Here is a 125,408-nt window from a genome sequence, read left to right on the forward strand (position 1 = left end):
TGTTGTGTGTGTTTGAGAGAGAGAGAGAGAGAGAGAGAGAGAGAGGCGTGTATGTCACTTGAAGACAGACATAAATCTGTGAAGAGAGAGAATAAATCTGCTCCAGTCCATGGGAGGAGAAGATACAGGATGATGTGGTGCAACCACAGCAGCAGGACTACTGCCAGGTGAATGGTATGGTCAGAGAGAGAGAGAGAGAGAGAGAGAGAGAGAGAGAGACAGAGCGAGAGAGACAGAGAGAGAGACAGAGAGACAGAGAGAGAGATAAAGAGAGAGACAGAGAGACAGAGAGAGAGAGAGACAGAGAGACAGAGAGAGAGATAAAGAGAGAGACAGAGAGACAGAGAGAGACAGAGAGAGAGAGAGAGAGACAGAGCGAGAGAGAGAGAGACAGAGAGAGACAGAGAGAGACAGAGAGAGAGAGAGAGACAGAGCGAGAGAGAGAGAGAGAGAGAGAGAGAGAGAGAGAGAGAGAGAGAGAGAGAGAGAGAGATGTGGGTGTCTGGAACTACACTGCACAGCAATACTGTCTATCTGAACATCAAATGGACCTCTGCTGTATGGTACAGCAGACCCTGCTTCAATTCCTGGATAAATCTGGATGGGCTGAGTCTAGGAGCACAGTGACTGGGATCCTACTAAATCCTGCAGTGTGCTCTGTAGACAAACTCTGCTAAATACAACGGAAATAGTCTGAGACCACAGTGACTGGGACACAGCTGTACTGGGCAACGTATTGCTACTGATTCCTTTGGATGCTCTGAGAACACAGTAGTCACTGTACTGTAGCCATGCTGTGTGGTCTAAGGAGAGATGTGAAGAACACTTTTGGTAAGCCTGTTAGTCATTTTATTGTGTGTTATGTGGGTGTTACAGTGATACATAGTAGTCATTGTGTGTTATGTGGGTGTTACAGTGATACATAGTAGTCATTGTGTGTTATGTGGGTGTTACAGTGATACATAGTAGTCATTGTGTGTTATGTGGGTGTTACAGTGAGTTATAGTAGTCATTGTGTGTTATGTGGGTGTTACAGTGAGTTATAGTAGTCATTGTGTGTTATGTGGGTGTTACAGTGAGTTATAGTAGTCATTGTGTGTTATGTGGGTGTTACAGTGAGTTATAGTAGTCATTGTGTGTTATGTGGGTGTTACAGTGAGTTATAGTAGTCATTGTGTGTTATGTGGGTGTTACAGTGATACATAGTAGTCATTGTGTGTTATGTGGGTGTTACAGTGATACATAGTAGTCATTGTGTGTTATGTGGGTGTTACAGTGAGTTATAGTAGTCATTGTGTGTTATGTGGGTGTTACAGTGATACATAGTAGTCATTGTGTGTTATGTGGGTGTTACAGTGAGTTATAGTAGTCATTGTGTGTTATGTGGGTGTTACAGTGATACATAGTAGTCATTGTGTGTTATGTGGGTGTTACAGTGATACATAGTAGTCATTGTGTGTTATGTGGGTGTTACAGTGATACATAGTAGTCATTGTGTGTTATGTGGGTGTTACAGTGAGTTATAGTAGTCATTGTGTGTTATGTGGGTGTTACAGTGATACATAGTAGTCATTGTGTGTTATGTGGGTGTTACAGTGATACATAGTAGTCATTGTGTGTTATGTGGGTGTTACAGTGAGTTATAGTAGTCATTGTGTGTTATGTGGGTGTTACAGTGATACATAGTAGTCATTGTGTGTTATGTGGGTGTTACAGTGAGTTGTGTTTGTCTGTCTCTTCTCCGTGTGTTTCGATGAAGATTGTGTGGGAGCTGTTTGTAAACAGCAGTGAAGTAATCTAGGATACATTCATGTCTCACTTACAACATTTTACGCCTAAACATGGTGATTCCTAAACATGGTGATGTTTAAACATGGTGATTCCTAAACATGGTGATGTTTAAACATGGTGATTCCTAAACATGGTGATGTTTAAACATGGTGATTCCTAAACATGGTGATTCCTAAACATGGTGATGTTTAAACATGGTGATGTTTAAACATGGTGATTCCTAAACATGGTGATGTTTAAACATGGTGATTCCTAAACATGGTGATGTTTAAACATGGTGATTCCTAAACATGGTGATGTTTAAACATGGTGATTCCTAAACATGGTGATGTTTAAACATGGTGATTCCTAAACATGGTGATTCCTAAACATGGTGATTCCTAAACATGGTGATTCCTAAACATGGTGATTCCTAAACATGGTGATGTTTAAACATGGTGATTCCTAAACATGGTGATGTTTAAACATGGTGATTCCTAAACATGGTGATGTTTAAACATGGTGATTCCTAAACATGGTGATGTTTAAACATGGTGATGTTTAAACATGGTGATTCCTAAACATGGTGATGTTTAAACATGGTGATGTTTAAACATGGTGATGTTTAAACATGGTGATTCCTAAACATGGTGATTCCTAAACATGGTGATGTTTAAACATGGTGATGTTTAAACATGGTGATTCCTAAACATGGTGATTCCTAAACATGGTGATGTTTAAACATGGTGATTCCTAAACATGGTGATTCCTAAACATGGTGATTCCTAAACATGGTGATGTTTAAACATGGTGATTCCTAAACATGGTGATGTTTAAACATGGTGATGTTTAAACATGGTGATTCCTAAACATGGTGATGTTTAAACATGGTGATTCCTAAACATGGTGATGTTTAAACATGGTGATTCCTAAACATGGTGATTCCTAAACATGGTGATGTTTAAACATGGTGATTCCTAAACATGGTGATTCCTAAACATGGTGATTCCTAAACGTGGTGATTCCTAAACATGGTGATTCCTAAACATGGTGATTCCTAAACATGGTGATTCCTAAACATGGTGATTCCTAAACATGGTGATTCCTAAACGTGGTGATTCCTAAACATGGTGATTCCTAAACATGGTGATTCCTAAACATGGTGATGTTTAAACATGGTGATTCCTAAACATGGTGATGTTTAAACATGGTGATTCCTAAACATGGTGATTCCTAAACATGGTGATTCCTAAACGTGGTGATTCCTAAACATGGTGATTCCTAAACATGGTGGTGTTTAAACATGGTGATTCCTAAACATGGTGGTGTTTAAACATGGTGATTCCTAAACATGGTGATTCCTAAACATGGTGATTCCTAAACATGGTGATTCCTAAACATGGTGATTCCTAAACATGGTGATGTTTAAACATGGTGATTCCTAAACATGGTGATTCCTAAACATGGTGATTCCTAAACATGGTGATTCCTAAACATGGTGATGTTTAAACATGGTGATTCCTAAACATGGTGATGTTTAAACATGGTGATTCCTAAACATGGTGATGTTTAAACATGGTGATTCCTAAACATGGTGATTCCTAAACATGGTGATTCCTAAACATGGTGATGTTTAAACATGGTGATTCCTAAACATGGTGATTCCTAAACATGGTGATTCCTAAACATGGTGATTCCTAAACATGGTGATTCCTAAACATGGTGTTGTTTAAACATGGTGATTCCTAAACATGGTGGTTCCTAAACATGGTGATTCCTAAACATGGTGATTCATAAACATGGTGATTCCTAAACATGGTGATTCCTAAACATGGTGATTCCTAAACATGGTGATGTTTAAACATGGTGATTCCTAAACATGGTGATGTTTAAACATGGTGATTCCTAAACATGGTGATTCCTAAACATGGTGATGTTTAAACATGGTGATTCCTAAACATGGTGATTCCTAAACATGGTGATGTTTAAACATGGTGATTCCTAAACATGGTGATTCCTAAACATAGTGATTCCTAAACATGGTGATTCCTAAACATGGTGATTCCTAAACATGGTGATTCCTAAACATAGTGATTCCTAAACATGGTGATTCCTAAACATGGTGATTCCTAAACATGGTGATGTTTAAACATGGTGATTCCTAAACATGGTGATTCCTAAACATGGTGATTCCTAAACATAGCGATTCCTAAACATGGTGATTCCTAAACATGGTGATTCCTAAACATGGTGATTCCTAAACATGGTGATTCCTAAACATGGTGATTCCTAAACATAGTGATTCCTAAACATGGTGATTCCTAAACATGGTGATGCCTAAACATGGTGATTCCTAAACATGGTGATTCCTAAACATGGTGATGTTTAAACATGGTGATTCCTAAACATGGTGATGTTTAAACATGGTGATGTTTAAACATGGTGATTCCTAAACATGGTGATGTTTAAACATGGTGATTCCTAAACATGGTGATGTTTAAACATGGTGATTCCTAAACATGGTGATTCCTAAACATGGTGATTCCTAAACATGGTGATGTTTAAACATGGTGATTCCTAAACATGGTGATTCCTAAACATGGTGATTCCTAAACATGGTGATTCCTAAACATGGTGATTCCTAAACATGGTGATTCCTAAACATGGTGATTCCTAAACATGGTGATTCCTAAACGTGGTGATTCCTAAACATGGTGATTCCTAAACATGGTGATTCCTAAACATGGTGATGTTTAAACATGGTGATTCCTAAACATGGTGATGTTTAAACATGGTGATTCCTAAACATGGTGATTCCTAAACATGGTGATTCCTAAACGTGGTGATTCCTAAACATGGTGATTCCTAAACATGGTGGTGTTTAAACATGGTGATTCCTAAACATGGTGGTGTTTAAACATGGTGATTCCTAAACATGGTGATTCCTAAACATGGTGATTCCTAAACATGGTGATTCCTAAACATGGTGATTCCTAAACATGGTGATGTTTAAACATGGTGATTCCTAAACATGGTGATTCCTAAACATGGTGATTCCTAAACATGGTGATTCCTAAACATGGTGGTTCCTAAACATGGTGGTGTTTAAACATGGTGATTCCTAAACATGGTGGTGTTTAAACATGGTGATTCCTAAACATGGTGATGTTTAAACATGGTGATTCCTAAACATGGTGATTCCTAAACATGGTGATTCCTAAACATGGTGATGTTTAAACATGGTGATTCCTAAACATGGTGATTCCTAAACATGGTGATTCCTAAACATGGTGATTCCTAAACATGGTGATTCCTAAACATGGTGTTGTTTAAACATGGTGATTCCTAAACATGGTGGTTCCTAAACATGGTGATTCCTAAACATGGTGATTCATAAACATGGTGATTCCTAAACATGGTGATTCCTAAACATGGTGATTCCTAAACATGGTGATGTTTAAACATGGTGATTCCTAAACATGGTGATGTTTAAACATGGTGATTCCTAAACATGGTGATGTTTAAACATGGTGATTCCTAAACATGGTGATTCCTAAACATGGTGATGTTTAAACATGGTGATTCCTAAACATGGTGATTCCTAAACATGGTGATGTTTAAACATGGTGATTCCTAAACATGGTGATTCCTAAACATAGTGATTCCTAAACATGGTGATTCCTAAACATGGTGATTCCTAAACATGGTGATTCCTAAACATAGTGATTCCTAAACATGGTGATTCCTAAACATGGTGATTCCTAAACATGGTGATGTTTAAACATGGTGATTCCTAAACATGGTGATTCCTAAACATGGTGATTCCTAAACATAGCGATTCCTAAACATGGTGATTCCTAAACATGGTGATTCCTAAACATGGTGATTCCTAAACATGGTGATTCCTAAACATGGTGATTCCTAAACATGGTGATTCCTAAACATGGTGATTCCTAAACATGGTGATGCCTAAACATGGTGATGCCTAAACATGGTGATTCCTAAACATGGTGATTCCTAAACATGGTGATTCCTAAACGTGGTGATGTTTAAACATGTTGTCACGTTCTGACCTTAGTTCCTTTTTTATGTCTTTATTTTAGTATGGTCAGGGCGTGAGTTGGGGTGGGCATTCTATGTTTTGTAGTCTAGGTTTTGTATTTCTGTGTTTGGCCTGGTATGGTTCTCAATCAGAGGCAGCTGTCGATCGTTGTCTCTGATTGAGAATCATACTTAGGTAGCCTGTTTTCCCACTATGGGTTGTGGGTAGTTGTTTTCTGTGTCTGTGTTTTTCCATACAGAACTGTTTCAGTCTCGTTCATTCTCTTTTGTTGTTTTGTCATTCAGTGTTCAGTTGGTTTTCATTAAAATGGACACTTACCACGCTGCACATTGGTCCGATCTTTCATACTCGTCATCAGACGAGGACGAGTACCGTTACACATGGTGATTCCTTATACAATGTAAGTAAAAACATTTCCCACCACTGATTTTCCTGGTTTGTTTGAAACATTGCAATTAAGTGCATTTTTCAATCTCATTATTTTATCCATTATAAAGTTAGATTGAAATCAACTGACATGGTCCTGCAGTCAGACCACGTGTGTAACATGGTAGCTCAAGTGGAAGTAGCTGTAGGGATCTTTTCAAACGTCTTTTTGTCACGTTCCTGACCTGTTTTCTGTTAGTTTTGTATGTGTTAGTTGGTCAGGACGTGAGTTTGGGTGGGCAGTCTATGTTTTCTGTTTCTATGTTGGTTTATGGGTACCTAATATGGCTCTCAATTAGAGGCAGGTGTGTGTCGTTTCCTCTGATTGAGAGTCATATTAAGGTAGGTGTTTTCACACTGTTTGTTGTGGGTGGTTGTCTCCTGTGTCAGTGTCTGTATGTTACGCCACACGGGACTGTTCTCGGTATGTTTGTTCGTTCGGTTTTTGTGTAGTCAGTTTTTCCTGTTATTGCGTTCTTCGTGTTTCATGTAAGTTCGTCGTCCAGGTCTGTCTACATTCGTTTTGTTATTTTGTTAGTTTATCCTCTTATGGCTGCAAGCCCGAGGTCGGTACACCTATGACAACATCCCCCACCCCCCCCACACTGATTAGCATCGCTAGCATAGCGTCACAATTAAATAGTAGCATCTAAATATCATTAAATCACAAGTCCAAGACACCAAATGAAAGATACAGATCTTGTGAATAAAGCCACCATTTCAGATTTTTAAAATGTTTTACAGGGAAGACAAAATATGTAAATCTATTAGCTAACCACGTTAGCAAAAGACACCATTTTTCTTTGTCCACCATTTTTTCTCTCCACCAGTAGCTATCACCAATTCGGCCAAATAAAGATATTGATAGCCACTAACCAAGAAAAAACCTCATCAGATGACAGTCTGATAACATATTTATTGTATAGGATAGGTTTTGTTAGAAAAATGTGCATATTTCAGGTATAAATCATAGTTTACAATTGCACCCACCATCACAACTCGACTAGAATAAATACACAGAGCAACGTGTATTACCTAATTACTAATCATAAAACATTTCTTAAAAATACACAGCTCACAGCAATGGACAGACACAGATCTTGTGAATTCAGACAATATTTCAGATGTTCTAAGTGTTTTACAGCGAAAACACAATAAATCGTTATATTAGCATACCACATGTGCAAACGTTACCAGAGCATCGATTCAAGCCAAAGAGAGCGATAACGTAATCATCGCCAAAATATATTAATTTTTTCACTAACCTTCTCAGAATTCTTCCGATGACACTCCTGTAACATCATATTACAACATACATATAGAGTTTGTTCGAAAATGTGCATATTTAGCCACAAACAACCGTGGTTATACAATGACAATACTAGCAAAACTAGCCTGAAAATGTCGGACGCCATCTTTCACAGTGATCTTGTCTCATGGATAACTATTCATAAACTTGACTAAAAAAATATAAGTTGGACAGCTATCGAAAGACAAATTAGTTCTTAATGCAATCGCTGAATTACATTTCTAAAATTATCCTTACTGTGCAATACAGGGTTCGCCAAGCGAAGCTATACCAAACAAAATGGCGGAATATGCGTTTAAAATTTTTCGACAGAACAACGATTTATCATCTTAAATATTTCTTACTATGAGGTGATCTTCCATCAGAATCTTGGGCAATGTATCCTTTCTTGGGTCTAATCTTCTTTTGGTCGAAAGATGTCCTCTGTCCGTCGAAATGCCCACTAACGTTCGACCGGAACCCCGAAACGTGCCCAGCTCTTGGATGGGCGTCACATAGAACTGCCTCAAAATCGCACTAAACGGATATAAATTGCTATAAAACGGTTTAAATTAACTACCTTATGATGTCTTTAACACCTATAACGAGTAAAAACATGACCGGCGAAATATTACTGGCTAAACCCAAGCTTGGAAAGAGAGCAGGTCCAACGTACATCGTGCGTCAGGCGCAGCAGGAAAAGAACGGTACATCCGGTCTTTGTCGTTTTATACAGGCCCTGATTGCGCAATCGACTCCATTCAAATTGTCACCTCTTACTGACATCTAGAGGAAGGCGTAGGCAGTGTTTGTAGCATCATAGCCTTCACAGGGACTTATGAACTGACCTGGGAGCAGGGGCCAAGATGTCTGAAATCTCACACCATATCAGGAAAAGTGCTGTAGAATGAGTTCTGTTCCACTCAGAGACATAATTCAAACGGCTATAGAAACTAGAGAGGGTTGTCTATCCAATAATAACAATAATATGCATATTGTACGAGCAAGAATTGAGTACGAGGCTGTTTGAAATGGGCACCTTAAACAGAGCTACTCAATACTGCCCCTGCAGCCATAAAAAGTTATAGTGAAGTTCGTGTTTTCGTCTTTTCTGTAAATAAATAATGTCAACTTCAGAAGCTGCGTTTTGGTTCAATCCATGCTCCTCCTCTTCGGATGAAGAGGAGGAGGAACACCGTGACAGAACCACCCACCTCTCCAGAACCAAGCAGCGCAAGTTCGAGCAGCGGCCAAGAGATCAGGACTCATGGACTTGGGAGGACGTATTAAACGGCAAGGGTTGCTACACATGGGAGGAGATCCTGGCTGGAAGGGATCGCCTCCCATGGGAACAGCTGGAGGCACTGAGGAGAGCAGAGGCAACCGGACAAGGGAACCGGAGATATGAAGGTACGCGGCTAGCGAGGAAGCCCGATAAGAAACCCCAAAAATTTCTTGGGGGGGGGCTAAGAGGTAGTGGGCCAAGGGCAGGTAGGAGACCTGCGCCCACTTCCCAGGCTAACCGTGGAGAGCGGGAGTACGGGCAGACGCTGTGTTACGCAGTAGAGCGCACGGTGTCTCCTGTACGTGTGCATAGCCCGGTGCGGGTTATTCCACCTCCCCGCACTGGTAGGGCTAGATTGGGCATTGAGCCAGGTGCCATGAGGCCGGCTCAACGCGTCTGGTCTCCAGTGCGTCTCCTCGGGCCGGCATACATGGCACCAGCCTTACGCATGGTGTCCCCGGTTCGCCTACATAGCCCGGTGCGGGTTATTCCACCTCCCCGCACTGGTCGGGCGACGGGGAGTATTCAACCAGGTAAGGTTGGGCAGGCTCAATGCTCAAGGGAGCCAGTACGCTTGCACGGTCCGGTATTTCCGGCGCTACCTCCCCGCCCCAGCCCAGTACCACCAGTGCCTACACTACGCACCAGGCTTCCAGTGCGTCTCCAGAGCCCTGTTCCTCCTCCACGCACTCTCCCTATGGTGCGTGTCTCCAGCCCAGTGCCTCCAGTTCCGGCACCACGCACTAAGCCACCTGTGCGTCTCCAGAGCCCTGTACACACTGTTCCTTCTCCCCGCACTCGCCCTGAGGTGCGTGCCCTTAGCCCGGTACCACCAGTGCCGATACCACGCACCAGGCCTATAGTGCGCTTCGAGAGGTCAGTGTGCCCTGTCCCTGCTCCCCGCACTAGGCTTGAAGTGCGTGTCTCCAGTCCGGTGCCTCCAGTTTCGGCACCACGCACCAGGCCTACAGTGCGTTTCAGCCGGCCAGAGTCTGCCGTCTGCCCAACGGCGCCTGAACTGTCCGTCTGCCAAGCGCCGCATGAACTGCCCGTCTGTATTGAGCCTTCAAAGCCGCCCGTCTGCCATGAGCCTGCAAAGCCGCCCGTCTGCCATGAGCCTACAGAGCCTTCCGTCAGACAGGAGCCGCTAGAGCCTTCCGCCAGACAGGAGCCGCTAGAGCCTTCCGCCAGACAGGAGCAGCCAAAGCCTTCCGCCAGACAGGATCAGTCTGAGCCATCCGTCTCCGCAGCGCCATCTGAGCCATCCGTCTCCGCAGCGCCGTCTGAGCCATCCGTCTCCCCAGCGCCATCTGAGCCATCCGTCTCCCCAGCGCCGTCTGAGCCATCCGTCTCCCCAGCGCCGTCTGAGCCATCCGTCTGTCCCGAGCCATTAGAGCCGCCCGTCTGTCCCGAGCCGTCAGAGCCGTTAGTCAGTCAGGAGCCGCTAGAGCCATTCGTCAGTCAGGATCTGCCAGAGCCGCCAACCAGACAGGATCTGCCAGAGCCGCCAACCAGACAGGATCTGCCAGAGCCGCCAACCAGACAGGATCTGCCAGAGCCGCCAACCAGACAGGATCTGCCAGAGCCGTCAGCGAGCCATGAGCGTCCAGAGCCGCCAGTGAGCCATGAGCGTCCAGAGCCGTCAGCCAGCCATGAGCGTCCAGAGCCGTCAGCCAGCCATGAGCGTCCAGAGCCGTCAGCCAGCCATGAGCGTCCAGAGCCGTCAGCCAGCCATGAGCGTCCAGAGCCGTCAGCCAGCCATGAGCGTCCAGAGCCATCAGCCAGCCCGGAGCTGCCAGTAATCCAGAACTGCCCCTCAGTCCAGAGCTGTCTCTCTGTCCGGAGCTGCCTTTCAGTCCGGAGTTGCCCCTCTATCCTGAGCTATCTCTCTATCCTAAGCTACCTCTCTATTCTGAGCTACCTCTCTATCTCGACCTACCTCGCTGTCCTGAGCTACCTTGTCTTGGTGTTGCCCCTTATATTAGGTGGGTGGAGAAAGAGGGTGGTCATTCTAAGGGGGAGATGTAAGCTGGGATTGACTATGGTGGGGTGGGGACCTCGCCCTGAGCCTGAGCCACCACCGTGGTCAGATGCCCACCCAGACCCTCCCCTAGACTTTGGGCTGGTGCGCCCGGAGTTCGCACCTTAAGGGGGGGGTTATGTCACGTTCCTGACCTGTTTTCTGTTAGTTTTGTATGTGTTAGTTGGTCAGGACGTGAGTTTGGGTGGGCAGTCTATGTTTTCTGTTTCTATGTTGGTTTATGGGTACCTAATATGGCTCTCAATTAGAGGCAGGTGTGTGTCGTTTCCTCTGATTGAGAGTCATATTAAGGTAGGTGTTTTCACACTGTTTGTTGTGGGTGGTTGTCTCCTGTGTCAGTGTCTGTATGTTACGCCACACGGGACTGTTCTCGGTATGTTTGTTCGTTCGGTTTTTGTGTAGTCAGTTTTTCCTGTTATTGCGTTCTTCGTGTTTCATGTAAGTTCGTCGTCCAGGTCTGTCTACATTCGTTTTGTTATTTTGTTAGTTTATAGTGAAGTTCGTGTTTTTGTCTTTTCTGTAAATAAATAATGTCAACTTCAGAAGCTGCGTTTTGGTTCAATCCATGCTCCTCCTCTTCGGATGAAGAGGAGGAGGAACACCGTGACACTTTTACTAATCATATCCCACTTTCAATATTATCTGATGTGACTGTCTGCCCATACATTACCACAATCATCCATTTGGTCATCACAAAACTCAAATTGCCTGGCTGTGTTGATCCTCCAGGGCTGCGTCCTAAACGGTACCCTATTCCCTATGTATTGCACTACTTTAGACCAGGACCCATAGGGGTCTGGTCAAAAGTAGTGCACTATATAGGGAATAGGGTTTAATTTGGAACGCAGCCCAGGAGCTGTTTAACAGCATGCTAGACTAGGTTCTGTATCACAGCATGGTTGGGTTAGGAGCAGAGGCAGCAGTCATGCTTCACTACCCTGGGAAATGTTCTCCCGGGGGGGGGGGGGGGGATGTGGAGATGGGGGGAGAGTAAGGGAGAGGGGGTGAGGAGGGGAGGGGAGATATGGGAAGAGAGTAGGGGAGAGGGGGTGAGGAGGGGAGAGGAGGAAAGGAGTGGAGAGATTAGGAGAGGTGGAGCGAAGAGGAGGAGGATAGAGGGGAGAGAGGAGGAGAGGAATGCTTCTGCACCTGCATTGCTTGCTGTTTGGGGTTTTAGGCTGGGTTTCTGTACAGCACTTCGAGATATTAGCTGATGTACGAAGGGCTATATAAAATAAACTTGATTTGATTTGATTTGAATAAGGGGGAGAGAGGGAGATAGGAGGAGAGCTGAGGAAAGGGGGAGAAGTGGAGAGAGGGGGTGAGATACAGAGAGTTAGGGAGAGAGGTGAGATGGAGAGAGGAGAGGCGGAGGGGAGAGGAGTGAAGATAGAGAGGAGAAGGGAGTGCGATGAGGAGAGGGGATAGAAGAGGAGAGATGGGGAGAGGGATGGGGAAGGATGTGAGATGGCGTGAGATTGCGAGAGGAGGAGAACGGAGGGGAGAGATGAGGAGAGAAGGGGTGAGGCGATGAGATGGTGGGATGAGGAGATGAGGAGGGGAGAGCGGGGAAAGACGGGGAGAGAGGAGGGGAGAGATGCGGAAAGGTGGGGGGGTACAGGAGAGGGGGAGGGGAAAGGAGAGGGGGAGAGATGTGGAGAGGGGGAGGGGAGTGTAGATGGGGAGAGTAGAGGGAGAGGAGTGGAGATTGGAGAGGGGGGATAGGAGGAGAGGAGGAGTGGAGATGAGGAGGGGTTGAGATGTGGAGAATAGGTGAGATGTGGGGAGGGAATGTGTTTAATAATGGATCTCAGCTTGTTATCTTAATTGTGTCATCACACAAGCAGACAGAGGCTCATAGATCACATTTCCTGTATAGTAGTGCACCTCTTTTGACCATAGCCACATAGTGGAACCACATAGGGCTTCGGTCAATCATGTATAGGGTTGCAAAATCAGCTTGGAAGATTCCCAGAATCAGAAGGAAATAAGCAGGAACATTTTTTTCTTGCTTATTTCTGGAAAAACTGGGTATTTATTGAAAGTTCCCAGAATTTTGCAACCCTAATAATGTAATGTAATGCACTGTATAGGGAAGAGGTTGTAATTTGAGACAGAGTAGTGGAGAACAGTTGGGTTTGTCCTTCTACCTCAGGTAGGGATAGAAGAAAGGGTTTTATAGGTTTCTTGATAGCAAGACTCTTTAGGCTGTGTTGGCTTATAGTGTGAAATGAACCGCAGACGACCTCCTGCAAGGTGATCGAGTTATAATGGACACATCCAGGCTGTATCACAACCGGCCGTCACTACAAACACCCTGGTTCTATTACAGGCTGTATCACAACCGGCCGTCACTACAGACACCCTGGTTCTATTACAGGCTGTATCACAACCGGCCGTCACTACAGACACCCTGGTTCTATTACAGGCTGTATCACAACCGGCCGTCACTACAAACACCCTGGTTCTATTACAGGCTGTATCACAACCGGCCGTCACTACAGACACCCTGGTTCTATTACAGGCTGTATCACAACCGGCCGTCACTACAGACACCCTGGTTCGATTACAGGCTGTATCACAACCGGCCGTCACTACAGACACCCTGGTTCTATTACAGGCTGTATCACAACCGGCCTTCACTACAGACACCCTGGTTCTATTACAGGCTGTATCACAACCGGCCGTCACTACAAACACCCTGGTTCGATTCCAGGCTGTATCACAACCGGCCTTCACTACAGACACCCTGGTTCTATTACAGGCTGTATCACAACCGGCCGTCACTACAAACACCCTGGTTCTATTACAGGCTGTATCACAACCGGCCGTCACTACAGACACCCTGGTTCGATTACAGGCTGTATCACAACCGGCCGTCACTACAAACACCCTGGTTCTATTACAGGCTGTATCACAACCGGCCGTCACTACAGACACCCTGGTTCTATTACAGGCTGTATCACAACCGGCCGTCACTACAAACACCCTGGTTCGATTACAGGCTGTATCACAACCGGCCGTCACTACAAACACCCTGGTTCGATTACAGGCTGTATCACAACCGGCCGTCACTACAGACACCCTGGTTCTATTACAGGCTGTATCACAACCGGCCGTCACTACAAACACCCTGGTTCGATTACAGGCTGTATCACAACCGGCCGTCACTACAGACACCCTGGTTCGATTACAGGCTGTATCACAACCGGCCGTCACTACAGACACCCTGGTTCTATTACAGGCTGTATCACAACCGGCCGTCACTACAGACACCCTGGTTCTATTACAGGCTGTATCACAACCGGCCGTCACTACAGACACCCTGGTTCGATTACAGGCTGTATCACAACCGGCCGTCACTACAGACACCCTGGTTCGATTACAGGCTGTATCACAACCGGCCGTCACTACAGACACCCTGGTTCTATTACAGGCTGTATCACAACCGGCCGTCACTACAGACACCCTGGTTAGATTACAGGCTGTATCACAACCGGCCGTCACTACAGACACCCTGGTTCTATTACAGGCTGTATCACAACCGGCCGTCACTACAAACACCCTGGTTCGATTACAGGCTGTATCACAACCGGCCGTCACTACAGACACCCTGGTTCGATTACAGGCTGTATCACAACCGGCCGTCACTACAGACACCCTGGTTCTATTACAGGCTGTATCACAACCGGCCGTCACTACAAACACCCTGGTTCGATTACAGGCTGTATCACAACCGGCCGTCACTACAGACACCCTGGTTCGATTACAGGCTGTATCACAACCGGCCGTCACTACAAACACCCTGGTTCGATTACAGGCTGTATCACAACCGGCCGTCACTACAAAACACCCTGGTTCGATTACAGGCTGTATCACAACCGGCCGTCACTACAGACACCCTGGTTCGATTACAGGCTGTATCACAACCGGCCGTCACTACAAACACCCTGGTTCTATTACAGGCTGTATCACAACCGGCCTTCACTACAGACACCCTGGTTCGATTACAGGCTGTATCACAACCAGCCGTCACTACAGACACCCTGGTTCGATTACAGGCTGTATCACAACCGGCCGTCACTACAAACACCCTGGTTCGATTACAGGCTGTATCACAACCGGCCGTCACTACAGACACCCTGGTTCTATTACAGGCTGTATCACAACCGGCCGTCACTACAGACACCCTGGTTCGATTACAGGCTGTATCACAACCGGCCGTCACTACAAACACCCTGGTTCTATTACAGGCTGTATCACAACCGGCCGTCACTACAAACACCCTGGTTCGATTACAGGCTGTATCACAACCGGCCGTCACTACAGACACCCTGGTTCTATTACAGGCTGTATCACAACCGGCCGTCACTACAGACACCCTGGTTCTATTACAGGCTGTATCACAACCGGCCGTCACTACAAACACCCTGGTTCTATTACAGGCTGTATCACAACCGGCCGTCACTACAGACACCCTGGTTCGATTACAGGCTGTATCACAACCGGCCTTCACTACAGACACCCTGGTTCGATTACAGGCTGTATCACAACCGGCCGTCACTACAGACACCCTGGTTCGATTACAGGCTGTATCACAACCGGCCTTCACTACAGACACCCTGGTTCGATTACAGGCTGTATCACAACCGGCCGTCACTACAGACACCCTGGTTCTATTACAGGCTGTATCACAACCGGCCTTCACTACAGACACCCTGGTTCTATTACAGGCTGTATCACAACCGGCCGTCACTACAGACACCCTGGTTCTATTACAGGCTGTATCACAACCGGCCGTCACTACAGACACCCTGGTTCGATTACAGGCTGTATCACAACCAGCCGTCACTACAAACACCCTGGTTCGATTACAGGCTGTATCACAAGCGGCCGTCACTACAAACACCCTGGTTCGATTACAGGCTGTATCACAACCGGCCTTCACTACAGACACCCTGGTTCTATTACAGGCTGTATCACAACCGGCCTTCACTACAGACACCCTGGTTCTATTACAGGCTGTATCACAACCGGCCGTCACTACAAACACCCTGGTTCTATTACAGGCTGTATCACAACCGGCCTTCACTACAGACACCCTGGTTCGATTACAGGCTGTATCACAACCGGCCTTCACTACAGACACCCTGGTTCTATTACAGGCTGTATCACAACCGGCCTTCACTACAGACACCCTGGTTCGATTACAGGCTGTATCACAACCGGCCGTCACTACAGACACCCTGGTTCTATTACAGGCTGTATCACAACCGGCCTTCACTACAGACACCCTGGTTCGATTACAGGCTGTATCACAACCGGCCGTCACTACAGACACCCTGGTTCTATTACAGGCTGTATCACAACCGGCCGTCACTACAGACACCCTGGTTCGATTACAGGCTGTATCACAACCGGCCGTCACTACAAACACCCTGGTTCGATTACAGGCTGTATCACAACCGGCCGTCACTACAGACACCCTGGTTCGATTACAGGCTGTATCACAACCGGCCGTCACTACAGACACCCTGGTTCGATTACAGGCTGTATCACAACCGGCCGTCACTACAAACACCCTGGTTCTATTACAGGCTGTATCACAACCGGCCGTCACTACAAACACCCTGGTTCGATTACAGGCTGTATCACAACCGGCCGTCACTACAGACACCCTGGTTCGATTACAGGCTGTATCACAACCAGCCGTCACTACAGACACCCTGGTTCGATTACAGGCTGTATCACAACCGGCCGTCACTACAGACACCCTGGTTCGATTACAGGCTGTATCACAACCGGCCGTCACTACAGACACCCTGGTTCTATTACAGGCTGTATCACAACCGGCCTTCACTACAGACACCCTGGTTCGATTACAGGCTGTATCACAACCGGCCGTCACTACAGACACCCTGGTTCTATTACAGGCTGTATCACAACCGGCCGTCACTACAGACACCCTGGTTCGATTACAGGCTGTATCACAACCGGCCGTCACTACAAACACCCTGGTTCGATTACAGGCTGTATCACAACCGGCCGTCACTACAGACACCCTGGTTCGATTACAGGCTGTATCACAACCGGCCGTCACTACAGACACCCTGGTTCGATTACAGGCTGTATCACAACCGGCCGTCACTACAAACACCCTGGTTCTATTACAGGCTGTATCACAACCGGCCGTCACTACAAACACCCTGGTTCGATTACAGGCTGTATCACAACCGGCCGTCACTACAGACACCCTGGTTCGATTACAGGCTGTATCACAACCAGCCGTCACTACAGACACCCTGGTTCGATTACAGGCTGTATCACAACCGGCCGTCACTACAGACACCCTGGTTCGATTACAGGCTGTATCACAACCGGCCGTCACTACAGACACCCTGGTTCGATTACAGGCTGTATCACAACCGGCCGTGATTTGAAGTCCCATAGGGGCGGCGCACAATTGGCCCAGCATCGTCCGGGTTTGGCCGGTGTCTTCCGGGTTTGGCCAGTGTAGGCCGTCATTGTAAATAGGATTTTTTTATTAACTGACTTGCCTAGTTAAATAAAGGTTCAAATAATAATAATAATAATAATATCGATTTGATTTTGATGAGGTAGCGAGTTGACTATAATGGAAAAGATGTTATTCAGGCATCAGTCATCGTGTAATTTTCCCTCGCTTGAATATTCAAATGTTTTTGTCTATTATCAACGGTTCTTTGATCGTGACAAACTGTTCTTACGACCTTTAACCACTTCAGAAAGAAAGACATTTAACTGGTTCACTCATCATAATTCTGACCAATAAACCGTGGTGTATTGTTGGTCTGGTTTCCAGTTGTTACCTACAAACCCCAACGGAGACAGAAGAGAGACAGTGTTAAGGCGTCAGCATGCTTCCAATCGGCTAGCGGCTAGGTGAACCGAACGAGTCTGCTTGAGTGCTCCTTTCAAAGACCTTCGCTTAAAAAAAAACGAGAAAAAGCGGCAATAGTACTGTTTGTCCATTTTGAGACGCTGTAGCCAGCATACACTTCCTCAACTTAAGAAATCTGTCATTAATTCGAATCCCTACTGTTGACCAATCCCTACTGTTGACCAATCCCTACTGTTGACCAATCCCTACTGTTGACCAATCCCTACTGTTGACCAATCCCTACTGTTGACCAATCACCAATGAAGGTTGTAGACTTCGGCAGCCAACCTCAGCTTGCTTCAAGAAACAATGTGTCACAACTCTTCTGAACTGTTTCGGCTTGGATGCATGACGACGCCTTTAGGGCCAGACTCCTCCTCTCTGTGTCTATGACCAATCACTGACCACGACATCTTAGTGGTTTCCTAGCGGTAGGTGGAGACGGAGAGCGACAGGTTTAGGGGCAAAGGGCCTTCCTCTTTTATTCTCTGTGTCTATGACCAATCTAGACTTCCATATAACTCAATACAGCCCAGGCATCAACTTTACAAGTAGGACAAGTAGTCATTAAAGTAATTACAGCTTTTATCCCCCAGTTACTTGTTTCTACCATGTTATTCTAGAGTGGTAAAAACAGGAGTAGACAACGGGTCATTATAACCCCTGCAAAGTCTTTCTTCTCATCATAATATACATAATAAGGCATTTTTTCCACCAGTAAATTGCAGTGGCCGTGTGATAACTGATTGGAGGGGGATGCATGTCATTGTGCGATTGCAATAACTATCCTTGTTGTGGATTCACATCATATAAGAGATGAATAGAGAAGCTTTGGAGGAGGAAATCCTAAAGAATTAGACAAACATTGTTTAAAACAATCATGCCTCTCTGAAAATAGAGATGAATTTCATACCACCACGTTGTCCTGTATTGGTCTGTCAGGGAAATGCAGTCATCCTCAGTAAATGTGGTTAAGTAGGTTGTTTGCCATAAAGCGAAATGTTTCTTAGGAAATTGCAAGAAGAAGAATCATGGGGATTATTGTTAAACCTCATTGATAGCACCTGTGTCGGACTCAATAGACGCTTAGTTGAAAAGGAAAAGCTTCAGATTGGTTTACATACATTACTCAGCCAATCAAACTGAATGGGTTGGTATTGCTGTTCAAGTCTTGCCGATGTAAAAATACCTTTTTAAAATCTATTTGATTGATGGAACCGTCTCGGGTTCATGTTGAGACTGAGGTTCACATCTGTTTGTCATTTGGACTTTTTGAGTTTAACAGTATGCCCTTTGGGCTCCAAACAACTTCCAATGCCTAATACAGAGTCTTCAACCCCTGGTGAGTCCTCAACCCCTGGTCTGTGGACCGGCAATGGTCCCTGGGTTGCTCCTCACTGGCCCATGAAGAATTTAGCTATAGCCAACATGGATTCAGTCAGTTCTAGACTGCTAGTCTTGATATACAGTCATGGCCAAAAGTTTTGAGAATGACAAATATTAATTTTCACAAAGTCTGCTGCCTCTGTTTGTATGATGGCAATTTGCATATACTCCAGAATGTTATGAAGAGTGATCAGATGAATTGCAATTAACTGCCATGCAAATTAACTGAATCCCCCAAAAACATTGCCACTGCATTTCAGCCCTGCCACAAAAGGACCAGCTGACATCATGTCAGCGATTCTCTCGTTAACACAGGTGTGAGTGTTGACGAGGACAAGGCTGGAGATCACTCTGTCATGCTGATTGAGTTGGAATAACAGACTGGAAACTTCAAAACGAGGGTGGTGCTTGGAATCATTGTTCTTCCTCTGTCAACCATGGTTACCTGCAAGGAAACACGTGCCGTCATCATTGCTTTGCACAAAAAGGGCTTCACAGGCAAGGCTATTGCTGCCAGTAAGATTGCACCTAAATCAACCATTTATCGGATCATCATGAACTTCTAGGAGAGCGGTTCAATTGTTGTGAAGAAGGCTTCAGGGTACCCAAGAAAGTCCAGCAAGCGCCAGGACCGTCTTTTAAAGTTGATTCAGCTGCGGGATCGGGGCACCACCAGTACAGAGCTTTCTCAGGAATGGCAGCAGGCAGGTGTGAGTGCATCTGCACGCACAGTGAGGCGAAGACTTTTGGAGGATTGCCTGGTGTCAAGAAGGGCAGAAAAGAAGCCACTTCTCTCCAGGAAAAACATCAGGGACAGACTGATATTCTGCAAAAGGTACAGGGATTGGACTGCTGAGGACTGGGGTAAAGTAATTTTCTCTGATGAATTCCCTTTCCGATTGTTTGGGGTATCTGGAAAAAAAAGCTTGTCCGGAGAAGACAAGGTGAGTGCTAACATCAGTCCTGTGTCATGCCAACAGTAAAGCATCCTGAGACCATTCATGTGTGGGGTTGCTTCTCAGCCAAGGGAGTGGGCTCACTCACAATTTTGCCTAAGAACACAGCCATGAATGAGGAATGGTACCAACACATCTTCTGAGAGCAACTTCTCCCAACCATTCAGGAACAGTTTGATGACGAACAATGCCTTTTCCAGCATGATGGAGCACCTTGCCATAAGGCAAAAGTGATTGCTAAGTGGCTCTGGGAACAAAACATCGATATTTTGGGTCTATGGCCAGGAAACTCCCCAGACCTTAACTTCTTGCCACTATAGGGGGTGCTGTTTTCGCATTAGCATAATTTCCTCTACAGATTAAACTGCCTCTTATTCAATTATTGCTCTTACTATATGCATATAATTAATACCATTGGATAGAAAACAATCTATAGTTTCTAAAACCGTTTCAATTTTGTCTCTGAGTTAAACAGAAGTCATTTGACAGCACTTTCCCTGACCAAGAAGAAGAATGCAAGATGTGTATGCTCGCTTCAACGCTCTGCCTATATATGGTCACGCCACCTATGACCCGAAACACACTTCATTCGTCTTCCTCTGGGTGTCAAGAGGACGTCAGAGGAGAAATTTTTTGTTTACCTTGTACTGACGTGAAATAAGACCTATTTCTTTGGCGTGACCGACAACTTCCGGTTCTCTGATTCGCGCTATTTGGAGGTGCGATTGTCTACTGTTTTGCTGCCGTTACGGATGAAAACTATCTCCGTCTCGAAGTTTGTTTGATACATGTGACCATATCATCTTAATGTATGTTTTTTCAATATAGTTTAATCAGATTATTTGAATTTTTTCGGGAGTTTTGCCGTGTTCCGTTCTGTGACTTTTTTTACTTTGGCCAGTCGACCAGTACATATGCTAAATGAAGAGGGAAAGTTGCCATTATGAATGGATTGAACGACTCATCAGGACTAAGGACACATTGATCAACATTCTGATGAAAGATCAGCAATAGTAAGACCCAATTTACGATGTTATTTCATATATCTGTCGTGCATGTGAACTGGTCGGGGGCGCCCAGCTGGTTCTGGCTGGCGTGGCTATGCTAATTTAGCGCTACATTTTGTTTTCGCTATAAAACATTTAATAAATCTGAAATATTGTTTGGATTCACCAGATGTTGGGCTTTCAATATCTGTACGCTGTGTATTTTTCTGAAATGTTTTAAGATAAGTAATTAGTTATATGACGTTGGTCTCTGTAATTGTTCTGGCTGCGTCAGCACTATTTCAGATTGCAGCTGCAATGTAGAACTGTGATTTATACCTGAAAAATGCACATTTTTCAAAAAAAAACTATGCTATACCATAAATATGTTATCAGACTGTCATCTTATGAAGTTGTTTCTTGGTTAGTGGCTATATATATTTTTATTTAGTCGAATTAGTGATAGCTACTGACGCAGGAAAAAACTGTTGGAGTAAAAAAATTGTGTCTTATGCTAACGTGGTTAGCTAATAGATTTACATATTGTGTCTTCCCTGTAAAACATTTTAAAAATCTGAAATGGTGGCTTTATTCACAAGATCTGTATCTTTCATCTGGTGTCTTGGACTTGTGATTTAATGATATTTAGATGCTACAATTTACTTGTGACGCTATGCTAGCTATGCTACTCAGTGGGGGGGGAGTGGGGGGTGATCCCGGATCCGGGTTGGTGACTCGTTAATTCAAAAGTGTTGAATACATTTTATTTGTGGTGTGTATGTGCTACAACTATAAAACAGAAAGCTTTTATTTCATCAGTTGTTATATGTGTGAAATTATACTGAACAAAAATATGAACGCAACATGCAACAGTTTCAAAGATTTTACTGAGTTACAGTTTATATAAGGAATTCAGTCAATTGAAATTAATTCATTAGGCCCTAATCTATAGATTTTACATGACTGCGTAGGGGCGGAGCCATGGGTGGACCTGGAAGGGCAGGGGCACACCCACTGGGCAGCCAGGCCCACCCACTGGGGAGCCAGGCCCAGCCACTGGGGAGCCAGGCCCACCCACTGGGGAGCCAGGCCCACCCACTGGGGAGCCAGGCCCAGCCACTGGGGAGCCAGGCCCATCAACTGGGGAGCCAGGCCCACCCACTGGGGAGCCAGGCCCACCCACTTGGCAGCCAGGCCCACCCACTGGGGAGCCAAGCCCACCCACTGGGGAGCCAGGCCCACCCACTGGGGAGCCAGGCCCAGCCAATCAGAATTAGTTTTTCCCCACAAAAGGGCTTTATTACAGACATAAATACTCCTCCCCTCCCCATGGGAAACATAGTACCAGTTTATCTGAGCCAATAGAATAGCTCCATGGGAAACATAGTACCAGTTTATCTGAGCCAATAGAATAGCTCCATGGGAAACATAGTACCAGTTTATCTGAGCCAATAGAAAAGCGCCATTGGAAACATAGTACCAGTTTATATGAGCCAATAGAATAGCTCCATGGGAAACATAGTACCAGTTTATCTGAGCCAATAGAAAAGCTCCATTGGAAACCAAATACCAGTTCAGAGTGGGTTCATCCTCCACCTGTGTTACATCTTGTTGGCAGGTTGAGACGGCTGCTGTGTAAACAAACCATGAAACATGGTGGCACCCCCAGGCACCCCCAGGCACATCCTGGCACCCCCTGGCACCCCCAGGCATCCCCTGGCACCCATAGGCACCCCATAGCACCCCTTGGCACCCCCTGGCACCCCCAGGCACCCCCTGGCATCAGGAATGTTTTACCCCGTCCTAGAGCCTCAGGCACCTAGAACGTTTATCCAGATCCGGAGCAACGAAGACAGACAGACCAGGGGGTAGCAAGAGGTTAACACAGGAATTTGCTTTATGCTTAAATTGTATAATGAATGGCTATGAAGGTTTCTGAAATATGTGTTACTGTGTTTAACTAAGCAATAATACCAGGGACCTACAATAAACCTTTTACCTCTACAATCCTCATATGGCCATTATATCCCCCAGAGAGAGGCTGAACAGAGTGTGGCGTGCTGAAAAAGAGTCCCATGATAAATGGCTGGTATAGCTGTTGTATAAACACTGTTCCTCAGTGAGTTCCTCAGTGATTGAAGCAGTAACATATATCTATCTCTCACACACACACACACACACACACACACACACACACACACACACACAAAACACACACATACACACACCCAGAGCTGCTATGATACAGACAGTAATCCGTGGTGACACTGCTGTGAAGGGGGGAAAAAAACATCCAGCCAACCTTTTGTCACTTCCAACATACCGTGTCGAGCGCGGCTTTGATTTAAAAAAACAACAAAAAAGCAGGAGGGCACACCCACTCACATGCCTCTGTCTCATATCCATCTCTCCATCTACCCTCCCTCCCTCTCATCCTTCACTCTCACCAGAGGAGAGCATCAACTTAGAGAGATGTGATGCTGTGAAACAAGCATGCCCCAAACAACAGTATCTGTCTTTAGCTCCGTGGGCTAACCCTGCCGTGATGCTGTGAAACAAGCATGCCCCAACAACAGTATCTGTCTTTAGCTCCGTGGGCTAACCCTGCCGTGATGCTGTGAAACAAGCATGCCCCAACAACAGTGTCTGTCTTTAGCTCCGTGGGCTAACCCTGCCGTGATGCTGTGAAACAAGCATGCCCCAACAACAGTGTCTGTCTTTAGCTCCGTGGGCTAACCCTGCCGTGATGCTGTGAAACAAGCATGCCCCAACAACAGTGTCTGTCTTTAGCTCCGTGGGCTAACCCTGCCGTGATGCTGTGAAACAAGCATGCCCCAACAACAGTGTCTGTCTTTAGCTCCGTGGGCTAACCCTGCCGTGATGCTGTGGAACAAGCATGCCCCAACAACAGTATCTGTCTTTAGCTCCGTGGGCTAACCCTGCCGTGATGCTGTGGAACAAGCATGCCCCAAACAACAGTATCTGTCTTTAGCTCCGTGGGCTAACCCTGCCGTGATGCTGTGGAACAAGCATGCCCCAAACAACAGTATCTGTCTTTAGCTCCGTGGGCTAACCCTGCCGTGATGCTGTGGAACAAGCATGCCCCAAACAACAGTATCTGTCTTTAGCTCCGTGGGCTAACCCTGCCGTGATGCTGTGAAACAAGCATGCCCCAAACAACAGTATCTGTCTTTAGCTCCGTGGGCTAACCCTGCCGTGATGCTGTGGAACAAGAACGCCCCAAACAACAGTATCTGTCTTTAGCTCCTTGGGCTAACACAGTCAGCGGTCAGAGGTAGAGGTAGACCTGCAGTGTATCATCAGACCGGTCTCTGTGGGTCGAGGTAGAGGTAGACCTGCAGTGTGTCATCAGGCCGGTCTCTGTGAGTAGAGGTAGAGGTAGACCTGCAGTGTATCATCAGGCCGGTCTCTGTGAGTAGAGGTAGACCTGCAGTGTATCATCAGACCGGTCTCTGTGAGTAGAGGTAGACCTGCAGTGTATCATCAGACCGATCTCTGTGAGTAGAGGTAGACCTGCAGTGTGTCATCAGACCGGTCTCTGTGAGTAGAGGTAGACCTGCAGTGTATCATCAGACCGGTCTCTGTGAGTAGAGGTAGAGGTAGACCTGCAGTGTATCATCAGACCGGTCTCTGTGAGTAGAGGTAGACCTGCAGTGTATCATCAGACCGGTCTCTGTGAGTAGAGGTAGAGGTAGACCTGCAGTGTATCATCAGACCGGTCTCTGTGAGTAGAGGTAGACCTGCAGTGTATCATCAGACCGGTCTCTGTGGGTAGAGGTAGACCTGCAGTGTATCATCAGACCGGTCTCTGTGAGTAGAGGTAGAGGTAGACCTGCAGTGTATCTTCAGGACGGTCTCTGTGAGTAGAGGTAGACCTGCAGTGTATCATCAGACCGGTCTCTGTGAGTAGAGGTAGACCTGCAGTGTATCATCAGACCGGTCTCTGTGAGTAGAGGTAGAGGTAGACCTGCAGTGTATCATCAGACCGGTCTCTGTGAGTAGAGGTAGAGGTAGACCTGCAGTGTATCTTCAGGACGGTCTCTGTGAGTAGAGGTAGACCTGCAGTGTATCATCAGACCGGTCTCTGTGAGTAGAGGTAGACCTGCAGTGTATCATCAGACCGGTCTCTGTGAGTAGAGGTAGAGGTAGACCTGCAGTGTATCATCAGACCGGTCTCTGTGGGTCGAGGTAGAGGTAGACCTGCAGTGTGTCATCAGGCCGGTCTCTGTGAGTAGAGGTAGACCTGCAGTGTGTCATCAGACCGGTCTCTGTGAGTAGAGGTAGAGGTAGACCTGCAGTGTGTCATCAGGCTGGTCTCTGTGGGTAGAGGTAGACCTGCAGTGTGTCATCAGGCTGGTCTCTGTGGGTCGAGGTAGACCTGCAGTGTGTCATCAGGCTGGTCTCTGTGAGTAGAGGTAGAGGTAGACCTGCAGTGTGTCATCAGGCTGGTCTCTGTGGGTCGAGGTAGAGGTAGACCTGCAGTGTGTCATCAGGCTGGTCTCTGTGGGTCGAGGTAGACCTGCAGTGTGTCATCAGGCTGGTCTCTGTGAGTAGAGGTAGAGGTAGACCTGCAGTGTGTCATCAGGCTGGTCTCTGTGGGTCGAGGTAGACCTGCAGTGTGTCATCAGGCTGGTCTCTGTGAGTAGAGGTAGAGGTAGACCTGCAGTGTGTCATCAGGCTGGTCTCTGTGGGTCGAGGTAGAGGTAGACCTGCAGTGTGTCATCAGGCTGGTCTCTGTGGGTCGAGGTAGACCTGCAGTGTGTCATCAGGCTGGTCTCTGTGAGTAGAGGTAGAGGTAGACCTGCAGTGTGTCATCAGGCTGGTCTCTGTGGGTCGAGGTAGAGGTAGACCTGCAGTGTGTCATCAGGCTGGTCTCTGTGGGTCGAGGTAGAGGTAGACCTGCAGTGTATCATCAGGCCGGTCTCTGTGGGTCGAGGTAGAGGTAGACCTGCAGTGTATCATCAGGCCGGTCTCTGTGAGTAGAGGTAGAGGTAGACCTGCAGTGTATCATCAGGCCGGTCTCTGTGAGTAGAGGTAGAGGTAGACCTGCAGTGTGTCATCAGGCCGGTCTCTGTGGGTAGAGGTCGAGGTAGACCTGCAGTGTGTCATCAGGCCGGTCTCTGTGGGTCGAGGTAGAGGTAGACCTGCAGTGTATCATCAGGCCGGTCTCTGTGGGTCGAGGTAGAGGTAGACCTGCAGTGTATCATCAGGCCGGTCTCTGTGAGTAGAGGTAGAGGTAGACCTGCAGTGTGTCATCAGGCCGGTCTCTGTGGGTCGAGGTAGAGGTAGACCTGCAGCGGTGCACCTTGCCAACTCTGCCATTGTCTGTCTCCCTGTGTTTGTGATGACTGCTTTTTGATATTTTGAATGTGATCCCAGAATCACACACACACAAACACACACAATCACACAAACACAAACACACACAAACACAAACACAAACACACACACACACACACACAAATACTGCACTGTTCTTCAAGTAAAGGTGTTTCTGTAACATTTCCAATTTGAATTGTTAGAAGTGGTCCTTGTGCAGACTGCACTACCAAGCAAAAAGACAGCAACTGCTCATTTGGTCTAAAATGAGTTCATATCATTTTTACTACATTAAATACATGCTTAATCACGTGGACCAGTATCCTGCCTCTATTGTATTGTGTTTTGGGGAAAATGGGGGTCATGTTAGCAGTAACTGCATACAGTTACTGTGAAATCAAGGTAAATGAAAGCCATTTTTCTCATTTCCACACTATGAGCTGTGACTGCCTTGTTGCTTGGTAGAGCAGCGTAGAGTTGTATGGGAACACGAGACAACCTGACTTTTCTCCCAGCTGTTCATACTCAGATTGGAGGGGAACATTCCACGTGGATTGTTACTTTGCTACTTTGCTCGTGTATACTTTTTCCAAATTCATTTGGTCAACGTTTAGTTAGGAAAGTAACTGAAAAGGTACTTCGAGCAATTGTAATTTCCCCACAACAATTGTAATTTCCCCACAACAATTGTAATATCCCCACAACAATTGTAATTTCCCCACAACAATTGTAATTTCCCCACAACAATTGTAATTTCCCCACAACAATTGTAATTTCCCCACAACAATTGTAATTTCCCCACAACAATTGTAATTTCCCCGTAAAAACCAAGCCAACATTTTCCCTTTATTCTCAAATGGTTTGGGAACAGTCAGTGAGGATAGTTTTACTATTCCACAGTGCAGTATGTCAGCGCTCCATCTCCTGCCATGTGTAACACACTTTGATGCTTGTAAGGCTGAGCTGATTTTTGGGGAACGATGACGTTAAGATGAGAATAAAAAAAAAAAACAGATGACTGAGCTTCCAAAGTTAGGTAGCTAGCCTAGCGTCACGGCTAAATCCTCTCCTTTGATAGGTGACTAGGGAAGATTTTTAAAGCCCTCCGGCGTCTGGATTATAGCTGTGCAAAGACGAGTGCTTTATCACAGCATGCAGAGGCTAATACGGCTGAGGGGCTTGGAGGGAGAGGAGTGGAGAGGAAGGGAGGAGGGGAGAAAGGAGAGGGAAGGAGGAGAGAGTAGAGGAAGGGAGGAGAGTGGACATGAGGAGAGGAGAGGAGCTTTTGGAAAGGAGAGGAGAAGTGAGGAGAGAGGAAGGGAGGAGAGGAGAGTAGGAGAAAGTAGAGAGGAGAGGAGGGAAGAGGAGAGGAGAGGAGGGAAGAGGAGAGGAGAGGAGGGAAGAGAAGGGGAGAGGAGAGAGAAGGGGAGAGGAGAGAGGAGAGGAGGGAAGAGGAGAGGAGAGAAGGGGAGAGGAGAGAGGAGAGGAGGGAAGAGGAGAGGAGAGGAGAGAGGAGCTTTTTTTGTTGACGAACTCTTCCGGTTGTCTCTTGTGTTCTGAGGTAAAACTTAATAAATCTCAGCTGGTGATTTACATTTCCAATACTTTATTCCCATTATTTGTCTAGATCACAGGAGGGTGGTGGCACCTAAATTGGGGAAGAGGACGGGCTCGTGTTAATGACTGGAGTGGAATGGTATCAAATACATCGAGACACATGGTTTCCATGGTTTCCAGGTGTTTGATGCCATTCCATTTGTTCCGTTCCGGCCATTATTGTGTTCCGTTCTCCCCTCAGTAGCCTCCTGTGCTGTAGATACAACTGGGTCAGCAGCAACAGAGAGAGCAACAGAGTAGTGTGTAGCGAGTTAATATACTGTAGACGGGTGGATCTGTAAACACAGACTCTGATGCCCTCCCAGTCTGAGGTTACACAGATTACTCTGGTCTGGGGCTGACCGTATTTAGGCTGTTCGATAGGCTGTTGGTCAACCAAGATTTGTTTTTTGTCGAGCTGTGACAAATGGGCGGGGACTAATTAAAAAAATTACGGCACATGAGACACCTGTCTGATTCATGCCTGTCTGAGTGGACTAATCCATTGTGTAGGCCTGTCTCAGTAGGCCTGTCTCAGTGGACTAATCCATTGTGTAGGCCTGTCTCAGTGGACTAATCCATTGTGTAGGCCTGTCTGAGTGGACTAATCCATTGTGTAGGTCTGTCTGAGTGGACTAATCCATTGTGTAGGTCTGTCTCAGTGGACTAATCCATTGTGTAGGTCTGTCTCAGTGGACTAATCCATTGTGTAGGTCTGTCTCAGTGGACTAATCCATTGTGTAGGTCTGTCTCAGTGGACTAATCCATTGTGTAGGTCTGTCTGAATGGACTAATCCATTGTGTAGGTCTGTCTCAGTGGACTAATCCATTGTGTAGGTCTGTCTGAGTGGACTAATCCATTGTAAAGGCCTGTCTGAGTGGACTAATCCATTGTGTAGGTCTGTCTGAGTGGACTAATCCATTGTGTAGGCCTGTCTGAGTGGACTAATCCATTGTGTAGGCCTGTCTCAGTGGACTAATCCATTGTGTAGGCCTGTCTGAGTGGACTAATCCATTGTGTAGGTCTGTCTGAGTGGACTAATCCATTGTGTAGGCCTGTCTCAGTGGACTAATCCATTGTGTAGGTCTGTCTGAGTGGACTAATCCATTGTGTAGGCCTGTCTCAGTGGACTAATCCATTGTGTAGGTCTGTCTGAGTGGACTAATCCATTGTGTAGGCCTGTCTCAGTGGACTAATCTATTGTGTAGGTCTGTCTGAGTGGACTAATCCATTATGTAGGTCTGTCTGAGTGGACTAATCCATTGTGTAGGTCTGTCTCAGTGGACTAATCCATTGTGTAGGTCTGTCTCAGTGGACTAATCCATTGTGTAGGTCTGTCTCAGTGGACTAATCCATTATGTAGGCTGTGGGGGGGGGGGGGGGGGGGGGGTACACCAGTATCACCAGTAGTACCAGTAGTACATTTACCATTTATTACCACCATTTCTAATCTACAATGTTTGTTTGGTTACGGTAATTTCTGTTCATGCAATTCAACATATTATTATTATTACAGTCTTACTGTTCTCATTGTTGGACAGGACACTATTACAGTCTGTTCTCATTGTTGGACAGGACACTATTACAGTCTTACTGTTCTCATTGTTGGACAGGACACTATTACAGTCTGTTCTCATTGTTGGACAGGACACTATTACAGTCTTACTGTTCTCATTGTTGGACAGGACACTATTACAGTCTGTTCTCATTGTTGGACAGGACACTATTACAGTCTTAATGTTCTCATTGTTGGACAGGACACTAGTACAGTCTTAATGTTCTCATTGTTGGACAGGACACTAGTACAGTCTTAATGTTCTCATTGTTGGACAGGACACTAGTACAGTCTTACTGTTCTCATTGTTGGACAGGACACTATTACAGTCTGTTCTCATTGTTGGACAGGACACTATTACAGTCTTAATGTTCTCATTGTTGGACAGGACACTATTACAGTCTTACTGTTCTCATTGTTGGACAGGACACTATTACAGTCTTACTGTTCTCATTGTTGGACAGGACACTATTACAGTCTGTTCTCATTGTTGGACAGGACACTATTACAGTCTGTTCTCATTGTTGGACAGGACATTATTACAGTCTGTTCTCATTGTTGGACAGGACACTAGTACAGTCTTACTGTTCTCATTGTTGGACAGGACACTATTACAGTCTTAATGTTCTCATTGTTGGACAGGACATTATTACAGTCTGTTCTCATTGTTGGACAGGACACTATTACAGTCTTAATGTTCTCATTGTTGGACAAGACACTATTACAGTCTGTTCTCATTGTTGGACAGGACACTATTACAGTCTGTTCTCATTGTTGGACAGGACACTATTACAGTCTGTTCTCATTGTTGGACAGGACACTATTACAGTCTTAATGTTCTCATTGTTGGACAGGACATTATTACAGTCTTAATGTTCTCATTGTTGGACAGGACACTATTACAGTCTTAATGTTCTCATTGTTGGACTGGACACTATTACAGTCTGTTCTCATTGTTGGACAGGACACTATTACAGTCTGTTCTCATTGTTGGACAGGACACTAGTACAGTCTTACTGTTCTCATTGTTGGACAGGACACTATTACAGTCTGTTCTCATTGTTGGACAGGACACTATTACAGTCTTACTGTTCTCATTGTTGGACAGGACACTATTACAGTCTTACTGTTCTCATTGTTGGACAGGACACTATTACAGTCTGTTCTCATTGTTGGACAGGACATTATTACAGTCTTACTGTTCTCATTGTTGGACAGGACACTATTACAGTCTGTTCTCATTGTTGGACAGGACATTATTACAGTCTTACTGTTCTCATTGTTGGACAGGACACTAGTACAGTCTGTTCTCATTGTTGGACAGGACACTATTACAGTCTGTTCTCATTGTTGGACAGGACACTATTACAGTCTTACTGTTCTCATTGTTGGACAGGACACTATTACAGTCTTAATGTTCTCATTGTTGGACAGGACACTAGTACAGTCTTACTGTTCTCATTGTTGGACAGGACACTATTACAGTCTGTTCTCATTGTTGGACAGGACACTATTACAGTCTGTTCTCATTGTTGGACAGGACATTATTACAGTCTGTTCTCATTGTTGGACAGGACACTATTACAGTCTTACTGTTCTCATTGTTGGACAGGACATTATTACAGTCTTACTGTTCTCATTGTTGGACAGGACACTAGTACAGTCTTACTGTTCTCATTGTTGGACAGGACACTATTACAGTCTTACTGTTCTCATTGTTGGACAGGACATTATTACAGTCTTACTGTTCTCATTGTTGGACAGGACACTAGTACAGTCTTACTGTTCTCATTGTTGGACAGGACACTATTACAGTCTTACTGTTCTCATTGTTGGACAGGACACTATTACAGTCTTAATGTTCTCATTGTTGGACAGGACACTAGTACAGTCTTACTGTTCTCATTGTTGGACAGGACACTAGTACAGTCTTACTGTTCTCATTGTTGGACAGGACACTATTACAGTCTTAATGTTCTCATTGTTGGACAGGACACTATTACAGTCTGTTCTCATTGTTGGACAGGACACTAGTACAGTCTTAATGTTCTCATTGTTGGACAGGACACTAGTACAGTCTTACTGTTCTCATTGTTGGACAGGACACTAGTACAGTCTGTTCTCATTGTTGGACAGGACACTATTACAGTCTTACTGTTCTCATTGTTGGACAGGACACTAGTACAGTCTTAATGTTCTCATTGTTGGACAGGACACTATTACAGTCTTACTGTTCTCATTGTTGGACAGGACACTATTACAGTCTTTTCTCATTGTTGGACAGGACACTATTACAGTCTGTTCTCATTGTTGGACAGGACATTATTACAGTCTTACTGTTCTCATTGTTGGACAGGACACTAGTACAGTCTTACTGTTCTCATTGTTGGACAGGACATTATTACAGTCTGTTCTCATTGTTGGACAGGACATTATTACAGTCTGTTCTCATTGTTGGACAGGACACTAGTACAGTCTTACTGTTCTCATTGTTGGACAGGACATTATTACAGTCTTAATGTTCTCATTGTTGGACAGGACATTATTACAGTCTGTTCTCATTGTTGGACAGGACACTAGTACAGTCTTACTGTTCTCATTGTTGGACAGGACATTATTACAGTCTTAATGTTCTCATTGTTGGACAGGACATTATTACAGTCTGTTCTCATTGTTGGACAGGACACTATTACAGTCTGTTCTCATTGTTGGACAGGACATTATTACAGTCTTACTGTTCTCATTGTTGGACAGGACACTATTACAGTCTTACTGTTCTCATTGTTGGACAGGACACTAGTACAGTCTGTTCTCATTGTTGGACAGGACATTATTACAGTCTTAATGTTCTCATTGTTGGACAGGACACTATTACAGTCTGTTCTCATTGTTGGACAGGACATTATTACAGTCTTACTGTTCTCATTGTTGGACAGGACATTATTACAGTCTTACTGTTCTCATTGTTGGACAGGACATTATTACAGTCTTACTGTTCTCATTGTTGGACAGGACATTATTACAGTCTGTTCTTATTGTTGGACAGGACATTATTACAGTCTTACTGTTCTCATTGTTGGACAGGACATTATTACAGTCTTACTGTTCTCATTGTTGGACAGGACATTATTACAGTCTTACTGTTCTCATTGTTGGACAGGACATTATTACAGTCTTACTGTTCTCATTGTTGGACAGGACATTATTACAGTCTTACTGTTCTCATTGTTGGACAGGACATTATTACAGTCTTACTGTTCTCATTGTTGGACAGGACACTATTACAGTCTTACTGTTCTCATTGTTGGACAGGACATTATTACAGTCTTACTGTTCTCATTGTTGGACAGGACACGTTGTTGTGAGGCAAAGGTTTTGATTTATCTCATTCCATTTTACGAGCTGTCAATTCATTCATTGTCTTTTGTTTAGAGCGTTCCTGTCAATCTGGAGTAAGGACCTGATTACATATAGAAATAGGCTTAGAGGCTACCTGGCCTGCGTGCAAATGTAGGCCGATAAATGTTCCCATTTGGGGATCTGATTAGTATTTCTGATTGTCTTAACTCACCATCACTTTGGGGAACTTCTCAAAGTCATTTTTTCTTCGCCTCAAAAAAGCAAGTTAACAAAGTTTGTTTTTACAAGCCATTGAGAATTAAAATAGTTCCTCAATGTGGCCTATTTTAAAAATCTTTCCAGCTTTCTCCCGTTCGATAACCACTCAGCATGAAAGGGGAAAAATAATTAATTTTCTGATCTGGTGGAAACATCATAAAATAGGCTTACCTGATTACTTCTTGTCTCTTGCGCAAATAGCCTACAGCTGTGTCTGTCTGTCCAGGGCTCACTGGAGCCGGAAACTCTTGAGGTTCCAGAATATTTTATCGAATGTTGCAAGTTTGGTTGTGCAAGCTTCAGGCCAGACCCAAGTTAATAGTTGATCAAATGTTTCAAGTTCCTTGCAGACAGGCCATGCATAGCCAGTGTGATTTATAGGATGTTTATTTTTATCAGGATATTTTCTACCTGCCGGCTGCAAAGTTTTTATTGGTTGCCTTTATGTAGGCTATTTTGACATATTACCAATGGCAAAAGAAGTTGCTTTTGGATTTGTATAATTTGAATTTAAATATAATTTTGATTAACAACATGACATTGATTTTGAGATATGAATACTTTATTATAAATTAAATGAAACCGTTCAACAAAAATGTGTATATAAAAATCATAACTGGCACGCAGATCAGTAGAAATGGTACGATAACTCGGCATTCCAAAAGGAAAAGGGAGCCGACCGCTAAGTTCAGGAGCTTAAAGGCAGAATCTGCGAAGGCCAGCAGAGGAGGAGGTTCGGGTTGGAAACCACGATTAACTCCCTTCCATTGATTCCATTCCAGCCCAATAACAATGAGCCTGTCCTCCTATAGCTCCTCCCACCAGCCTCCTCTACAGCACACACACACACACACACGCGCACGCACACTGCTCAAACAGGTGACGGTAGCACAATTGAAGTGATTAGAGTCGTCTGTCTGTGTGAAAGGAAACACACGAGGAAGAACAAAAGCCGGGAGCCGTACTTGACTGCACTAGCTAGCACCAGATAAACACGGACTTTGTCCCTTTGTCACTCGCTTTCTCTCTGAAGGCTATAGATTAACAATACAACAATGCTGAATCTAAAACTGGGAGCAGAGAGAGAAGAACACTCTTCCCCTGACTTCCCCTGACTTTCCCCAAAGACAGATCATTCTGTTGTCCAATTTCTGCTGTTGGAATACGGTGTGTGTGTGTGTGTGTGTGTGTGTGTGTGTGTGTGTGTGTGTGTGTGTGTGTGTGTGTGTGTGTGTGTGTGTGTGTGTGTGTGTGTGTGTGTGTGTGTGTGTGTGTGTGTGTGTGTGTGTGTGTGTGTGTGTGTTCCTGTGGGTGTCGGGGAATAGATAGCTGAAGTGTTTTATCTAATAGAGTAGGCACAAGGAACAGAACTCCAGCGACAATTATTGATAACAGGCCCCACAGCAACACGGTATTAGTTCATGGATAAGGTTTAAAGGAAATTAAGACTGCGGCATTTAATGAAAAATGAATCCTCTTCTCGAAGCTCACAGTAATGTGCCCTCATGTAGGACTTCAGAACACAGGAACAGACAGTTGAAGAGAGTATTGTCGGAGGTAATCTGAAGAGAGTATTGTCGGAGATTTAATCTGAAGAGAGTATTGTCGGAGGTTTAATCTGAAGAGAGTAGTGTCGGAGGTTTAATCTGAAGAGATTAGTTTCAGAGGTTTAATCTGAAGAGATTAGTGTCGGAGGTTTAATCTGAAGAGAGTAGTGTCGGAGGTTTAATCTGAAGAGAGTATTGTCAGAGGTTTAATCTGAAGAGATTAGTTTCAGAGGTTTAATCTGAAGAGATTAGTGTCGGAGGTTTAATCTGAAGAGAGTAGTGTCGGAGGTTTAATCTGAAGAGAGTATTGTCAGAGGTAATCGGAAGAGTATTGTCTGAGGTTTAATCTGAAGAGAGTAGTGTCAGAGGTTTAATCTGAAGAGAGTAATGTCAGAGGTTTAATCTGAAGAGAGTAGTGTTGTAGGTTTAATCTGAAGAGAGTAGTGTCAGAGGTTTAATCTGAAGAGAGTAATGTCAGAGGTTTAATCTGAAGAGAGTATTGTCAAAGGTTTAATCTGAAGAGAGTAGTGTTGGAGGTTTAATCTGAAGAGAGTAATGTTGGAGGTTTAATCTGAAGAGAGTAGTGTTGTAGGTTTAATCTGAAGAGAGTAATGTTGGAGGTTTAATCTGAAGAGAGTATTGTCAGAGGTTTAATCTGAAGAGAGTATAGTCAGAGGTTTAATCTGAAGAGAGTAATGTTGGAGGTTTAATCTGAACAGAGTAGTGTTGGAGGTTTAATCTGAAGAGAGTAGTGTTGGAGGTTTAATCTGAAGAGAGTAGTGTTGGAGGTTTAATCTGAAGAGAGTAGTGTTGGAGGTTTAATCTGAAGAGAGTATTGTCAAAGGTTTAATCTGAAGAGAGTAATGTTGGAGGTTTAATCTGAAGAGAGTAATGTTGGAGGTTTAATCTGAACAGAGTAGTGTCGGAGGTTTAATCTGAAGAGAGTAGTGTCGGAGGTTTAATCTGAAGAGAGTAGTGTCGGAGGTTTAATCTGAAGAGAGTATTGTCGGAGGTTTAATCTGAAGAGAGTAGTGTTGGAGGTTTAATCTGAAGAGAGTAGTGTTGCAGGTTTAATCTGAAGAGAGTATTGTCAAAGGTTTAATCTGAAGAGAGTAATGTTGGAGGTTTAATCTGAACAGAGTAGTGTTGGAGGTTTAATCTGAAGAGAGTAATGTTGGAGGTTTAATCTGAAGAGAGTAATGTTGGAGGTTTATTCTGAAGAGAGTAGTGTTGGAGGTTTAATCTGAACAGAGTATTGTCGGAGGTTTAATCTGAAGAGAGTAGTGTCGGAGGTAATCTGAAGAGAGTATTGTCAGAGGTTTAATCTGAAGAGAGTAGTGTTGTAGGTTTAATCTGAAGAGAGTATTGTCAGAGGTTTAATCTGAAGAGAGTAGTGTTGGAGGTTTAATCTGAAGAGAGTAGTGTTGGAGGTTTAATCTGAAGAGAGTAATGTCAGAGGTTTAATCTGAAGAGAGTATTGTTGGAGGTTTAATCTGAAGAGAGTAGTGTTGGAGGTTTAATCTGAAGAGAGTAATGTTGGAGGTTTAATCTGAAGAGAGTAATGTTGGAGGTTTAATCTGAAGAGAGTATTGTCAGAGGTTTAATCTGAAGAGAGTATTGTCAAAGGTTTAATCTGAAGAGAGTAGTGTTGTAGGTTTAATCTGAAGAGAGTAATGTCAGAGGTTTAATCTGAAGAGAGTATTGTCGGAGGTTTAATCTGAAGAGAGTAGTGTCAGAGGTTTAATCTGAACAGAGTATTGTCAGAGGTTTAATCTGAAGAGAGTAGTGTTGTAGGTTTAATCTGAAGAGAGTAATGTCAGAGGTTTAATCTGAAGAGAGTAGTGTCAGAGGTTTAATCTGAAGAGAGTAGTGTTGGAGGTTTAATCTGAAGAGAGTAATGTTGGAGGTTTAATCTGAAGAGAGTAGTGTCAGAGGTTTAATCTGAACAGAGTATTGTCAGAGGTTTTATTCTGAAGAGAATTTGCATTAGGGTATCCTGGAGACTTCCAATATGTGAAACATCAATCGTACTGGCAACATCATACATTACCGCAATATCATAATACCATAAACCCCAAGGATGTTGAAATAGCAGCACGTATAGTGCTGTACCACCCGACATCTGGCCGTCTATCTCATGTCACCACCATCTAGTCTAATGGGCCAGGTGATAGCCTGCTGCTCTACGGCTGTGTCTCAACTAGCACAATATTCCTCATGTAGTGCACTACATGATTGCGCAGTCCAGGATGGGCTAAAAAGTAGTGCACTACATCAGGATTAGGATGGACTCCTGTCAAAAGTAGTGCACTACATCAGGATTAGGATGGACTCCTGTCAAAAGTAGTGCACTACATAAGGATTAGGATGGACTCCATTCAAAAGTAGTGCACTACATTTGGAATTGGTTAGGTTGTGTCTCTGGTCAACAGTAGTGCACTACATAGGGAATAGGGTGCTATTTGAGACGTAGACCTATAATAGCCCTGTTTTCTGCCCCTTCCTTCCAGATGATGGTCCTTACTCTAAAGGGAACAAGGACTCACAAGGGACAGACAATTCCCTGACCTCCAGGAGACAGAGTATCCCAGGTACACTATCGAGTTTCTTTACTGTCTGGCTGCTCATCTCAGCTCTCTCTCTCTGGTCTCTCTGGTCTCTCTGGTCTCTTTCTGGTCTCTCTGGTCTCTCTGGTCTCTCTGGTATGTCTCTGGTCTCTCTGGTATGTCTCTGGTCTCTCTGGTATGTCTCTGGTCTCTCTGGTATGTCTCTCGTCTCTCTGGTATGTCTCTGGTCTCTCTGGTCTCTCTGGTCTCTCTGGTCTCTCTGGTATGTCTCTGGTCTCTCTGGTATGTCTCTGGTCTCTCTGGTATGTCTCTGGTCTCTCTGGTCTATCTGGTCTCTCTGGTCTCTCTCTGGTCTCTCTGGTATGTCTCTGGTCTCTCTGGTATGTCACTGGTCTCTCTGGTCTCTCTGGTATGTCTCTGGTCTCTCTGGTCTCTCTCTGGTCTCTCTGGTATGTCTCTGGTCTCTCTGGTATGTCTTTGGTCTCTCTGGTATGTCTCTGGTCTCTCTGGTATGTCACTGGTCTCTCTGGTCTCTCTGGTATGTCACTGGTCTCTCTGGTCTCTCTGGTATGTCTCTGGTCTATCTGGTCTCTCTGGTATGTCTCTGATCTCTCTGGTATGTCTCTGGTCTCTCTGGTTTGTCTTTGGTCTCTCTGGTATGTCTCTGGTCTCTCTGGTATGTCACTGGTCTCTCTGGTCTCTCTGGTATGTCTCTGGTCTATCTGGTCTCTCTGGTATGTCTCTGATCTCTCTGGTATGTCATTGGTCTCTCTGGTATGTCTCTGGTCTCTCTGGTATGTCTCTGGTCTCTCTGGTATGTCTCCGGTCTCTCTGGTCTCTCTGGGATGTCTCTGGTCTCTCTGTTATGTCTCTGGTCTCTCTGGTATGTCTCTGGTCTCTCTGGTATGTCTCTGGTCTCTCTGGTACGTCTCTGGTCTCTCTGGTATGTCTCTGGTCTCTCTGGTCTCTTTCTGGTCTCTCTGGTATGTCTCTGGTCTCTCTGGTATGTCTCTGGTCTCTCTGGTATGTCTCTTGTCTCTCCCTGGTATCATTCTCGCTGGCTCTCCATAGCTCATAGTTCTCTTCCTCGGTCTCTCTCTCTGCTCTCTCTCTCTCTTGTCTATCTCTTTGGTCTCTCTCTCTGGTCTCTCTCTGGTTTCTGTCTCTCTGGTCTCTCTCTCTCTCTGCTCTCTCTCTCTCTCTGCTCTCTTTCTCTGTTCTCTTTCTCTGCTCTCTCTCTTTGCTCTCTCAATTATATTCAATTCAAGGGGCTTTATTGACATGGGAAACATATGTTAACATTGCCAAAGCAATGTCTCTCTCTCTCTGCTCTCACTCTCTCTCTGCTCTCTCTTGCTCTGCTCTCTCTCTGCTCTCTATCTCTCTGGTCTCTATCTCTCTGGTCTCTATCTCTCTGGTCTTCATATCTCTCTGGTCTTCATATCTCTGGTCTCTATCTCTCTGTTCTCTAGCTCTCTGTTCTCTAGCTCTCTGGTCTTTTTCTCTCTGGTCTCTCTCCGGTCTCTCTCTCCCTGGTCTATTTCTCTCTGGTCTTCATCTCTCTGGTCTCTTTCTCTCTGGTCTCTTTCTCTCTGGTCTCTATCTCTCTGGTTTCTATCTCTCTGGTCTCTCTCTCCCTGGTCTATTTCTCTCTGGTCTTCATCTCTCGGGTCTCTTTCTCTCTGGTCTTCATCTCTCTGGTCTCTTTCTCTCTGGTCTTCATCTCTCTGGTCTCTTTCTCTCTGGTCTCTATCTCTCTGGTTTCTATCTCTCTGGTCTCTATCTCTGGTCTCTATCTCTCTGGTCTTCATATATCTGGTCTCTATCTCTCTGGTCTTCATATCTCTGTTCTCTATCTCTCTGTTCTCTAGCTCTCTGTTCTCTATCTATCTATCTATTCTCTATCTCTCTGGTATTTTTCTCTCTGGTTTGTCTCTGGTCCATCTCTCTCTGGTCTCTCTCTCCCTGGTCTATTTCTCTCTGGTCTCTCTCTCTCTGGTCTCTTTCTCTCTGGACTATCTCTCTGGTCTCTTTCTCTCTGGTCTCTTTCTCTGGTCTCTTCTCTCTGGTCTCTCTCTCTCTGGTCTCTATCTCACAGCTCTCTATCGCTCTGGTCTCTTTCTCTCTGGTCGCTTTCTCTCTGGTCTATCTCTCTGGTCTCTTTCTCTCTGGTCTATCTTTCTGGTCTCTATCTCTCTGCTCTCTATCTCTCTGGTCTCTATCTCTCTGGTCTCTATCTCTCTGGTCTTCATATCTCTTTGGTCTTCATATCTCTGGTCTCTATCGCTCTGTTCTCTTTCTCTCTGTTCTCTAGCTCTCTGGTCTTTTTCTCTCTGGTCTCTCTCCGGTCTCTCTCTCCCTGGTCTCTTTCTCTCTGGTCTTCATCTCTCTGGTCTCTTTCTCTCTGGTCTCTATCTCTCTGGTTTCTATCTCTCTGGTCTCTCTCTCCCTGGTCTATTTCTCTCTGGTCTTCATCTCTCTGATCTCTTTCTCTCTGGTCTTCATCTCTCTGGTCTCTTTCTCTCTGGTCTTCATCTCTCTGGTCTCTATCTCTGGTCTCTATCTCTCTGGTCTCTAGCTCTCTGTTCTCTAGCTCTCTGTTCTCTATCTATCTGTTCTCTATCTCTCTGGTCTTTTTCTCTCTGGTTTGTCTCTGGTCCATCTCTCTCTGGTCTCTCTCTCCCTGGTCTATTTCTCTCTGGTCTCTCTATCTCTCTGGTCTCTTTCTCTCTGGTCTATCTCTCTGGTCTCTTTCTCTCTGGTCTCTTTCTCTGGTCTCTTCTCTCTGGTCTCTCTCTCTGGTCTCTATCTCACAGCTCTCTATCGCTCTGGTCTCTTTCTCTCTGGTCTCTTTCTCTCTGGTCTATCTCTCTGGTCTCTTTCTCTCTGGTCTATCTCTCTGGTCTCTCTCTCTGGTCTCTTTCTCTCTGGTCTCTTTCTCTCTGGTCTCTTTCTCTCTTGTCTCTATCTCTCTGGTTTCTTTCTCTCTGGTCTTCATCTCTCTTGTCTCTCTCTCCCTGGTCTATTTCTCTCTGGTCTCTCTGGTCTCTTTCTCTCTGGTCTATCTCTCTGGTCTCTTTCTCTCTGGTCTCTTTCTCTGGTCTCTTCTCTCTGGTCTCTCTCTCTCTGGTCTCTATCTCACAGCTCTCTATCGCTCTGGTCTCTTTCTCTCTGGTCTCTTTCTCTCTGGTCTCTTTCTCTCTGGTCTCTTTCTCTCTGGTCTAAATCTCGCAGCTCTCTTTCTCTCTGGTCTCTTTCTTTCTGGTCTATATCTCTGGTCTCTATCTCAGGCTCTCCACAGTTCACAGTTCTCCTTCTTTCTTCTTCTAGCTCTTACTGTGTATCTCCCTCTATCTCTGAGATCTATCTATCTATATCTCTATCTCTGTTCCCACTCTCTCCTAGCAGGGATGGCTTGCTTCTGCCCTGGAGAGTACAGACTACATTACACTACACTGCACACCATGCCAAGTTCTACTATCACAGAGCACTTTATACCTCTATCTCTCTCCATCTGTCCTTTTGGTGTTTCTGCTCTCTGTCAGGCGTTCTCCCTGCTGATTGTGCCTGGATGGGTGTAAGCTGAAGGTTCTCCCTGCTGGTTGGGCCTGGATGGGTGTAAACTGAAGGTTCTCCCTGCTGGTTGGGCCTGGATGGGTGTAAACTAAAGCGTGTAGATGACGATGATGGGGAGTCTGTATTCTGCTGCTCATACTCCCTGGCCGTGCACGCTGCTTCGCCTCTTATTTTCTGTCCATATTGCAAAGCGTTGTACGATGATAACTGGAATTAGCTTGTTGTATAGCAGGGGGGGAATCAAACATACAGCAGGTCTTCTTTCTTCAGCAGTAGTGTGAGAATACAGTGTTCTGTTCTTCCAGAGCCTTGTGTCACGACTTCCGCCGAAGTCGGTCCCTCTCCTTGTTCGGGCGGCATTCGGCGATCGACGTCACCGGCCTTCTAGCCACCGCCAATCCACTTTTTCTTTTCCATTTGTTTTGTCTTTGTCTTACACACCTGGTTTCAATCCCCCAATTACTTGTTCATTATTTAACCCTCCATGTTTGTTTGTGAGTGATTGTTTGTTTGTATATCGGTCCGTTATTGTGGACTCGCATTGTTGCTTTGTATTTTGGTTTATTTAAAAGTAAAGTACGTTGAGTAAAGTACTTTGATTACTCATATCTGCTGTCCTGCGCCTGACTCTATACACCAGCTACACACAGGACCCATTACACCTTGACTGCTGTACAGAAATACTACCTAACTCCTTATGATAAAAGAGAGCTGTGTTACTCTCTTACGGTGCTGATGTAATATTTGAAGAAGTTTAATGTTCACCATATACATTGTGATTTAAAATGGAATCATCTAGACTAGCACCAGCTTGTATTTCAACACATTATTTCATCTCAAATTCAACATTTCACCGTTACGTTCGGACTGTATCCCGGGGCTAAATGTGAAGTGGTATATTTACAGTGTATTGTTACTAGGGCTGTTGCGGTGACTGTATTACCGCCAAACCGGCAGTCATGGGTCATGAAGGCAGTCAAATTTCACTCGACCGTTTAGTCACAGTAATTAGGCTTCTCCAAGCTCTGATGCTGCTGATGGTCATTAGTAGCCTACCAAAGTTGCTAACTGCCTGGTACTCAGCACTCTATTGTCCTTGTAATCACTCATCGATGCAAATGTATTCGGAAATCTAATCAAACACTTCATGAGAGCCCATGAGCTCATGTTGCACAACATTTATATAGGCTATGCAATTGCGAGAGAAAACAGAGTGATGGCCTCTATTAAAAAGAGGAGGATCCCATCAGCTTTCTATAGGCTTGGCTTACTATATTTTTTACTCAACTTTCCTAATATTAAACACATTGCTTCTATTTACAACAGGAGTATAGCCTACCTGGATTTCATAAAATTGAAGCACCGGAAAAGCGTCCTCCATTGTCTATATATGCATAGATGACATGTATTTTTCCCCGCTGCTCCTGTTTCGATACAGGTGCATGATAATGGTCCATTCTAAATCCAAACAAATGTCACACATATATTATTTAGTATATGTAAAGACAAGATTAAATCAAGAGTAGTCTGATGGGTGACAATATTAGCCTATCACTTGAGAATGAGGCCCAGTGTAAGGCAGGAAACAATGCCTTTTTTTGTTGCTTTTTTTCTCATAGTCGCACACCTCATGTATTCTAGCCCATAGGCCTATATGTTTTGATAAGGTTTGTATCACAACTAAAGTGGCCAAATAACTTATTAAAATTAAGCACATTAATCTGCTTTACAAGGGGTGTAGAGCCTAACTGGTATATATAAGCAGCGTGTGAGTTTCAAGTTTGGGGAAGATCATTTTCACCATAAAAATGCACCTTTATAATAAAAGCATTACATGTATAATTGCATTTGTTGTCACTTTTGATAATGGTGTTTTCCCGCTAATGGAACATTCATGCTTATAGCCTTCTGCCGTGTTCGCATTGCTGCGCTTATAATGTGAAGAAATAGCCTAATAGTTCATCAACATTTTAAGCTAAATGTTTTGATCTTGTCACGCCCTGACCATAGAGAGCCCTTGTTTCTCTATGGTGTAGTAGGTCAGGGCGTGACGAGGGGGTGTTCTAGTTTATGTTAGTGTTTTGGTATGGTTCCCAATTAGAGGCAGCTGGTAATCGTTGCCTCTAATTGGGGATTATATTTAAGTAGCTATTTTTCCCACCTGTGTTTGTGGGATATTGTTTTGTGTATTGTGCATGTAGCACCACGTAGTCACGTTTCGTTGTTCGTTTATTGATTTATTGTTTTTGCTTAAGTTTCACTTTGAAATAAATATGTGGAACTCAACCCACGCTGTGCCTTGGTCCCGTCCTTACGACAACCAGATCTGTTGAGTCAGCCACATTGCGTAAAAAATGTTTGGGATGCTAGTGGTTGCATTCATTTGGATCTATCACATCCTACCACTGTCCCAGACTATGTTTGGAATATTTATTTCTCGCACAGAATACAATTGGTTGACCTTTGTACTATGGGGGATAGTAGAATGACATAGTCTAGTGCTTTTGCTGTTCGTTAGACCAACTCATCTTGCTGGCTGACGAAAAGTAAATGTGGACAGATCTTCCAATATCTTCAATATGCACCTCGGAAGTGTCTATCTTCACTTGTAGCCGTGATGGAGAGCCATGTGAGTGAGAGGTGCTTCGGAGGGAGAATGAAACAACGGGGATGCCGCCGAGAAATTGAAGGCATTATCGAGTGCTTGTCAAATTGTGAATGAGAGACTGATGAAGTGTGTACAGCCTGCGCAAAAAAAACAAAGCGGAGCTCATGCCTTTCATGCAACTTTCTTCAAATCATTATTAGTTCCATCATGCAGCCTTACAATGTATTAACTTCTTCTGGCTGCAAGCCCGAGGCCGGCCACAATATGACAACAGCCACTTCAAGTGCAGGGCGCGAAATTCAAAATATATGTTTTAGAAATATTTAACTTTCACACATTAACAAGTCCAATACAGCAAATGAAAGGTACACATCTTGTGAATCCAGCCAACATGTCCGATTTTTAAAATGTTTTACAGCGAAAACAGCACGTATATTTATGTTAGCTCACCACCAAATACAAAAAAGGACAGACATTTTTCACAGCACAGGTAGCATGCACAAAGCCAACCTAACTAACCAAGAACCAACCAAACTAACCAACAAACAACTTCATCAGATGACAGTCTTATAACATGTTATTCAATAAATCTATGTTTTGTTCAAAAAATGTGCATATTTCAGGTATAAATCATAGTTTACATTGCAGCTACAATCAGAAATTGCACCGAAAGCAGCCATAATAATTACAGACACCAACGTCAAATACCTAAATACTCATCATAAAACATTTCTGAAAAATACATAGTGTACAGCAAATGAAAGACAGGCATCTTGTGATTCCAGCCAATATTTCCGATTTATTAAGTGTTTTACAGCGAAAACACAATATAGCGTTATATTAGCTTACCACAATAGCCAGAAACACAAGCCATTCCCCAGTAGCAAAGGTTAGCGATCGTAACAAACCAGCAAAAGATATATAATTTTTGACTAACCTTGATAAGCTTCATCAGATGACAGTCCTATAACATCAGGTTATACATACACTTATGTTTTGTTCGAAAATGTGCATATTTAGAGCTGAAATCAGTGGTTATACATTGTGCTAATGTAGCATATTTTTCCCACAACGTCCGGATATTTTTCTGACACTTTTTCTGACACACATATTCTGACCAAATAGCTATTCATAAACATAACTAAAAAATACATGTTGTATAGGAAATGATAGATACACTAGTTCTTAATGCAATCGCCGTGTTAGAATTCTAAAAATAACTTCATTACGACATACAGCTTAGGTATAGCGAGAGAGTACCCAAAAGCTAGGCGCAAACGACTAGCACAACATGTTCGACAGATATATGAAATAGCATCATAAAATGGGTCCTACTTTTGCTGATCTTCCATCAGAATGTTGTACAAGGGGTCCTTTGTCCAGAACAATCGTTGTTTGGATTTAGAACGGCCTTTTTCCCTCTCGATTTAGCAAGCACACTTGCCAAGTGGCGCGAATCTCTCCATGTCAACAAACAGAAGAGAACGGAACACGGCAAAACTCCCGAAAAAATTTCAATAATCTGATTAAACTATATTGAAAAAACATACTTTACGATGATATTGTCACATGTATCAAATAAAATCAAAGCCGGAGATAGTAGTCGCCTATAACGACAGCTTTTCAGAAGGCAATCCCCGGTTCCTTCTCGCGCCTTCCTGAAAACAGGAAATGGGTGACACGTCATTCCAAGAGGATTTATTCCAACTCAGACCAAGATAAACACTCCATTTCTTCTCTCACTGCCTCTTGACATCTAGGGGAAGGTGTATGACGTGCATGTATACTAATACGTATCATGCCCATTTATAGGCAGGACCTAGAACAGAGCATAGTTTTCAGACTTTCCACTTCCTGGTCAGGAAGTTTGTGCCAAATGAGTTCTGTTTTACTCACAGATATAATTCAAACGGTTTTAGAAACTAGAGAGTGTTTTCTATCCAATAGTAATAATAATATGCATATTGTACGAGCAAGAATTGAGTACGAGGCCGTTTGAAATGGGCACCTTTTATCTGGCTACTCAATACTGCCCCTGCAGCCCAAACAGGTTAAAAATCAAAACATACAGCCCGACATTTGTAGAACAACTAAAGTTACATTAATAACTCTACATTAAGCATATAGGAATACCTGTTAACCGCTCAACACAGAATAGCCGCATGTGCGCACTCCCTCAAATCATTTGGAGAAAACATCCTTTCTACTTTATTCAGCTTTGTTAAATTGTATTCTTCATACTATAAAATAATATAAAATAATGCCACGGAATTCTAAGCAAATCTTGTCTGCTAAATGAACTAGTGTAGCCCACAGCCATATGGCATAGTCAAATCAGGACCTTAACATAAGGTCAACTCAGAGTATGCTATTCTGTTCTTCTGAAATAGACTACATTTTCTTCATATCGTGTTTCTTTAGACCTATCTAAATAAATAATTGATTTATTGTGAAGGTGTAGGCTATATTACATCGATTTATTAGACTTTTTAATATGTAGATGTTCCAAAGGTCTGAATCAGTGGCTTGTATGCCTGGAAGCCAGGAGATGCTAAATGTGTTTATCTTAATTAGCGGTCAATTACTGTGAGACCGACAGTTATTTGCTTGACAATCACCGGCTGACGAATTTCTTTAATTTTTAATTGTATAATTAATTTTGCTGGACCCCAGGAAGAGTAGATGCTGCCTTGGCAGCAGCTAATGTAGATCCATAATAAATACAAATACTCCACACTGCCCTTTCCCACCTGGACAAAAGGAACACCTATGTGAGAATGTTGTTCATTGACTACAGCTCAGCGTTCAACACCATAGTCCCTCAAAGCTCATCACAAAACTAAAGACCCTGGGACTAAACACTTCCCTGTGAACTTCCTGACGGGCCACCCCCAGGTGGTAAGGGTTGGCAACAACACATCTGCAAAGCTGATCCTCAACATGGGGGCCCCTCAGGGGTGCGTGCTTAATCCCCTTCTGTACTCCATGTTCACCCACGACTGCATGGCCAGGCACGACTCCAACACCATCATTAAGTTTGCTGACGACACAACAGTGGTAGGCCTGATCACCGACAGCGACGAAACAGCCTATAGGGAGGAGGTCAGAGACCTGGCCGTGTGGTGCCAAGACAACAATCTCTCGCTCGACGTAATCAAGACAAAGGAGATGATTGTGGACTACAGGAAAAGGAGGGCCGAGCACGTCGCCATTCTCATCGGCGGGGCTGTAGTGGAGCAGGTTGAGAGCTTCAAGTTCCTTGGTGTCCACATCACCAACAAACTATCAGTCAGGAGACTGAAAAGATTTGGAATGGGTCTTCAGATCCTCAAAAGGTTCTACAGCTGCACCATCGAGAGCATCCTGACTGGTTGCATCACTGCCTGGTATGGCAACTGCTCTGCCTCCGACCGCGAACGGCTGTAGTGCGAACGGCCCAGTACATCACTAGGGGCCAAGCTTCCTGCCATCCAGGACCTCTATACTAGGCGGTGTCAGAGGAAGGCCCAAAAATTGTCAAAGACTCCAGTCATCCAAGTCATCGACTGTTCTCTCTGCTACCGCACGGCAAGCGGTACTGGAGTGCAAAGTCTAGGTCCAAAAGGCTTCTTAACAGCTTCTACCCCTAAAAAAGGCTCATCAAATGGCTACCCAGACTATTTGCATTGACCCCCCATTTATGTTTTATTATAATTGTTTTGTGTGCTGCTGCTACTCGCTTTTTATTATCTATGCATAGTCACTTTACCCCTACCTAGAAATATGATAATATGTCACTTTACCCCTACCTATATGTAGATATTACCTCAATCACCTCGAGTAAGTAATACCCCCGCACATTGACTCACATTGACAGGAACCCCCTGTATATAGTCTCCACACTGACTCGGTACCGTAATACCCTGTATATAGTCTCCACACTGACTCGGTACCGTAATACCCTGTATATAGTCTCCACACTGACTCGGTACCGTAATACCCTGTATATAGTCTCCACACTGACTCTGTACCATAATACCCTGTATATAGTCTCCACACTGACTCTGTACCGTAATACCCTGTATATAGCCTCATTATGGTTATTTTATTGTTACTTTTAATTTTATTCACTCTTATTTTTCCTTAACCTGCATTGTTGGTTAAGGGCTTGTAAGTAAGCATTTCACGGTAAAGTCTGCTACACCTGTTGTATTCGGCACTTTCGGCACAAATGACATTTGATTTGATGTCATAGACAGAAGCATGCCAAATCAAACCAATCTGAACTCATCTCTCGGCATGTCCAGCCCATTCATTATCTCAGCCAATCATGGCTAGGAGGAAGATTCCTGTCTTTTTCCGTGGCTAAACCAACTAGGCTTGTAATTTAACAATTTTAATCATATTTACAGATGGCATACAAGTTTGTTATTAAGGCACACGAAAGTTCACATGTTCCAGAAGGTATTTCTGCCAAATTCCTCTCCTGTGAAGTAGTGATGTGCGACATATGCCTACCTTCATGAAACGGGTCACATATCAGTCAAAAATATAAAATTCACAGTTTATTCTACAAAAAAAAACGACTTTATAAGAAGTTTTAAAAATAGGTCATATTTTATTCCAAATCCCATGATGTAGAGTCAGGCATTGTTGTCAGAATAGATGGATGCAGTTCAATGCATGATTCATATAACTCACCGATACATTTCTTGGTAGTACAAAACATATAGCTATCAGGTTGTAAATCCCAGCTGGCCTGGTACATCGTCTGCTGCCTCCATTCAGGATGCACTGGTTCAGCTTCAATGACTCAATATTCTGGACAGAAACAAATGTAACCAAGGCTGGGAATGTCAATACAATCAAACTAGGAAGGGCAATGATCACAAGTCAGTCATACCGTGGCTAATAGACTAGCATATCTATTAATGTAGCTAAGAACACTGAGCCTAACGTTAGCTAGATAGCTGCTGGGAGGATGTCATGTTATTGGACGAGTGGGTAAGTGGCCGACTTTTCCCCCTCATATCGTTTTTGGTGGCTACAGCTATAGATGCAGGTGTTATTTGATTAGCTACCAAGAAATGTGACTCGCTAGAAAGCTATGCTGAACTTGAACGACTTATCCACAGTCAGCATATCTCTTAGTTGTCAATCAAATGTATTTGGCATCGATCAAATAGGCGGGCAGGCAGTTCCCATTCACTTGTCAAAACTTGTGTTGGGACATGCATGCATTGGCAGGCAAGCTGCAGAAGGACGAGCGGGCTAATATTCCCCATCGTTTATCAGTGAAATTTTGACAGTCAACTAGCTGAAAAAGTTTGAGAGAGTTTATCCCAGTATTTCCCAAACTCGGTCCTGGGGACCGAGCTGATTCAAATAATCAAAGCTTGATGATGAGTTGATGATTTGAATCAGCTGTGTTGTGCTAGGGGCAAAACCCAAAACGTGCAGCCCTTGGGGTCCCCAGGACCAAGTTTGGGAAACGCTGGTTTATCTCCTCTTACCTCATTAGATTTGATCTCATCTCGCTGTGGATTAGTTGTTGATCTTAGGGAGGGGGAGAGAGCCTACCTGTTCATGGTTGTTTGATCAATAAGGCTGTAATGTTCCCAAATGTAAGAGGACTCCCGTGGTATTTACATATTTGCAGAAATTTATTCAGGTGTATTTTATGGCTTTTGGCCAATGCTTACTAATTGGTTTAAAGTCGCACTGTTGCTACTGCCAAAGTGAAAGATGGAATGCCCATGTGGAAAATGACTTATAGGCCTACTGTAGCTCTGATTGGCTGTGGCACACCGTTCTGTCTAGAGTCCTGGACAAAACAGACATATTTGTATAAGGGTTTATTTTCCCACTCTATATTGCGATAGAATTTTCCCGAAATGCCTTAGGTCAGAGACCTGGCCGTGTGACCTGGATATACGTAACTCTACGTCATTCTCAAACATTCTACAGCAGTATGAAAACATGAAAATATCCATATCTAAACGCTCGCTTGTCAAAAAAGGCAAACAAATACGTCATATTCTTCCCCGGGAACAGATTTCCATATACGATTTCACGTTACTAAAACGCTGTCTGTTCCACTTTAAACACCATGCAGAACACCATCTCCTCTCACAGTGTAACACCAAGTGTGACTAAACATTGGGGTGATACTGTTAAAATTAGACAAATCCATGCTGAGAAATGTGTCCCTTTTTTAAAAATGTATATTTTCCAGGTATTCGTATCAACATTTTAGCTTTTAATTAATGTATTTACAGTGTTACATATTCGTTTCTAGAGGACAACATTTTGCTTCATAAAGTAGCTAGAATTCATATAGGTCCAATATAGGCTGTATCTCAATCAATTAAACAAAAATCACATTTCATGGTTTATTAGGTACACCACCCCGTTCACGAAAATGTAATGCTCCTACAGACAGTGAGTCACGTGGCCGTGGCTTGCAATATAAAGCAGGCAGACAGGCATCAAGACATTCAGTTACTGTTAGATTGAATGGGAAAAACAACTGATCTAAGCGACTTTGATCGTCAGTGCCAGGTGTGGCCACCCTCCTGGGCTTTTCACACACGACAGTATCTAGGGTTTACAGAGAATGGTGTGACAAACAATCATCCAGTCAGAGGTCGAAGGAGAATTGCAAGAATCGTAGAAACTAACAGGCGGGCCACAAACAGATAACAGCGCAGTGCAACAGTGGTGTGCAGATCTCCTAAACCACAACTCGTAGATCCTTGTCACGGATTGGCTATTGCAGCAGACGACCACACCGGGTTCCACTCCTCTCAGCTAAAAACAAGAAGAAGCGGCTCCGGTGGGCACGCCATCACCAACACTGGACCATTGAAGAGTGGAAAAACATTGCCTGGTCCAACGAATCCCGGTTCCTTTTGCGTCATGCTAGTCAGGATTTGGTGTAAGCAGCATGAGTACATGGCCCCATCCTGCCTGTTGTCAACTGTACAGGCTGGCACACGTTAAGTCCCTTGATACCAATTGAGCAACGATTGAACGCCATCCCCCGAAGGTTTCAGGCTGCTCTGGAGGCAAACTGGCCACTGAGGGTATACTGTGGTTGTATTGAGGTTGTATTGAGGTTAGTACACTGAGGTTGATGCACTTTATTTAGCCAGGATAGTCCACTCAGTATCAATTGTCACTGTTTTCCAGGGAGTTGTATAGAAGTTGCTACGGTGACGTTATATTGTTTCCAGCTCATAGGAAAAATTATGGGCTGCTGATAGTCATCTGGAACAAGAAGAGAATGCTCCTCCATTTCAGATATTTACAACAGGTATGTACAGAGTAGTCAAGGTTCAGCTGCTCACCAAAGCACCTTATCTCAGTTATTGGAAACCCAGAAACCTTTTTCCTTTTCAGACTGTTACGGCAGAAAATGATGCTGCATCAGTCTGTTACGGCAGACTGATGCAGAAAATGGAAGGCATTGGTACTTGAGAAATTAGTTTCCGTTCCTCTCAGTTTGAAAGGACTCTTTATCAGTCTATCTTTCTTAGATTAGGAGAAATAGGGATTTGTTGTTTCTCTCCATTTGAATTCACCTGTTATTTCCCCCAACAACATTACGAAAAGTACAGGCTTTAGGCATTGTCAACAAAAACACAATTCAGTTTAGAATATTTACTACAGTAACTCATTTGGTTTCCTGGAGTTGTTTTCCATGCAGGACATCATTTAGAACATTTTATTCTTTCCATGTCTCCCCCTCGGTCTCATGTCATGTTGTGTTCTCATTAGAACCCGCTCAGTTGAGTGATTAGGCTTCATTTTGCCTCAGTCCTTCTCTGTCACATTGCATGCCTTGTCACAGTTACAGCATTTAGATTAGGAGACAGTGAGTCTCTCATAGATACTGGAACTACAGCCTGTCTCCCTTATACCATCTGTACTGGAAAGATGACTATACTGTGGGAAACACTGCTATACTGTTAGGTAGACTGGAATCCACTCTGACTATCACTCCGTTTCATTGTATTTGTTTGCTATTGTTTCACTTCAACAATAATGAAATGGAGTTAATTATCATTGTCGATTTCAGGCTTGGCATAAGGGGTGGTATGTTTCAATCTGGGCTATGTATATGAACTCAGGGCGATGCTCTCCTTCCAGATATCATGGATCTCTCTGGATATACTATCTTTGTCCGTACAGCCAGCTGGGTTCTCAGTGCATCGTGCTGATAGAAATAAAGAACTCTCCGGGAAGAAGAAGTAAGGCGGGGGTGTACAGCGGCTTGCGAAAGTATTCACATTTTTCTTATTTTGTTGCCTTACATCCTGGAATTAAAATGGATTTTGGGGGTGTTTGTAGCATTTGATTTAAACAACATGCCTACCACTTTGAAGATGCAAAACATTTTTGGGGGTGAAACAAACAAGAAATAAGATCTCCAATTTTTTTTAACTTGACTGTGCATAACCATTCACCCCCCCAAAGTCAATACTTTGTAGAGCCACCTTTTGCAGCAATTACAGCTGCAAGTCTCTTGGGGTATGTCTATATAAGCTTGGCACATCTAGCCACTGGGATTTTTGCCCATTCTTCAAGGCAAAACTGCTCCAGCTCTTTCAAGTTGGATGGATTCCGCTGGTGTAGAGCAATCTTTAAGTCATACCACAGATTCTCAATTGGATTGAGGTCTGGGCTTTGACTAGGCAATTACAAGACATTTAAATGTTACCCCTTAAACCAATCGAGTGTTGCTTTCGCAGTATGCTTAGGGTCATTGTCCTGCTGGAAGGTGAACCTTCATCGAAGTCTCAAATCTCTGGAAGATTGAAACAGGTTTCCCTCAGCAATTTCCTGTATTTTACACCATCCATCATTCCTTCAATTCTAACCAGTTTCCCAATCCCTGCTGATGAAAAACATCACCATAACATGATGCTGCCACCATCATGCTTCACTGTGGGGGATGGCGTCTCGGGGTGATGAGAGGTGCTGGGTTTGCTCCAAACATAGCGTATTCCTTGATGGCCAAAAAGTCTCATCTGACCAGAGTACCTTCTTCCAAATGTTTGGGGAGTCTCCCACATGCCTTTTGGCGAACACCAAACGTGTTTGCCTATTTTTTGTTTAAGCAATGGCCTTTTTCTGGCCACTCTTCCGTAAAGCCCAGCTCTGTGGAGTGTACGGCTTAAAGTGGTCCTATGGACAGATACTCCAATCTCCGCTGTTGAGGTTTGCACGCTCCTTCAGGGTTATCTTTGGTCTCTTTGTTGCCTCTCTGATTAATGCCCTCCTTGCCTGATCTGTGAGTTTTGGTGGGCGGTCCTCTCTTGGCAGGTTTGTTGTGGTGCCATATTTTTTCTATTTTTTTATAATGGATTTAATGGTGCTCTGTGGGATGTTCAAAGTGTCAAATATTTTTTTAGAACCCAACCCTGATCTGGTCTCCACAACTTGTCCCTGACCTGTTTGGAGAGCTCCTTGGTCTTCATGGTGCCGCTTGCTTGGTGGTGCCCCTTGCTTAGTGGTGTTGCAGACTCTGGGGCCTTTCAGAACAGGTGTATATATACTGAGATCATGTGACAGATCATGTGACACTTAGATTGCACACAGGTGGACTTTTCTTAACTTCTTCTGGCTGCAAGCCCGAAGCCGGGCACAATATGACAACAGCCACTTCAAGTGCAGGGCGCGAAATTCTAAATATATTTTTTTGAAATATTTAACTTGGTATCAGTGGTTATACATTGTGCTAACGTAGCATCTTTTTCCCACAACGTCCGGATATTTTTCTGACACTCACATATTCTGACCAAATAACTATTCATAAACATAACTAAAAAATACATGTTGTATAGGAAATGATAGATACACTAGTTCTTAATGCAATCGCCGTTAGAATTCTAAAAATAACTTCATTACGATATGCAGTTTACGTTATGGCGAGAGCGTGCCCAAAACCTGGCCGCAAACTACTAGTACAACATGTTCGACAGATATATGAAATAACATCATAAAATGGGTCCTACTTTTGACGATCTTCCATCAGAATCTTGTACAAGGGGTTCTTTGTCGGGAACAATTGTTGTTTGGATTTAGAATGTTCTCTTCTCCAGTCAATTAGCACGGAAAGCTATCAAAGTGGCGAAGCTCTCCATCCTGAACAAACGCAGACAAAGCAACACGCCTAACGTCCCGAAAAAATTTAAAAAATCTAATAAAACTATATTGAAAAAACATACTTTACGATGATATTGTCACATGTATCAAATAAAATCAAAGCCGGAGATATTAGTCGTCTATAACGACAGCTGTACAGAAGGCAAAACCAGGTCCCTTCACGCGCTCTCCAGAAAACAGGAAACTGGTGACACGTCATACAAAGAGCATTTATTCGACCCCAGATCAAGTTATACACTCCATTTCTTCTCTCACTGCCTGTCGACATCTAGTGGAAGACGTATGAAGTGCATGTATACTGATATATATCAAGGGCATTTATAGGCAGGCCCTAGAACAGAGCATCGATTTCCGATTTTCCACTTCCTGTCAGGAAGTTTGCTGCAAAATGAGTTCTGTTTTACTCACAGATATAATTCAAACGGTTTTAGAAACTAGAGAGTGTTTTCTATCCAATAGTAATAATAATATGCATATTGTACGAGCAAGAATTGAGTACGAGGCCATTTGAAATGGGCACCTTTTATCCGGCTACTCAATACTGCCCCTGCAGCCCAAACAGGTTAACTAATTAAGTGACTTCTGAAGGTAATTGGCTGCGCCAGATCTTATTTAGGGGCTTCATAGCAAAGGGGGTGAAAACACGTGCACACACCAATTTTCCGTTTTTTGTTTTTAGATTTTTCTGAAGCACTTTATTTTTTTAATTTCACTTCACCAATATGGACTATTTTGTGTATGTCCATTACATGAAATCCCCCAAAAATCTAATTAAATTACATGTTGATATGCAACAAAATAGTAAAAACACCAAGGGGGTGAATACTTTTGCAAGGCACTGTATGTTTCATGATTAACTGCACATGGTGTGATTGTGGTAACGTACAGGGACTCAAGTCCTTTTGTTCCTCCAACCTAGAATAACTCACAAACAAATGACCTCGTGAGAGAATTCACTTTGGCCATCATCAAGCCGTTACCACGGCGGCTCTCAAGGAACCACACAAGACTTTTTGTGAAAACTGAAAATCGTATATCCTGAGGCCACATTTATTGTAGCTGTGAACTTTAATAAAGAAAATCTGAGGAAAACGCTACCGAAATCTTATCAACACATTGCCTGCATTGCTTGTTAGGTAGCGGTAGCCATTGGGATGGCTACCAATCCCTCCCCTGCCCTCCCTTCGGCAAATCAGATCACAACTCCATTCTGCTCCTCCCTTCCTATGGACAGAAACTCAAACATGAAGTACCCGTGCTAAGGTCTATTCAACTCTGGTCTGACCAGTCGGAATCCATGCTTCAAGATTGTTTTGATCACGCAGACTGTAATATGTTCCGAGTTTTCTCTGAGAATAACACTTGAGTTCATGTGTATAGGGGATGTTGTTCCCACTGTGACGAATGTAATCTATCCAAACCAAAACCTGTGAATGGCGGCCCGTCAGGAAGTCCAGGATCCAGTTGCAGAGGGAGGTGTTTAGTCCCAGGCTCCTTAGCTTATTGATGAGCTTTGAGGGCAATATGGTGTTGAACGCTGAGCTGTAGCCAATGAATAGCATTCTCACATAGGTGTTCCTTTTGTCCAGGTGGGAGAGGGCAGTGTGGAGTGCAATAGAGATTGCATCATCTGTGGATATGTTGGGGCAGTATGCAAATTGGAGTGGGTCTAGGATTTCTGGGATGATGGTGTTGATGTGAGCCATGACTAGCCTTTCAAAGCACTTCAAGACGACAGACGTGAGTGCTACGGGTTGGTAGTCATTTAGGCAGGTTACCTTAGTGTTCTTGGGCACAGGCACTATGGTGGTCTGCTTAAAACATGTTGGTATTACAGACTCGGACAGGAAGAGGTTGAAAATGTCAGCGAAGACACATGCTAGTTGGTCAGCGCATGCTCACAGTACACGTCCTGGTAATGAGTCTGGCCCTGCGGCCTTGTGAATGTTGACCTGTCTAAAGGTTTTACTAACATCGGCTGCGGAGAGCGTGATCACACAGTCTTCCAGTACAGCTGGTGCTCTCATGCATGTTTCAGTGCTATTTGCCTCGAAGGGAGCATAGAAGTAGTTTAACTCGTCTGGTAGGCTCGTGTCACTGGGCAGCTCTCGGCTGTGCTTCCCTTTGTAGTCTGTAATGGTTTGCAAGCCCTGCCACATCCGATGAGCGTCAGAGCCAGTGTAGTACGACTCAATCTTGTCCTGTATTGAAGCTTTGCCTGTTTGATGGTTCGTCGGAGAGCATAGCGGGATTTCTTATAAGCTTCCGGTTTAGAGTCCCGCTCTTTGAAAGCGACAGCTCTAGCCTCTAGCTCAGTGTGGATGTTGCCTGTAATCCATGGCTTCTGGTTGGGGTATGTACGTACGGTCACTGTGGGGACGTGGGGACACACAACAGTGCCTCTTCAGTCTCAGGAGGCTGAAGATATTTGGCTTGGCCACTAAGACCCTCACAGATATTTACAGATGCACCATTGAGAGCATCCTATCGGGCTATATCACCGCCTGGTACAGCAACTGCATCGTCCACAAATGCAGGGCTCACCAGAGTGTAGTGTGCAGTCTGTGCAACACATCACCGGGGGCACACTGCTTGCCCTCCAGGACGTCTACAGCACCCGGTGTCACAGAAACACCAAGAAGATCATCAAGGACCTCAGACACCCGAGCCACGGCCTGTTCACCCTTCTATCATCCAGGAGGCTAGTACAGGTGCATCAAAGCTGGGACCGAGAGACTGAAAAACAGCTTCTATATCAAGGCTATCAGACTGTTAAATAGCCATCACTAGCCTCCACCCAGAACTTAGTGACTATCACTAGTCGGCTACCACCCGGTTACTCAACCCTGCACTTTAGAGGCTGTTGCCCTATGTCAATGGTCATGGAACACTGGTCACTTTAGTAATGGAACACTGGTCACTTTAATAATGGAACACTGGTCACTTTAATAATGGAACACTGGTCACTTTAATAATGGAACACTGGTCACTTTAATAATGGAACACTGGTCACTTTGATAATGGAACACTGGTCACTTTGATAATGGAACACTGGTTACTTTAATAATGGGACACTGGTTACTTTAATAATGGAACACTGGTCACTTTAATAATGGAACACTGGTCACTTTAATAATGGAACACTGGTCACTTTAATAATAGAACACTGGTTACTTTAATAATGGAACACTGGTCACTTTAATAATGGAACACTGGTCACTTTAATAATGGAACACTGGTCACTTTAATAATGGAACACTGGTCACTTTAATAATGGAACACTGGTCACTTTAATAATGGAACACTGGTCACTTTAATAATGGAACACTGGTCACTTTAATAATGGAACACTGGTCACTTTAATAATGGAACACTGGTCACTTTAATAATGGAACACTGGTCACTTTAATAATGGAACACTGGTCACTTTAATAATGGAACACTGGTCACTTTAATAATGGAACACTGGTCACTTTAATAATGGAACACTGGTCACTTTAGTAATGGAACACTGGTCACTTTAATAATGCTTTAATAATGCTTTATGAATGCTTTATGAATGCTTTATGGATGCTTTATGGATGCTTTAGGAATGGGAAAACAGAAATTACTTTGACCGCATCAAGTTCATACATAGACTTTTAACGTTGGCGTTATAGATCGTACTTGCAGAATGCACAGTTTATTACCATGAAGAGCTTAGCTATACAAATAGATCTGACTTAACTTTGACTGCATAGAATTCATATACGTAGATCCGTCATGTACAGACCCGTATGTGATGTTAATGAGTTATGAAAGAGTTATGATATATGACCCACAACAACGCGATTTGATCTGTAAAATGTACCCTGACGATTCAACCCTGTGGGGGACCTGCCTGCACCATTGACCTCAGTGAGAAGCAGAAGGTAAGTCACGGGCATATACCGGCCGGTGGGGGAAATTGGGCTGGTATGGGCTATATATCAGCATAACTATTAAAACGTGTTTTTGCTTTTTTGACATATTCACTAACACTGGTATGGCAGAAGCTCACTTTTGAGAACAGCCATATTGAGATTTACTTTAAGATACCTAAATATGAGCTCTTGCATAGCATGACATGAATGCGCTATAGATATGTTATGAATATATTTCATTAACCTTTAATGATGCGGTTGGGACCTGTTATAACACATTTATGACATGCTTATAGATGTGTAATAAATGCGTCATGGATATGTAGTATCTCTCTCACACACACACACACACACACACACACACACACACACACACACACACACACACACACACACACACACACACACACACACACACACACACACACTTTTTACTTGAAAGATCTGATTTATTACACAGGTCAAAATGATACATTGGATATAAAATGTAAGGAAACAAAAACTGAAACAAAAAGTAATATATCAAATGATACAGACAGTCCAATAGTACAGTACAAACCCTTTATCTTGTCATTCAACCTTTCTCCCTCTTTAGCTGGTCTCTCTCTCTCTTTAGTCAGGTTGTTGTAGCTGGTCTCTCTCTCTCTTTAGTCAGGTTGTTGTAGCTGGTCTCTCTCTCTTTAGTCAGGTTGTTGTAGCTGGTCTCTCTGTCTTTAGTCAGGTTGTTGTAGCTGGTCTCTCTCTCTTTAGTCAGGTTGTTGTAGCTGGTCTCTCTCTCTTTAGTCAGGTTGTTGTAGCTGGTCTCTCTCTCTTTAGTCAGGTTGTTGTAGGTGGTCTCTCTCTTTAGTCAGGTTGTTGTAGCTGGTCTCTCTGTCTTTAGTCAGGTTGTTGTAGCTGGTCTCTCTCTCTTTAGTCAGGTTGTTGTAGCTGGTCTCTCTCTCTTTAGTCAGGTTGTTGTAGCTGGTCTCTCTCTCTCTTTAGTCAGGTTGTTGTAGCTGGTATCTCTCTCTCTTTAGTCAGGTTGTTGTAGCTGGTCTCTCTCTCTCTTTAGTCAGGTTGTTGTAGCTGGTCTCTCTCTCTTTAGTCAGGTTGTTGTAGCTGGTCTCTCTGTCTTTAGTCAGGTTGTTGTAGCTGGTCTCTCTCTCTTTAGTCAGGTTGTTGTAGCTGGTCTCTCTCTCTTTAGTCAGGTTGTTGTAGCTGGTCTCTCTGTCTTTAGTCAGGTTGTTGTAGCTGGTCTCTCTCTCTTTAGTCAGGTTGTTGTAGCTGGTCTCTCTCTCTTTAGTCAGGTTGTTGTAGCTGGTCTCTCTCTCTCTTTAGTCAGGTTGTTGTAGCTGGTATCTCTCTCTCTTTAGTCAGGTTGTTGTAGCTGGTCTCTCTCTCTCTTTAGTCAGGTTGCTATAGCTGGTCTCTCTCTTTAGTCAGGTTGTTGTAGCTGGTCTCTCTCTCTCTTTAGTCAGGTTGTTGTAGCTGGTCTCTCTCTCTCTTTAGTCAGGTTGTTGTAGCTGGTCTCTCTCTTTAGTCAGGTTGTTGTAGCTGGTCTCTCTCTCTTTAGTCAGGTTGCTATAGCTGGTCTCTCTCTTTAGTCAGGTTGTTGTAGCTGGTCTCTCTCTCTTTAGTCAGGTTGTTGTAGCTGGTCTCTCTCTCTCTTTAGTCAGGTTGTTGTAGCTGGTCTCTCTCTCTTTAGTCAAGTTGTTGTAGCTGGTCTCTCTCTCTCTTTAGTCAGGTTGTTGTAGCTGGTCTCTCTTTAGTCAGGTTGTTGTAGCTGGTCTCTCTCTCTTTAGTCAGGTTGTTGTAGCTGGTCTCTCTCTTTAGTCAGGTTGTTGTAGCTGGTCTCTCTCTCTCTCTTTAGTCAGGTTGTTGTAGCTGGTCTCTCTCTCTCTTTAGTCGGGTTGTTGTAGCTGGTCTCTCTCTCTTTAGTCAGGTTGTTGTAGCTGGTTTCTCTCTCTCTCTTTAGTCAGGTTGTTGTAGCTGGTCTCTCTCTTTAGTCAGGTTGTTGTAGCTGGTCTCTCTCTCTCTTTAGTCAGGTTGTTGTAGCTGGTCTCTCTCTCTCTTTAGTCAGGTTGTTGTAGCTGGTTTCTCTCTCTCTCTTTAGTCAGGTTGTTGTAGCTGGTCTCTCTCTCTTTAGTCAGGTTGTTATAGCTGGTTTCTCTCTGTGTCTTTAGTCAGGTTTTTGTAGCTGGTCTCTCTCTGCACAGTCATGCTGACCATTGACTAAGGGAACAGTGAATAAGTGAATCAATGATTACACCAGTGATGATTTCCAATGCTTCAGTGAGAACATACTAAACGTACAGTGGACACACAGGCCTATGATCCCAGCCAGTAGGGGAACACATAGCATCAGACGCATTGCGGTATAAGAATATTTTGAAGATAAATACACAACGCAGAGGATGAGAGGACTAAAGTCTAGAGTATTAATGGTCAATAGCAAATTATAAATAGGAGTTGGGTTTCAGTTCAACATCTGTTCAGAATCTGTGGATTGTCACTCCTGACCTCAGAGCGACGTGTTCTACGTGGGCCACATTTTCATTGGTCTGTACAATGAGTCTGGAGTGGGATACTTGTTATTTGGCCATTGGCCAAGTTGTCCTGCAAGGACTTCTGATTGGTCAACTCCAGGCTAGGGTGGGGGGGGGGTTATAAATGGCCTCCTGTTCCTTTGTTTCGGTGGGGGAAAAGCTGAGGACAGGGGGGACTGAACATCTGAATATCTATCTCTCAGCATAACATCTTGATTTGTCCTTCTCAAATAAACCTATTTTTCTCCCCCTGATTTGCTTCGGAGTTTGTGTTATTGAAGAATAACATAAATTGCTAACAGCAGCAACTCTGGAAGGTCTCTTCCACAACTGAACATGTACTGAATCACAAGATATTGTCATACAGTCTTTGCACCAACATTCATTGTTGTCTTCTATCTGTGTTTGTATAGATTTCCTCAGGAATTTTTACACGCATATACTCAAATGATGTGTCTCTACCTTGCACTGCGTCTAAATTCAGGCAGTATGACGGTTGCGCATGTACATTATGTACTGGTAAAGCTTGTCCTTTAAAAAAACACTTTAGACAACAACAAAAAACACTTAAGACCAAAACGTTGAATATGCTAACATACCAAATAAGCACACAGAAACAGAACGTTTCTCATACCCCCCCAGCCCACAAAATAACAAACGCAATGGAAAACATTCTTACCATGGCCTTTGATAGTTGAACATTGATTAATCCAAATTATGTTGCACTGGTTTGCATTTAAGTAGCAGGAAGGATAGCACATTTTATTCTTGGATTGGATTTTGGACTTCCTTATTTACACTAGGACATTGGGACATTGGTTAGGATTACATATTAACTTTATTGTGTGATGATAATTGACATAAAGTTAATTGTTATATTGATTGAAATCTAATTGGTTACAATATATTCATCTTTGCTCCCTTCATATCACTTTGTCTGTTCTACTTTGGTTGCACTCATATTGAAACAGTATTTTATTTTAACTTTAACATTGTAACCTAGTTTGTGATCCAAACTGATCCAGGCTTTGTAGGATGATGTGTCACTGAGGGTCTGAGCTTGTGGGAATGACTCATTGTGTGGAATTATTTGGGATGTTTGTGAAGAACGAGGAAGCCCAGCACACTGTTTATGCTCCCAATTCACCTCTTTCTTGACAATGCTTCAATCCGAAACGGATCTTCGTCAGGTCAAACAGACTGAATGACAAGTCAAAACCAATGGAAAATGAAAAGTGGATCAGCAATGGCTAGAAGGTCGGTGACTTCGACCGCCGAATGCCGCCCGAACAAGAAGAGGGACCAACTTCGGCGGAAGTCGTGACAGTACACCCCCCCCCCCCCCCCCCCCACTTGACGCGCGGCTCCAGCAGCGCATCGACACCGGTCTCGGGGACGACCCGGAGGGCAAGGTGCAGGGCGATCCGGACGAAGACGGTGCAACTCCTGCAGCATTGAAGGGTTCAGACGTCCTCGACCGGAACCCAGCACCTCTCCTCCGGACCGTACCCCTTCCACTCCACGAGATACTGAAGGCCCCTCGCCCGATGCCTCGAATCCAGTATGGAGCTAACGAAGTACGCCGGGAACCCCCCGATGTCTAGAGGAACCTCCCACACCTCAGACTCCTGGAGCGGGCCAGCCACCACCAGCCTGAGGAGAGACACATGGAACGAGGGGTTAATACGGTAATCGGGTGGAAGCTGTAACCAATAACAAACCTCGTTCACTCTCCTCAGGACTTTAAATGGCCCCACAAACCGGGGACCCAGCTTCCGGTAGGGCAGGCAGAGGGGCAGGTTCCGGGTCGAGAGCCAGACCCGGTCCCCCGGTGCGAACACCGGGGCCTCACTGCGGTGACGATCTGCGTTCTCCTTTTGGAGCGTCACGGCCTGCTGAAGGTGAACACGGACAGCTTCCCATGTCTCCTCCACGCGCCTGAACCAGCCACCTCAGGAACCTCGGTCTGACTCTGATGCCAAGGCGCCAGAACTGGCTGGTACCCCAGTACGCACTGGAAGGGAGAGAGGTTAGTGGAGAGTGGCGAAGCGAATTCTGTACCATCTCGGCCCAGGGCACGAACGACGCCCACTCCCCCGGCCGGTCCTGGCAATAGGACCGCGAAACCTGCCCACATCCTGGTTCACTCTCTTCACCTGCCGATTACTCTCGGGGTGAAACCCTGAAGTAAGGCTGATCGAGACCCCCAGACGTTCCATGAACGCCTTCCAGACCCTAGACATGAACTGGGGACCCCGATCAGACACTATATCCTCAGGAAGCCCGTAGTGCCGGAAGACGTGTGTAAACAAGGCCTCCGCAGTCTTTAGGGCCGTAGGGAGAACGGGCAGAGGGAGGAGACGACAGGACTTAGAGAAACGATCCACAACGACCAGGATCACTGTGTTACCCTGTGAGAGTGGAAGATCAGTCAGAAAATTGGGTAAGGGGTGTAGCTTACCTCTGGGCAGGTGCCTAGGAGCCTTACACTGGGCACACACCAAGAAGGAGGAGACATAAACCCTCACGTCCTTAGCCAAGGTAGGCCACCAGTACCTCCCGCTCAAACAGCACACTGTCCGACCGATCCCAGGATGACCAGAGGAGGGTGATGTGTGGGCCCAGTAGATCAACCGGTCACGAACAGCAGACGGGACGTACAGACGCCCAGCGGGACACTGGACGGGAGCAGGCTCTGCACGTAACGCCTGCTCAATGTCCGTGTCCAGCTCCCACACTACCGGCGCCACCAGGCAGGAGGCAGGGAGTATGGGAGTGGGATCCATGGGCCGCTCCTCTGTGTCATACTGCCGGGACTATGCGTCTGCCTTCACATTCTGGGAGCCTGGTCTGTAGGAAAGGGTAACACAAAACAAATGAAAAACATGGCCCACCTTGCCTGGCGCGGGTTCAGTCTCCTCACTGCCCGGATGTACTCCAGATTGCGGTGGTCAGTCCAGATGAGAAAAGGGTCTCTAGCCCCCTCAAGCCAACGTCTCCACGCCTTCAAGGCCTTGACGACAGCCAACAGCTCCGGTCCCTCACGTCATAGTTTCGCTCAGCCGCGCTGAGCTTCTTCGAGAAGAAGGCACGGGGCGGAGCTTCGGTGGCGTACCCGAGCACTGAGAAAGCACAGCTCCTATCCCAGCCTCGGATGCATCCACCTCCACTATGAACGCCAAAGAGGGATCCGGATGGGCCAGCACGGGAGCCGAGGTAAACAGAGCTCTCAGGTGACTAAAAGCCCTGTCCGCCTCAGCTGACCACTGCAAGCGTACCGGGCCCCCCTTCAGCAGTGAGGTAATGGGAGCCGCTACCTGACCAAAACCCCGGATAAACCTCCGATAGTAGTTGGCAAATCCTAAGAACCGCTGCACCTCCTTTACCGTGGTGGCGTCGGCCAATAACGCACGGCTGAAATGCGGTCACTCTCCATCTCCACCCCTGAGGTGGAAATGCGATACCCTAAGAAGGAGACGGACTGTTGGAAGAACAGGCATTTCTCAGCCTTGACGTACAGGTCATGCTCCAACAGGCGACCAAGCACCCTGCGCACCAGGGACACATGCTCGGCGCGTGTAGGAAGACTGATGGAGCATTCATCAACCCGTACGGCATGACGAGGTACTCATAGTGCCCAGAGGTGGTTTTGAAAGCCGTCTTCCACTCGTCTCCCTCCCGGATACGCACCAGGTTGTAAGCGCTCCTGAGATCTAGTTTGGTGAAGAAGCGCGCCCCATGCATTGACTCAATCGCTGTGGCTATGAGCGGTAGCGGGTGACTATACCTCACAGTGATCTGATTCGGGGAGCAGTTGTTGTGGCGATTTACTGCCTTTGCCAAGGGCAGAACGTCAGATTTTTTTTACCTTGCCAGCTGGGTTAACCCTATTGGTGTGATGCATATGGTGTTTACCTTTCATTCCCTGCTCCACTGGTGTCAGAAGTGGGATGGTACCCATGAGGGACTTGGTATAGAGAAGCAAAGGGACATATTCTCCCGAAGGAAGGTGGTGTTGCTACCTTAACCCAACACCTAGCGACCTCGTCAAGGAGTTCGGAACCTCATCAAGGGGTTTGGAACCTCATCAAGGGGTTCAGAACCTCATCAAGGGGTTTGGAACCTCATCAAGGGGTTCAGAACCTCATCAAGGGGTTTGGAACCTTGTCAAGGAGTTCGGAACCTCGTCAAGGAGTTTGGAACCTCGTCAAGGGGTTTGGAACCTCGTCAAGGAGTTTGGAACCGCGTCAAGGAGTTTGGAACCTCGTCAAGGAGTTTGGAACCTCGTCAAGGAGTTTGGAACCTCGTCAAGGGGTTTGGAACCTCGTCAAGGAGTTTGGAACCTCGTCAAGGAGTTTGGAACCTCGTCAAGGGGTTTGGAACCTCGTCAAGGAGTTTGGAACCTCGTCAAGGGGTTTGGAACCTCGTCAAGGAGTTTGGAACCTCGTCAAGGAGTTTGGAACCTCGTCAAGGGGTTTGGAACCTCGTCAAGGAGTTTGGAACCTCGTCAAGGGGTTTGGAACCTCGTCAAGGAGTTTGGAACCTCGTCAAGGGGTTTGGAACCTCGTCAAGGGGTTTGGAACCGCGTCAAGGAGTTTGGAACCTCGTCAAGGAGTTTGGAACCTCGTCAAGGGGTTTGGAACCTCGTCAAGGGGTTTGGAACCTCGTCAAGGGGTTTGGAACCTCGTCAAGGAGTTCGGAACCTCGTCAAGGGGTTTGGACCTCTTGGTGTAACAGGTTAAGGTGTTGGCTTATCAGTCTCTGGACCCGGGTTTGCGTCCCCGTCAGGGCTTCCCCATTGGTGTCAGAAGTGACGCCATCAGAATGCATGGCCCGGCAGGTGAAGGGGCTGAGTAGTCGAACCACTGTAGCGATCCTCACTATATGAGCCACATTACAATTTCTACCAAGTGAGTTGACCCGATTGGCCCGATACGTAGGGTGTTTGCTTTTCACGCTAGTGACCGTTTGCTACAATAGATTTGTGAGGGTGCTATAACTGGCCTGTAGCGGGTCTCTCTCTTTAGTCATGGTGCTATAACGGTCTGTAGCTGGTCTCTCTCTTTAGTCAGGGTGCTATAACTGGCCTGTGGCTGGTCTCTCTCTTTAGTCAGAGTGCTATAACGGTCTGTAGCTGGTCTCTCTCTTTAGTCAGGGTGCTATAACTGGCCTGTGGCTGGTCTCTCTCTTTAGTCATGGTGCTATAACTGGCCTGTGGCTGGTCTCTCTCTTTAGTCATGGTGCTATAACTGGCATGTGGCTGGTCTCTCTCTTTAGTCAGGGTGCTATAACTGGCCTGTGGCTGGTCTCTCTCTTTAGTCATGGTGCTATAACTGGCCTGTGGCTGGTCTCTCTCTTTAGTCAGGGTGCTATAACTGGCCTGTGGCTGGTCTCTCTCTTTAGTCATGGTGCTATAACTGGCCTGTAGCTGGTCTCTCTCTTTAGTCATGGTGCTATAACTGGCCTGTAGCTGGTCTCTCTCTTTAGCCAGGGTGCTATAACTGGCCTGTGGCTGGTCTCTCTCTTTAGTCATGGTGCTATAACTGGCCTGTGGCTGGTCGCTCTCTTTAGTCATGGTGCTATAACTGGCCTGTGGCTGGTCTCTCTCTTTAGTCAGGGTGCTATAACTGGCCTGTAGCTGGTCTCTCTCTTTAGTCAGGGTGCTATAACTGGCCTGTGGCTGGTCTCTCTCTTTAGTCATGGTGCTATAACTGGCCTGTAGCTGGTCTCTCTCTTTAGTCATGGTGCTATAACTGGCCTGTAGCTGGTCTCTCTCTTTAGCCAGGGTGCTATAACTGGCCTGTAGCTGGCCGCTCTCTTTAGTCAGGCTGCTATAACTGGCCTGTAGCTGGTCTCTCTCTTTAGTCAGGCTGCAATAACTGGTTAAAAATGGAATGTTTACAAAATGTGCAGTGTGACTACTGGGCCAAATGAGAAGCAGATTACAGAGAAAGATTGTTTTGCAGACGTTTGGGAAAAACTCTTAGTCCTACTCATTAAAGCAACAGTACATGCTGGGAAAGGTCACTAAGCTGTTTATATGTAATAGCCATTGACGGTGTTCCTGTGTGTCCTTGTGGTTCTGAAGGCTTGGTGACTATACAGTGCATTCAGAAAGTATTCACACCCCTTGACTTTTTCCACAATTTGTTATGTTAGAACCTTATGCTAAAATGGATTAAGAAAAAATTATTGCATATCAATCTACACACAATACCCCATAATGACAAGCAAAAACGGTTTTTAGAAACTGTTGCAAGTGTATATATATAAAAAAGTACTTTGTTGAAGCACCTTTGGCAGCGATTACAGCCTTGAGTCTTCTTGGGTTTGACGCTACAAGTTTGGCACATCTGTGTTTGGGGAGTTTCTCTCATTCTTCTCTGCAGATTCTCTCAAGCTCTGTCAGGTTGGATGGGGAGCGTTGCTGCACAGCTATTTTCAGGTCTCTCCAGAGATGTTCGATCGGATTCAAGTCCGGGCTCTGCCTGGGCCACTCAACGACATTCAGAGACTTGTCCCGAAGCCACTCCTGAGTTGTCATGGCTGTGTGCTTAGGGTCGTTGTCCTGTTGGAAGGTGAACGTTTGCCCCAGTCTGAGGTCCTGAGCGCTCTGGAGCAGGATTTCATCAAGGATCTCTCGGTACTTTGCTCCGTTCATCTTTGCCTCGATGATGACTAGTCTCCCAGTCACTGCCGCTGAAAAACATCTCCATAGTATGATGCTGCCACCACCATGCCTCACCGTAGGGATGGTGCCAGGTTTCCCTCAGACGTGATGCTTGGCATTCAGGCCAAAGATGTCAATCTTCTGGAAGGGTCTCCCATCTCCACAGAGGAACTCTAGCACTCTGTTAGAGTGACCATTGGGTTCTTGGTCACCTCCCTGACCAGGGCCCTTCTCCCCCGATTGCTCAGTTTGGCCAGGCGGCCAGCTCTAGGAATAGTTTTGCTGGTTCCAAACTTCTTCCATTTAAGAATGATGGAGGCCACTGTTTTCTTGTGGACCTTCAATCCTGCAGAACATTTTTGGTACCCTTCCCCAGATCTCTGCCTCGACACAATCCTGTCTCGGAGCTCTACGGACTATTCCTTCGACCTCATGGCTGTTACATCTGCCCCTGCCACGCCCGCTACTTCTCATCATGTGTCTCCCTAACCTGCCGCCACTCCCCCAGTGCTCTCTCCCTCTCTCTCTGTGTGAGTGGAGACAGGTGTGCTGGAGTCAGAGCAGATCCCCACCAGCTGCAACCTGCTCCATAGTCAAGACCCCTACTAATACTCAGCCGTGCCACTTCCACACTGCCAGATCGTAGCCTCTGCTCAGTCAGTCTCCATTTCAAGCCGTTTGTTCCTGCATAGATCTTGTTATCCTGTGGTGCCTGTTTTCACTAGCCTGATGCTGCTTTTCTCTCCGCTACAGTTCCGTCCGCTCTGACTCTGGTCCCTGTCTCCAGTCCCTCGTCTCATCAGTCCAGCTTCCCAGCCCTGGACCCCCGCTCTAATGCTTCCTTGGATTCCGCTCCAGGCCTGCTTACCTGCCCCTACTCCCCTTGCCCTGACCACAGCCTCAGTCCCTGGTTCCCTGCTACCTGCCCGAGCTCCCCCTGGCCTGCACCCCATCTACCCCCCGCTTTTCAATAAATACCTTGGTTACCTTATCCCTGTCTCCTCGTCTGAGACTCCACTTGGGTTCACCTGCTCCACCCCACATAACAATGGCTTGGTTTTTGCTCTGACATGCACTGTCAACTGTGGGACCTTATATAGACAGGTGTGTGCCTTTCCAAATCATGTCCAATCAAATCAATTTACCACAGGTGGACTCAAATCAAGTTGTAGAAACATCTCAAGGATGATCAATGGAAACATGATGCACCTGAGCTCAATTTTGATTCTCATAGCAAATAGTCTGAATACTTATGAATACTTACTTATGTAAAGGTATTTTAGTTTTTTATTTGTAATACATTTTCAAAAATTTCAGAAAAACCTGTTTTCACTTTGTCGTTATGGTGTATTGTGTGTAGATTGCTGAAGATTTTTATTTATTTGATCCATTTTAGAAAAAGTCTGTAACGTAACAAAATGTGGAAAAAGTAAAGGGGTTGAATACTTTCCGAAGGCACTGTACAATGTATACTGTCCATTGACTGTGTTTCTGTGTGTTCTTTTGGCTGTGAAGGCTTGGTTGCTATACAATGTATACTGTCCTTTGACTCCTGTGTTTATTTGTTCTTGTGTTTGTATTTGGGGTAGAAGATCTGCGGGGCGTGACGATAGTAGAGCTGATTAAGAAGGAAGGCAGCACCTTGGGCCTCACGATCTCTGGAGGAACAGACAAGGATGGAAAACCCCGCGTCTCTAACCTACGACCAGGAGGACTGGCTGCCAGGTGAGATCTCCACTTTTTTTTTTTTTTTTACAGTTATTCGCTCACTTTTTTACTGAATGTGCGTGCGTGCAGCCTTGTACAGGACAACATCATCCGTGACTTACGCCTGAACCTCCATCCCCTCAGTCCCTCATTCACAGCCACAGATGCAGTCATGCTGTATCAGCTAATCAGGCCCTGATGTAGGAACAACCACCTGACCTTTCATTTCACTAGAGGCAGATTTCCAAAGGATTGTTTAACGACTAGGACGACGATGCTAAAAATAGGCGCATAGTCTTGGTCTTTTGTCATTATGTGTAAATCTACTGACTGACCTGTTTGGCTTTTGGAAGAAGGCTCCCCCCCCCCCCCCCCCCCCCCCAAAGGAGACTTACAGTTGAGCTGCTCTGCTGACAATTTATGTAGAAAGTGGATTTTATCCAAAACTGTTTTCCTCTGAATAAAGAAAGTGGGACAGGTAAAAATCTGAATTAATCTCAGGACTGGCATATTTAATTAATGAAGATACAATATCAGCTTAATTAGCAATGTACCAATAAATAAAGCAGTATTCATCGTGTGAGTAGTGTCGCTGTTCAGACGTATGGTACTTCACAGTGACTGTGGGAAGACACTAATGGTTGAGAATCCTGGATTGCAACATAATAGCCTGTTGACATTGTTGATCTGTCAGCTTGTATATCTGTCATCACTGTCTTCTCTGGTGGGTGTATGAGAAGTCCTTTAATCTAGTGGGTGTATGAGAAGTCCTTTAATCTAGTGGGTGTATGAGAAGTAATTTAATCTATTGGGTGTATGAGAAATCCTTTAATCTAGTGGGTGTATGAGAAGTAATTTAATCTAGTGGGTGTATGAGAAGTAATTTAATCTAGTGGGTGTATGAGAAGTCCTTTAATCTAGTGGGTGTATGAGACGTCCTTTAATCTAGTGGGTGTATGAGAAGTCCTTTAATCTAGTGGGTGTATGAGAAGTCCTTTGATCTAGTGGGTGTATGAGAAGTCCTTTAATCTAGTGGGTGTATGAGAAGTCCTTTGATCTAGTGGGTGTATGAGAAGTCCTTTAATCTAGTGGGTGTATGAGAAGTCCTTTAATCTAGTGGGTGTATGAGAAGTCCTTCGATCTAGTGGGTGTATGAGAAGTCCTTTAATCTAGTGGGTGTATGAGAAGTACTTTAATCTAGTGGATGTATGAGACGTCCTTTAATCTAGTGGGGTGTATGAGAAGTCATTTAATCTAGTGGGTGTATGAGACATCCTTTAATCTAGTGGGTGTATGAGAAGTCATTTAATCTAGTGGGTGTATGAGACGTCCTTTAATCTAGTGGGTGTATGAGAAGTCCTTTAATCTAGTGGGTGTATGAGAAGTCCTTCAATCTAGTGGGTGTATGAGAAATCCTTTAATCTAGTGGGTGTATGAGACGTCCTTTAATCTAGTGGGTGTATGAGAAGTCCTTTAATCTAGTGGGTGTATGAGAAGTCATTTAATCTAGTGGGTGTATGAGAAGTCATTTATTCTAGTGGGTGTATGAGAAGTCCTTTAATCTAGTGGGTGTATGAGAAGTCCTTTAATCTAGTGGGTATATGAGACGTCCTTTAATCTAGTGGGTGTATGAGACGTCCTTTAATCTAGTGGGTATATGAGAAGTCCTTTAATCTAGTGGGTGTATGAGACGTCCTTCAATCTAGTGGGTGTATGAGAAATCCTTTAATCTAGTGGGTGTATGAGACGTCCTTTATTCTAGTGGGTGTATGAGAAGTCATTTAATCTAGTGGGTGTATGAGAAGTCCTTTAATCTAGTGGGTGTATGAGAAGTCTTTTAATCTAGTGGGTGTATGAGACGTCCTTTAATCTAGTGGGTGTATGAGAAGTCCTTTAATCTAGTGGGTGTATGAGACGTCCTTTAATCTAGTGGGTGTATGAGAAGCCCTTTAATCTAGTGGGTGGATGAGACGTCCTTTAATCTAGTGGGTGTATGAGAAGTCCTTTAATCTAGTTGGTGTATGAGAAGTCCTTTAATCTAGTGGGTGTATGAGAAGTCCTTTAATCTAGTGGGTGTATGAGACATCCTTTAATCTAGTGGGTGTATGAGAAGTCATTTAATCTAATCGGTGTATGAGAAGTCCTTTAATCTAGTGGGTGTATGAGACGTCCTTTAATCTAGTGGGTGTATGAGAAGTCCTTTAATCTTGTGGGTGTATGAGAAGTCCTTTAATCTAGTGGGTGTATGAGAAGTCGTTTAACCTAGTGGGTGTATGAGAAGTCCTTTAATCTAGTGGGTGTATGAGAAGTCATTTTATCTAGTGGGTGTATGAGAAGTCCTTTAATCTAGTGGGTGTATGAGACATCCTTTAATCTAGTGGGTGTATGAGAAGTCATTTAATCTAGTGGGTGTATGAGACATCCTTTAATCTAGCAGGGTGTATGAGAAGTCATTTAATCTAGTGGGTGTATGAGACGTCCTTCAATCTAGTGGGTGTATGAGAAATCCTTTAATCTAGTGGGTGTATGAGACATCCTTTAATCTAGTGGGTGTACGAGAAGTCCTTTAATCTAGTGGGTGTATGAGAAGTCCTTTAATCTAGTGGGTGTATGATAAGTCATTTATTCTAGTGGGTGTATGAGAAGTCCTTTAATCTAGTGGGTGTATGAGAAGTCCTTTAATCTAGTGGGTGTATGAGAAGTCCTTTAATCTAGTGGGTGTATGAGACGTCCTTTAATCTAGTGGGTGTATGAGAAATCCTTTAATCTAGTGGGTGTATGAGACGTCCTTCAATCTAGTGGGTGTATGAGAAATCCTTTAATCTAGTGGGTGTATGAGACGTCCTTTAATCTAGTGGGTGTATGAGAAGTCATTTAATCTAGTGGGTGTATGAGAAATCCTTTAATCTAGTGGGTGTATGAGAAGTCTTTTAATCTAGTGGGTGTATGAGACGTCCTTTAATCTAGTGGGTGTATGAGAAGTCCTTTAATCTAGTGGGTGTATGAGACGTCCTTTAATCTAGTGGGTGTATGAGAAGCCCTTTAATCTAGTGGGTGTATGAGACGTCCTTTAATCTAGTGGTTGTATGAGAAGTCCTTTAATCTAGTGGGTGTATGATAAATCCTTTAATCTAGTGGATGTATGAGAAGTCCTTTAATCTAGTGGGTGTATGAGAAGTCCTTTAATCTTGTGGGTGTATGAGAAGTCCTTTAATCTAGTGGGTGTATGAGAAGTCGTTTAACCTAGTGGGTGTTTGAGAAGTCATTTAATTAAGTGGGTGTATGAGACGTCATTTAATTAAGTGGGTGTATGAGACGTCCTTTAATCTGGTGGATGTATGCGAAGACAGGAGCTTGCTTTCTGTTTTCATTTGGAACGTTAAGTAACTAGCATCATCATATTGTTAATCTCTATACAGTAGGTCGATCTATATTTCCAACAAAATGTAATTTATTGTTATTCACAGTCATACTGTGGTAGGCTTTGTAACATGGGATATTTGATTGACATTCTATTTACTTGTTGACAAACTCTCTCCTTTCTCAAACTCTCTACCTACATGTACCGCTCTACCGCACAATCCTACTACAAGAAACGCAGCATCATAAACAGTTTTCCTGTGGAGTCCGCCTTGAATACTTCAAACCACAAGTTATCTACCTGGCACTCACAACCAACAAAGAACTTATCGATTAACTCTGTCTGGTCCTATCTGTTTGTCTGTGTGGAACTCGGAACCAGAATGTTATTGTTGTAGAATAGATGGAATAGATTTTTTGTCCTGAAATGTGTTTTCTCCCAAACTAGTTGCCAAACTATAGAGTTTGATTGTTATCGATTTTAGGAAAGTATTGATTTGAAATTCTGTTTAAAGAGAATAGACTTTAACCAACGTCATGCTATTCATCTGTTGTGGATTCTGAAGCCTGTAGGTTTAATGAAAGGTGGGATATATATTATTATCACCTAGATAATGTTGTATCTCTTGTCCTGTCTAATGAGTGATGAGCTAGATAATGTTGTATCTACAGTATGGGCCTGTCTAATGAGTGGTCAGCTAGATAATGTTGTATCTCTGGTCCTGTCTAATGAGTGATGAGCTAGATAATGTTGTATCTACAGTATGGTCCTGTCTAATGAGGGCTCAGCTAGATAATGTTGTATCTACAGTATGGTCCTGTCTAATGAGTGATCAGCTAGATAATGTTGTATCTACAGTATGGTCCTGTCTAATGAGTGATCAGCTAGATAATGTTGTATATACAGTATGGTCCTGTCTAATGAGTGATAAGCTAGATAATGTTGTATCTACAGTATGGTTCTGTCTAATGAGTGGTCAGCTAGATAATGTTGTATCTCTGGTCCTGTCTAATGAGTGATGAGCTAGATAATGTTGTATCTACAGTATGGTCCTGTCTAATGAGTGATGAGCTAGATAATGTTGTATCTACAGTATGGTCCTGTCTAATGAGGGCTCAGCTAGATAATGTTGTATCTACAGTATGGTCCTGTCTAATGAGTGATGAGCTAGATAATGTTGTATCTACAGTATGGTCCTGTCTAATGAGTAATGAGCTAGATAATGTTTTATCTACAGTATGGTCCTGTCTAATGAGGGCTCAGCTAGATAATGTTGTATCTACAGTATGGTCCTGTCTAATGAGTGATCCGCTAGATAATGTTTTATCTACAGTATGGTCCTGTCTAATGAGTGATCAGCTAGATAATGTTGTATATACAGTATGGTCCTGTCTAATGAGTGATGAGCTAGATAATGTTGTATCTACAGTATGGTCCTGTCTAATGAGTGATGAGCTAGATAATGTTGTATCTACAGTATGGTCCTGTCTAATGAGTGATGAGCTAGATAATGTTGTATCTACAGTATGGTCCTGTCTAATGAGTGATCAGCTAGATAATGTTGTATCTACAGTATGGTCCTGTCTAATGAGTGATCAGCTAGATAATGTTGTATCTACAGTATGGTCCTGTCTAATGAGTGATGAGCTAGATAATGTTGTATCTACAGTATGGTCCTGTCTAATGAGTGATGAGCTAGATAATGTTGTATCTCTGGTCCTGTCTAATGCGTGATGAGCTAAACGTTGGTAACTACATCAAGTCAGTCAATGGCATCAACCTGACCAAGCTGATCTAAAATGAGGATAATCAATATTAGATAATTGATGTTTTATGTACATCTATATGTTCCTGTCCTAGGAGTGATCAGTTGAACGTGGGCGACTACATTAAGTCAGTGAATGGTATCAACCTGACTAAGCTGAGACATGAAGAGATCATCAGTCTGTTGAAGAACGTGGGAGAGCGAGTTGTGCTGGAAGTGGAGTACGAACTGCCCCCATCAGGTAGGACGGGCTGACTATTGTTCTTGGGTTGTAGTCTGAATTCAAACTCCTGTACCTGCTAGACACCTCCTTAGATCCAGGAAGAAGAAGACAAATATGTTGAAATGCAACCAATCAAAGGCCAAGCTTTTACCATACTGCTAATACTACTAATATAATACTACTAATATAATACTACTGATCTAATACTACTGATCTAATACTACTAATCTAATACTACTAATCTAACACTACTGATCTAATACTACTAATCTAATACTGCTTATCTAATACTACCAATCTAATACTACTAATCTAATACTACTAATATAATACTACTAATATAATACTACCGACCTAATACTAGTAATCTAATACTACTAATCTAATACTACTAATCTAATACTACTAATCTAATGCTACTAATCTAATACTGCCGACCTAATACTACTAATCTAAAACTACTAATCTAATATTACCGACCTAATACTACTAATCTAATACTACTAATCTAATACTACTAATCTAATACTACTCATATAATACTACTAATCTAATACTACTAACCTAATACTACTAGTCTAATACTACTGATCTAATACTACTAATATAATACCACTAATCTAATACTACTAATCTAATACTACTGATCTAATACTACTAATCTGATACTACTAATCTAATACTACTAATCTAATACTACTAATCCAATACTACTAACCTGATACTACTAATATAATACTACTGATCTAATACTACTAATCCAATACTACTAATCTAATACCACTAATCTAATACTACTAATCTAATACTACTGTTCTAATACTACTAATCTAATACTACTAATCTAATACAACTGATCTAATACTACTGATATAATACTACTGATCTAATACTACTAACCTGGTACTACTAATATAATACTACTAATCTAATACTACGAATATAATACGTAATACTACTGATCTAATACTACTAATCTAATACTACTAACCTAATACTACTAATCTAATACTACTGATCTAATACTACTAATCTAATACTACCAATATAATACTACTAATCAAATACTACTAATCTGATACTACTAATTTAATAATACTAATCTAATAATACTAATCTAATACTACTGATCTAATACTACAGATCTAATACTACTAATATTATACTGCTGATCTAATACTACTAATCTAATACTACTAATCTAATGCTACTAATCTAATACTACTAATCTAATACTACTGATCTAATACTACTGATCTAATACTACTAATCTAATACTACTAATCTAATACTACTAATCTAATACTACTAATCTAATACTACTAATCTAATACTACTAATCTGATACTACTAATCTGATACCACTAATCTGATACTACTAATCTAATACTACTGATCTAATACTACGAATCTAATACTACTGATCTAATACTACTAATATAATACTACTGGTCTAATACTACTAATCTAACACTACTAATCTAATACTGCTGATATCTAAACGCAGGTCTATAGGAGTGCCCAGGGGGGCAGGGACCAGAGGGGCAGGGACCAGGGGGGCAGTAACCAGGGGGGCAGGGACCAGGGGGGCAGGGACCAGGGGGGCAGTAACCAGGGGGGCAGTCACCAGGGGTCAATCTGGAACTTGGCTGTAATATGAGTTTTCTCAATCACATGACCTGCTCAGGGAAACACTACAGGTCCCAGTTATCAGCCACTGCCTAGAGTTTTACCTGCTCAGGTCACGTGGTCTGCCAGTCTGACATTAGGGTTGCCAGTAAGAGGTCTGTGTGTTACCTGACCTTCCATTCTAGTAAAACAGCCACTTGAATTTTACACGCCTATCCAATTCTGCCTGACCTTTCCGGGTTTGTAATAATGAATATGTCTATTTATCTTTGCTGTCCGCTGGTTCCTGGTAGTGAGCCCAGTAAAACCTGTGATTTAATGGTGGTGACATCATTCATAAGCCTCTCTCTTCCTGTATCTCTCTGTCTCTCTCTCTGTCTCTCTCTCTGTCTCTCTCTCTCTGTCTCTCTCTCTCTGTCTCTCTGTCTCTGTCTCTCTCTCTCTCTGTCTCTCTCTCTCTCTGTCTCTCTCTCTCTCTCTGTCTCTCTCTCTGTCTCTCTCTCTCTGTCTCTCTCTCTCTGTCTCTCTGTCTCTGTCTCTGTCTCTCTCTCTCTGTCTCTCTGTCTCTCTCCCCCAGCACCAGACAGTACCTCAGGTGTGATTTCCAAGACAATGGAGATATGTTTGCACAAAGAAGGGACCAGCTTCGGCTTCGTCATGAGAGGTACTACACTATGCATTCATTACACAGCCTGCGTCTCAAATGGCACCCTGTTTCCTATATAGGGCTCTGGTCAAAAGTAGTGCACCCTATTCCCTATGGGCTCTGGTCAAAAGTAGTGCACTATGTAGGGAATAGGGTGCCATTTGGCATGCAGACTATCCATTCATTTCACAACATGTGTCAAACTCAGTCCCCAGAGAGCCGAGTGTCTGCGAGTTTCCGCTCCTCCTTTGTACTTGATTGATGACTTAAGGTCACTAATTAGTAAGGAACTCCCCTCACCTGGTTGTCTAGGTCACGAATTAGTAAGGAACTCCCCTCACCTGGTTGTCTAGGTCACTAGTTAGTAAGGAACTCCCCTCACCTGGTTGTCTAGGTCACTAGTTAGTAAGGAACTCCCCTCACCTGGTTGTCTAGGTCACTAGTTAGTAAGGAACTCCCCTCACCTGGTTGTCTAGGTCACTAATTAGTAAGGAACTCCCCTCACCTGGTTGTTTAGGTCACTAGTTAGTAAGGAACTCCCCTCACCTGGTTGTCTAGGTCACTAATTAGTAAGGAACTCCCCTCACCTGGTTGTCTAGGTCACTAATTAGTAAGGAACTCCCCTCACCTGGTTGTCCAGGTCACTAATTAGTAAGGAACTCCCCTCACCTGGTTGTCTAGGTCACGAATTAGTAAGGAACTCCCCTCACCTGGTTGTCTAGGTCACGAATTAGTAAGGAACTCCCCTCACCTGGTTGTCTAGGTCACGAATTAGTAAGGAACTCCCCTCACCTGGTTGTCTAGGTCAATAGTTAGTAAGGAACTCCCCTCACCTGGTTGTCTAGGTCACTAGTTAGTAAGGAACTCCCCTCACCTGGTTGTCTAGGTCACTAGTTAGTAAGGAACTCCCCTCACCTGGTTGTCTAGGTCACTAATTAGTAAGGAACTCCCCTCACCTGGTTGTCTAGGTCACTAATTAGTAAGGAACTCCCCTCACCTGGTTGTCTAGGTCACTAATTAGTAAGGAACACCCCTCACCTGGTTGTCTAGGTCACTAATTAGTAAGGAACACCCCTCACCTGGTTGTCTAGGTCACTAATTAGTAAGGAACTCCCCTCACCTGGTTGTCTAGGTCACGAATTAGTAAGGAACTCCCCTCACCTGGTTGTCTAGGTCACTAGTTAGTAAGGAACTCCCCTCACCTGGTTGTCTAGGTCACTAGTTAGTAAGGAACTCCCCTCACCTGGTTGTCTAGGTCACTAGTTAGTAAGGAACTCCCCTCACCTGGTTGTCTAGTTCACTAATTAGTAAGGAACTCCCCTCACCTGGTTGTCTAGGTCACTAATTAGTAAGGAACACCCCTCACCTGGTTGTCTAGGTCACTAATTAGTAAGGAACACCCCTCACCTGGTTGTCTAGGTCACTAATTAGTAAGGAACACCCCTCACCTGGTTGTCTAGGTCACTAATTAGTAAGGAACACCCCTCACCTGGTTGTCTAGGTCACTAATTAGTAAGGAACACCCCTCACCTGGTTGTCTAGGTCACTAATTAGTAAGGAACACCCCTCACCTGGTTGTCTAGGTCACTAATTAGTAAGGAACACCCCTCACCTGGTTGTCTAGGTCACTAATTAGTAAGGAACACCCCTCACCTGGTTGTCTAGGTCACTAATTAGTAAGGAACACCCCTCACCTGGTTGTCTAGGTCACTAATTAGTAAGGAACTCCCCTCACCTGGTTGTCTAGGTCACGAATTAGTAAGGAACACCCCTCACCTGGTTGTCTAGGTCACTAATTAGTAAGGAACACCCCTCACCTGGTTGTCTAGGTCACTAATTAGTAAGGAACTCCCCTCACCTGGTTGTCTAGGTCACGAATTAGTAAGGAACACCCCTCACCTGGTTGTCTAGGTCACTAATTAGTAAGGAACACCCCTCACCTGGTTGTCTAGGTCACTAATTAGTAAGGAACTCCCCTCACCTGGTTGTCTAGGTCACTAATTAGTAAGGAACTCCCCTCACCTGGTTGTCTAGGTCACTAGTTAGTAAGGAACTCCCCTCACCTGGTTGTCTAGGTCACTAGTTAGTAAGGAACTCCCCTCACCTGGTTGTCTAGGTCACTAGTTAGTAAGGAACTCCCCTCACCTGGTTGTCTAGGTCACTAGTTAGTAAGGAACTCCCCTCACCTGGTTGTCTAGGTCACTAGTTAGTAAGGAACTCCCCTCACCTGGTTGTCTAGGTCACTAATTAGTAAGGAACTCCCCTCACCTGGTTGTCTAGGTCACTAGTTAGTAAGGAACTCCCCTCACCTGGTTGTCTAGGTCACTAATTAGTAAGGAACTCCCCTCACCTGGTTGTCTAGGTCACTAATTAGTAAGGAACTCCCCTCACCTGGTTGTCCAGGTCACTAATTAGTAAGGAACTCCCCTCACCTGGTTGTCTAGGTCACAAATTAGTAAGGAACTCCCCTCACCTGGTTGTCTAGGTCACTAATTAGTAAGGAACTCCCCTCACCTGGTTGTCCAGGTCACTAATTAGTAAGGAACTCCCCTCACCTGGTTGTCTAGGTCACGAATTAGTAAGGAACTCCCCTCACCTGGTTGTCTAGGTCACTAGTTAGTAAGGAACTCCCCTCACCTGGTTGTCTAGGTCACTAGTTAGTAAGGAACTCCCCTCACCTGGTTGTCTAGGTCACTAGTTAGTAAGGAACTCCCCTCACCTGGTTGTCTAGGTCACTAATTAGTAAGGAACTCCCCTCACCTGGTTGTCTAGGTCACTAATTAGTAAGGAACTCCCCTCACCTGGTTGTCTAGGTCACTAATTAGTAAGGAACACCCCTCACCTGGTTGTCTAGGTCACTAATTAGTAAGGAACACCCCTCACCTGGTTGTCTAGGTCACTAATTAGTAAGGAACACCCCTCACCTGGTTGTCTAGGTCACTAATTAGTAAGGAACTCCCCTCACCTGGTTGTCTAGGTCACGAATTAGTAAGGAACTCCCCTCACCTGGTTGTCTAGGTCACTAGTTAGTAAGGAACTCCCCTCACCTGGTTGTCTAGGTCACTAGTTAGTAAGGAACTCCCCTCACCTGGTTGTCTAGGTCACTAGTTAGTAAGGAACTCCCCTCACCTGGTTGTCTAGGTCACTAATTAGTAAGGAACTCCCCTCACCTGGTTGTCTAGGTCACTAATTAGTAAGGAACTCCCCTCACCTGGTTGTCTAGGTCACTAATTAGTAAGGAACACCCCTCACCTGGTTGTCTAGGTCACTAATTAGTAAGGAACACCCCTCACCTGGTTGTCTAGGTCACTAATTAGTAAGGAACACCCCTCACCTGGTTGTCTAGGTCACTAATTAGTAAGGAACACCCCTCACCTGGTTGTCTAGGTCACTAATTAGTAAGGAACACCCCTCACCTGGTTGTCTAGGTCACGAATTAGTAAGGAACTCCCCTCACCTGGTTGTCTAGGTCACTAGTTAGTAAGGAACTCCCCTCACCTGGTTGTCTAGGTCACTAGTTAGTAAGGAACTCCCCTCACCTGGTTGTCTAGGTCACTAGTTAGTAAGGAACTCCCCTCACCTGGTTGTCTAGGTCACTAATTAGTAAGGAACTCCCCTCACCTGGTTGTCTAGGTCACTAATTAGTAAGGAACTCCCCTCACCTGGTTGTCTAGGTCACTAATTAGTAAGGAACACCCCTCACCTGGTTGTCTAGGTCACTAATTAGTAAGGAACACCCCTCACCTGGTTGTCTAGGTCACTAATTAGTAAGGAACTCCCCTCACCTGGTTGTCTAGGTCACTAGTTAGTAAGGAACTCCCCTCACCTGGTTGTCTAGGTCACTAGTTAGTAAGGAACTCCCCTCACCTGGTTGTCTAGGTCACTAGTTAGTAAGGAACTCCCCTCACCTGGTTGTCTAGGTCACTAATTAGTAAGGAACTCCCCTCACCTGGTTGTCTAGGTCACTAATTAGTAAGGAACTCCCCTCACCTGGTTGTCTAGGTCACTAATTAGTAAGGAACACCCCTCACCTGGTTGTCTAGGTCACTAATTAGTAAGGAACACCCCTCACCTGGTTGTCTAGGTCACTAATTAGTAAGGAACACCCCTCACCTGGTTGTCTAGGTCACTAATTAGTAAGGAACACCCCTCACCTGGTTGTCTAGGTCACTAATTAGTAAGGAACACCCCTCACCTGGTTGTCTAGGTCACTAATTAGTAAGGAACACCCCTCACCTGGTTGTCTAGGTCTTAATTGAATGGAAAAACCAAAAGGTCGCAGACATTCGGCCCTCCGTGGAATGAGTTTGACACCCCTGCATGACACAGACAAACCTGGCACCCGCCCGTTTCCACTACAGTCGAGGTTGATTGTGTTCCAGTCACAGCTGACCCATAAAGGAGGAACACTCAAATTCATTTAAGCTAGCCTCAGCAGTCCACCAATTGGAAATGCTAATCTCTTAACAACGCCATCCACAGATCAATAAAAGACTAAGTCATTTAGGCTGTAGGGAAATCAATCCAACATTTACAGCACAGTTAGCATGGAAGACATGTTTAACTGTGGATGTCATAAAAGGTTAGTGAAACTGAGTAAAAATATTCTTCAACATAAATATTCTTGAGATTCTTCAATGCATACTTTTATTAGACAATAGTTTTGATGCAAATGAATATACTGTATATAATATATGCCTGTTTATCAGACGCTTTCTCCAACGTACTGTCATATGGGTGACCCTCAGCAGGAATCGAACCCACGATCCTTAGCTTTGTAAGCACCTTGCTCTACCAACTGAGCCACACGGGACCAAACTGATGACGGTCAGGCAGATGCCCTATTTAAAAGCGATGCCGTACTGTATTACCAAACCATTTCCTCAAGCGGTCTGTTTAATGTGATGTTTCAGGGGGCTCACACGAAGACTGGAACAAATCTCGCCCGCTAGTGGTAACATACGTCAGACCAGGAGGTCCTGCAGACAGGTAATGTGGAACATGGTGTGACACCTTATTCCCCGTGTGGAATGGAACAGAGTAGTAAATCAATGAAAAGGAATAGAGTAGAATATGACTTTATTTTGTCTAGCTTTAGTGAGATGGAAACTATGTCGTATGCTTTGCTCCCACAAGATACAACACACAGCACAGAGGAGCACAGAGGAGCACAGAGGAGCACAGAGGAGCACAGGGTCAGCTGGAGGAGCACAGAGGAGCACAGGGTCAGCTGGAGGAGCACAGAGGAGCACAGGGTCAGCTGGAGGAGCACAGAGGATCACAGGGTCAGCTGGAGGAGCACAGGGTCAGCTGGAGGGGCACAGAGGAACACGGGGTCAGCTGGAGGAGCACAGAGGAGCACAGGGTCAGCTGGAGGAGCACAGAGGAGCACAGGGTCAGCTGGAGGAGCACAGAGGAGCACAGGGTCAGCTGGAGGAGCACAGAGGAGCACAGGGTCAGCTGGAGGAGCACAGAGGAGCACAGGGTCAGCTGGAGGAGCACAGAGGAGCACAGGGTCAGCTGGAGGAGCACAGAGGATCACAGGGTCAGCTGGAGGAGCACAGGGTCAGCTGGAGGAGCACAGAGGAACACGGGGTCAGCTGGAGGAGCACAGAGGAGCACAGGGTCAGCTGGAGGAGCACAGGGTCAGCTGGAGGAGCACAGAGGAACACAGGGTCAGCTGCAGGAGCACAGAGGAGCACAGGGTCAGTTGGAGGAGCACGGGGGACATCTGGAGGAGCACAGAGGAGCACAGGGTCAGCTGGAGGAGCACAGAGGAGCACAGGGCCCCTGGAGCTACAGTACACCTAATTTCTTTATTCTTTATTTTTTACTATTTTCTACATTGTAGAATAATAGTGAAGACATCAAAACTATGAAGTAACACATATGGAATCATGTAGTAACCAAAAAAGTGTTGAGCAAATTAAAAATATATTTTAGATTCTTCAAAGTAGCCACCCTTTGCCTTGATGACAGCTTTGCGCACTCTTGGCATTTTCTCAACCAGCTTCATGAGGAATGCTTTTCCAACAGTCTTGAAGGAGTTCCCACATATGCTGAGCATTTGTTGGCTGCTTTTCCTTTATTCTGCGGTCCAACTTATCCCAAACCATCTCAATTGGGTTGAGGTCGGGTGATTGTGGAGGCCAGGTCATCTGATGCAGCACTCCATCACTCTCCTTCTTGGTCAAATAGCCATTACACAGGCTGGAGGTGTGTTTTGGGTCATTGTCCTGTTGAAAAACAAATGATAGTCCCACTAAGCGCAAACCAGATGGGATGGCGTATTGCTGCAGAATGCTGTGGTAGCCATGCTGGTTAAGTGTGCCTTGAATTCTAAATATGTCACTGACAATGTCACCAGCAAAGCACCCCCACACCATCACACCTCCTCCTCCATGCTTCACGGTGGGAACCACACATGGGGAGATCATCCGTTCACCTACTCTGCGTCTCACAAAGACATGGCAGTTGTAACCGAAAATCTCAAATTTGGACTCATCAGACCAAAGGACAGATTTCCACCAGTCTATTGTCCATTGCTCATGTTTCTTGGCCCAAGCAAGTCTCTTCTTCTTATTGGTGTCCTTTAGTAGTGGTTTCTTTGCAGCAATTCGACCATGAAGTCCTGACTCACGCAGTCTCCTCTGAACAGTTGATGTTGAGATGTGTCTGTTACTTGAACTCTGTGAAGCATTTATTTGGTCTGTAATCTGAGGTGCAGTTAACTCTAATGGACTTATCCTCTGCAGCAGAGGTAACTCTGGGTCTTCCTTTTCTGTGCAGGTCCTCATGAGAGCCAGTTTCATCATTGATGGTTTTTGCGACTGCACTTGAAGAAACTACTTAAATTCTTGAAGTTTTCCGGATTGACTGACCTTCATGTCTTAAAGTAATGATGGACTGTCGTTTCTCTTTGCTTATTTGAGATGTTCTTGCCATAATATGGACTTGGTCTTTTACCAAATAGGGCTATCTTCTATATAGCACATCTACCTTATCACAACACAACTGATTGGCTCAAACGCATTAAGAAGGAAAGAAATTCCACAAATTAACTTTTAACAAGACACACTGAAATACATTCCAGGGTGACTGCCTCATGAAGCTGGTTGAGAATGCCAAGAGTGTGCAAAGCTGTCATCAAGGCAAAGGGTGTCTACTTTGAAGAATCTTAAATATATTTTGATTTGTTTAACACTTTTTTGGTTACTACATGATTCCATATGTGTTATTTCATAGTTTATGTCTTCACTGTTATTCTACAATGTAGAAAATAGTACAAATAAAGAAAAAGGTCTTCTAAAACTTTTGACTGGTACTATATGTTATAGTGCACTGCTATATAGGGTGCATATGTAGTGCACTACTGGTGTCATTTGAGACATTTTTTTCTGTGTGGGTTTGGCTGAGAGGGATATTGAAAATTAATGTGTCTCCTGAATATGTCGGCTGGTGCTAGTTACTTATGCATATGTTTTCACTCTTCCTACCCACATGTAAAATAAGAGGGATGAGAAATTTCAGCCGACGCTGAAGTGAGAGAGTGTGTGAGAGAGAGAGCGAGGGATCGAGTAGACAGAGGAGAGAGGAAAGGTAGAGGTGGAAGGAGAGAGAGAGGAGAGGAGGGGGTAGAAGGAGAGAGAGGAGGGGGTAGAAAGCGAGAGAGAGGAGGGGTAGATGGAGAGAGAGGAAGGGTAGGAGAGAGAGAGGAGAGGTAGGAGAGAGAGAGGAGAGGAAGGAGAGGAGAGGAAGGAGAGAGGAGAGGAAAGGGAGGAGAGGTAGAAGGAGAGGGGAGAAGAAATGGAGGAGAGGTAGGAGAGAAAGAGAGGAGAGGTAGAAGGAGAAAGAGGAGAGAAGAGAGGAGAGGTAGAAGGAGAACGAGTGGAGAGGTAGAAGGAGAAAGAGGAAAGAAGAGAGGAGAGGTAGAAGGAGAAAGAGGAGAGAAGAGAGGAGAGGTAGAAGGAGAACGAGTGGAGAGGTAGAAGGAGAAAGAGGAGAGAAGAGAGGAGAAGTAGAAGGAGAGAAAGGAGAAAGAGAGGAGAGGTAGAAGGAGAGAAAGGAGAAAGAGAGGAGAGGTAGAAGGAGAAAGAGCAGAGAAAAGAGGAGAGGTAGAAGGAGAGAAAGGAGAAAGAGAGGAGAGGTAGAAGGAGAAAAAAAAGAGAGGAGAGGTAGAAGGAGAGAGGAGATGCAGAATGAGAGAGGAGAGGAGACAGAAGGAGAGGAGAGGTAGAAGGAGAGAAAGGAGATCAGAGGGTGCAGTCTGCCATAATGAAACTGGATTTATACCACTTTGGCACAGGGAATGTAAATGCTACTTGGGTTTTCTCTGCCATTTGTATGATAGTCCAAGAATTTAGTTACAGAACATTGTTGGAGATGAGGTCCCTTAAATACAATGTGACAGAATGCAGAAAGTGGAAGAGAATATGCCATGCTTCTCCCTCCCTCCTTCTCCTCTCCCTCCATCTCTCCTTCCCTCTGTCCTTTGCTCACTCTCTCGCTCCCCCCACCCCATCTCTCTCTCTTTCTCTCTCGCTCAACTACGAGACTGTTATGTAGCCTGTGACTGTCTGAGACATCTTCCATCTCTGTCTTTGGTTCAGTCTATCAGGTATGAAGGTAAGACCCAGATGCAGACAACGTCGAATTAACAATGGTTTAATATTCCAACATGGGCAGGCAACAGACAGGTCAATGCAGGCAGGGGTCAGTAAACCAGAGGTGGGGCAATGGTACCGGATGGCAGGCAAGCTCAGGGTAGGCAGAGGTCAGTAATCCAGAGGTGGGGCAAAGGTAGAGGTCGGCAGGCAGGCTCAGGGTCAGGCAGTGTGACCAGGCAGGCGGGCTCAGAGTCAGGACAGGCAAGGGTCAAAACCAGGAGGGCGAGAAAAAGAGAGACTGATAAAAGCAGGAGCTGAGACAAAAACACTGGTTGACTAGACAAACAAGACGAACTGGCAACAGACAAACAGAGAACACAGGTATAAATACACAGGGGATAATGGGGAAGATGGACGACACCTGGAGGGGGGTGGAGACAATCACAAAGACAGGTGAAACAGATCAGGGTGTGACACAGTCAGCGTTCCTTTGTGTCTCCTCTTTTGTCTCCTCTGTTGTCTCCTCTGTTGTCTCCTCTGTTGTCTCCTCTGTTGTCTCCTCTGTTGTCTCCTCTGTTGTCTCCTAGGACTGTGGTCAAATGTCACAAATCGCCTAACAGTTGTATGAAAGTCGATTTAGATAGCTTGGGTTGGATAGAAGACATCTTCATTTACTCCTTTTTCCTTTTACAACAAGGACGTTGTTATGAACTCAGAAAAGGATCTACCCTGTGCATCTACCACCATACGTCTTGTATAATATCTCTGGTCAGGTCACATGGTCAGGAACAAAATCTGGATTTACTAGTTCATCTATCCTTGTTTATTGAACCAAATAACAGTGACCCCTTCTTCTTCTCTGCCCATCTCTACCGTTTCTCTTTCTCTACCTTCCTGTGTCTCCTCCTCTTCCTGTGTCTCCCCCTCTCCCTGTGCGTCTCTCTCTTCTCCCTTCCTCTCTCTCCTCTGCCTCCGTCTCTATCTCTACCTGTCCCGTCCCCCGTCCGGTCCTCCTGTAGAGAGGGTAGTCTGAAGCCGGGGGATCGTCTGATGAGTCTAGATGGGGTGCCCCTCCACAGTGCCAACCACAGGGATGCCCTCGCCGTGCTCAACCAGTGTGGCCAGGAGGCCCTCTTCCAGATCGAGTATGACGTCTCTATCATGGGTAAGAGAAACCGTCTAAATATACTGTATTCTATTCTAGTCATTCTATCTCTATCAGAGTTCACACTCTCCTGGAGAAATAAATAAATAATTTAAATAATGTCAGCTTATTTTGTGTCATCCAGGCTGAATATGAACTTGATTTTATTTGTTTATTTTCTTTAACTTCACTGAAATGTGAAACAAAGTAAAAGAGTGAGTAGTAATGTGTTGGGGGATCCCAGATAGTGTTTGTTTTGTTCAGCTCTCAAAGGGAAGCAACTAGACACGTAATAATAAAGCCTGGAACCAGCCAGTGGGAGAATACCAGACACTACCTGCCTACCTGGGCTGCAGGTCTTTGATACTTGACTGTCTATTCATTTATATTGACTCAACAGACCCCAGACACTTCAGGGACTACAAGCTTAACTTGAACTAACAGTGGCCTGCCTCAGCTAACAGTGGCCTGCCTCAGCCTGCCTCAGCTCAACATCTTTTTAGTTAAACTAGTCGACACTTGAACGTCTGTGTCCCTGATCAAGAGGAGGTGTCTGGGGTCTGTGTCCCTCATCAAGAGGTGTCTGGGGTCTGTGTCCCTCACCAAGAGGAGGTGTCTGGGGTCTGTGTCCCTGATCAAGAGGAGGTGTCTGGAGTCTGTGTCCCTGATCCAGAGGTGGTATCTGGGGTCTGTGTCCCTCATCAAGAGGTGGTATCTGGGGTCTGTGTCCCTCACCAAGAGGTGGTATCTGGGGTCTGTGTCCCTCATCCAGAGGAGGTATCTGGGGTCTGTGTCCCTCACCAAGAGGAGGGATCTGGGGTCTGTGTCCCTCATCAAGAGGTGGTATCTGGGGTCTGTGTCCCTCATCAAGAGGTGGTATCTGGGGTCTGTGTCCCTCATCAAGAGGTGGTATCTGGGGTCTGTGTCCCTCATCAAGAGGTGGTATCTGGGGTCTGTGTCCCTCATCAAGAGGTGGTATCTGGGGTCTGTGTCCCTCATCTAGAGGAGGGATCTGGGGTCTGTGTCCCTCACCAAGAGGAGGTGTCTGGGGTCTGTGCCCCTCATCAAGAGGTGGTGTCTGGGGTCTGTGTCCCTCATCAAGAGGTGTCTGGGGTCTGTGTCCCTCACCAAGAGGAGGTGTCTGGGGTCTGTGCCCCTCATCAAGAGGTGGTGTCTGGGGTCTGTGTCCCTCACCAAGAGGTGGTATCTGGGGTCTGTGTCCCTCACCAGGAGGTGTCTGGGGTCTGTGTCCCTCACCAAGAGGTGGTATCTGGGGTCTGTGTCCCTCACCAAGAGGAGGTGTCTGGGGTCTGTGCCCCTCATCAAGAGGTGGTATCTGGGGTCTGTGTCCCTCATCCAGAGGTGGTATCTGGGGTCTGTGTCCCTCATCAAGAGGATATATCTGGGGTCTGTGTCCCTCATCCAGAGGTGGTATCTGGGGTCTGTGTCCCTCATCAAGAGGATATATCTGGGGTCTGTGTCCCTCATCCAGAGGTGGTATCTGGGGTCTGTGTCCCTCATCCAGAGGTGGTATCTGGGGTCTGTGTCCCTCATCAAGAGGATATATCTGGGGTCTGTGTCCCTCATCCAGAGGTGGTATCTGGGGTCTGTGTCCCTCATCTAGAGGAGGGATCTGGGGTCTGTTTCCCCCATCCAGAGGAGGGATCTGGGGTCTGTTTCCCCCATCCAGAGGAGGGATCTGGGGTCTGTGTTAAGTGGTGCTCCTGCTGCTCTCCGCGAGACAGACTGTCTCTGGCCTCGTTTCCTTTTCATTCTGAATCTCAAACAGCAGGTTTTCTGTCTGGCTGAGTGGCAGGTTTGGCGAACTTTGAGCGCCTCCCTGTATTGAAGGTGAAGTGGTTACCCAGTGTTGCCTGACTCTTTTCCAGCCCAATAAGAGCAACTTAGCCCTCCAGCCCGCCCTAGCCAGCCTAGACCACTGGAGCAAGGAGAACTACAGCCCCCAGTCTCCCTCTACACAGGGTTCTCTGGCTTGGTATAGGTAAAAATCTGTCATTTTGCTCCTGAGCAAGACAGTTAACCCACTGTTCCCCGGGCAACGAAGACGTGGATGTCGATTAAGGCAGCCCCCCGCACCTCTGAGTTCTCTGTCACTTTAGAAAAAACCTGGTAGGCTTGACGAAACAAAACAAACTGGCAACAGACAAATAGAGAACACAGGTATAAATACACTGGGAATAATGGGGAAGATGGGTGACACCTGGCGGGGGATGGAGACAATCACAAAGACAGGTGAAACAGATCAGGGTGTGACAACGCAGGTAAGCTAGTGGTTAGAACGTTGGGCCAGTAACCGAAAGGTTGCTGGATTGAATCCCCTAGCTGACAAGGTCAAAATATGTCCTTTTGCCTCTGAGCACGGCAGTTAACCCACTGTTTCCCCAGGTGCCGAAGACATGGATGTTGATTAAGGCAGCCCCCCGCACTTCTCTGATTCAGAGTTCTCTGGCTTGGTATAGTGATGTACTGTGTCTGGAACAGGGAGAACTACAGTCCCCAGTCTCCCTCTACACAGGGTTCTCTGGCTTGGTATAGTGATGTACTGTGGCTGGAACAGGGAGAACTACAGTCCCCAGTCTCCCTCTACACAGGGTTCTCTGGCTTGGTATAGTGATGTACTGTGGCTGGAACAGGGAGAACTACAGTCCCCAGTCTCCCTCTACACAGGGTTCTCTGGCTTGGTATAGTGATGTACTGTGGCTGGAACAGGGAGAACTACAGTCCCCAGTCTCCCTCTACACAGGGTTCTCTGGCTTGGTATAGTGATGTACTGTGGCTGGAACAGGGAGAACTACAGTCCCCAGTCTCCCTCTACACAGGGTTCTCTGGCTTGGTATAGTGATGTACTGTGGCTGGAACAGGGAGAACTACAGTCCCCAGTCTCCCTCTACACAGGGTTCTCTGGCTTGGTATAGTGATGTACTGTGGCTGGAACAGGGAGAACTACAGTCCCCAGTCTCCCTCTACACAGGGTTCTCTGGCTTGGTATAGTGATGTACTGTGGCTGGAACAGGGAGAACTACAGCCCCCAGTCTCCCTCTACACAGGGTTCTCTGGCTTGGTATAGTGATGTACTGTGGCTGGAACAGGGAGAACTACAGTCCCAGTCTCCCTCTACACAGGGTTCTCTGGCTTGGTATAGTGATGTACTGTGGCTGGAACAGGGAGAACTACAGTCCCAGTCTCCCTCTACACAGGGTTCTCTGGCATGGTATAGTGATGTACTGTGGCTGGAACAGGGAGAACTACAGTCCCCAGTCTCCCTCTACACAGGGTTCTCTGGCTTGGTATAGTGATGTACTGTGGCTGGAACAGGGAGAACTAGAGTCCCAGTCTCCCTCTACACAGGGTTCTCTGGCTTGGTATAGTGATGTACTGTGGCTGGAACAGGGAGAACTACAGTCCCCAGTCTCCCTCTACACAGGGTTCTCTGGCTTGGTATAGTGATGTACTGTGGCTGGAACAGGGAGAACTACAGTCCCCAGTCTCCCTCTACACAGGGTTCTCTGGCTTGGTATAGTGATGTACTGTGGCTGGAACAGGGAGAACTACAGTCCCAGTCTCCCTCTACACAGGGTTCTCTGGCTTGCTATAGTGATGTACTGTGGCTGGAACAGGGAGAACTACAGTCCCCAGTCTCCCTCTACACAGGGTTCTCTGGCTTGGTATAGTGATGTACTGTGGCTGAAACAGGGAGAACTACAGTCCCAGTCTCCCTCTACACAGGGTTCTCTGGCTTGGTATAGTGATGTACTGTGGCTGGAACAGGGAGAACTACAGTCCCCAGTCTCCCTCTACACAGGGTTCTCTGGCTTGGTATAGTGATGTACTGTGGCTGGAACAGGGAGAACTACAGTCCCCAGTCTCCCTCTACACAGGGTTCTCTGGCTTGGTATAGTGATGTACTGTGGCTGGAACAGGGAGAACTACAGTCCCAGTCTCCCTCTACACAGGGTTCTCTGGCTTGGTATAGTGATGTACTGTGGCTGGAACAGGGAGAACTACAGTCCCCAGTCTCCCTCTACACAGGGTTCTCTGGCATGGTATAGTGATGTACTGTGGCTGGAACAGGGAGAACTACAGCCCCCAGTCTCCCTCTACACAGGGTTCTCTGGCTTGGTATAGTGATGTACTGTGGCTGGAACAGGGAGAACTACAGTCCCCAGTCTCCCTCTACACAGGGTTCTCTGGCATGGTACTGTGGCTGGGTCCACGGCAGACTAGCTCTGTTACAAAAGTTTGCGTGCTCTCTTTATATATCAACCTGCAGAACTTAAGCCCCTCTATCAATTAAATGGTTGATACACTTAGCTAGCTGCAGATTTACATTTGAGTCAGTTAGCAGACGCTCTTATCCAGAGCAATTAGGGTTAAGAGCCTTGCTCAAGGGCACATCGACAGATTGTTCACCTAGTCGGCTCAGGGATTCGAACCAGCAACATTTTGGTTACTGGCCCCAGATCTCTATGGCTTAGGAAGGAGACAAGGGATACAGCAGCTGTTGTCTCGTTCACCTCCAAACCCCATCCAATATTACAACTATCAACTACCACAGTATTGTGTACAAAAGCGTTATTCAATAGCTGTATTGTCCTGGCCACAATAGTGCTGTTTTCCATCCTTCCTCGCCAATCAGGGACTCCGACCTGGGACACCAGACGAGTGGACTGAACTCTCTGGTCATTGAATGACAGTAATTGACCAATTATGGTAAATCAGGTAAAAAATAAAATCACTTCAATCCTCAAAGGCTGGAACTGAACTGGACAATAATGACAGCTAATTGTCCCATGTTCCTGCTGTTAACCTCACATTGTAATACATTTCTGGGAGGTGGACTCTGAATGCCATATCGTAGTCATCATAGAGTAGCAGGAATTAAAACGTTTAAACCCTGTACTGTGGAACAGTTGTTTTTGTGCCTAACTTATCCATAGGAGATGCTAGAGCAGTGCATGAGTATTGTGAGAACTTTTCTGCCAACTTTTTATAGCCTGCAACCAGTATTCTATCAAACTTCATCTGTGCCTTTCAGATACTGTGACGAATGTGTCTGGTCCCCTATTGGTGGAGATCGCCAAGTCACCAGGGGTGGCTCTGGGTATCACCTTGACAACCACCACCCACAGGAACAAACAGGTCATCGTCATCGACAAGATCAAAGCAGCTAGTGTGGTGGACAGGTGAGCTGACAGACCCACAGCTAGTGTGGTGGACAGGTGAACTGACAGACCCACAGCTAGTGTGGTGGACAGGTGGGCTGACAGACCCACAGCTAGTGTGGTGGACAGGTGAACTGACAGACCCACAGCTAGTGTGGTGGACAGGTGGGCTGACAGACCCACAGCTAGTGTGGTGGACAGGTGAACTGACAGACCCACAGCTAGTGTGGTGGACAGGTGAGCTGACAGACACACAGCTAGTGTGGTGGACAGGTGAGCTGACAGACCCACAGCTAGTGTGGTGGACAGGTGAACTGACAGACCCACAGCTAGTGTGGTGGACAGGTGAGCTGACAGACCCACAGTTAGTGTGGTGGACAGGTGAGCTGACAGACCCACAGCTAGTGTGGTGGACAGGTGAGCTGACAGACCCACAGCTAGTGTGGTGGACAGGTGAACTGACAGACCCACAGCTAGTGTGGTGGACAGGTGAGCTGACAGACCCACAGCTAGTGTGGTGGACAGGTGAGCTGACAGACCCACAGCTAGTGTGGTGGACACGTGAGCTGACAGACCCACAGCTAGTGTGGTGGACAGGTGAGCTGACAGACACACAGCTAGTGTGGTGGACAGGTGAGCTGACAGACCCACAGCTAGTGTGGTGGACAGGTGAGCTGACAGACTCACAGCTAGTGTGGTGGACAGGTGAGCTGACAGACACACAGCTAGTGTGGTGGACAGGTGAGCTGACAGACCCACAGCTAGTGTGGTGGACAGGTGAGCTGACAGACCCACAGCTAGTGTGGTGGACAGGTGAACTGACAGACCCACAGCTAGTGTGGTGGACAGGTGAGCTGACAGACCCACAGCTAGTGTGGTGGACAGGTGAGCTGACAGACCCACAGCTAGTGTGGTGGACAGGTGAGCTGACAGACCCACAGCTAGTGTGGTGGACAGGTGAACTGACAGACCCACAGCTAGTGTGGTGGACAGGTGAGCTGACAGACCCACAGCTAGTGTGGTGGACAGGTGAGCTGACAGACCCACAGCTAGTGTGGTGGACACGTGAGCTGACAGACCCACAGCTAGTGTGGTGGACAGGTGAGCTGACAGACACACAGCTAGTGTGGTGGACAGGTGAGCTGACAGACCCACAGCTAGTGTGGTGGACAGGTGAGCTGACAGACCCACAGCTAGTGTGGTGGACAGGTGAGCTGACAGACACACAGCTAGTGTGGTGGACAGGTGAGCTGACAGACCCACAGCTAGTGTGGTGGACAGGTGAGCTGACAGACCCACAGCTAGTGTGGTGGACAGGTGAGCTGACAGACTCACAGCTAGTGTGGTGGACACGTGAGCTGACAGACACACAGCTAGTGTGGTGGACAGGTGAGCTGACAGACCCACAGCTAGTGTGGTGGACAGGTGAGCTGACAGACCCACAGCTAGTGTGGTGGACAGGTGAGCTGACAGACACACAGCTAGTGTGGTGGACAGGTGAGCTGACAGACCCACAGCTAGTGTGGTGGACAGGTGAGCTGACAGACACACAGCTAGTGTGGTGGACAGGTGAGCTGAACTGGTAGACAGTCTACCTATCACGTCATTCCTCAGATAGACAGTCTACTTATCACGTCATTCAACAGAGAGAGTCTACCTATCACGTCATTCAACAGGTACTGTATACAGTTCAGCAAAGCAGTGAGCAGCAGTGATTTAGAGGGTAACCAATGTTGCTGCTATACCAGATGAATCTGGTTTGAGATACTCAGGAGAGCACATTAGAATACAAATTCTTCTCTGTCTGTCTGTCTGTCTGTCTGTCTGTCTGTCTGTCTGTCTGTCTGTCTGTCTGTCTGTCTGTCTGTCTGTCTGTCTGTCTGTCTGTCTGTCTGTCTGTCTGTCTGTCTGTCTGTCTGTCTGTCTGTCTGTCTCTCTCTCTCTCTCTCTCTCTCTCTCTGTCTCTCTCTCTGTCTCTCTCTCTGTCTCTCTCTCTGTCTCTCTCTCTGTCTCTCCAGGTGTGGAGCTCTCCATATAGGGGACCACATCCTGTCCATCGATGGGACCAGCACAGAGCACTGTTCAGTCCTAGAGGCCACACAGCTGCTAGCCAGCACCTCAGACCAGGCCAAGCTAGAGATCCTCTCTGCCCACCACAGCAGACTGCCTAACAAACCACAGGACACTGGTGAGTATGGAGAGATAACACACACACACACACACACACAGACACTCAGCAGGGACAGGCCTGTGATGTCGCTTGCCTTTAGTTGTTTTAATTAGCTGTACTGAGCTTAATGTTTCCCCATGAGTATAGCACTGAGACCTGCTTGCACACACACACACACACACACACACACACACACACACACACACACACACACACACACACACACACACACACACACACACACACACACACACACACACACACACACACACACACACACACACACACACACACACACAGACACTCAGCGGGGACAGGCCTGTGATTTCGTTTGCCGCCAGTTGTTTTAATTAGCTGTACAGAGCTTAATGTTTCCCCATGAGTATAACACTGAGAACCAGATTTATTCAGAGATGCACACATGCCAAAAATGACAGAAATCTCAGTCAGAGTAGAGCCCTGCATAGTGTGATACAAGCACAAAGCTTTTTCACACAACGTGACATGTCATGTATCCAATCCTGCAGTGGATTCTAACTATCTAGAGAGCCACAGCACAGCAGACTAGAACAGGACAGACTAGAACAGGACAGACTAGACCACAGACTAGAGCAGGACAGACTAGAGCAGGACAGACTAGAGCAGGACAGACTAGAGCAGGACAGACTAGAGCAGGACAGACAAGAGCAGGACAGACTAGAGCAGGACAGACAAGAGCAGGACAGACTAGAGCAGGACAGACTAGAGCAGGACAGACTAGAGCAGGACAGACTAGAGCAGGACAGACTAGAGCAGGACAGACTAGAGCAGGACAGACTAGAGCAGGACAGACTAAAGCAGGACAGACTAGAGCAGGACAGATTAGAGCAGTACAGACTAGAGCAGGACAGACTAGAGCAGGACAGACTAGAGCAGGACAGACTAGAGCAGGACAGACTAAAGCAGGACAGACTAGAGCAGGACGGACTAGAGCAGGACAGATTAGAGCAGGACAGACTAGAGCAGGACAGATTAGAGCAGGACAGACTAGAGCAGGACAGACTAGAGCAGGACAGACTAGAGCACAGACTAGAGCAGGACAGACAAGAGCGGGACAGACTAGAGCACAGACTAGAGCAGGACAGACTAGAGCAGGACAGACTAGAGCAGGACAGACTAGAGCAGGACAGACTAGAGCAGGACAGATTAGAGAAGGACAGACTATTGCAGGACAGACTAGAGCAGGACAGACTAGAACAGGACAGACTAGAGCAGGGCAGACTAGAGCAGGGCAGACTAGAGCAGGACAGACTAGAGAAGGACAGACTAGAGCAGGACAGACTAGAACAGGACAGACTAGAGCAGACTAGAGCAGGGAAGACTAGAGCAGGGCAGACTAGAGCAGGACAGACTAGAGCAGGACAGACTAGAGCAAGACAGACTAGAGCAGGACAGACTAGAGTAGGACAGACTAGAGCAAGACAGACTAGAGCAAGACAGACTAGAGCAAGACAGACTAGAGCAAGACAGACTAGAGCAGGACAGACTAGAGCAGGACAGACTAGAGCAGGACAGACTAGAGCACATTAGACTAGAGCAGGACAGACTAGAGCAGGACAGACTAGCGCAGGACAGACTAGAGCAGGACAGACTAGAGCAGGGCAGACTAGAGCAGGACAGACTAGAGCAGGACAGACTAGAGCAGGACAGACTAGAGCAGGACAGACTAGAGCAGGACAGACTAGAGCACAGACTAGAGCAGGACAGACTAGAGCAGGACAGACTAGAGCAGGACAGACTAGAGCAGGACAGACTAGAGCAGGACAGACTAGAGCAGGACAGACTAGAGCAGGACAGACTAGAGCACATCAGACTAGAGCAGGACAGACTAGAGCAGGACAGACTAGAGCAGGACAGACTAGAGCAGGACAGACTAGAACAGGACAGACTAGAGCAGGACAGACTAGAGCACATCAGACTAGAGCAGGACAGACTAGAACTGACTAGAGTAGGGCAGGCTAGAGCAGACTAGATCAGTGCAGACTAGAGCAGGGCAGAATAGAGCTGACTAGAGCAGGGCAGGCTAGAGTAGGGCTGACTAGAGCTGACTAGAGTAGGGCAGGCTAGAGCAGACTATATCAGTGCAGACTAGAGCAGGGCAGACTAGAGCAGATTAGAGCAGGGCAGACTCGAGCAGGGAAGACTCGAGCAGGGAAGACTCGAGCAGGGCAGATTAGAGCAGGACACACTAGAGCAGACTAGAATAGGGCAGACTGGAATAGGGCAGACTAGAGCAGGGCAGATTAGAGCAGGACACACTACAGCAGACTAGAACAGGGTAGACTAGAGCACCTTAGAGCAGGGCAGACTAGAGCAGGGCAGGATTGAGCAGACAAGATTAGGGCAGACTAGAGCAGGGCAGACTAGAGCAGGGCATACTAGAGCAGGGCAGACTAAAGCAGATTAGAGCAGGGCAGACTAGAGCAGACTAGAGCAGGGCAGACTAGAGCAGGGCGGACTAGAGCAGATTAGAGCAGGGCAGACTAGAGCAGGGCAGATTAGAGCAGGGCAAACTAGAGCAGACTAGAGCAGGGCAGACAAGAGCAGGGCAGACTAGAGCAGATTAGAGCAGGGCAGACTAGAGCAAGACAGACTAGAGCAGGACAGACTAGAGTAGGACAGACTAGAGCAAGACAGACTAGAGCAAGACAGACTAGAGCAAGACAGACTAGAGCAGGACAGACTAGAGCAGGACAGACTAGAGCAGGACAGACTAGAGCACATTAGACTAGAGCAGGACAGACTAGAGCAGGACAGACTAGCGCAGGACAGACTAGAGCAGGGCAGACTAGAGCAGGACAGACTAGAGCAGGACAGACTAGAGCAGGACAGACTAGAGCAGGACAGACTAGAGCAGGACAGACTAGAGCACAGACTAGAGCAGGACAGACTAGAGCAGGACAGACTAGAGCAGGACAGACTAGAGCAGGACAGACTAGAGCAGGACAGACTAGAGCAGGACAGACTAGAGCAGGACAGACTAGAGCAGGACAGACTAGAGCACATCAGACTAGAGCAGGACAGACTAGAGCAGGACAGACTAGAGCCAGACAGACTAGAGCAGGACAGACTAGAACAGGACAGACTAGAGCAGGACAGACTAGAGCACATCAGACTAGAGCAGGACAGACTAGAACTGACTAGAGTAGGGCAGGCTAGAGCAGACTAGATCAGTGCAGACTAGAGCAGGGCAGAATAGAGCTGACTAGAGCATGGCAGGCTAGAGTAGGGCTGACTAGAGCTGACTAGAGTAGGACAGGCTAGAGCAGACTATATCAGTGCAGACTAGAGCAGGGCAGACTAGAGCAGATTAGAGCAGGGCAGACTCGAGCAGGGAAGACTCGAGCAGGGAAGACTCGAGCAGGGCAGATTAGAGCAGGACACACTAGAGCAGACTAGAATAGGGCAGACTGGAATAGGGCAGACTAGAGCAGGGCAGATTAGCGCAGGACACACTACAGCAGACTAGAACAGGGCAGACTAGAGCACCTTAGAGCAGGGCAGACTAGAGCAGGGCAGGATTGAGCAGACAAGATTAGGGCAGACTAGAGCAGGGCAGACTAGAGCAGGGCATACTAGAGCAGGGCAGACTAGAGCAGACTAGAGCAGGGCAGACTAGAGCAGATTAGAGCAGGGCAGACTAGAGCAGGGCAGATTAGAGCAGGGCAGACTAGAGCAGACTAGAGCAGGGCAGACAAGAGCAGGGCAGACTAGAGCAGATTAGAGCAGGGCAGACTAGAGCAGACTAGAGCAGGGCAGATTAGAGCAGGGCAGACTAGAGCAGATTAGAGCAGGGCAGACTAGCGCAGGGCAGGCTAGAGCAGACTAGATCAGGGCAGACTAGAGCAGATTAGAGCAGGGCAGATTAGAGCAGGGCAGATTAGAGCAGGGCAGACTAGAGCAGACTAGAGCAGGGCAGACTAGAGCAGGCAAGAGCAGGGCAGACTAGAGCAGGGCAGATTAGAGCAGGGCAGACTAGAGCAGGGCAGACTAGAGCAGGCAAGAGCAAGCCAGCCTAGATTAGGGCGCAGTAGAGCAGGGCAGAGCAGAGTATAGCAGGGCGGATCAGAGTAGAGCAGTGCAGAACACAACAGACAAGAGCAAGCAGCCTAGATTAGGGCACAGTAGAGCAGGGCATAGCAGAGCAGAACACAGCAAACTAGAGCAGGGCAGAGTAGAACAGAACAACGCTCCCAGCCCTCAATGTGTGGAAGAATAGGAGGTCTCTGATACACCCAGACAGGCAGTATTTTACAGGATCTGATTCATGCCTTCTATTTGGGTCATCTTATGCAAAAGGCTGCACTAGGCATGCAGACATGCACAATCATCTGATGTTAGGGCAGTGAAAACTGGACATTTTATTTATTGTCACTGGCTATGCACCGAGGGTTTATGACTGCTTCAATTCAGTAGTGTGGTTAAACCATAGAGATACAGTATATAGTAAACTCTAGACACTGTACTTCAACTGTTATGTGTGATTTCAGTCCCATTCTATTCAATTCCATTCTATTCAGTTCCCTTCTATTCAGTTCCCTTCTATTCAGTTCCATTGCATTCTATTCAGTTCCCTTCTATTCAGTTCCCTTCTATTCAGTTCAATTCTATTCAGTTCCCTTCTATTCAGCTCCCTTCTATTCAGTTCCATTGTATTCTATTCAGTTCCATTCTATTCAGTTCCCTTCTATTCAGTTCAATTCTATTCAGTTCCCTTCTATTCAGTTCCATTCTATTCAGTTCCATTCTATTCAGTTCAATTCTATTCAGTTCCCTTCTATTCAGTTCCCTTCTATTCAGTTCCCTTCTATTCAGTTCCCTTGTATTCAGTTCCATTCTATTCAGTTCCCTTCTATTCAGTTCCCTTCTATTCAGTTCCATTCTATTCAGTTCCCTTCTATTCAGTTCCCTTCTATTCAGTTCCATTCTATTCAGTTCCCTTTTATCCAGTTCCATCTTAAACATTATTTACGGATAAAGTAAGATCAGGTCACGTTGCTATTCTTTACTATACACTGTACGTACTGTTGCAGTTCTTCCAGAATTTAACAGCTTCAAAAAGGTTTTCCTACTATATCACGGTTCTTGGCAGGGACTTGTGTTGGTGTGTATACTATGTTATGTTACTGTGAGGATTATATCAAATCTTTGCATGGGTTGGTACACGCTACATGCTACACGCTAAATGCTACATGTTCCAGGGAGAACACAAGGCCTGTACTACAGTTTTCTGTTTCCCTTGCAGCCTTTGTATTAAAAAAAAATACTTTTACCCCTTTTTCTCCCCAATTTCTTGGTATCCAATTGGTAGTTACAGTCTTGTCTAATCGCTGCTACTCCCATACGGACTCGGGAGAGGCGAAGGTCGAGAGCCATGTGTCCTCCGAAATACGACCCAACAAAGCTGCACTGCTTCTTCACACAATGCCCGCTTAACCAGGAAGCCAGCCACACCAATGTGTCGGAGGAAACACCGTACACCTGGCGACCGTGTCAGCGTGCATTGCACCCGGCCTGCCACAGGAGCTGCTAGAGCACGATAGGAGAAGGACATCCCTCCTCTTGCCAAACCCTCCCCTTGTGAAGATGGCGCCGAAGGAGGCAGCATCGCGACTAGCTCTTAGAAAACGTTTCAGTATTTCGTTTTTTTATGTACTATTTTTTTACATTATTAGCTCAAGAAATGTTTTGTGTTATTACATACAGCCGGGAAGAACTATTGGATATTAGAGCGGCGGTAACTCACCAGAACTACCAGCATTACGACCAGAAATATAACTTCCATGGAGCAGATCCTTTGTTCAGTCTCCCCAAAACAATTGAACTTATTCCAGAGCCTGACCCAAAACATCGCTGGCAGAGGAGAGGCACTCGAGGCGGCCTGCTGGTTCGACTTAGGAGGCGCACACACCACCCACCGCTTCAGAATATATTACACGCTAATGTTCAGTCTTTGGATAACAAAGTTGATGAGCTTAGAGCAAGGAATTCTTTCCAGAGAGACATCGGAATAAATGTCTCTCCGGGAAGCAGAAGGGCGGGGGGGGGGGGGGGGGGGGGGGGGGGGTGTTTCATGATTAACGACTCATGGTGTGACTCTAGGAACATACAGGAACTCAATTAATTTTGTTCACCCGACCTAGAATACTTCACAATTAAATGCCGACCATATTATCTCCCAAGAGAATTCTCCTCCGTCATCGCCACGGCCGTTTACATCCCACCTCAAGCCGAAACCTTAACGGCCCTCAAAGAACTTCACTGGACTTTATGCAAACTGGAAACCCCATATCCTGAGGCTGCATTTATTGTAGCTGGGGATTTTAACAAAGCAAATCTGAGGACTAGGCTGCCGAAATTCTATCAACATGTTGACTGTCCTACTCGCCCTACTAAGACTCTCGACCATTGCTATTCAAACGGGATACTTACAAGGCCCTCCCCTGCCCTCCTTTAGGCAAATCTGACCACGACTCCATCTTACTCCTCCCGTCCTATTGGCAGAAACTCAAACAGGAAGTGCCCGTGCTTCGTACTATTCAATGCTGGTCTGACCAATCGGAATCCATGCTTCAGGATTGTTGATCACGTGGACTGGGATATGTTTCGGGTAGCGTGCAAAAAATAATCTAGACTCATACACGGATACGGTGACTGAGTTCATAAAGAAGTGTATAGGAGATGTAGTACCCACTGTGACTATTAAAACCTACCCTAACCAGAAACTGTGGATAGATGGTAGCATTCAGGCGAAACTGAAAGTGCGAACCACCGCATTTAACCATGGCAAGGTGACTGGTAATATGGCAGAATATAAACAGTGTAGTTATTCACTCCCCAAGGCAATCAAACAAGCTAAACATCAATATAGAGATACAGTGGAGTCGCAATTCAGCATCTCAGACAGAAGACAAGCAGTTGCAGTCGGAAAGTTTACATACACCTTAGCCAAATACATTTAAACTCAGTTTTTCACAATTCCTGACATTTAATACTGGTAAAAATTCCCTGTTTTAGGTCAGTTAGGATCACCACTTTATTTTAAGAATGTGAAATGTCAGAATAATAGTAGAGAGAATCATTAATTTCAGCTTTTATTTCTTTCATCACATTCCCAGTGGGTCAGAAGTTTACATAGACTCAATTAGTATTTGGTAGCATTGCCTTTAAATTGTTTAACTTGGGTCAAACATTTCAGGTAGCCTTCCACAAGCTTCCCACAATAAGTTGGGTGAATTATTTATTTATTTATTATTATTATTTTTTATTTTATCCCCTTTTCTCCCCAATTTTCGTGGTATCCAATCGCTAGTAATTACTATCTTGTCTCATCGCTACAACTCCCGTACGGGCTCGGGAGAGACGAAGGTCGAAAGCCACGCATCCTCCGAAGCACAACCCAACCAAGCCGCACTGCTTCTTAACACAGCGCGCCTCCAACCCGGAAGCCAGCCGCACCAATGTGTCGGAGGAAACACCGTGCACCTGGCCCCCTTGGTTAGCGCGCACTGCGCCCGGCCCGCCACAGGAGTCGCTGGAGCGCGATGAGACAAGGATATCCCTACCGGCCAAACCCTCCCTAACCCGGACGACGCTAGCCCAATTGTGCGTCGCCCCACGGACCTCCCGGTCGCGGCCGGCTGCGACAGAGCCTGGGCGCGAACCCAGAGACTCTGGTGGCGCAGCTAGCACTGCGATGCAGTGCCCTAGACCACTGCGCCACCCGGGAGGCCTAAGTTGGGTGAATTTTGGCCCATTCTTCCTGACAGAGCTGGTGTAACTGAGTCAGGTTTGTAGGCCTCCTTGCTCGCACACGCTTTTTCAGTTCTGCCCACAAATTTTCTAAGGGATTGAGGTCAGGGCTTTGTGATGGCCACTCCAATACCTTGACTTTGTTGTCCTTAAGCCATTTTGCCACAACTTTGGAAGTATGCTTGGGGTCATTGTCCATTTGGAAGACCAATTTGCGAACAAGCTTTAACTTCCTGACTGATGTCTTGAGATGTTGCTTCAATATATCCACATAATTTTCCGTCCTCATGAAGCTATTTTGTATAGTGCACCACTCTTTCTTGCAGCAAAGCACCCCCACAACATGATGCTGCCACCCCCGTTCTTCACAGTTGGGATGGTGTTCTTCGGCTTGCAAACCTCCCCCTTTTTCCTTCAAACATAACGATGGTCATTATGGCCAAACACTTCTATTTTTGTTTCATTAGACCAGAGGACATTTCTCCAAAAAGTACGATATTTTTCCCCATGTGCAGTTGCAAACCGTAGTCTGGCTTTTTTATGCCGGTTTTGGAGCAGTGGCTTCTCCTTGCTGAGCGGCCTTTCAGGTTTTGTCGATATAGGACTTGTTTTACTGTGGATATAGATACTTTTGTACCTGTTTCCTCCAGCATCTTCACAAGGTCCTTTGATGTTGTTCTGGGCTTGATTTGCACTTTTTGCACCAAAGTACATTAATCTCTAGGAAACAGAACGCGTCTCCTTCCTGAGCGGTATGGCGGCTGCATGGACCCATGGTGCTTATACTTGCATACTATTGTTTGTACAGATGAATGAGGTACCTTCAGGCGTTTGGAAATTGCTCCCAATGATGAACCAGACTTGTGGAGGTCTACAACTTTTTTTCTGAGGTCTTGGCTGATTTCTTTTGATTTTCCCATGATGTCAAGCAAGTAGGCACTGAGTTTGAAAGTAGGCCTTGAAATACATCCACAGGTACACCTCCAATTGACTCAAATGATGTAAATTAGCCTATCAGACGCTTCTAAAGTCATGACATCATTTTCTGGAATTCTCCAAGCTGTTTAAAGGCACAGTCAACTTAGTGTATGTCTGTATACGTGTACAGAGCCTTCAGAACGTATTCACACCCCATGACTTTTCCCACATTTTGTTAAATCAATCAACTGTAATTAGCACATGTAGGACAGTATGCAAATGTGTGTGCATGGAATTTGCAGATGTATTTCTCATATGTGCAGCGCATAGTATTTGTTTTACAGTTCTTCTTTGGTGGGCAGAATTGGAAGCTCCTCCTCTTGCCTGCCCCAGCTGCATCAGGACAAGATTTAGCCCCCTGAACAGCTTTCACAAGCGCTGCAGAGGCTGCTGTGCGGGGGAGGCGTTCCCTTCTTTGAATGTGTGCGGTTACAAGTGCCTTTCCCAGCTGCTCCAGGAACACCCTCCTCTTGTTCCGCTTATCAGGCATCCAGGTAGGGTTGATCTTGTTCCATATCACAAAGGCATTGTATGAGGACACATCATTGATGTTATGGAAGATGACCAGGGGCCAGCGGGCAGTCATCCTCCTGCAGCTGTAAGTTTCAATCAACTTGTCCAGGTTGTCCACGCCTCCTTTGTTGTGGTTGTAGTCCAGGATGATGGCTGGGTTTCTGTCCTCACGATCACAGATCTCAGCCATTTTGTCCTGTGCTCTTCTTGTGCTCAAGAAGACCACATTCTTGTTCCTCTTTGGGAGGTAAGAAACTAGAGTGGTGGTGGGGTTGAAGGCAAACTTTGATGAGAAGGCCTCTCTCCCCCTTGTTGCGAGGAGTGCAGGGGGGAGCTCAGGCTTGTTCTTTCTAACTGTGCCAACCATGGTGATCTTCCTCTTCAGGAACTGCTGGCTGAGTTCAATCAGTAGGACGTGCTACTGTTTTTGTGGTGTGTAAATTATTTTAACATTTCTGGGTCAAAAATAACTCTAAGACAATCTTTGTACCCTGGTGGTGTACAGCTTCATGGAAATATGAACAAAGGCGATGTTTCACTTTGTCTAATGTTGGGGTCACTCTAGGAAAAGTCATCAAATTTCAAATTGAAATAATATAATTTAGGGGTTTTTCTCTGCTGTTAAACATAGTGGTGGATCATTTTTAACCCGTAAGAGACAAGGGTTAATGGCTGTGATAGGAACAAACTGAGGATGGATCAACAACATGGTAGTTACTCCACAATACTAACCTAAATGACAGAGTGAAAAGAAGGAAGCCTGTACAGAATAAAAAAATATTACAACACATGTATTCTGTTTGCAACAAGGCACGATAGTAAAACTGCAAAACATAAATCAACTTGATGTTCTGAATACAAAGTGTTTGGGCCAAATCCAACACATCACTGAGTACCACTCTTCATATTTTCAAGCATGGTGGTGGCTGTTATGGAATGCTTGTCATCGGCAAAGACTATGGTGTTTTTGGGGGGGATTAAGATAAACGGAATAGAGCTAAACTCAAGCAAAAACCTTAGAGGAAAACCTGGTTCAGTCTGCTTTCCGAAAGACACTGGGAGACAAAATCACCTTTCAGCAGGACAATAACCTAAAACACAAGGCCAAATATACACTGGAGTTGCTTACCAAGACGACATTGAATATTCCTGAGTTGCCTAGTTACAGTTTTTACTTAAACCGTCTTGAAAATCTATTGCAAGACCTGAAAATGACTGTTTAACAATAATTAACAGCCAACTTGACAGAGCATGAAGAATTTTTTAAATATTGATGTGCAAATATAGTACAATCCAGGTGTACAAACCTCTTAGAGACTTACCCAGAAAGAGTCACAGCTGTAATCGCTGCCAAAGGTGATTCTAACGTATTGACTCAGGGGTGTGAATACTTATATATATTAGATATTTCTGTATATCATTTTCTATAAATGTGCTAAAATTAAAAAAAAAAGATATGTTTTTACTTTGTCATTATGGGGTATTGTGTGTAGATGCGTGAGAGAAAAAAATGATTTAGTCCATTTTGAAATCAGGCTGTAACACAACAAAATGTGGATTAAGGGGTATGAATACTTTCTGAAGGCGCTGTCGGTGTGTTTTTCCCAGAGACTCGTGCGGTACCAGATGAATTACCCTGAGCCGCAGAACAGAACAGAGCACCAGGATTAGCATTCTCTGGTTTGAGTTCTGTTTTGTCATTGGTTTTCATGGAGTTTAAAAACCTTGTGGCTGAATATCTGGAATACTGTAGCAGCCCCTGGCATGGTGGCTGTCATTGTATTATAAGAGGGGAGAATGCACTGGGTGTGTGTGTGTAGTGTGTGTGTCTGTGTGTGTGTTCCCAGAGACTCGTGTAGTGTGTGTGTAGTGTGTCCGTGCGCTCGTGTGTGTGTGTGTAGTGTGTGTGTGTTTGTGTAGTGTGTAGTGTGTCCGTGCGTCCGTGTGTGTGTGTGACCAGATCTAAACGCTGTTTAGTGATGTTGAGAGGTCGCAAAGCTTAGATTAGAAAAAGGGGGAAGATGAGAAAGAGAGAGGGGGAGAGAGAGTGGGGGAGAGAAAGTGAAGGAGTGAGAGAAACAGGGGTAGAGAGAGAGAGGAAGACAGAGTTAGAAAGAGAAACGGGTAGAGAGAGAGAGGAAGACAGAGAGAGAGAGGGGGAGAGAGAGAGGAAGACAGAGATAGAAAGAGAGAGGGGGAGAGAGAGAGATAGAAAGAGAGAGAAAAGATTCCATTCATGTCATTACACCTCTCTTAATGTTTCCTCCCAAGTTTCCTCCATCTTTTCCTCCCTCGTTTTCTCTCTCGTTTCCTCCCTCTTTTTCTCCCAAGTTTACTTCCTCATTTCCTCCCTCTTTTCCTCTCTCCTTTCCTCCCTCATCCCCCACCCCCTCCCTCGCTGTGACTTTACAGCTCCAACTTTGTGATTGCTCCCTCACCTACGTGGATTAATGGTCATGTGTAGGTCTGATTTAACATAATTAAAAGCTCATCTGTGCTCAGTCCCTTTAAAGATGGAATCCACGGTAGAGGAAACAGCGCCACTGTCCACGGGCCGCTGTTATTGTTTTTCGTTTGTTTTTGTTTTGTTGACCAAGTGGAGGAGAGGAGCGTTTCGCACCAACGTGCTGTTCGAGGGGAGAAATGGTGTAATATCTCAAACAGACGTGGTTGTTTTCAGCATTCCCGGTTTAAGCATTATGACTCAGACTGTAGAGGATTTATCAAGACATTACGGACGCTACACAAAGCATTTAGAACATACAGTCTGTTTGAAATTGGACTCTTACTATCCTGTCAGTGGCTATTTTATCAATAAAGTCATGACATTGACATCAGGTACTGTAGTCCACACACAGACAAATGAATAAAGCAATAGCACATGCCAAGTGTATTGCAGTGTACTTTTTAGCCTAGTGGTTAAGAGTGTTGGGGCCAGTAACCGAAAGGTGTGGGTGCTGAAACAATGCCGGAACTCTCTCTCTCTCTCTCTCTGTGTGTGTGTGTGTGTGTGTGTGTGTGTGTGTGTGTGTGTGTGTGTGTGTGTGTGTGTGTGTGTGTGTGTGTGTGTGTGTGTGTGTGTGTGTGTGTGTGTGTGTGTGTGTGTGTGTGTGTGTGGGTGCTGAAACAATGCCGTGGGTGTGTGTGGGTGGGTGGGTGGGTGGGTGCTGAAACAATGCCGTGGGTGTGTGTGTGGGTGGGTGGGTGGGTGCTGAAACAATGCCTGAGCTGACGAACTAATGAAGTCCCTGCCTGCTGCCATAGGCACACAGGTTAATTACAGGGAGGGACAGAGAGAAAGAGAAGCAGGGAGGGAGAGAGAGGGGGGGAAGCAGGGAGGGAGAGAGAGGGGGAGAAGCAGGGAGGGAGAGAGAGAAAGAGAAGCAGGGAGGAAGATATGAAAAAGAGAAGCAGGGAGGGAGAGATAAAAAGAGAAGCAGGGAGGGAGAGATAAAAAGAGAAGCAGGGAGGAAGAGATGAAAAAGAGAAGCAGGGAGGGAGAGATAAAAAGAGAAGCAGGGAGGGAGAGATAAAAAGAGAAGCAGGGAGGGAGAGATAAAAAGAGAAGCAGGGAGGGAGAGAAAGAGAAGCAGGGAGGGAGAGATAAAAAGAGAAGCAGGGAGGGTGAGATAAAGAGAAGCAGGGAGGGAGAGATAAAAAGAGAAGCAGGGAGGGAGAGAAAGAGAAGCAGGGAGGGAGAGATAAAAAGAGAAGCAGGGAGGGTGAGAGAGAGAGAAGCAGCGAGGGAGAGATAAAAGAGAAGCAGGGAGGGAGAGATAAAAAGAGAAGCATGGAGGGAGAGAGAGAGAGAAAGAGAAGCAGGGAGGGAGAGATAAAAAGAGAAGCAGGGAGGGAGAGAGAGAAAGAGAAGCAGGGAGGGAGAGAAAGAGAAGCAGGGAGGGAGAGATAAAAAGAGAAGCAGGGAGGGAGAGGGAGAGAAGCAGCGAGGGAGAGATAAAAGAGAAGCAGGGAGGGAGAGATAAAAAGAGAAGCATGGAGGGAGAGATAAAAAGAGAAGCAGGGAGGGAGAGAGAGAAAGAGAAGCAGGGAGGGAGAGAAAGAGAAGCAGGGAGGAAGAGATGAAAAAGAGAAGCAGGGAGGGAGAGATAAAAAGAGAATCAGGGAGGGAGAGATAAAAAGAGAAGCAGGGAGAGAGAGAAAGAGAAGCAGGGAGGGAGAGATAAAAAGAGAAGCAGGGAGGGAGAGAGAGAGAGAAGCAGCGAGGGAGAGATAAAAGAGAAGCAGGGAGGGAGAGATAAAAAGAGAAGCATGGAGGGAGAGAGAGAGAAAGAGAAGCAGGGAGGGAGAGATAAAAAGAGAAGCAGGGAGGGAGAGAGAGAAAGAGAAGCAGGGAGGGAGAGAAAGAGAAGCAGGGAGGGAGAGATAAAAAGAGAAGCAGGGAGGGAGAGAGAGAGAGAGAGAGAGAAGCAGCGAGGTAGAGATAAAAGAGAAGCAGGGAGGGAGAGATAAAAAGAGAAGCATGGAGGGAGAGAGAGAGAGAAAGAGAAGCAGGGAGGGAGAGATAAAAAGAGAAGCAGGGAGGGAGAGAGAGAAAGAGAAGCAGGGAGGGAGAGATAAAAAGAGAAGCATGGAGGGAGAGAGAGAGAGAAGCAGCGAGGGAGAGATAAAAGAGAAGCAGGGAGGGAGAGATAAAAAGAGAAGCATGGAGGGAGAGAGAGAGAGAAAGAGAAGCAGGGAAGGAGAGATAAAAAGAGAAGCAGAGAGGGAGAGATAAAAAGAGAAGCAGGGAGGGAGAGAGCGAGATAAGCAGGGAGGGATAGATAAAAGAGAAGCAGGGAGAGAGAGAGAGAGAAAGAGAGAGAAAGAGAAGCAGGGAGGGAGAGATAAAAAGAGAAGCAGGGAGGGAGTGAGAGAGAGAAGTAGGGAGGGAGAGATAAAAAGAGAAACATGGAGGGAGAGAGAGAGAAAGAGAAGCAGGGAGGGAGAGATAAAAAGAGAAGCCGGGAGGCAGAGATAAAAAGAGAAGCAGGAAGGGAGAGATAAAAAGAGAAGCAGGGAGGGAGAGAGAGAGAGGCAGAGAGGGAGAGATAAAAAGAGAAGCAGGGAGGGAGAGATAAAAAGAGAAGCAGGGCGGGAGAGAGAGAAAGAGAAGCAGGGAGGGAGGGAGAGAGAGAGAAGCAGGGAGGGAGAGAGAGAGAGAAGCAGGGAGGGAGAAATTAAAAGAGAAACATGGAGGGAGAGATAAAAAGAGAAGCAGGGAGGGAGAGAGAGAAGCAGGGAGGGAGGGAGAGAGAGAGAAGCAGGGAGGGAGAGATTAAAAGAGAAGCAGGGAGGGAGAGAGAGAGAAGCAGGGAGGGAGAGATAAAAAGAGAAGCATGGAGGGAGAGAGAGAGAGAAGCAGGGAGGGAGAGAGAGAAAGAAAAGCAGGGAGGGAGAGAGAGAGAGAAGCAGGGAGGGAGAGAGAGAAAGAAAAGCAGGGAGGGAGAGAGAGAAAGAGAAGCAGGGAGGGAGAGATAAAAAGAGAAGCAGGGAGGGAGAGAGAGAAAGAGAAGCAGGGATGGAGTGAGAGAGCGGGAGACGCAGGGAGGGAGAGAGAGAGGGGGAGAAGAAGGGAGGGAGAGAGAGAGGGGGAGAAGCAGGGAGGGAGAGAGAGAGGGGGAGAAGCAGGGAGGGAGAGAGAGAGGGGGAGAAGCAGGGAGGGAGAGAGAGAGGGGGAGAAGCAGGGAGGGAGAGAGAGAGGGGGAGAAGCAGGGAGGGAGAGAGAGGGAGAGGAGGATGTGTGGATTAAATTGTCCTCCTTTACTCCTTCTTTTTGCAGAGTAGAGCAGAGTTCAGTAGAGTAGAGCAGAGTAGAGTTCAGTATAGTAGAGCAGAGTAGAGTACAGTAGAGCAGAGTACAGTAGAGTAGAGCAGAGTAGAGCAGAGTACTGTAGAGCAGAGTAGAGTACAGTAGAGCAGAGTAGAGTGCAGTATAGTAGAGCAGAGTACAGTAGAGCAGAGCAGAGTACAGTAGAGCACAGTAGAGCAGAGTGCAGTAGAGTACAGTACAGTAGAGCAGAGTACAGTAGAGCAGCGTGCAGTAGAGGACAGTACAGTAGAGCAGAGTAGAGTGCAGTATAGTAGAGCAGAGTCCAGTAGAGCAGAGCAGAGTACAGTAGAGCAGAGCAGAGTACAGTAGAGCACAGTAGAGCAGAGTGCAGTAGAGTACAGTACAGTAGAGCAGAGTGCAGTAGAGTACAATAGAGCAGAGTAGAGTACAGTAGAGCAGAGTAGAGTACAGTAGAGCAGAGCAGAGTACAGTAGAGTACAGTACAGTAGAGCAGAGTACAGTAGAGCAGCGTGCAGTAGAGTACAGTACAGTAGAGCAGAGTACAGTAGAGCAGCGTGCAGTAGAGTACAGTACAGTAGAGCAGAGTAGAGTGCAGTATAGTAGAGCAGAGTCCAGTAGAGCAGAGCAGAGTACAGTAGAGCAGAGCAGAGTACAGTAGAGCACAGTAGAGCAGAGTGCAGTAGAGTACAGTACAGTAGAGCAGAGTGCAGTAGAGCAGAGTAGAGTACAGTAGAGCAGAGCAGAGTACAGTAGAGCACAGTAGAGCAGAGCAGAGTACAGTAGAGCACAGTAGAGCAGAGTGCAGTAGAGTACAGTACAGTAGAGCAGAGTGCAGTAGAGCAGAGTAGAGTACAGTAGAGCAGAGCAGAGCAGAGTACAGTAGAGCAGAGTACAGTAGAGCAGAGTACAGTACAGTAGAGCAGAGTGCAGTAGAGCAGAGTAGAGCAGAGTAGAGTACAGTAGAGCAGAGCAGAGCAGAGTAGAGTAGAGCAGAGTACAGTACAGTAGAGCAGAGTGCAGTAGAGTAGGGTAGAATACAGTAGAGTAGAGCAGAGCAGAGTAGAGTAGAGCAGAGTACAGTAGAGCAGAGTACAGTACAGTAGAGCAGAGTGCAGTAGAGCAGAGTAGAGCAGAGTACAGTAGAGCAGAGTACAGTACAGTAGAGCAGAGTGCAGTAGAGCAGAGTAGAGCAGAGTACAGTAGAGCAGAGTACAGTACAGTAGAGCAGAGTGCAGTAGAGTAGGGTAGAATACAGTAGAGTAGAGCAGAGCAGAGTAGAGTAGAGCAGAGTACAGTAGAGCAGAGTACAGTACAGTAGAGCAGAGTGCAGTAGAGCAGAGTAGAGTGCAGTAGAGTAGAGCAGAGCAGAGTAGAGTAGAGCAGAGCAGAGTACAGTAGAGCAGAGCAGAGTGCAGTAGAGCAGAGTACAGTAGAGCAGAGCAGAGTAGAGCAGAGTACAGTAGAGCAGAGCAGAGTACAGTAGAGCAGAGCAGAGTACAGTAGAGCAGAGCAGAGTACAGTAGAGCAGAGTTCAGTAGAGTACAGTACAGTAGAGTAGAGTACAGTACAGTAGAGTGCAGTAGAGTGCAGTACAGTAGAGTGCAGTACAGTAGAGCAGAGTACTGTAGAGCAGAGTACAGTAGAGCAGAGCAGAGTACAGTAGAGCAGAGCAGAGTACAGTAGAGCAGAGCAGAGTAGAGTACAGTAGATTAGAGTACAGTAGAGTAGAGCATTGCAGAGTACAGTAGAGTAGAGTACAGTACAGTAGAGCAGAGCAGAGTACAGTAGAGCAGAGTAATGTAGAGTAGAGCAGAGTACAGCAGAGCAGAGTACAGTAGAGTAGAGCATTGCAGAGTACAGTCTAGCACAGCAGAGTAGAGCAGAGCAGAGTACAGTAGTGCAGAGCAGGGATGCCTGGCCCCTTGGGCCGGGCCCCAGAACCATGCTACACATTGGCTGCAGGGCCAGAATCTGAGTCAGAGTGGCTACATCCCACAATATTTTCATTAGCTGTAAACTATGTCACCCACTTGGCTGAAAACACTCCAGTCCAGTCGGGTTGGTGCTAGATCGAACCGGGTGACAGTACGGAAAGAAAATAGTTGTCACTGTGATTCTGTGTTTCAGTAGAAGTCCAGATGATGGAGCACCCCCTTCTCGTGTGACCCCTGTGTGGACTAGTGTCTAGGCTTTAGCTCAACAGGTTAACACACAGGTCCTTGTGACCTGCGCTCGAATCCAGGCGTTTTACACTTGTCTCTGTTCTGTGTTTCAGTGAAAGTTCAAAAGAGTGACCACCCCCACTCGTGGGACCCCTGTGTGAACTACTGTCCCCCCCAGCAACCCTCCTCCTACTGTAAGACCAACACCTGGACCACCTCATCCAACCCTTCCAGCACACAGGAATACTGTAAGTGTACGTGTCACTTCTGCTTCCTGTCTCCCCAGAAAACAACAAACTGCTTCTGGGAAAGTTCCCAGAAATTCTTCTTAGAACACAAAAAAAACTGTCCAATCGTGGCGATGATTATAAAATGTTGGTATAAAACATTTGCCTGCTGTTGTGGGAACGTCCCTAGAACACATTTAATTTGTGTCGTTTAAAGGTTCCCAGAATGTTTCATTAGGTTGTGCGAACAGTCTGATGAGAACATTGTGGGAACATCACAAAAAATGTATTTGCCCAAAACACAAAAACCCGGTCCAGTTGTGCAGATGATTCTACAGTGTTTATTTTAGGGTGCTAAAACAACTTTCACCTGAGGTTACAAGAACGTTCCCAGAACACTTTTTTTTTTTAAAGGTTCCCAGAAGGTTTATTTGGGTTGTGGGAAGGTTTATTTGGGTTGTGGGAACGTTGTGGGGATGTGACAACAGATAGGTTCCCAAAACACACAACAACCGGTCCAGTTGTGCTGATGATTCAGATAATGTTTGTATCCGGCTGAACAAAACATTTCTTTAATGTTACAAGAGTGTTGATTGAACAGTCTTACTGAGTTCTTTACAACTAGAACCCCGCCTGGCCTTTCAGCCTATCAGTACCCGCTAGAGAACGTCGCCGGGCGTCGCCTTTAGCAAACGCATCAGATGCATATCGACCCGCAAGGTGCTGCAAACAGGAGCACCAACCCTTTGATAAATAATACATACACTATTGTAAAGGATTCGTTGCATGAAGAAATATTTGTAGAAATATATAAATTAAAAAACAATAATATTTATTTGTTTAGATAAAGTGAAAGATATGTTTTGTATAATTCTACAAAGTCCTAGAAACTAGGCCTGTAGTCTGCTTTAGTTTCCATGACGATAAAAACATTACAGTCCATTTGATCCACTCTATTTATAGATTTGATTAGTAATATAATTAGAGTAATTAAGTCCAGTTACAGCATCTGTTTGACAAAATAGAAACTAAAAATAATAATATAACCAGATGAAATGATTTAATATATTCCTAAACAAAAGCATAAATAATTATAAAGGAAGAAATGCATAAATAAATATAAGTGGAAATATATTCATGACAAGATATTCAAACAGTAATTTGTTGATGCACCCAACACTGTATTTTGCCCATATACCCCGTGCCTGTACTCGTGAATGAATGTCATCTTGTCTTTATGCTTTGGGGTTCACAGTCGGCATACAGCTTCGGAGCTTTGTGTGAACAAGTCCCACTAACACATCGATTGGCTTTGGGGTTCACAGTCAGCATACAGCTTCGGGGCTTTGTGTGAACAAGCCCCACTAACACATTGATTGGCTTTGGGGTTCACAGTCAGCATACAGCTTCGGGGCTTTGTGTGAACAAGCCCCACTAACACATCGATTGGCTTTGGGGTTCACAGTCGGCATACAGCTTCGGAGCTTTGTGTGAACAAGCCCCACTAACACATCGATTGCACTGCACACCGTTTTCATGGGCCTTGTTTCATGTGCTCCTGCTGCCTGGTGGCGCATCATCTCTGCTGAAGAGATTTGCGTGGTCTGGTCCACAGGGGGGGGGGGGGGGGGGGGGGGGGGGGGGAGTCCATACCGTACCTATCAGACAAATACAACATCCATGCTCTTTCCGCTGTATGGCCCCCCGCGGACATAAAATGCTTTCATCCCATTGACATAGTGTCACGTTCCGTTTCCTTTTCTGTGCTAATGAGCAAACGGGAACAATCTCTGATGTGCTGCAACATTTGAATGTCACATGAACTCGTGGTGGTGGTTGGGATCATGGTCTCAGTTGTTCTGCTTTTTCTGCGGCGAGGCTCGGGCATCAGAGGCTCAGGCATCAGAGGCTCAGGCATCAGAGGCTCAGGCATCAGAGGCGAGGCTCAGGCATCAGAGGCTCCAAGTCAACATCAGAATCATATGAAGACTCTTCATCAGTAACAGCGACTCCTAATCATTTAAATTCTGCAGCTTTTGCAATGCTGTCAGTGCTTCCGTTCGCTTGGTCGGGCTTTGCCATTGAACTACACACAGTGTATGTTGTACTCAGTGTCTGATTTGACTCTCTGAGGGGAAATGATATACCATTTCCAGCCTTTCATAATAAAATAATTAGACCGCCCACAACGTCCACAATTCTTCCTCATCATTACACTATTGTTCTAAATTCAATCATCCTCTTCAACGTCATCATGGCTCCCGAGCGGCACAGCGGTCTAAGGCACTGCATCTCAGTGCTACAGGCGTCACTACAGACCCTGGTTCTATCCCGGACTGTTTCACAACCGGCCGTGATCAGGAGTCCCACAGGGCGTTGCACACTTTGCCTAGTGTCGTCCAGGTTTGGCCGGGGTAGGCCGTCATTGTAAAATAAGAATTTGATCTTAACTGACTAGCCTGGTTAAAAACTTCTTTTTTTTAAATCGGATTAATCATTCAGTTCATTGACGTCACATGCACCATTATCAGCTTCTATCTGGTTTCCATGCACCATTATCAGCTTCTATCTGGTTTCCATGCACCATTATCAGCTTCTATCTGGTTTCCATGCATCATTATCAGCTTCTATCTGGTTTCCATGCATCATTATCACCTTGTATCTGGTTTCCATGCACCATTATCACATTCTATCTGGTTTCCATGCACCATTATCAGCTTCTATCTGGTTTCCATGCACCATTATCAGCTTCTATCTGGTTTCCATGCATCATTATCACCTTCTATCTGGTTTCCATGCACCATTATCACATTCTATCTGGTTTCCATGCACCATTATCACCTTCTGTCTGGTTTCCATGCACCATTATCAGCTTCTATCTGGTTTCCATGCACCATTATCACCTTCTATCTGGTTTCCATGCACCATTATCACATTTTGTCTGGTTTCCATGCACCATTATCACCTTCTGTCTGGTTTCCATGCACCATTATCACCTTCTATCTGGTTTCCATGCACCATTATCAGCTTCTGTCTGGTTTCCATGCACCATTATCCCCTTCTATCTGGTTTCCATGCACCATTATCCCCTTCTATCTGGTTTACATGCACCATTATCACATTTTGTCTGGTTTCCATGCACCATTATCACCTTCTATCTGGTTTCCATGCACCATTATCACCTTCTATCTGGTTTACATGCACCATTATCACATTTTGTCTGGTTTCCATGCACCATTATCACCTTCTATCTGGTTTCCATGCACCATTATCACCTTCTGTCTGGTTTCCATGCACCATTATCACCTTCTATCTGGTTTCCATGCACCATTATCACCTTCTATCTGGTTTCCATGCACCATTATCACCTTCTGTCTGGTTTCCATGCACCATTATCACCTTCTATCTGGTTTCCATGCACCATTATCACCTTCTATCTGGTTTCCATGCACCATTATCACCTTCTGTCTGGTTTCCATGCACCATTATCACCTTCTATCTGGTTTCCATGCACCATTATCACCTTCTGTCTGGTTTCCATGCACCATTATCACCTTATATCTGGTTTCCATGCACCATTATCACCTTCTGTCTGGTTTCCATGCACCATTATCACCTTCTATCTGGTTTCCATGCACCATTACTAGCTTCTGTCTGGTTTCCATGCACCATTATCACCTTCTATCTGGTTTCCATGCACCATTATCACCTTCTATCTGGTTTCCATGCACCATTATCATCTTCTATCTGGTTTCCATGCACCATTAACAGCTTCTGTCTGGTTTCCATGCACCATTATCACCTTCTATCTGGTTTCCATGCACCATTATCACCTTCTATCTGGTTTCCATGCACCATTATCACCTTCTATCTGGTTTCCATGCAACATTATCACCTTCTATCTGGTTTCCATGCACCATTATCACCTTCTGTCTGGTTTCCATGCACCATTATCACCTTATATCTGGTTTCCATGCACCATTATCACATTATATCTGGTTTCCATGCACCATTATCACCTTCTGTCTGGTTTCCATGCACCATTATCACCTTCTATCTGGTTTCCATGCACCATTATCACCTTCTATCTGGTTTCCATGCACCAGTATCACCTTCTATCTGGTTTCCATGCACCAGTATCACCTTCTATCTGGTTTCCATGCACCATTATCACCTTCTATCTGGTTTCCATGCACCATTATCACCTTCTATCTGGTTTCCATGCACCATTATCACCTTCTATCTGGTTTCCATGCACCATTATCACCTTCTATCTGGTTTCCATGCACCATTATCACCTTCTATCTGGTTCCCATGCACCATTATCACCTTCTATCTGGTTTCCATGCACCATTATCACCTTCTATCTGGTTTCCATGCACCATTATCACCTTCTGTCTGGTTTCCATGCACCATTATCACCTTCTGTCTGGTTTCCATGCACCACTATCACCTTCTGTCTGGTTTCCATGCACCATTATCACCTTCTGTCTGGTTTCCATGCACCATTATCAGCTTCTGTCTGGTTTCCATGCACCATTATCACCTTATGTCTGGTTTCCCTGCACCATTATCACCTTCTGTCTCGTTTCCATGCACCACTATCACCTTTTATCTGGTTTCCATGCACCATTATCACCTTCTATCTGGTTTCCATGCACCATTATCACCTTCTATCTGGTTTCCATGCACCATTATCACCTTCTATCTGCTTTCTATCACCCATTATCACCGTCTATCTGGTTTCCATCTCCCGTTATCAGCTTCTATCTGGTTTCCATCGCCCATTATTACCTTCTATCTGGTTTCTATCACCCATTATCACCTTCTATCTGGTTTCCATCTCCCGTTATCAGCTTCTATCTGGTTTCCATGCACCATTACCACCTTCTATCTGGTTTCCATCTCCCGTTATCAGCTTCTATCTGGTTTCCATCGCCCATTATTACCTTCTATCTGGTTTCTATTGCCCATTATCACCTTCTATCTGGTTTCTATGCACCACTATCACCTTCTATTTGGTTTCCATGCACCACTATCACCTTCTATCTGGTTTCTATGCACCATTATCACCTTCTATCTGGTTTCTATCACCCATTCATCCATTGACGACAGAATAGCATATTTTAATTTTAATTTTATTACGTTACTCGTTTTTGTAGCCAGAGTAATACTGCTGCCGAGTGGTCATGTGCTGAATTCATGGACAGCGCGGATATTCTTGGAAAAAGTTAAATGTGGAAATGGAGCTTGCACCTCTTGAGCACATTGTCCTACAGAACATTGTCTTGGAGCCTGGCTGGATATCAACATCCTACAGCACATTGTCTTGGAGCCTGGCTGGGTACCAACGTCCTACAGCACATTGTCTTGGAGCCTGGCTGGGTACCATCATCCTGCAGCACATTGTCTTGGAGCCTGGCTGGGTACCAACATTCTGCAGCACATTGTCTTGGAGCCTGGCTGGGTACCATCATCCTGCAGCACATTGTCTTGGAGCCTGGCTGGGTACCAACATTCTGCAGCACATTGTCTTGGAGCCTGGCTGGGTACCAACGTCCTACAGCACATTGTCTTGGAGCCTGGCTGGGTACCAACGTCCTACAGCACATTGTCTTGGAGCCTGGCTGGGTCTCAACGTCCTACAGCACATTGTCTTGGAGCCTGGCTGGGTACCAACGTCCTACAGCACATTGTCTTGGAGCCTGGCTGCGTACCAACATTCTGCAGCACATTGTCTTGGAGCCTGGCTGGGTACCAACATTCTGCAGCACATTGTCTTGGAGCCTGGCTGGGTACCAACATTCTGCAGCACATTGTCTTGGAGCCTGGCTGGGTACCAACATTCTGCAGCACATTGTCTTGGAGCCTGGCTGGATACCAATGTCCCACAGAACATTGTCTTGGCGGGTTAAGTTTAGGAAAAGTCATTGAATGAGCAGGATATAGGTTTTATTTTGGCTGTTTTTTTTCTTTTTCTAAATCAAACGTCAGTGTCCTTTGGCCTTTGGCAGTTCTAGGGTTAAAGATTCCCAGAACATTTAATTATGTTGTGGGAACAGTGTGGGTACATTGCAAGAGATACATTCCCAAAACACAAAATATGCTCAGTTTGGATGACATTCATACAATGTTTAAGTTAGGTTGTACAGGACATTCCTATAATGTTGTAAGAATGTTGACATAATGGCTGGTCTAAGTTCTTTAAAGGTTCCCAGAACGTTTTATTAAGTTATGGGAGTTGTTGCAAGAATATTCTTGTGATAATTTACATAGGTTGCACAGGACATTTCCGCAACGTTGCACAACGTTCCCCGGTTTCCAAATGAGTACGTTTGTATGACATTCATAGCAGATTTGTTTTAGGTTTAACATAATATTCCATTGATGTTCACAGGAATATACATTTTACCTTGTCTTGGATGTCCTCAGAACATTTCAAGAACATGAATAAAATGTTATATTTAAGTTTGACCTAATATTACCACAACATTCTCAGCATGCAAATTTGTCGGCCCTTAAAGCAGATTGGACATTACGTTTCTATCCAGTTTTAACGGTATTTCTCATAAGACATTTTGAACAACATTTAATCATACAAACACAACCACATTTTTTTTTTTTACAATTTGTATGTTGATAATTTGCACACGTGGGGTTTGAACCTGCAATGTCTGGTTCCCAAGTCACGTCTTTTCTCCTCTGAACCAGCAGAGAAGCACGCTTATGTCTTATTTTTCAGTATATAGCCATAGCAGTATGGTCAATCAGGAATTCTGTGCTTCCTTTTTAGCCTTAACACCACTGGACGGTTTGTTTTGGGAACATACATTTAGTGATGTCGCCACAATGTTCCCACCAAACTGTTCCCACAACCTAATGAAACATTCTGGGAACCTTTAGTTCCCACAACCTAAAGAAACATTCTGGGAACCTTTAAACTGTTCCCACAACCTAATGAAACATTCTGGGAACCTTTAAACTGTTCCCACAACCTAATGAAACATTCTGGGAACCTTTAAACTGTTCCCACAACCTAATGAAACATTCTGGGAACCTTTAAACTGTTCCCACAACCTAATGAAACATTCTGGGAACCTTTAAACTGTTCCCACAACCCAATGAAACATTCTGGGAACCTTTAAACTGTTCCCACAACCTAATGAAACATTCTGGGAACCTTTAAACTGTTCCTACAACCTAATGAAACATTCTGGGAACCTATAAACTGTTCCCACAACCTAATGAAACATTCTGGGAACCTTTAAACTGTTCCCACAACCTAATGAAACATTCTGGGAACCTATAAACTGTTCCCACAACCTAATGAAACATTCTGGGAACCTTTAAACTGTTCCCACAACCTAATGAAACATTCTGGGAACCTTTAAACGACACAGACAAAATATGTTCTGGGAACGTTCTTGCAACATCAGGCGAATGGTTTATAGAAACAAATATTATACACTACATGGCCAAGAGTGTGTAGACAACCTTTCAAATGAGTGGGTTCGGCTATTTAAGGCCACACCCGTTGCTGACAGGTATATTAAATCGAGCAGACTGCCATGCAATCTCCACAGACAAACGTTGGCAGTAGAATGGCTCGTACTGAAGAGCTCAGTGACTTTCAACGTGGCACCGTCATAGGATGCCACCTTTCCAACAAGTCAGTTTGTCAAATTTCTGCCCTGCTAGAGCTGCCCCAGTCAACTATATGTTCTGTTATTGTGAAGTGGAAAAGTCTAGGAGCAACAACGGCTCAGCCGCGAAGTGGTAGGCCACACAAGATCACAGAACGGAACCGTCGACTACTGGAGCACGTAAAAATCATCTGTCCTCGGTTGCAACACTCACTCCAGAGTTCCAAACTGCCTCTGGAAGCAACGTCAGCACAATAACTGTTCATCGGGAGCTTTATGAAATGGGTTTTCATGGCCGAACAGCCGCACACAAGCCTAAGATCACCAAGCACAATGCCAAGCGTTTGCTGGAGTTGTGTAAAGCTCGCCGCCATTGGATCCTGGAGCAGTGGAAACATGTTCTCTGGAGTGATGAATCACACTTCACCATCTGGCTGTCCGACGGACGAATCTGGGTTTGGCGGATTCCAGGAGAACGAGACCTGAGTTTTGGTGGAGGAGGAATAAAGGTCTGGGGATGTTTTTCATGGTTCGGGCCCCTTAGTTCCAGTGAGGGGAAATCTTAACGCTCGGGCATACAATGATATTCAAGACGATTCTGTGCTTCCAACTTTGTGGCAACAGTTTGCGGAAGGCCCTTTCCTGTTTCAACATGACAATGCCCCAGTGCACAAAGCGAGGTATACACAGAAATGGTTTGTCGAGATTGTTGTGGAATAACTTGACTGGCCTGCACAGAGCCCTGACCTCAACCCAATCGAACACCTTTTGGGATGAATTGGAATCCCGACTGTGAGCCAGGCCTAATCGCCCAATATCAGTGCCTGACCTCACTAATGCTCTTGTGGCTGAATGGAAGCAAGTCCCCCGCAGCCCTCCCAGAAGAGTCTCTCTCTCTCTCTCCTCTCTCTCTCTCTCTCCTCTCTCTCTCTCTCTCGCCATAGTGACACTTCTCTCTCTCCTCTCTCTCTCTCTCCAGCACGAGTGACTTCTCTCTATCTCTCTCTACAGCCCTAGTGTCTACCACCTTCTCCCCTGGTTCCACCACCACCACATCAGGCCCTGGGTCGACCAGCCAGATCTCCAGTACCCTGCCCCGTACAGCTGTCCCCATGAGCCCACGCAACTCCCTGATGAAGAGACGACAGAGGAAAAAAGAGCATAAGAGCTCATGTATGTATGGCATGATAGCCCCTCTTAGTAGCCCCTCATAGTAGCCCCTCATAGTACCCCCTCTTAGTAGCCCCTCTTAGTAGGCCCCCATAATAGCCCCTCTTAGTAGCCCCTCATAGTAGCCCCTCTTAGTAGCCCCTCTTAGTAGGCCCCCATAATAGCCCCTCTTAGTAGCCCCTCATAGTAGCCCCTCTTAGTAGCCCCCATAATAGCCCCTCTTAGTAGCCCCTCTTAGTAGCCCCTCATAGTAGCCTCTCATAGTAGCCTCTCATAGTAGCCCCTCATAGTAGCCCCTCATAGTAGCACCTCTTAGTAGCCCCTCATAATAGCACCTCTTAGTAGCCCCTCATAGTAGCCCCACATAGTAGCCCCTCATAGTTGCCCCTCATAATAGCCCCTCTTAGTAGCCCCTCATAATAGCACCTCATAGTTGCCCCTCATAATAGCACCTCATAGTTGCCCCTCATAGTTGCCCCTCATAATAGCCCCTCTTAGTAGCCCCTCATAATAGCACCTCTTAGTAGCCCCTCATAATAGCACCTCTTAGTAGCCCCTCATAGTTGCCCCTCATAATAGCCCCTCTTAGTAGCCCCTCATAATAGCACCTCATAGTTGCCCCTCATAATAGCACCTCTTAGTAGCCCCTCATAGTAGCCCCTCATAATAGCACCTCATAGTTGCCCCTCATAATAGCACCTCTTAGTAGCCCCTCATAGTAGCCCCTCATAATAGCACCTCTTAGTAGTCCCTCATAATAGCACCTCTTAGTAGCCCCTCATAGTAGCCCCTCATAATAGCCCCCCATAATAACCCTCATAGTAGTACGTGGAGAGCTACCATCCTACATGCACCAACTCTAATCTACTTCACCTGATTCTCACCACGACATTGATTGTGGTAGCTTCATCTGTTACAACAATGTTGGAGCAAAACCCTGCATACCCATTCCCAAGAGTCGGGTTGGTATAGTTAATATACAGTCCTGTCTGTCTCTCTGTCTTTCTCTGTCTGTCTCTCTGTCTGTCTCTCTGTTTCTCTCTCTCTCTCTCTCTCTCTCTCTCTCTCTCTCTCTCTCTCTCTCTCTCTCTCTCTCTCTCTCTCTCTCTGTCTCTCTCTCTCTCTCTCTCTCTCTCTCTCTCTCTCTCTCTCTCTCTCTCTGTCTGTCTGTCTCTATATCTGTCTCTCTCTCTGTCTGTCTCTGTCGCTCTCTCTCTCTCTCTCTCTCTTTCTGTTTCTCTCTCTCTCTCCCCCTCCCCCCCAGCCGTGTCCCTGGCATCCAGTAGTGTAGGTCCTGGTGGCCAGATCGTCCACACAGAGAGCAGTGAGATCATCCTGAGAGGAGACCTCCTCAATGGCTTTGGGGTCCAGCTACAGGGGGGAATATTCGCTACAGAGACCCTTTCTGCTCCGCCTCTCATCCGCTTCATAGAGCCAGACAGCTCTGCCGAGAGGTGAGGTGTACATACAGACATGCCGAGAGGTGAGGTGTACATACAGACATGCTGAGAGGTGATGTTTACAGACAGACATGCCGAGAGGTGAGGTGTACATACAGACATGCCGAGAGGTGAGGTGTACATACAGACATGCCGAGAGGTGAGGTGTACATACAGACATGCTGAGAGGTGATGTTTACAGACAGACATGCCGAGAGGTGAGGTGTACATACAGACATGCCGAGAGGTGAGGTGTACATACAGACATGCCGAGAGGTGAGGTGTACAGACAGACATGCCGAGAGGTGAGGTGTACATACAGACATGCCGAGAGGTGAGGTGTACAAACAGACATGATGAGAGGTGAGGTGTACATACAGACATGCCGAGAGGTGAGGTGTACAAACAGACATGATGAGAGGTGAGGTGTACATACAGACATGCCGAGAGGTGAGGTGTACATACAGACATGCCGAGAGGTGAGGTGTACATACAGACATGCCGAGAGGTGAGGTGTACAAACAGACATGATGAGAGGTGAGGTGTACATACAGACATGCTGAGAGGTGATGTTTACAGACAGCTCTGCCGAGAGGTGAGGTGTACATACAGACATGCTGAGAGGTCAGGTGTACAAACAGACATGATGAGAGGTCAGGTGTACAGACAGACATGCCGAGAGGTGAGGTGTACAGACAGACATGATGAGAGGTCAGGTGTACAGACAGACAGACATGCTGAGAGGTGAGGTGTACAAACAGACATGCCGAGAGGTGAGGTGTACAGACAGACATGCTGAGAGGTCAGGTGTACAAACAGACATGATGAGAGGTCAGGTGTACAGACAGACAGACATGATGAGAGGTCAGGTGTACAGACAGACATGATGAGAGGTCAGGTGTACAGACAGACATGATGAGAGGTCAGGTGTACAGACAGACATGCTGAGAGGTCAGGTGTACAGACAGACAGACATGATGAGAGGTCAGGTGTACAGACAGACATGATGAGAGGTCAGGTGTACAGACAGACAGACATGGTGAGAGGTCAGGTGTACAGACAGACATGATGAGAGGTCAGGTGTACAGACAGACATGATGAGAGGTCAGGTGTACAGACAGACATGCTGAGAGGTCAGGTGTACAGACAGACAGACATGATGAGAGGTCAGGTGTACAGACAGACATGATGAGAGGTCAGGTGTACAGACAGACATGCTGAGAGGTCAGGTGTACAGACAGACAGACATGATGAGAGGTCAGGTGTACAGACAGACATGATGAGAGGTCAGGTGTACAGACAGACAGACATGGTGAGAGGTCAGGTGTACAGACAGACATGATGAGAGGTCAGGTGTACAGACAGACATGATGAGAGGTCAGGTGTACAGACAGACATGCTGAGAGGTCAGGTGTACAGACAGACAGACATGATGAGAGGTCAGGTGTACAGACAGACATGATGAGAGGTCAGGTGTACAGACAGACAGACATGATGAGAGGTCAGGTGTACAGACAGACATGATGAGAGGTCAGGTGTACAGACAGACAGACATGATGAGAGGTCAGGTGTACAGACAGACATGATGAGAGGTCAGGTGTACAGACAGACATGAGGAGAGGTCAGGTGTACAGACAGACATGATGAGAGGTGAGGTGTACAGACAGACATGATGAGAGGTCAGGTGTACAGACAGACAGACATGATGAGAGGTCAGGTGTACAGACAGACAGACATGATGAGAGGTGAGGTGTACAGACAGACATGATGAGAGGTCAGGTGTACAGACAGACAGACATGATGAGAGGTCAGGTGTACAGACAGACATGATGAGAGGTCAGGTGTACAGACAGACATGATGAGAGGTCAGGTGTACAGACAGACAGACATGCTGAGAGGTCAGGTGTACAGACAGACAGACATGATGAGAGGTCAGGTGTACAGACAGACATGATGAGAGGTCAGGTGTACAGACAGACATGATGAGAGGTCAGGTGTACAGACAGACATGATGAGAGGTGAGGTGTACAGACAGACATGATGAGAGGTCAGGTGTACAGACAGACAGACATGATGAGAGGTCAGGTGTACAGACAGACATGATGAGAGGTCAGGTGTACAGACAGACAGACATGGTGAGAGGTCAGGTGTACAGACAGACATGATGAGAGGTCAGGTGTACAGACAGACATGATGAGAGGTCAGGTGTACAGACAGACAGACATGATGAGAGGTCAGGTGTACAGACAGACATGATGAGAGGTCAGGTGTACAGACAGACATGATGAGAGGTCAGGTGTACAGACAGACATGATGAGAGGTCAGGTGTACAGACAGACAGACATGATGAGAGGTCCGGTGTACAGACAGACATGATGAGAGGTCAGGTGTACAGACAGACAGACATGATGAGAGGTCAGGTGTACAGACAGACAGACATGATGAGAGGTCAGGTGTACAGACAGACAGACATGATGAGAGGTCAGGTGTACAGACAGACATGATGAGATGTCAGGTGTACAGACAGACATGATGAGAGGTCAGGTGTACAGACAGACATGATGAGAGGTCAGGTGTACAGACAGACAGACATGATGAGAGGTCAGGTGTACAGACAGACATGATGAGAGGTCAGGTGTACAGACAGACAGACATGATGAGAGGTCAGGTGTACAGACAGACATGATGAGAGGTCAGGTGTACAGACAGACATGATGAGAGGTCAGGTGTACAGACAGACAGACATGATGAGAGGTCAGGTGTACAGACAGACATGATGAGAGGTCAGGTGTACAGACAGACATGATGAGAGGTCAGGTGTACAGACAGACATGATGAGAGGTCAGGTGTACAGACAGACATGATGAGATGTCAGGTGTACAGACAGACATGATGAGAGGTCAGGTGTACAGACAGACATGATGAGAGGTCAGGTGTACAGACAGACAGACATGATGAGAGGTCAGGTGTACAGACAGACATGATGAGAGGTCAGGTGTACAGACAGACAGACATGATGAGAGGTCAGGTGTACAGACAGACAGACATGATGAGAGGTCAGGTGTACAGACAGACAGACATGATGAGAGGTCAGGTGTACAGACAGACATGATGAGAGGTGAGGTGTACAGACAGACATGATGAGAGGTCAGGTGTACAGACAGACAGACATGATGAGAGGTCAGGTGTACAGACAGACATGATGAGAGGTCAGGTGTACAGACAGACAGACATGGTGAGAGGTCAGGTGTACAGACAGACATGATGAGAGGTCAGGTGTACAGACAGACATGATGAGAGGTCAGGTGTACAGACAGAACATGATGAGAGGTCAGGTGTACAGACAGACATGATGAGAGGTCAGGTGTACAGACAGACATGATGAGAGGTCAGGTGTACAGACAGACATGATGAGAGGTCAGGTGTACAGACAGACATGATGAGAGGTCAGGTGTACAGACAGACATGATGAGAGGTCAGGTGTACAGACAGACAGACATGATGAGAGGTCAGGTGTACAGACAGACATGATGAGAGGTCAGGTGTACAGACAGACGACATTATGAGAGGTCAGGTGTACAGACAGACAGAATGATGAGAGGTCAGGTGTACAGACAGACAGACATGATGAGAGGTCAGGTGTACAGACAGACATGATGAGATGTCAGGTGTACAGACAGACATATGATGAGAGGTCAGGTGTACAGACAGACATGATGAGAGGTCAGGTGTACAGACAGACATGATGAGAGTCAGGTGTACAGACGAGACATGGATGAGAGGCAGGTGTACAGAACAGACATGATGAGAGGTCAGGTGTACAGACAGACAGACATGATGAGAGGTCAGGTGTACAGACAGACATGATGAGATGTCAGGTGTACAGACAGACAGACATGCTGAGAGGTCAGGTGTACAGACAGACATGCTGAGAGGTCAGGTGTACAGACAGACATGCTGAGAGGTCAGGTGTACAGACAGACATGATGAGAGGTCAGGTGTACAGACAGACATGATGAGAGGTCAGGTGTACAGACAGACATGATGAGAGGTCAGGTGTACAGACAGACAGACATGATGAGAGGTCAGGTGTACAGACAGACATGATGAGAGGTCAGGTGTACAGACAGACAGACATGCTGAGAGGTCAGGTGTACAGACAGACATGATGAGAGGTCAGGTGTACAGACAGACAGACATGCTGAGAGGTCAGGTGTACAGACAGACATGATGAAGAGGTCAGGTGTACAGACAGACATGATGAGAGGTCAGGTGTACAGACAGACAGACATGATGAGAGGTCAGGTGTACAGACAGACATGATGAGAGGTCAGGTGTACAGACAGACAGACATGATGAGAGGTCAGGTGTACAGACAGACATGATGAGAGATCAGGTGTACAGACAGACAGACATGATGAGAGGTCAGGTGTACAGACAGACATGATGAGAGGTCAGGTGTACAGACAGACAGACATGCTGAGAG

The 125,408-nt window shown here is 45.5% G+C and overlaps 1 protein-coding gene across 1 annotated transcript; it reads left to right on the forward strand.

The window, feature by feature from the left end:
* The first annotated feature begins 34,697 nt into the window (after positions 1 to 34,697).
* On the forward strand, positions 34,698 to 120,941 carry LOC120041897 (glutamate receptor-interacting protein 2-like). Its single transcript, XM_038986759.1, has 12 exons — positions 34,698 to 34,737; positions 37,288 to 37,368; positions 68,364 to 68,499; positions 73,703 to 73,848; positions 76,037 to 76,123; positions 81,019 to 81,094; positions 85,731 to 85,876; positions 90,912 to 91,059; positions 93,057 to 93,226; positions 110,557 to 110,697; positions 119,325 to 119,486; positions 120,748 to 120,941. Exons 1-12 carry the CDS (start codon positions 34,698 to 34,700, stop codon positions 120,939 to 120,941), a joined length of 1,527 nt encoding a protein of 508 aa, XP_038842687.1.
* The last annotated feature ends 4,467 nt before the right edge of the window (positions 120,942 to 125,408 follow it).

The sequence above is a fragment of the Salvelinus namaycush genome, unplaced genomic scaffold, assembly GCF_016432855.1.
Source record: "Salvelinus namaycush isolate Seneca unplaced genomic scaffold, SaNama_1.0 Scaffold573, whole genome shotgun sequence".
Taxonomy (NCBI): Eukaryota; Metazoa; Chordata; class Actinopteri; order Salmoniformes; family Salmonidae; genus Salvelinus; species Salvelinus namaycush.

Bases quoted from the DNA above. Each gene is read 5' to 3' on its own strand.
- LOC120041897 (XM_038986759.1), top strand. From the start codon at position 34,698: ATGAATCCTCTTCTCGAAGCTCACAGTAATGTGCCCTCAT. The intron at 91,060-93,056 runs GTGAGCTGACAG...CTGTCTCTCCAG, and splicing joins GCAGCTAGTGTGGTGGACAG to GTGTGGAGCTCTCCATATAG. The intron at 110,698-119,324 runs GTACGTGTCACT...CTCTCTCTACAG, and splicing joins CACACAGGAATACTGTAAGT to CCCTAGTGTCTACCACCTTC.